This window comes from Oryctolagus cuniculus, chromosome 19, assembly GCF_051225735.1.
Source record: "Oryctolagus cuniculus isolate XC-2025 breed Fujian yellow rabbit chromosome 19, ASM5122573v1, whole genome shotgun sequence".
In the NCBI taxonomy this organism is placed as follows: Eukaryota; Metazoa; Chordata; class Mammalia; order Lagomorpha; family Leporidae; genus Oryctolagus; species Oryctolagus cuniculus.
In genome coordinates, this window is record NC_142885.1 from 24334816 (window position 1) to 24478994 (window position 144179).

The 144179-nt window shown below is 38.7% G+C and overlaps 1 pseudogene; it reads right to left on the reverse strand.

Moving 5' to 3' along the window:
* Window positions 1-44399: 44399 nt before the first annotated feature.
* LOC149120427 (constitutive coactivator of PPAR-gamma-like protein 1 pseudogene) lies at window positions 44400-107454 on the reverse strand (annotated as a pseudogene).
* Between the last annotated feature and the right edge of the window lie 36725 nt (window positions 107455-144179).

A 144179-nucleotide genomic window follows, 5' to 3' on the forward strand; every position in this document is an offset into this window, starting at 1 on the left:
AGATGGTTTTGTGATTCTGGTCATTGCTTACAACATGTTGCTGTGAAAATAATAGAATGGTTGCAATCTCATGGTTTTATTGACCGTGGGTTTGGGAGATTCCAAAATGGAGGAAAGAATAAATTGAAATTCTACTGATTTTGCTCTTCATTGGAGCACTGCACTGCATAAAACCACTGCCCTTCCAAGCTTTCTTCAACCACACACCTCATTCTACCAAAGTCTTTTTTTTTGCATAGTCTGTAATTCCATTTATACAGAAGAGGCAAATATATATGGAGAGATAGCAGTTTATGACTTACATGGGTCTGCTGGGTAAAATTGGTATAATTGGAGAAAGACTTCAAAAATGCTTGTAAGAACTTTTGGAGTGATGGGACTTCCCTAAAGCTGGATTGTGGTGATGGTTTCCCACCGGTATACTGTGGGGAGCAACTCAGACTAGACTGTTACTCGAATTAAGACTTATTCTATGCATCTGCTCTCCCACAATATGGTGCTGGGAGAGGAGGAAATAGCTTCTACACAGCTGCCTCCAGTTCAACCAATAAACAACAGGACCTGCTCCTGATTGGAGGAGAGCAGCGTACTCGGCATGTGGGTAGCAGAGTTGGGATTGGTGGAAGAGGACTATAAAGGAGGAGAGAGACAACATGCACCAGGAACATCTAAGAGGAACACCTGAGCAGCCCCCGAGAGAGCTGGCCGGTGGTTTGCCGCTCCCCCGCGGAAGTGGGGAAAGTGGCAGGGGGAACCGCCCTTCCACAGAGGTGGAAGGGACGGTAGCCAACCCGGGAAGAACCAGCAGCAAACCTGGGGAGGGCCGAGCAGACAAAAGAACAGCGCAGGGTCCTGTGTCGTTCCTCCGTGAAGAGGGGTAGCGACAGTATACATTTACCAAAAGTCATTGAACAGTATTGTTAGAATGTATGATTATTTTATGTATGTGATATACACAAATTTTAATTTCAATCTAAAAATTAAAACAAATGTATGCACAGTATTTTTACCTTTAACAGAAGAAAGAATAATCAGTGTTTTAATTCTATCTAGACAAGTAGTATAAAATATCAAATCATATTATATAATATATATAAATAATATCTGACAATAATCCTAACACTACTACTAGATATGTGCTGTCTATATGTTAATTTTCTTGATCCAACCTGCCTATGAAGTAAAATAATCATCTTCATTTTACATTAGAAGGGCACTTATCATGGTTTTATATTTTTCCTAAGGTAACACAAATTGTAGTTGGTAGAGGTACAATTTGATTTTTTTTTGACAGGCAGTGTTAGGCAGTGAGAGAGAGAGACAGAGAGAAAGGTCTTCCTTCCATTGGTTCACTCCCCTAATGGCCACTATGGCTGGTCCTGTGCTGATCCAAAGCCAGGAGCTGGGTGCTTCCTCCCAGTCTCCCATGCAGGTGCAGGGACCCAAGCACTTGGGCCATCCTCCAATGCCCTCCCAGGCCACAGCAGAGAGCTGGACTGGAAGAGGAGCAACCGGGGCTACTAACTGGCACCACAACTGGGACTAGAACCTGGGGTTCCAGCACCGCAGGCAGAGGATTAGCCAATTGAGCCACAGCATCAGCCAGTAGAGGTAGAATTTGAATCCTAACAACCTCTAGAGTCTGGCTGGCAATATCTGATAGGATGATACCATGGATTTGCCATGCACTCTTCTACCTCAGAGCTTTTGCCCATTCTGTTTCCTTTAGAAGAACACACTTACACCCCTTTCTTCTTGTAATAACTCTTATTCATTTTTTGAAGTGGAGCATAACTGTTTTCTGGAGTCTTTTTTACCCTATTTTTTATTTAGTAAATATAAATTTTCAAAGTACAGTTAATGGATTACAATGGCTTCCCCCCCATAATTTCCCTCGCACTCACACCCCTCCCATCTCCCACTCCCTCTCCCATTCCATTCACATCAAGATTCATTTTCAATTATCTTTATATACAGAAGATCAATTCAGTATATATATTTTTTGTTTTTTTTCTTTTTTATTTTGTAAATATAAATTTTCAAAGTACAGTTAATGGATTACAATGCCTTCCCCCAATAATTTCCCTCCCACTCACACCCCTCCCATCTCCCACTTCTTCTCCCATTCCATTCACATCAAGATTCATTTTCAATTATCTTTATATACAGAAGATCAATTCAGTATATTTTAAGTAAAGATTTCATCAGTTTGCACCCACACAGAAACACAAAGTGTAAAATACTGTTTCAGTACTAGTTATAGCATTAATTCACATTGGACAACACATTAAGGACAGATCCCACATGAGAAGTAAGTACACAGTGACTCCTGTTGTTGACTTAACAATTTGACATTCTTGTTTCTGGTGTCAGTAATCTCCCTAGGCTCTAGTCATGAGTTGCCAAGGCTATGGAAGCCTTTTGAGTTCGCTGACTTCAATCTTATTCTGACAGGGTCATAGTCAAAGTGGAAGTTCTCTGCTCCCTTCAGAGAAAGTTACCTACTTCTTTGATGGCCCTGTTCTTTCCACTGAGATCTCACTTGCAGAGATCTTCCATTTAGGTCTTCTTTTTTTTCCAGGTTGTCTTGACTTTCCATGCCTAAAATACTCTCATGGGCTCTTCAGCCAGATCCACATGCCTTAAGTGCTGATTCTGAGGCCAGAGTGCTATTTAGGACATCTGCCATTCTATGAGTCTACTGTGTATCCTGCTTCCCATGATGGATCGTTCTCTCCCTTTTTGATTCTATCAGCTAGTATTAGCAAACACTAGACTTGTTTGTATGATCCCTTTGACTCTTAGACCTATTAGTGTGATCAATAGTGAACTGAAATTGATCACTTGGACTAGTGAGATAGCATTGGTACATGCCACCTTGATGGGATTATATTGGAATTCCCTGACATGATTCTAACTCCACCCTTTGGGGCAAGTCCGATTGAGCATGTCCCAAATTGTACATCTCCTCCCTCTCTTATTTCCACTCTTACATTTAACAGGGAAAACTTTTCAGTTAAAATTTAAACACCTAAGAATAATTGTGTGTTAATTATGGAGTTCAACCAATAGTACTAAAACAAATCAAAGAGAAAATACTAAAATGGATATAGTATTACATTGTACATCAACAGTCAGTACAAGAGCTGATCAAGTCATTGTTTCTCATAGTGTCCATTTCACTTCAACATGTTTCCCCTTTGGTGCTCACTTAGTTGTCCCCGATCAGAGAGAACATATGATATTTGTCCCTTTGGGACTGGCTTAATTCACTCAGCATATTGTTTTCCAGATTCCTCCATCTTGTTGCAAATGACCGGGTTTCATTGTTTTTGACTGCTGTATAGTATTCTATAGGGTACATGTCCCATAATTTCTTTATCCAGTCTACTGTTGATGGGCATTTGGGTTGGTTCCAGGTCTTAGCTATTGTGAATTGTGCTGCAATAAACATTAGGGTGCAGACCGCTTTTTTGTTTGCCAATTTAAATTCCTTTGGGTAAATTCCAAGGAGTGGGATGGCTGGGTCGAACGGTAGGGTTATATTCAGGTTTCTGAGGAATCTCCAGACTGACTTCCATAGTGGCTTAACCAGTTTGCATTCCCACCAACAGTGGGTTAGTGTCCCTTTTTCCCCACATCCCCTCTAGCATCTATGGTTGGTAGATTTCTGAATGTGAGCCATTCTAACCGGGGTGAGGTGAAACCTCATTGTGGTTTTGATTTGCATTTCCCTGATTGTTAGAGATCTTGAACATTTTTTCATGTGTCGGCCATTTGGATTTCCTCTTTTGAAAAATGTCTATTGAGGTCCTTGGCCCATCTCTTAAGTGGGTTGTTTGTTTTGATGAGGTGGAGTTTCTTGATTTCTTTGTAGATTCTGGTTATCAACCCTTTATCTATTGCATAGTTTGTGAATATTTTTCCCCATTCTGTCGGTTGCCTCTTCAGTTTCTTGACTGTTTCTTTTGAAGTACAGAAACGTCTCAATTTGATGTAATCCCAAATGTTAATTTTGGCATTGACTGCCTGTGCTTCTGGGGTCTTTTCCAAGATGGCTTTGTCAGTACTTATATCTTGCAGAGTTTCTCCAATGCTCTCTAATAATTTGATGGTGTCGGGTCATAGATTTAAGTCTTTAATCCATGTTGAGTGAATTTTTGTGTAAGGTGAAAGGTAGGGGTCTTGCTTCATGGTTCTGCACGTGGAAATCCAATTTTCCCAGCACCATTTATTGAATAGACTGTCCTTACTCCAGGGATTGGTTTTGGATCCTTGATCAAAAATAAGTTGGCTGTAGATGTTTGGATTGATTTCTGGTGTTTCGATTCTGTTCCATTGGTCTATCCATCTGTTTCTGTACCAGTACCATGCTGTTTTGATAACAACTGCCCTGTAGTATGTCCTGAAATCTGGTATTGTGATGCCTCTGGCTTTGTTTTTGTTGTACAAGATTGCTTTATCTATTCTAGGTCTCCTGTGACTCCATATGAATTTCAGCATCATTTTTTCTAGATCTGCGAAGAATGTCTTTGGTATTTTCATTGGTATCATATTGAATCTATAAATTGCTTTTAGGAGAATGGACATTTTGATGATATTGATTCTTCCAATCCATGAGCATGGAAGGTTTTTCCATTTCTTGGTATACTCTTCTATTTCTTTCTTTAAGGTTTTATAATTTTCATCATAGAGATCTTTAACATCCTTGTTAAGTTTATTCCAAGGTATTTGATTGTTTTTGTAGCTATTGTGAATGGGATTGATCTTAGAAGTTCTTCCTCAGCCATGGCATTGTCTGTGTATACAAAGGCTGTTGATTTTTTTTTAACTTTTATTTAATGAATATAAATTTCCAAAATACAGCTTATGGATTACAATGGCTTCCCCCCGATACCGTCCCTCCCACCCACAACCCTCCCCTTTCCCACTCCCTCTCCCCTTCCATTCACATCAAGATTCATTTTCGATTATCTCAATATACAGAAGATCAGCTTAGTATACATTAAGTATGGATTTCAACAGTTTGCTCCCACACAGAAACATAAAGTGAAAAATAATAGATGATTTTTTTCTAATGATGATGAAATCAGAGCAGACCTATTGTCATGTTTAATCCCAGTGAGAGTCAAGTTGGGAATTGATAATTTCTTTTTTTTTTTTTTTTACAGAGGATCAGTTTAGTATGCATTAACTAAGGATTTCAACAGTTTGCACCCCCATAGAAACACAAAGTGAAATATATTGTTTGAGTATTCGTTATAGCATTAAATCTCAATGCACAGCACATTAAGGACAGCCGGTGCCGCGGCTCGCTAGGCTAATCCTCCGCCTTGCGGCGCCGGCACACCGGGTTCTAGTCCCGGTCGGGGCGCCGGATTCTGTCCCGGTTGCCCCTCTTCCAGGCCAGCTCTCTGCTGTGGTCAGGGAGTGCAGTGGAGGATGGCCCAGGTCCTTGGGCCCTGCACCCCATGGGAGACCAGGAGAAGCACCTGGCTCCTGCCTTCGGATCTCTCTGTTTCTCTCTCTCACTGTCCACTCTGCCTGTCAAAAAATAAATAAATAAAGGCTGTTGATTTTTGTGCATTGATTTTATACCCTGCTACTTTGCCAAACTCTTCTATGAGTTCTAATAGTCTCTTAGTAGAGTTCTTTGGATTCCCTAAATAAAGAATCATATCATCTGCAAAGAGGGATAGTTTGAGTTCTTCCTTCCCAATTTGTATTCCTTTAATTTCTTTTTCTTGCCTAATAGCTCTGGCTAAAACTTCTAGAACTATATTGAATAGCAGTGGTGAGAGTGGGCATCCCTGTCTGGTACCAGATCTCAGTGGAAATGCTTCCAACTTTTCCCCATTCAATAGGATGTTGGCTGTGGGTTTTTCATAGATTGCTTTGATTGTATTGAGGAATGTTCCTTCCAAACCCAGTTTGCTTAGAGTTTTCATCATGAAAGGGTGTTGTATTTTATCGAATGCTTTCTCGGCATCTATTGAGATAATCATATGGTTTTTCTTCTGCAGTCTGTTAATGTGAACATTGAACCATCCCTGCATACCAGGGATAAATCCCACTTGGCCTGGTTGGATGATCTTTCTGATGTGTTGTTGCATTCTCTTGGCCAGAATTTTTTTTGAGGATTTTTGCATCTATGTTCATCAGGGATATTGGTCTGTAATTCTCTTTCAATGCTGCATCTTTTTTTGGCTTAGGAATTAAGGTGATGCTGGCTTCATAGAAGGAATTTGAGAGGATTCTCTCTTTTTCAATTGTTCTGAATAGTTTGAGAAGAATTGGAGTTAGTTCTTCTTTAAATGTCTGGTAGAATTCAGCAGGGAATCCATCTGGTCCTGGGCTTTTCTTTGTTGGGAGGGCCTTTATTACTGTTTCAATTTCTGTCTCAGTTATGGGTCTGTTTAGGTTTTCTATGTCTTCCTGGTTCAATTTAGGAAGGTTGCATGAGTCCAGGAATCTATCCATTTCTGATAGATTTCCCTGTTTGCTGGCATACAAGTCCTTGTAGTAATTTCTGATGATTCTTTTTATTCCTGTGGTGTCTGTTTTTACATTTCCTTTTTCATCTCTGATTTTATTGATTTGGGTCTTTTCTTTTTTTAGTTAGTTGGGCCAATGTGGTGTCAATTTTGTTTATTTTTTCAAAAAACCAACTCCTCATTTGGCTTATTTTGTAATATTTTTTGGATTCAATCCTGTTGATTTCTTCTCTGATTTTAATTATTTCTCTTCTCCTACTAGATTTGGGTCTGGTTTGCTGTAGGTTTTCTAGATCCTTGAGGTGAATTGAAAGCTCGTCTATTTGGTGCCTGTCCAATTTCTTGATGTAGGCACCTATTGCTATAAACTTTCCTCTTAACACTGCTTTTGCTGTATCCCGTAAGTTGGTATGTTGTGCTGTTATCCTCATTTACTTCCAAAAAGTTTTTGATTTCTCTTTTGATTTCTTCTATGACCCATGGTTCATTCAGGAGCATGTTGTTAAATCTTCATGTATTTGCATATGCCCTAGGGATTCCTGAGTTGCTAATTTCCAACTTCATTCCACTATGGTCTGAGAAGCTGCATGGTATGATTCTAATTCTTTTGAATTTGCTGAGACTTGCTCTATGGCCTAGTATGTGATCAATCCTAGAGAAGGTTCCATGTACTGCTGAGAAGAATGTAAATTCTTTAAGTGTAGGATGAAAAGCTCTGTAGATATCTGTTAGATCCATTTGGGGTGTAGTGTCGTTTAAGGTTTAGGTCATCACAGTGCTCAGTTTATGTCAATGATAAGTTTATGATGTCAGTTCTTTCGTGTGTTCACAATAAACTGTTTATTATATGACAAAGTTTTGCATATTGCATCTAAATATTAGTTTATGACATCAAAAATTTATGACTTCACATTGATTATGGTATCACAATGGTTTTCTATCATCACAATTGGCTAAAATATCACAATGATGGTTAATACATCAAAATTGATTATGTCAACATTTTTTACTTCAAATTTGATTATGATATTACAATGGTTGGTTTATGACAATGATAATTTGTGGCATCTCAACATTAGTTTGTGGCATCTCAACATTAGTTTATGACAACAATGTACTATGACATCACAATTGAATAAGACATCACAATGGTATTATGGCACCACAACTGACTTTGGTATTGCAATGATGGTTATGGTATCAAAATTGATTATGATGCCAAAATGGTTTTTATGACAATACATTATGACATCATAGAGGTAGTTTTATGTCATCAGAATGGTGGTTTATCACAAAATGATTTTCACATCAAAATTTTTATTATAATCCAATGGTGTTTAATGATATCAATATTGATGATTTCACGATGGTTCCTTGGTTTTTGACATCAGAACATATTGTGATGGCACAATAGGGCATGATATTATTTTTATGGCAGCACAATTGACAAAGATGGCACAATGGTTTATGATATGATAATGTTGTTTTATCACATAACAACTGATTATGGCTACACAGACTATCATGGTTTATGACAACCACATTGATTGTGATGGCAGTTTTTGGTCATTGTAGCTCAGTTCATAATAGCTAAGATATGGAATCAACACAGGTGTCCATCAACTAAAGACTAGATAAATTATTTTTTTATATACACTATGGAATACTACACAGTGATTTAAAATAATGCAACAAAATGGATGAAACTGGAAACCATTATACTTAATGAAATAAGCCAGCCACAAGAGGACAAATACCATATTTTCTCCCTGATCTGTGGAAACTAATAGAGTACCTGAAAGGTAATCTATAGACGTGAAGTTGCCACTTTTAGATGCAATGGTTTTAAACAGCTCTTGTCACAATTGTTAAGGGATAATTTTTTTCATACAATTTGTAGAACTCTTATATATTGTAGGGTTAATCTTATGAGTATAAAGTTGAGGGGCTGGTGCTGTGGTGCAGTATGCTAATCCTCCACCTGCAGCACCAGCATCCCCTATGGGCACCAGTTCTAGTCCCAGCTGCTCCTTTTTCCAATCCAGTGTCTCTGCTATGGCTATGGCCTGGGGCTTCAGATTGGTCCAGCTCTGATCATTGCAGCCATTTGGGGAGTGAACCAGCAGACAGAAGACCTTTCTCTCTGTTTCTCCCACAAACTGTTGGGTATGTTTTTGATACCAGAATGTATGATACTATATTATTATGGCAATATGAAGGGGTTTATTACATCCAAATTGATTATATGGTATAATGTTTATGACATCACAACTAATTATGGCATCAGAAACATTTTTTTTAACTTTTATTTAATGAATATAAATTTCCAAAGTACAGCTTATGGATTAAAATGTTACAATGGCTTCCCCACACATAAGGTGCCTCCCACCTGCAACCCTCCCCTTTCCCACTCCCTCTCCCCTTCCAATCACATCAAGATTCATTTTTGATTCTCTTTATATACAGAAGATCAGTTTAGCATAATGTTTTTGATAATACAATGGCAATTTATGATTTCAAAACTCATTATGATGTCATAAAATTTGAATTATGACATCACAAATGATTAGGACTTCACAATGGAAGGTTTATGATATCAGAATGAATGTTTATCAGAAACCAATCAATTATAACATCAAAATTAACTATGATTTCACAATGTGGATTATCGAATCCCAATCATTTAGGACACCAAAATGGTAAGTTTATAATATCAAAATTTATTATGACATCACAACCATATCAGAATCATATCACAGTAGATTTATGAATTCATTAATTATGACATCACAATATATGAGATATGACAACAGATTTGTTGACAATACAATCACAAATGTAAAATTATGGTATCAGAATGACAGTTTATCACAAACCAATAGATTATATCATGATGTTTTATGACAATAAAGGTGGTACATGACATCAAAATTGGTATGAAGGCAGAAAAGATTATATCACTTTTGATGATATCACAAATGTAGGTTTATGATATCAGAATGGTTGTTTACTCAGACCATTTGATTATACTACAATGTTATTATGAAAATATAATGTTGATATATGACATCGCAATTTCTTATGATGGCATATTGTTTTCATTATAACACAATTGATTATGACATCAATGAAAGGATCATGATAACAGAAATGAGGTTTAACATAACAAACATTGTAATCTTCCAATGTGTTAAATGAAAATACAACAGTGGTTTATGACATCAAAATTGGTAGATGTAGCAAGATGATTGGTTTATAACATCACAATTTTTATGATGGCACAATGGTAGGTTAATGACATAGCAATTGACATCACAATGGTTTTGTCGCTCCCCCTCTTCATGGAGGAACGACACTAGACCCTGCGTTGTTCTTTTGTCTGCTCGGCCCTTCCTGGGTTTGCTGCTGGTTCTTCCCAGGTTGGCTGCGGTCCTTCCACCTCCGTGGAAGGGTGGTGCCCCCTGCCACTTTCCACACTTCCGCGGGGGAGCAACACACCGCCGGCCGGCTCTCTCGGGGGCTGCTCAGATGTTATCCAGATGTTCCCCTTAGATGTTCCTGGTGCATGTTGTCTCTCCTTTATAGTCCTCTTCCACCAATCCCAACTCTGCTACCCACACACCGAGTACACTGCTCTCCTCCAATCAGGAGCAGGATCAGCTCCTGCAGGTTACTGGTCAAACTGGAGGCAGCTGTGTAAAAGTTGTTTACTCCCTTCTCAGCGCCATATTGTGGGAGAGCAGATGCATAGAATAAGTCTTAATTCCAGTAACTTAGTCTAGTCCCAGTTGCTCCCCACAGGTATTTTATATCAGAATCAAGGTTTACCACATAGCAATTGATTATAACATGAAAATTTCTTATGATAACAATTGTGATTAACAGCATCAAAATTAATTCTGATGTCATAATGCTCTGGCTGATTGCATCATGGTACTTTATTACAGCAACAGCAGGCATTTACATCAGAATTGATTATATTGGCAAAAGGGAATTCTTATGTTATCAGAATGGTGGTTCATCATTTGAAAATTTATTATGATATCATAGTGTGTTTTATGACAGTATGATGACGGGTTATGATGGCACAATGGTAGGACTATGATATCACAATTGATTATGACAGCACAATGCTCATCTATAATACAAGAATCATTTATCAAATACCAATTGCCTTTTATTAAGTTTTATTTAATGAATAGGGTCTTTATTTTGTATTTCTGCCCTTTTGGAAATGGTTCATTGAGATAAACATTCATTTCCTTTATTTAAAGACTAATCACATGATTTTGGAACACATTTTTGTAGAACTATTCAAGCATCCACTGCTTTTGCAAATGTGTAATACTGATGGTTGAAAATTTGTACATCTTTTTTATGTTCAGTGTATATTGATATTGAAAATCCATCACTTATCTAACCTGATGAAACATGAAACTCAAGGTATTATTTTATTCAAGCTAATACTTCTAATTAAATAATTCGTTAGGCTTTCATTTTCTTTGCGAGAGCTCCATTTTCATTGGCTTTGCCAACATTGGAATTGGTAATTTTTGTGATCCTGGGCCTATGTAATGTAAGAGAGTGGTGTTTAAAAAGTAGTAAGCAGGAGGGAGCATTTGGCCAAGTGGTTAAGAATCCCCTTGAGACAACCTTGCTACAATGGAATGGGGGCGACTGAGTGTTGATTCCATTTCTGTCTTCAACTTCCTGTTAATGCAGACGCTGGGAGGCAGCACAGGAAGGCTCAAGGAATAGGGTTCCTGCCACACACACACAGAATTACTCTCTGCCTTTCAAATGGATACATGAAAACTAAAATATAGAAATATAAAACGTGGAGAAAATTATGTCTAAAATTATCAGGCTTTAAAAACACACACCTGTATATTCATTAGACAATCGGCTCCTAACACTGCTACACCTGCAGGTCCAATTGGGACTGTCAGATGGACCAACATCAGCGTGACCAGTGCCAGTCCTGCCGGCTCAAGAAGTGCTTCCAGGAGGGTTGTGCAGAAGGAGGGTGAGTGGCCCCCAGCCACGCTGCAGCCTGGGGGGGGGGGCGTGTGGTAGGTGGGTGAATGGCACCCCAGCCCCGCTGCCTGCGGGAGGGTGAGCGGCCCCCATCCTCCCTGCAGTTTGCCGGTGGGGCCCGGGCTTGGCACCTGCTAACCACAAGACCAGGGCCATTGTACCCTGTACTGGTGCAGGAATCCAATTACAGCTTTGGCCAGGGCCTGGTACCCTGCCCAGGCCAGGCCACTGCGTCCTGAAGAAATACACACACACATACACTCAGACACAGACACACACATACATGCACACACGCGCACATACACACATTTATTTGGTTTCCGTTGCCCCCACCCCTGCCTCTGTTTGCTTAAGGCAGGAGCTGGGCAGCCCGAGCCCATGGGGACCCCACTCTTGTTCCCTCCCCAGAAGCCCCAGCCTGGCCCAGGGCAGACAGTCCAAGCAGCACGGCCCTAAATGCTGATGCCCTGATGCCCTGCAGTTTCTCCAGGCTCCACATGGGGGGGGGGGCGGTGGTCTCGGGGTAGTGGTGGAGAGGGCGTTTCAGCCTCAGGATAAATGCTCACCCCATACCTGCTTTCTGTCTGCCGGTTCTTCCCAGGGTCTGACTCCAGTCTCTTGCGCTTTCGAAGTCCTCTCCCCTCACTGCGTCTGTGAGGGAAGCTGATAAAGTCGGCTCAGAGCCCCTTGGAAAAGCCACTACCTTCAGCTTGGGGGATTCACCTGTGCCCCCTCTTCTCACGTGGCTGATCTGAAATCCCGCTGGCCCGGCCCTCAGGTTGGCCTGACTACAGCCACGTGCTGCACCCACCCACCCCATGCATGGCTTCCCACCCTCACGGCTCACAACCACTTACTTTGCTTTGGAACCCAATGACTTCTCCAGGGACTCTCTTTGTCTTGTGCACTGTTGTGCCCCAGGGTCCCTGCATACAGTTGGCCCTCAGTAAATAGCCCATGGCTTCAGTTGCCACCAGGGTAGCCCTTCCTCCATGGCCAATACTGCTCTAAAGCAGATTTGTTAATTTGGGGGTTGGTGTTAAAGAGGGAGTTGTGGGTGGGATTTGAACCCCACGCCCCAGCCTGGGCTGGAGGAGGAAGAGTTGGGGGTGGGGGTTTGAAGAAGGGGGGGTGAGCAGGTGCAAAGGCCCTGGGGGTAGGATGGGGGGAGGAGTGGTGCAGGCGGGGCTTATAACCAGGGCAGCACTTTTGGGCCCCATTTGGCCACTCCTACTGCACAGCTAACCCCCACCCCCCAGAACTCAGCCCCACCTCCAGCCCCAAGTCCCCTCCAGGGCTGGTAATGTGCCCTGCATGAGGCTGGCCCAAGGCTGGAGCTCACGGATTGGATCAGGCCAGGTGGGCGGGCTCATTAAGGCTCCTTAATTTGCCCTGCCTGGCAGCCAGCCCTCCCTGCCTCGGTTTCCCTCCTCCCACCTCACCTGCTTGCTGCAGGCTAGGCCCCAGCTCCCAGTCCCACCTGGGGAAGACCCCAGGCCCCCTCCCGACCCGGGCTCTCCCGGAGCTGGGGTGGGGGGGACTCTGAGAGATCCTCGCCCTGGCCATCTTCTCCCTGCCCTTCTCTCTCTCCCTCCTGCCGCCCCGCAGCGCTGCAGCGCGGCCGCATCCCGCAATCGCTGCCCAGCAGCGCTGGCTGCCTCCTCTGGCAGCCCTCCTGGCTGGGTGCTGGCATGGCGGCGGACAGAGGCTTGTTCCTGGTGCAGCTGCGGGCGCGGCAGGTGCGGAGGCGGAGACTCGTTCCCGGGCAACCGGTGTGGGAGCTGATGGCACAGCTGAGGGTGTGGCAGGTGCGGGGGGCGGCGGCAGTGGCGCTGCGCATGGACCAGGTGAGAGCGCTGGCGGCGAGGCTGCTCTTAGCGCTGCCCCTGCCTGCACAGGGCGCCACCGCTGGCCGAGCGCGCGTGGCCTTCCTGGACCAGGAGCAGGTGGACAAGCTGGGCCGCCTGCGGGGGAACTGGGTGGAGTCCGACTGTCTCAAGGTCATGGCCCTCTCGGTTTCTGGGCGCGGGAAGGCTGCAGGAGCAGGCGCAGGTGGCTCTCATGGAGTATTGCGCGCCCAGTACCTGTCTCAGCCCCAGCGCGCCAGGCCCTGCGCGCGCTCCAGGCGCCCCTCATTGCGCAGCTCCACTTGCTGCGCCTGGTGGGCAAGACGCCCACTGAGACGCTCATCTGGGACTCGCTGCTGGCGGGCAGCCCCTTCAACTGGCCCTAGGGCTCCGGCCGGTGAGCCGCCTTGTCAAGAAGACGCTCTCTGCTCTGATTTCGGTATCAGAGATTGCACGACACCTGGAAATAGTTTCTTTAAATGTGACGATCGGTTACAACGCAGAGAGGTTAAATGAAAAGTGTGTAATCACCACCACACTCTTTTTTAGTAACTTCAGGCAGATTTAGCATCTCTACAATATATTAAATAATGGGCAGATATTTCCCAGGAACACCATGTTTTTCTGATGGATTTCAAAATTTCATGGGAAATAGAAGTAGAAGATAAGTTTATGTTGGTGCATAACATTTGAAATATGTATTTCTCATAATACATGTTTTCCATGAACTTTTAAATAACCCATGTATATATAAATTTCAACATGTTTTGAACCAAAATAAATTTAACTTTTAATTCCATTTCCACAATCTTTTTAAGGTACGCTTATGTGAGTCAAACAGATGGCTTCGCTCACGTAACACAAAGATTGAGGAAATATATCTGTATAAACATGTTTTTGGGGCTGGTGCTGTGGTGCAGCAGGTTAACGCTCTGGTCTGAAATGCTAGCATCCCATATGGCCAGCAGTTCAAGACCTGGCTGCTCCACTTCCGACCCAGCTCTCTGCTATGGCCTGGGAAAGCAGTGGAAGATGGCCCAAGTGCTGCACCCGTGTGGGAGACCCAGATGAAGCTCCTGGCTCCTGGCTTGGGATTGGCGCAGCTCCGGCCATTGCGGCCAATTGGGGGAGTGAACCAGTGGGTGGAAGACCTCTCTCTCTCTCTCTCTCTCCCCCTTTCTCTCTGCCGCTGCTCTCTCTGTGTAACTTTTTCAAATAAATAAATCAATATTTAAAAAATAAATAAGCATGTTTTTAAAAAATAGTGGATATATAAATATATATCATACATCCTGCTCCGCAAGGATTTTTTTTTGCTTAATAATGTAAATATATTTTATTGCTAAACAGTATATTTCTTCATATGGATTTATCATATACTATTTAATGAATACTGTACTGTTAGATATTTACTTTTCTATCCTCAAGTTTCCCTAAGAAAAAGTTTCCATAGACCCTTCTGAAACCTATTTTTTCCAAAGAAAGAATTTTTTAGGAAGTGCTTATTTGGGACAAGAGTATATAAAAACATAATCTGTATTGCTAAGACTTTTGGTACACATCACCGATTTCTTTTGCAAATTCACATTCTTTTTTTTTAGCTTTTTTTTTAACTTTTATTTAATGAATATAAATTTCAAAAGTACGGCTTATGGATTACAATGGCTTCCCGACCATATTGTCTCTCCCACCCACATCCCTCCCCTTTCCCACTCCCTCTCCCCTTCCATTCACATGAGGATTCATTTTCGATTCTCTTTATATACAGAAGATCAGTTTAGCATACATTAAGTAAAGATTTCAACAGTTTGCTTCCACACAAACATAAAGTGAAAAATAATAGATGATTTTTTAAATGATGATGAAATCAGATCAGACCTATTGTCATGTTTAATCCCAGTGAGAGTCAAGTTGGGAATTGATAATTTCTTTTTTTTTTTTTTTTTTTTTACAGAAGATCAGTTTAGTATACATTAAGTAAAGATTTCAACAGTTTGCACCCCCATAGAAACACAAAGCGAAATATACTGTTTGAGTACTCATTATAGCATTAAGTCTCAATGTACAGCACATTAAGAACAGAGATCCTACATGAGGAGTAAGTGCACAGTGACTCCTGTTGTTGACTTTACAAATTGACACTCCTGTTTGTGGCATCAGTAATCTCCCTATGCTCCAGTCATGAGTTTCCAAGGCTATGGAAGCCTTTTGAGTTCACCGACTCTTATCTTGTTTAGAAAAGGTCATATTCAAAGTGGAGGTTCTCTCCTCCCTCCAGAGAAAGGTACCTCCTTCTTTGAAGACCTGTTCTTTCACTGGCATCTCACTCACAGAGATCTTTCATTTAGGGTTTTTTATTTTTATTTATTTTTTGCCAGAGTGTCTTGGCTTTCCATGCCTGAAATACTCTCATGGGCTTTTCAGCCAGATCGGAATGACTTTAGGGCTGATTATGAGGCCAGAGTGCTGTTTAGGACATCCACCATTCTATGAGTCTGCTGAGTATCTCGCTTCCCGTGTTGGATCACTCTCCCCTTTATTTATTCTATCAGTTAGTATTAGCAGGTACTAGACTTGTTTATGTGCTTCCTTTGACTCTTAGTCCTTTCATTATGATCAATTGTGAACTGAAGTTGATCACTTGGACTGGTGAGATGGCATTGGTACATGCCACCTTGATGGGATTAAATTGGAGTCCCCTGGTATGTTTCTAACTCTACCATTTGGGGTAAGTCAGCTTGAGCAAGTCCCAAATTGTACATCTCTTCCCTCTCTTATTCCCACTCTTATGTTTATCAGGGATCACATTTCAGTTAAATTTCAACACTTAAGAATAACTGTGTGATAATTACAGAATTAAACCAGTCATATTAAGTAGAACAGACAAAAAAATACTAAGAGGGATAAAGTATTAAGTTGTTCATTAACAGTCAGGGCTATGCTGATCAAGTCACCGTTTCCCATAGTGTCCATTTCATTTCAGGAGGTTTCCTTTTTGGTGTTCAGTCAGTTGTCACTGATCAGGGAGAACATATGGTATTTGTCCCTTTGGGACTGGCTTATTTCACTCAGCATGATGTGTTCCAGATTCCTCCATTTTGTTGCAAATGACTGGATTTCGTTGTTTCTTACTGTAGTATAGTATTCTAAAGAGTACATATCCCATAATTTCTTTTTTTTTTTTTTTTTTTTTTCCATTTCTTTAAACTTTTATTTAGCAAATATAAATTTCCAAAGTACAGCTTATGGATTACAATGGCTTTTTCCCCCCCATAACTTCCCTCCTACCCACAACCCTCCCAACTCCCACTCCCTCTCCCATTCCATTCACATCAAGATTCATTTTCAATTATCTTTATATACAGAAGATCGATTTAGTATATATTAAGTAAAGATTTCAACAGTTTGCACCCACGCAGAACACAAAGTGTAAAATACTGTTTGAGTACTAGTTATAGCATTACTTCACATTGGACAACACATTAAGGACAGAGATCCTACATGAGGAGTAAGTGTACAGTGACTCCTGTTGTTGACTTAACAATTGACACTCTTGTTTATGGTGTCAGTAATCACCCAAGGCTCTTGTCATGAGTTGCCAAGGCTATGGAAGCATTTTGAGTTTGCCAACTTCAATCTTATTTAGACAAGGTCATAGTCAAAGTGGAGGTTCACTTGTCCTTTCAGAGAAAGGTACCTCCTTCTTTGATGGCCCATTCTTTCTACTGGGATCTCACTTGCAGAGATCTTTCATTTAGGGTTTGTTTTTTTTGTTTTTTTTTTTGTTTGTTTTGTTTTTTTTGTTTTTTTTTTTTTTTCCAGAGTGTCTTGTCTTTCCATGCCTAAAATACTCTCATGGGCTCTTCAGGCAGATCGTGATGCCTTAAGGACTGATTCTGAGGCCAGAGTGCTATTTAGGACATCTGCCATTCTATGAGTTTGCTGTGTATCCCACTTCCCATGTTGGATCATTCTCTCCCTTTTTTATTCTATCGGTTAGTATTAGCAGACACTAGTCTTGTTTATGTGATCATAGTCCTATCAGTATGATCAATTGTGAACTGAAATTGATCACTGGGACTAGTGAGATGGCATTGGTGCATGCCACCTTGATGGGATTGTATTGGAATCCCCTGGCACATTTCTAACTCCACGATTTGGGGCAAGTCCAATTGAGCATGTCCCAAATTGTACATCTCCTAGCCTCTCTTATTCCCACTCATATTTAACAGAGATCACTTTTCAGTTAAATTTAAACACCTAAGAATAATTGTGTGTTACTTACAGAGTTCAACCAATAGTATTAACTAGGACAAAAAATACTAAAAGGGATAAAGTATTAAGTTGTACATCAACAGTCAGGACAAGGGCTGATCAAGTCATTGTTTCTCATGGTGTCCATTTCACTTCAACAGGTTTCCTTTTTGGTGCTCAGTTAGTTGTCACTGATCAGGGAGAACATCTGATATTTGTCCCTTTGGGACTGGCTTATTTCACTCAGCATGATGTGTTCCAGATTCCTCCATTTTGTTGCAAATGACCGTATTTCATTGTTTTTTATTGTTGTATAGTATTCTTTTTTTTTTTTATTTTTTTTTTAACTTTTATTTAATGAATATACGTTTCCAAAGTACGAATAATGGATTACTATGGCTTCCCCCCCATACCGTCCCACCCACATCCCTCCCCTTTCCCACTCCCTCTCCCCTTCCATTCACATCAAGATTCATTTTCGATTATCTTAATATACAGAAGATCAGCTTAGTATACATTAAGTAAGGATTTCAACAGTTTGCTCCCACACAGAAACATAAAGTGAAAAATAATAGATGATTTTTTTTAATGATGATGAAATCAGATCAGACCTATTGTCATGTTTAATCCCAGTGAGAGTCAAGTTGGGAGTTGATAGTTTCTTTTCTTTTCTTTTCTTTTTTTTTTTTTTTTTTTTTTTACAGAGGATCAGTTTAGTATGCATTAAGTAAAGATTTCAACAGTTTGCACCCCCATAGAAACACAAAGTGAAATATATTATTTGAGTACTCATTATAGCATTAAATCTCAATGCACAGCACATTAAGGACAGAGATCCTACATGAGGAGTAAGTGCACAGTGACTCCTGTTGTTGACTTTACCAATTGACACTCCTGTCTATGGCATCAGTAATCTCCCTATGCTCCAGTCATGAGTTTCCAAGGCTATGGAAGCCCCTTGAGTTCTCCGACTCTTATCTTGTTTAGACAAGGTCATAGTCAAAGTGGAGGTTCTCTCCTCCCTTCAGAGAAAGGTACCTCCTTCTTTGAAGACCTGTTCTTTCCACTGAGATCTCACTCACAGAGATCTTTTGCCAGAGTGTCTTGGCTTTCCATGCCTGAAATACTCTCATGGGCTTTTCAGCCAGATCTGAATGCCTTTAGGGCTGATTCTGAGGCCAGAGTGCTATTTAGGGCATCTGCCATTCTATGAGTCTGCTGAGTATCTCACTTCCCATGTTGGATCACTCTCCCCTTTATTTATTCTATCGGTTAGTGTTAGCAGGTACTAGACTTGCTTATGTGCTCCCTTTGACTCTTAGTCCTTTCATTATGATCAATTGCGAACTGAAATTGATCACTTGGACTAGTGAGATGGCATTGGTACATGCCACCTTGATGGGATTAAATTGGAGTCCCCTGGTATGTTTCTAACTCTACCATTTGGGGCAAGTCAGCTTGAGCATGTCCCAAATTATATATCTCTTCCCTCTCTTATTCCTACTCTTATGTTTAACAGGGATCACATTTCAGTTAAATTTCAACACTTAAGAATAACTGTGCATTAATTACAGAATTCAATCAGTCATATTAAGTAGAACAGACAAAAAAACTACTAAGAGGGATAATGTATTAAGTTGTTCATTAACAGTCAGGGCTATGCTGATCAAGTCACCGTTTCCCATAGTGTCCCTTTCACTTCAACAAGTTTCCATTTTGGTGTTCAGTCAGTTGTCACCGATCAGGGAGAACATATGGTATTTGTCCCTTTGGGACTGGCTTATTTCACTCAGCATGATGTGTTCCAGATTCCTCCATTTTGTTGCAAATGACTGGATTTCGTTGTTTCTTACTGCAGTATAGTATTCTAAAGAGTACATATCCCATAATTTCTTTATCCAGTCTACCGTTGATGGGCATTTAGGTTGGTTCCAGGTCTTAGCTATTGTGAATTGTGCTGCAATAAACATTAGGCTGCAGACTGCTTTTTTGTTTGCCAATTTAAATTCCTTTGGGTAAATTCCAAGGAGTGGGATGGCTGGGTCGAACGGTAGGGTTATCTTCAGGTTTCTGAGGAATCTCCAGACTGATTTCCATAGTGGCTTAACCAGTTTGCATTCCCACCAACAGTGGGTTAGTGTCCCTTTTTCCCCACATCCTCGCCAGCATCTGTTGTTGGTAGATTTCTGTATGTGAGCCATTCTAACCGGGGTGAGATGGAACCTCATTGTGGTTTTGATTTGCATTTCTCTGATTGCTAATGACCTTGAACATTTTTTCATGTGCCTGTTGGCCATTTGGATTTCCTCTTTTGAAAAATATCTATTGAGGTCCTTGGCCCATCTCTTAATTGGGTTGTTGGTTTTGTTTTTGTGGAGTTTCTTGATCTCTTTGTAGATTCTGGTTATTAACCCTTTATCTGTTGCATAGTTTGCAAATATTTTTTCCCATTCTGACGGTTGTCTCTTCACTCTCCTGACTGTTTCTTTTGCAGTACAGAAACTTCTCAATTTGATGCAATCCCAATAGTTAATTTTGGCTTTGACTGCCTGTGCCTCCCGGGTCTTTTCCAGAAACTCTTTGCCTGTGCCAATATCTTGAAGGGTTTCTCCAATGTTCTCTAATAACTTGATGGTGTCAGGTCGTAGATTTAGGTCTTTAATCCATGTTGAGTGGATTTTTGTGTAAGGTGTAAGGTAGGGGTCTTGCTTCATGATTCTGCACGTGGAAATCCAATTTTCCCAGCACCATTTATTGAATAGACTGTCCTTGCTCCAGGAATTAGTTTTAGATCCTTGATCAAATATAAGTTGGCTGTAGATGTTTGGGTTGATTTCTGGTATTTCAATTCTGTTCCATTGGTCTATCCTTCTGTTTCTGTACCAGTACCATGCTGTTTTGATTACAACTGCCCTGTAGTATGTCCTGAAATCTGGTATTGTGATGCCTCCGGCTTTGTTTTTGTTGTACAAGATTGCTTTAGCTATTCGAGGTCTCTTGTGCCTCCATATAAATTTCAGCACCAATTTTTCCAAATCTGAGAAGAAGGTCTTCGGTATCTTGATTGGTATTGCATTGAATCTATAAATTGCTTTTGGGAGAATGGACATTTTGATGATATTGATTCTTCCAATCCATGAGCATGGAAGATTTTTCCATTTCTTGGTATCCTCTTCTATTTCTTTCTTTAAGGTTTTGTAATTTTCATCGTAGAGATCTTTAACATCCTTGGTTAAGTTTATTCCAAGGTATTTGATTGTTTTTGTAGCTATTGTGAATGGGATTGATCTTAGAATTTCTTCCTCAGCCATGGCATTGTCTGTGTATACAAAGGCTGTTGATTTTTGTGCATTGATTTTATACCCTGCTACTTTGCCAAACTCTTCTATGAGTTCCAACAGTCTCTTGGTAGAGTTCTTTGGGTCCCCTAAATAAAGAATCATGTCATCTGCAAAGAGGGATAGTTTGAGTTCTTCCTTCCCAATTTGTATCCCTTTAATTTCTTTTTCTTGCCTAATAGCTCTGGCTAGAACCTCCAGAACTATATTGAATAGCAGTGGTGAGAGTGGACATCCCTGTCTGGTCCCAGATCTCAGTGGAAATGCTTCCAACTTTTCCCCATTCAATAGGATGTTGGCTGTGGGTTTTTCATAGATTGCTTTGATTGTATTGAGGAATGTTCCTTCCAAACCCAGTTTGCTTAGAGTTTTCATCATGAACGGGTGTTGTATTTTATCAAATGCTTTCTCGGCATCTATTGAGAGAATCATATGGTTTTTCTTCTGCAGTCTGTTAATGTGGTGTATCACATTGATTGTCTTGCGCACATTAAACCATCCCTGCATACCAGGGATAAATCCCACTTGGTCTGGGTGGATGATCTTTCTGATGTGTTGTTGTATTCTATTGGCGAGAATTTTATTGAGGATTTTTGCATCTATGTTCATCAGGGATATTGGTCTGTAATTCTCTTTCAGTGCTGCATCTTTTCCCGGCTTAGGAATTAAGGTGATGCTGGCTTCATAGAAAGAATTTGGGAGGATTCCCTCTTCTTCAATTGTTCTGAATAGTTTGAGAAGAATTGGAGTTAGTTCTTCTTTAAATGTCTGGTAGAATTCAGCAGTGAATCCATCTGGTCCTGGGCTTTTCTTTGTTGGGAGGGCCTTTATTACTGTTTCAATTTCTGTCTCAGTTATGGGTCTGTTTAGGTTTTCGATGTCTTCCTGGTTCAATTTAGGTAGGTTGCATGTGTCCAGGAATCTATCCATTTCTGGTAGGTTTCCCTGTTTGCTGGCATACAAGTCCTTGTAGTAATTTCTGATGATTCTTTTTATTTCTGTGGTGTCTGTTGTTACATTTCCTTTTTCATCTCTGATTTTATTGATTTGGGTCTTTTCTCTTCTTTTTTTAGTTAGTTGGGCCAATGGGGTGTCAATTTTGTTTATTTTTTCAAAAAACCAGCTCCTCGTTTGGCTGATTTTTTGTAATGTTTTTCTTGATTCAATCCTGTTGATTTCTTCTCTGATTTTAATTATTTCTCTTCTCCTACTAGATTTGGGTCTGGTTTGCTGTAGGTTTTCTAGATCCTTGAGGTGAATAGAAAGCTCATCTATTTGGTGCCTTTCCAATTTCTTGATGTAGGCACCTATTGATATAAACTTTCCTCTTAACACTGCTTTTGCTGCGTCCCATAAGTTTTGGTATGTTGTGCTGTTATCCTCATTTACTTCCAGAAAATTTTTGATTTCTCTTTTAATTTCTTCTATGACCCATTGTTCATTCAGGAGCATGTTGTTCAATCTCCATGTGTTTGCGTATGCTCTAGGGATTCCTGAGTTGTTCATTTCCAACTTCATTCCTTTATGGTCTGAGAAGCTGCATGGTATGATTCTAATTCTTTTGAATTTGCTGAGACTTGCTTTATGGCCTAGTATGTGGTCAATCCTAGAGAAGGTTCCATGTACTGCTGAGAAGAATGTATAATCTTTAGCTGTAGGATTGAAAGTTCTGTATATATCTGTTAGATCCATTTGGGCTATAGTGTCGTTTAAATCTACTGTATCCTTGTTGATCTTCTGTCCTATTGATCTGTCTATTTCTGAGAGTGGAGTATTGAAGTCCCCCAGTACTATTGTATTGGGGTCTAAGTCTCCCTTTAAGTCCGTTAACAAATCTTTTAGATAAACCGGTGCCCTGTAGTTAGGTGCATATACATTGATAATTGTTATATCTTCCTGTTGAATTGATCCCTTAATCATTATGTAGTGTCCCTCTTTGTCTCTCTTAATGGTTTTTGTGGTAAAGTTTATGGTGTCTGATATTAAGATGGCTACGCCTGCTCTTTTTTCATTTCTGTTGGCATGGTATATCTTTTTCCAGCCTTTCACTTTCAGTCTGTATGGATCTTTGTTGGAAAGATGTGTTTCTTGTAAGCAGCAAATAGATGGGTTTTGTTTTTTAACCCAATCAGCCAAACAGTGTCTTTTAACTGGACAGTTCAGGCCATTCACGTTCAATGTGACTAATGATAAGTGGTAACTTTGCCCTGCCATTTGCCAAAGATAAGTTCTAATATATGCTTTGAATTCCCTGTGATCTTTTGCTGTGAGCTTTCCTTCCTTGGTTTCCTTCCTTTACCTTCTTTCATATTGATGACCGTGTTTCTTTGTTTCTGTGTGTAACACATCTTTAAGCATCTTTTGTAGGGCTGGACGAGTGGCAACAAATTCTTTCAATTTCTGTTTGTTATGAAAAGTCTTTATTTCACCTTCATTCACAAATGATAGCTTTGCAGGGTATAATATTCTGGGCTGGCAGTTGTTCTCTCTTAGTACCTGGGCTATATCTTGCCATTCCCTCCTAGCTTGTAGAGTTTCTGATGAGAAGTCAGCTGTGAGTCTGATTGGAGATCCTCTGAGAGTAATCTGACGTTTCTCTCTTGCACATTTTAGGATCTTTTCTTTATGTTTCACTGTGGAGAGTTTAATTACAACGTGCCGTGGTGAGGGTCTCTTTTGGTCGTGTTTATTAGGGGTTCTGTGAGCTTCCTGTACTAGGATTTCTCTGTCCTTCTCCAGACCTGGGAAATTTTCTGCTAATATCTCACTAAAAAGACCTTCTAATCCTTTCTCCCTCTCCATGCCTTCAGGAACTCCTAGAACCCGAATGTTGGGTTTTTTAATAGTATCCTGAAGATTCCCGACAATATGTTTCAGATTTCTAATTTCCTCTTCTTTTCTTTGGTCTGACTGTATCCTTTCCTGTTCTCTGTCTTCTAAGTCCGAAATTCTCTCTTCTGCTTCTCCCATTCTGTTTGTAAGGCTCTCTATTGTGTTTTTCATTTGATCTATTGAATTCTTCACTTCAGTCACTATCCCAGTTTCCTGTTGTACTAGTTGTTTCATTTCATTTTGATTCCTCCTTAATATTTCATTTTCACGAGAGAGATTTTCTATCTTGTCCATTAAGGATTTCTGTAGTTCAAGAATTTGTTTTTGAGAACTTCTTAATGTTCTTATCAATTTTTTGAGATCTGCTTCTTGCATTTCTTCTATGTCATCATCCTCATAATCTTGAATTGGGGTGTCTTTTTCATTTGAGGGCTTCATGGTGACTTCCTTGTTTTTATTACCTTGGTTTTTGCGTTTGTTATTTGTCATATTGGAGATATTTGGTTTCTTCACTGTGGTGCTTTTTCTTGTTATACTATGACTCTAGATTAAGTGGACTATCTGTTTTTGATGGAGCCTTAGGGCTTGAGATGGGTGTGGCCTGAGAGCTCTGTTTGGTGTGCCAAAGGTGACACTCCCAGGTTAGGCGTGGTAAACCTCTCTCTCTCTCTCTCTCTCTCTCTCTCTTTTTGTTTTGATTCAACAGGGAAGTTATTCTGCACAGCTGAACAAAGTTGGAGGTAGTTAGCAGGCAAATGATATACCCACAGGAGCCAGAGATCAGAAGCTCTTTCCCAAGGACCACACAGGGAATCTGTTCGGCCCTTAGAGTGGGCTCAAATTCTCCTTCAGTCTCCCACTGGGTTGCCAAAGTTACGGAATTGTAGCGTCTCTGGAGAGTGCTCACGTGAATTCCGTGAGTTCTCTCCCCCACCGTCTCTTTTTTCACAGTCTCAGTTCAGTAGCACCATAAATTTACTAAGTCCTAATCTCCTGTTAATTCGCCCCACCCAGAGTCAGGTTTTACTGCTAGGCTCAGGGCCGGTGCAGACCTGAGGTCGCTCTGCTTATGACGTATGTCCAAGATGGCGCCTGCTCTTTGTCTTGCTCGCCCTTGAGAGGTGAGCGGAGAGAGAGAAACCCGTGTCCATACCAGTCACCTTTTTTTTTTTCCCTCTCTCTCTCTTCCAGTTAGCTTGGTGAAGTCCCCCCCGCCCCGGGGGTCGTTCCCTCTAGTCTCCTCTCTCCGCTTGCCTGCCGGTGTCTCGGGTTATTGAGGTTCGGCTCACCTCGCGTTCCAGCGCTGGTGTGTTGAGTCTGCCGCTGATGTCCCGAACTGTGGGCTCCCACGCTCTCCACGCAGGTCTGCTCCCCTTCCAGCGCCGATGTGTGGACTCGGAGCCCTGGACTTCCCAAGTCTCCCTGCTGTTGCACTCCCCTTCGAGCACTTGCCATATCCCATAATTTCTTTAACCAGTCTACCGATGATGGGCATTTAGGTTGGTTCCAGGTCTTAGCTATTGTGAATTGAGCTGCAATAAACATTAATGTGCAGACAGCTTTTTTGTTTGCCAATTTAAATTCCTTTGGGTAAATTCCAAGGAGTGGGATGGCTGGGTCGAACGGTAGGGTCATATTCAGGTTTCTGAGGAATCTCCAGACTGACTTCCATAGTGGCTTGACCAGTTTGCATTCCCACCAACAGTGGGTTAGTGTCCCTTTTTCCCCACATCCTCGCCAGCATCTGTTGTTGGTAGATTTCTGTATGTGAGCCCTTCTAACCGGGGTGAGGTGAAACCTCATTGTGGTTTTGATTTGCATTTCCCTGATTGCTAGTGATCTTGAACATTTTTTCATGTGCCTGTTGGCCATTTGTACTTCCTCTTTTGAAAAATGTCTATTGAGGCCCTTGGCCCATCTCTTAAGTGGATTGTTTGTTTTGTTTTTGTGGAGTTTCTTGATCTCGTTGTAGAATCTGGTTATTAACCCTTTATCTGTTGCATAGTTTGCAAATATTTTTTCCCATTCTGTTGGTTGTCTCTTCACTCTCCTGTTTCTTTTGCAGTACAGAAACTTCTCAATTTGATGCAATCCCAATAGTTGATTTGTCTTTGACTGCTGTGCCTCCCGGAAATTCTTTGCCTGTGCCAATATCTTGAAGGGTTTCTCCAATGTTCTCTAGTAACTTGATGTTGTCAGGTCGTAGATTTATGTCTTTAATCCATGTTGAGTGGATTTTTGTGTAAGGTGTAAGGTAGGGGTCTTGCTTCATGATTCTGCACGTGGAAATCCAATTTTCCCAGGACCATGTATTGAATAGACTGTCCTTGCTCCAGGAATTAGTTTTAGATCCTTGTTCAAATATAAGTTGGCTGTAGATGTTTGGGTTGATTTCTGGTGTTTCAATTCTGTTCCATTGGTCTATCCATCTGTTTCTGTACCAGTACCATGCTGTTTTGATTACAACTGCCCTGTAGTATGTCCTGAAGTCTGGTATTGTGATGCCTCCGGCTTTGTTTTTGTTGTACAAGATTGCTTTAGCTATTCGAGGTGTCTTGTGCCTCCATATGAATTTCAGCATCATTTTTTCTAGATCTGAGAAGAAGGTCTTCGGTATCTTGATTGGTATTGCATTGATCTATAAATTGCTTTTGGGAGAATGGACATTTTGATGATATTGATTCTTCCAATCCATGAGCATGGAAGATTTTTCATTTCTTGGTATACTCTTCTATTTCTTTCTTTAAGGTTTTATAATTTTCATCATAGAGATCTTTAACATCCTTGTTAAGTTAATTCCAAGGTATTTGATTGTTTTTGTAGCTATTGTGAATGGGATTGATCTTAGAAGTTCTTCCTCAGCCATGGCATTGTCTGTGTATACAAAGGCTGTTGATTTTTGTGCATTGATTTTATACCCTGCTACTTTGCCAAACTCTTCTATGAGTTCTAATAGTCTCTTAGTAGAGTTCTTTGGATTCCCTAAATAAAGAATCATGTCATCTGCAAAGAGGGATAGTTTGAGTTCTTCCTTCCCAATTTGTATTCCTTTAATTTCTTTTTCTTGCCTAATAGCTCTGGCTAAAACTTCTAGAACTATATTGAATAGCAGTGGTGAGAGTGGGCATCCCTGTCTGGTACCAGATCTCAGTGGAAATGCTTCCAACTTTTCCCCATTCAATAGGATGTTGGCTGTGGGTTTTTCATAGATTGCTTTGATTGTATTGAGGAATGTTCCTTCCAAACCCAGTTTGCTTAGAGTTTTCATCATGAAAGGGTGTTGTATTTTATCGAATGCTTTCTCAGCATCTATTGAGATAATTATATGGTTTTTCTTCTGCAGTCTGTTAATGTGAACATTGAACCATCCCTGCATACCAGGGATAAATCCCACTTGGCCTGGTTGGATGATCTTTCTGATGTGTTGTTGCATTCTCTTGGCCAGAATTTTTTTGAGGATTTTTGCATCTATGTTCATCAGGGATATTGGTCTGTAATTCTCTTTCAATGCTGCATCTTTTTTTGGCTTAGGAATTAAGGTGATGCTGGCTTCATAGAAGGAATTTGAGAGGATTCCCTCTTTTTCAATTGTTCTGAATAGTTTGAGAAGAATTGGAGTTAGTTCTTCTTTAAATGTCTGGTAGAATTCAGCAGTGAATCCATCTGGTCCTGGGCTTTTCTTTGTTGGGAGGGCCTTTATTACTGTTTCAATTTCTGTCTCAGTTATGGGTCTGTTTAGGTTTTCTATGTCTTCCTGGTTCAATTTAGGAAGGTTGCGTGAGTCCAGGAATCTATCCATTTCTGATAGATTTCCCTGTTTGCTGGCATACAAGTCCTTGTAGTAATTTCTGATGATTCTTTTTATTCCTGTGGTGTCTGTTGTTACATTTCCTTTTTCATCTCTGATTTTATTGATTTGGGTCTTTTCTTTTTTTAGTTAGTTGGGCCAATGTGGTGTCAATTTTGTTTATTTTTTCAAAAAACCAACTCCTCATTTGGCTTATTTTGTAATATTTTTTGGATTCAATCCTGTTGATTTCTTCTCAGATTTTAATTATTTCTCTTCTCCTACTAGATTTGGGTCTGGTTTGCTGTAGGTTTTCTAGATCCTTGAGGTGAATTGAAAGCTCATCTATTTGGTGCCTGTCCAATTTCTTGATGTAGGCACCTATTGCTATAAACTTTCCTCTTAACACTGCTTTTGCTGCATCCCATAAGTTTTGGTATGCTGTGCTGTTATCCTCATTTACTTCCAGAAAATTTTTGATTTCTCTTTTAATTTCTTCTATGACCCATGGTTCATTCAGGAGCCTGTTGTTCAATTTCCATGTGTTTGCGTATGCTCTAGGGATTCCTGAGTTTCTAATTTCCAACTTCATTCCTTTATGGTCTGAGAAGCTGCATGGTATGATTCTAATTCTTTTGAATTTGCTGAGACTTGCCTTATGGCCTAGTATGTGGTCAATCCTAGAGAAGGTTCCATGTACTGCTGAGAAGAATGTAAAATCTTTAGCTGTAGGATTGAAAGTTCTGTATATATCTGTTAGATCCATTTGGGCTGTAATGTCGTTTAAATCTACTGTATCCTTGTTGATCTTCTGACCGGATGATCTGTCTATTTCTGAGAGTGGAGTATTGAAGTCCCCCAGTACTATTGTATTGGGGTCTAAGTCTCCCTTTTAGTCCCTTAACAAATCTTTTAGATAAACTTGTGCCCTGTAGTTAGGTGCATATACATTGATAATTGTTATATCTTCTTGTTTTATTGATCCCTTAATCATTATATAGTGTCCGTCTTTGTCACTCTTAATAGTTTTTGTGGTAAAGTTTATGTTGTGCAACATTAAGATGGCTATGCCTGCTCTTTTTTCATTTCTGTTGGCATGGTATATCTTTTTCCAGGCTTTCACTTTCAGTCTGTATGGATCTTTGTTGGAAAGATGTGTTTCTTGTAAGCAGCAAATAGATGGGTTTTGGTCCTTAACCCAATCAGCCAATCGGTGTCTTTTAACTGGACAGTTCAGTCCATTCACGTTCAATGTGACTAATGAAAAGTGGTAACTTTGCCCTGCCATTTGCCAAAGATAAGTTCTAATATATGCTTTGAATTCCCTGTGATCTTTTGCTGTGAGGTTTTCTTCCTTGGTTTCCTTCCTTTACCTTCTTTCATATTGATGACCGTGTTTCTGTGTTTCTGTGTGTAACACATCTTTAAGCATCGTTTGCAGGGCTGGATGAGTGGCAACAAATTCTTTCAATTTCTGTTTGCTATGAAAAGTCTTTATTTCACCTTCATTCACAAATGATAGCTTTGCAGGATATAATATTCTGGGCTGGCATTTTTGCTCTCTTAGTACCTGGGCTATATCTCGCCATTCCCTCCTAGCTTGTAGAGTTTCTGATGAGAAGTCAGCTGTGAGTCTGATTGGAGATCCTCTGAGTAATCTGACGTTTCTCTCTTGCACATTTTATGATCTTTTCTTTATGTTTCACTGTGGAGAGTTTAATTACAACGTGTCGTGGTGAGGATCTCTTTTGGTCGTGTTTATTAGGGGTTCTGTGAGCTTCCTGTACTAGGATTTCTCTGTCCTTCTCCAAACCTGGGAAATTTTCTGCTAATATCTCACTACAAAGGCCTTCTAATCCTTTCTCTCTCTCCATGCCTTCAGGAACTCCTAGAACCCGTATGTTGGGTTCTTTAATAGTATCCTGTAGATTCCTGACAATATGTTTTAGATTTCTAATTTCCTCTTCTTTTCTTTGGTCTGACTGTATCCTTTCCTGTTCTCTGTCTTCTAAGTCCGATATTCTCTCTTCTGCTTCACCCATTCTGTTTGTAAGGCTCTCTATTGTGTTTTTCATTTGATCTATTGAATTCTTCACTTCAGTCACTATCACAGTTTCCTGTTGTACTAGTTGTTTTGTTTCATTTTGATTCCTCCTTAATATTTCATTTTCACGAGAGAGATTTTCTATCTTGTCCATTAAGGATTTCTGTAGTTCAAGAATTTGTTTTTGAGAACTTCTTAATGTTCTTATCAATTTTTTGAGATCTGCTTCTTGCATTTCTTCTATGTCATCATCTTCATAATCTTGAATTGGGGTGTCTTTTTCATTTGAGGGCGCCATGGTGACTTCCTTGTTTTTATTACCTCGGTTTTTGCGTTTGTTATTTGGCATATTGGAGATATTTGGTTTCTTCACTGTGGTGCTTTTTCTTGTTATACTATGACTCTAGATTAAGTGGACTATCTGTTTTTGATGGAGCCTTAGGGCTTGAGATGGGTGTGGCCTGAGAGCTCTGTTTGTTGTGCGAAATGTGACACTCCCAGGTTAGGCGTGGTAAATCTCTCTCTCTCTTTCTTTTTTTTTTTTTTTGATTCAAAAGGGAAGTAATTCCGCACAGCTGAATGAAGTTGGAGGTAGTTAGCAGGCAAATGATATACCCACAGGAGCCAGAGATCGGAAGCTCTTTCCCAAGGACCACACAGGGAATCTGTTCTGCCCTCAGAGTGGGCTCAAATTCTCCTTCAGTCTCCCACTGGGTTGCCAAAGTTACGGAATTGTAGCGTCTCTGGAGAGTGATCACATGAATTCTGTGAGTTCTCTCCCCCACCGTCTCTTTTTTCACAGTCTCAGTTCAGTAGCACCACAAATTTACTAGGTCCTAATCTCCTGTTAATTCGCCCCGCCCAGAGTCAGGTTTTTCTGCTAGGCTCAGGGCCGGTGCAGACCTGAGGTCGCCCTGCTTATGATGTATGTCCAAGATGGCGCCTGCTCTTTGTCTTGCTCGCCCTTGAGAGGTGAGCGGAGAGAGAGAAACCCGTGTCCGTACCAGTCACTTTTTTTTTTCTCTCTCTCTCTTCCAGTTAGCCTGGTGAACTTTTCCCCCCTGGGGGTTGTTCCCTCTAGTCTCCTCTCTCCGCTTGCCTGCTGGTGTCTTGGGCTATTGAGGTTCGGCTCACCTCGCATTCCAGCGCTGGTGTGTTGAGTCTGCCGCTGGTGTCCCGAACTCTGGGCTCCAACGCTCTCCACGCAGGTCCGCTGTGAGTCACGCGTTCCGGAAGAGTTTCTTCTGCTGTTTCCTCCCCTACTCTTCCTTGAACCTGCAATATCTCCACTTTTATTAAACTATCTCTCCCCGGACTATCAGTGTGCTCCCTTCCTATTCCGCCATCTTGCCTCCACCTCGCAAATTCACATTCTATTCAATGTCCATTGTCTTATATATGTCAATATGTCAACAGTTGCAATAATTGTTTTGAATCTGATGAAAAACACATACTTTAAGTTGTATTTATTCAATTTCTAAATGAATTAAACATCTTACTGAGTTTGCTGATAATTATATATATTATACATAGTTATTTATATTATATTATATTTAAGATATATAATATATAGTCCAATGTGATATATTCTAATATATAATTATGTTATTATAAATTATATAATGATGTTTATTAAATATGTTATGTAACTATATAACTATGTTATATATTATATAACTATATAATATATAATATATGCATATATGTGTGTATATCTATACACACACACACACTCATAGATTTGTTTATTTATTTTTTTGACAGGCAGAGTTAGACAGTGAGAGAGAGAGAGACAGAGAGAAAGGTCTTCCTTCCATTGCTTCAACCCCTAAATGGCCACCATGACCGGCACGCTGAGCCGATTTGAAGTCAGGAGCCAGGTGCTTCCTCCTGATCTCCCATGCGCATGCAGGGCCCAAGCACTTGGGCCATTCTCCACTGCCTTCCTGGGCCACAGCAGAGAGCTGGACTGGAAGAGGAGCAACCGGGACAGATGTTGGTGCCCCAACAGGGACTAGAACCCAGGGTGCCTGCGCTGCAGGCAGAGTATTAGCCTAGTGAGCCATGGCACTGGCCACAGAGATTTATTGTATTTGAAAGGCAGAGTTACAGAGAGAAGAGATCTTCCATTCACTGGTTCACTTCCTAAATGGTGGCAACAGCCAGGGCCATGACCAAGCCAGGAGCCAGGGTATTCTTCTGAGTCTCCACATGGATGCAGGGGCCCAAGCACTTGGCCATCCTCTGCTGCTTTCCCAGGTGCATTAGCAGGGAGCTGGATGGGAAATGCAGCAGCAGGGTCTCCAACAGTGTCTCAAGTGGAGGCTTAATCAGCTACTCCACAAAGCTGCCCCCAGTGCTAAGCATTTTACAGTCACAAACTACAGTTCCATGAAGGTCCATTCTTCAGGCAGCAGCTCAACCCACTAAGCCACAGTGCTGACCTCTGATAATTTATTTTAAAATTAAAAAAAATTTTTTTCTTTATTTATTTTGACAGGCAGAGTGGACAGTGAGAGAGAGAGACAGAGAGAAAGGTCTTCCTTTTTTTTTTCTGTTGGTTCACTCCCCATTGGCCGCTATGGCCCGTGTGCTGCACCGATCCAAAGCCAGGAGCCAGGTGCTTCTCCTGGTCTCCCATGTGGGTGCAGGGCCCAAGCACTTGGGCCATCCTCCACTGCCTTCCTGGGCCACAGCAGAGAGCTGGACTGGAAGAGGAGCAACCAGAATAGAATCCAGTGCCCCAACTGGGACTAGAACCCGGTGTGCCAGCACCGGAGGTGGAGGATTAGCCTATTGAGCCGCAGAGCAGGCCGATAATTGTATTTTAAACATCATTGATCATATCCTTAATTTTTTTTCAGTAGTGATGTTCAGATTTCTTAGATAAGAAATTTTAAAATATCACATATATTTACTATTTACTTGTTATATATTACACATTTGTAAAATTATAATGTTAAAAATGATCAACTTTCTACTTTGACAAAAAAAACTAGGAAAGTACTTAGTTGCATTTTTGTTTAGACAGATAACAGGTCATTGAAAAGTCCACAAAAAATGCTGATTTTTTTTACTTTTATTTAGTAAATATAAATTTCCAAAGTACAGTTTATGGATTACAATGGCTTCCCCCCCCAATAACTTCCCTCCCACCCGCACCCCTCCCCTTATCCACACCCTCTCCCATTCCATTCACATCAAGATTCATTTTCAATTATCTTTATATACAGAAGATCAATTCAGTATATATTAAGTAAAGATTTCATCTGTTTGCACCCACACAGAACATAAAGTGTAAAATACTCTTTCAATACTAGTTATAGCATTAATTCACATTGGACAACACATTAAGGACAGAGATCCTACACAAGGAGTAAGTACACAGTACTCCTGTTGTTATCTTAACAATTTGACACTCTTGTTTATGGCGTCAGTAATCTCCCTAGGCTCTAGTCATGAGTTGCCAAGGCTATGGAAGCCTTTTGATTTCGCCGACTTTGATCTTATTTAGACAAGGTCATAGTCAAAGTGGAAGTTCTCTCCTGCCTTCAGAGAAAGGTACCTCCTTCTTTGATGGCTCTACTGGGATCTTATTCACAGAGGTCTTTCATTTAGGTCCTCTTTTTTTTGTCAAAGGGATCACATAAATAAGACTAGTTAATACTAACTGATAGGATAAAAAAGGGAGAGAACGGTCCAACATGGGAAGCAGGATACACAGCAGACTCATAGAAGGGCAGATGTCCTAAACAGCACTCTGGCCTCAGAATCAGTCCTTAAGGCATTCGTATCTGGCTAAAGAGGCCATGCGAGGATTTTAGGCATGGAAAGCCAAGACACTCTGGCAAAAAAAAAAAAAAAAGACCTAAATGATTATCTTTTTTATAAAAACATGATTTATTTGAAAAGTAACCATGCTACAGTTATTTACAGTAGTATATAAACACATGTTTATTATCCTATTATGTGAAATATTACTAGATAGATAATACATTGTCTCTTATAAATAATTTTAAGCAATTTGAGTTGTCTGTATTAATCTTTCTAACCAATAATACAATTAATAATTTAATAATGACTTAAGTACTCTCAATTTTTTTTTTATTTGAGAGAAGACAGAGAGAGGGAGGGAGAAATTAACCACCTGCTGGTCTACTCTCCAAATTCCTCAACACTCAGAGTTGGGCCAGGCTGAAGGCGGGAGTCAGAACTCAGTCTGGGTCTGAGTTGACAAGGCCCCAAGAGATGGGCTATTACCTGCTGACATCCAGGGTGCAAATTGGCAGGGAGCTGGAATCTGGATCCACAGCTAGAAATTGAATATGAATTGAAATGAATTAAGACACACCTTAACTGGGGTATTAAGTGCTAGGCTAAATGCTCACCCTTGTCCAAGATAATTTTTAATGAAGATGTTCAAAATTAAAGGAAGGTCTTCTGGAGCTGCCATCATAATCAGTGTGTTAAGCTGCCACTTGCATGCTAGCAACCCATGGAAGACTGCCTGCTGGAGTCCTGGCTGCTCTGCTTTGGATCCATCTTCCTGCCAATGTGCCTGGGAAGGCAGCAGGGCATGGATCTAAGTACAATGGACCTTACCAACCAAGTGGGAGACCAAGATGAGTTCCTGGCTCCTGGCCTTGGACTGGCCATGCCCTCGATTTTGTGGCCATTTGGGGAGTAAACTAGCATATAGAAGATCTCTTTGTTTCTCCCCGTTGACCCCATCCCATTCTATCTAAAGCTCAACCTTTCAAATAAACATGGAAACCTTTAAATAAAAGAGAAAGCTTGTCTTCAGTTTAAAAAACAAAGTACAAATAAATCTGTATGGACCAGAACTGGAGTTTCTATGGGGATACTTGGGCAGAAGGACACAGGAACCCTGTAGACCTGGATTAACCTTTAGGGAAAACCAGAGAAGCCAGCTGTTCCTCCTGCTATCCAGGCCTCTCTTGCAGTGTGTAGTCAGTCCTTCACAATGCAGCCAGAGTGGATCTCTAGATGCAAACCACATTATTAAGTAGCTTGTGGTGACTTTAGCAAATTTAAAATTTACACATTTGTGCCTGTGCCATGGCCCAATAAGCTAATCCTCCACCTGCGGCATGGGCACACCTGGTTCTAGTCCTGGTTGGGGCATTAGATTCTATCCCGGTTGCTCCTCTTCCTGTCCAGCTCTCTGCTGTGGCCTGGGAGTACAGTGGATGATGGCCCAAGTACTTGGGCCCTGCACCCGCATGGGAGACCAGGAGAAGCACCTGGTTCCTGGCTTCAGATCAGCACAGTGCGCTGGTTGCAGCACACTGGCCTCAGTGGCCATTGGGGAGTGAACCAATGGCAAAGGAAGACCTTTCTCTCTGTCTCTCTCTCTCACTATCCACTCTGCCTGTCATTTGTTCACCTGTTGGCCAAGACAGAGCATTTCATGGCCCTCCTTTGCAGAGAAATCCCAATAGTGTAGAATAATCTCCAGATGTTGACCTGGGCTTCAAGATGCTATCAAATGGTTACACCCTGGTCACACATCTTTTCTACACAAAAGTTTTGAAAGCCATATGTAGAAGGATCTCCAAGAAGTTCATGGAGAATGTATGCAATGAACAAACTGCATGGATTTCAACTTTTTTTTCTCCAAAGCAGTCACTTCTTAATTGCTTTTTCTATGAACTTTTTGAAGTGCCCTAGTGCAACCATTGACTGTACCTGAGAGTTTGCAGTGATCAGTAAACATTTTTGAATAAATACATGAATGAAAAGATGTGAGATCATCTAAGGAAATTATTTTAAATCCCTGTTAATATAGTTGAAAAATGGAGTGCTACAACATTTTAAATGGGCAGTGTTATAGGCATCACTAAATTTAAACAAAAATGTGGTTATGAGCACAAATTGCAGTAATAATGCACTAAGAAGAGAAGAAATAAAAAAGTGAAGAACAGGTTTTAACATACGTTCATATACAATTTGGAAGAGAAGGAACATTTTCCTTCCACTCCGATGTCTGTCTTGATTTTCTCACAATTTTTGCGGATGATTTGGTTGGTTTCCAACTCCATCATTGCTTGTCTGGTATGAAGAATGCCATCTGTGCCATGTGGATGTGCCTTTGTAAAAATGCACTACTAATTATGCTCTGGGAAGCCACTGTTTAAGTGAAATCAGGTGTCAAGCTTACAATTGCCTAAAATGCCTATGCTGTGCTAAGAAAGACACACCATATTGTAAAATGGAATTTAAGCATGGTGTGCAAACATTCCATTTTTGGTGAGCTGCAAAGGTCAGATTGAAGAGGAAAGTTGTAAAGATTGCAAATGACTTTTCACCATCAACAGTGTAAGCAAGCTTTACTTTCAACCAAGGATAGACACAAGATCAATGTTGTAATTCCCTCATTAAAAAATCTTTCCAAGAATGGGCCATCAAAGAAAGAGGTACCATTCTCTGAAGGGAGAACTTCCATTTTTGACTATTCCCTTGTCTAAATAAGATCGGAGTTGGCAAACTCAAGAGGTTTCCATAGCCTTGGCAGCTCATGACAAGAGCCTTGGGTGAATACTCATGCCATAAATAAGAGGGTCAATTGGTAAATCAACAATAGGAGTCACTGTGCACCTGCTCCCCATGTAGGATCTCTGTCCTTAATGTGTTGTACTGTGTGAATTAATGGTAAAACTACTACTCAAACAGTACTTTATACTTTGTGTGTCTGTGTGGGTGCAGTCTGTTGAAATCTTTACTTAGTATATACTAAGTTTGATCTTCTGTATATAAAGATAATTGAAAATGAATCTTGATGTGAATGGAATGGGAGAGGGAGTGGGAGATGGGATGGTTGTGGGTGGGAGGCAGATGATGGGGGAAAGCCACTATAATCCAAAAGTTGTACCTTGGAAATTTATATTTATTAAATAAAAGTTGAAAAAATCTTTTCAATTATATGTATATTTTTTCTGAAAATGTGAAGGAGAAATAGTGAGCTGAAAAGCATGGCAGAGAATTCCAAAATTCATGAATCAATTTTGAAAAAAGTCAAAATCAGTCCCATAGTTACTAATTCGAATTCATTATATAATTTTAGTATATAGGCTTCAATGGACCAAGAATATTTAGTTCCTTTCAGGACAATATGAACAATTTACTTTGTTTAAGTACATTTATTAGCAGTATTGCAGATTTTGCCATGATGATTCATTTGACACTGTTCTTATTCATATAAAGGTACATAAAGTTTAATTATAAATATTGCCACAATGATAAATCACTCATTATCATTATATGTATTTAACTTTGCTACTGCAAAGTTATGTTTGATCTATTGCTATTTGTATTTTGAGTAATGCATTAATCACTTGATCCTTACAGAAGCTGTGCTAGTTAGATCTGCTAGCTAGGTCTTCAGGTCATCCCAGGCTTGTAAGTTAAAGGATGTTCCATGCTAGTAATCAACAGAGTTGGGACATAAGTCTGCACTGGTGAATCTTGAATCCTGTGTTTAACTATTCCAAAGTTGACCTCTTCTCATAACAAGTATATTAGGTGGAGGCTTTCTCCTCATTAGTCATATAACATTAAGAGTGTATAAAATAATGAAACCTGGAGCACAGAGAAGATAGAACATTCTACATGTAAGTCATGAAGTTGGATATAGGAGAGCATTTCAGGCAAAGTGAAAACATTGCCAGGACTTATGAGAGAGAGAAGGATAGGGGTGGACATTTGGCCTGGCAGTTATGAAACCTTGAACCATATTCGAGTACCTGGGTTGGATAACTGCCTTCTGACTCCAGGTTCTCACTAATTTAGATCTGGGGAGGCAGTGTTGATGGTTCAAATAATTGAGTTCTTGATACCTATTGTATGCAAACTGAATTGAATTCCCAGATCCCTGCTGGCTGGCTCTGGGGCAGTAAACCACAGAATGAGACATCACCTATATCTTTCAAGTAAATTGCTGATTTTATCTTAAAATATTCAATTAGGTTGGAATTAGTCTTAACTGTTAAGACAACCACATCCCATACTGGGTGTACCTGTTTGTGCTCTGAATTACAGATTCCTGCTAATGCAGATAACTGGGTACAGTAGTGATGAACCAGGTAGTTCAGTTCCTGTTTCCCAAATGGGGTATGTGGATTGAGTTCTTGATTCCTAGTTTCAGCATCAGTTGAGGACCGAAATGCAGGCATTTTTGAAATGAACTAGCAGATAGGAGTTTTCTTTTTCTCACTCTCAAACTCAATCTCTCTTCTTCTATCCCTATCAAGTAAGTATATATTAAAACTCAATTAAAAGGCTGGCACCATGGCTCAATAGGCTAATCCTCCACCTTCAGCACCAGCACCCCAGATTCTAGTCCCAGTGGGGCATCAGATTCTGTCCTGGTCACTCCTCTTCCTGTCCAGCTCTCTGCTGTGGCCCTGGAGTACAGTGGAGGATGGCCCAAGTGCTTGGGCCCTGCACCCCATGGGAGACCAGGAGAAGCACCTGGCTCCTGGCTTTGGATCAGTGCAGTGCACCAGCCACAGCATGCTGGCTACAGCAGCCATTGGGGGTGAACCAACAGAAAAGGAAGACCTTTCTCTTTGTCTCTATCTCTCACTGTCCACTCTGCCTGTTAAAAATAAAAAAAAAAACTCAATTAAAAGATGAAGCATTTCCAAGATAAATAAATATTTATTTATTTTAAGTGAATTTTCTGTTATTTTATAAAATACTGATATTCATGTTTGCATATAATAGGTTGATATAATTATTTATAGTCATTTTCTAATCACAAATATATTATGCTTATTTTACCACTGTTAATATAGTATTACTACACAATTCTTCAGCAGAGGATATAGTATATTTTTACACTTAAAATAGTGTATTTGTTATCCTTTTACATATTTGAGTTTGCTAAAAAATTCAGTAGTTAATTTTTTGTATAGGTAACTAAAGGATTAATTTTCCAAGAAATTTGCCTTTATTCTTGTTTAAAATTGAGGTTGCTCAAGAATTCAAAAATTTATCTGTGATAGTATCTAAATAAATTTTCAATAATTTTTACTTTATTTTTTAAAAAGAAGCTGAACACTTATAGGTATATATTTGTTTAGTAAAAAAAAAACAAAAAAAAAGCAAAAAGTAATAACTATACATAAGAAATATTGACCAACACACAAACCAGTAAATATAACTGTTGATGGGAATAAAGCATGTTTCCTTTCTTCCTAGTGCAGATTGAGATTAAATTAAATCAATGCAATTTAATGACTATCATTTTAAAGTTTCATTGTGGTTTTTGAAATATTTATTTATTTATTTGAAAGGCAGAGTTACACAGAGGCAGAGGCAGAGGCAGAGAGAGAGAGAGAGAGAGGTCTTCCATCCACTGGTTCACTCCCCATTGGCCACAATGACCAGAGCTGCATGGATCCGAAGCCAGGAGCCAAGTGCTTCTTCCCTGTCTCCTATGTGGGTGCAGGGGCCCAAGGACTTGGGCCATCTTCTACTACTTTCCCAGGCCATAGCTTAGAGTTGGGTCAAAAGTTGGGCAGATGGGAATTGAATTGGCACCCATTTGGGATGCTGGCACTGCAGGAAGCAGCTTTACTCGCTATGCCACAGCACTGACCCCAATTACTATCATATTTTGTCTTAGAATTTTTGTCTGATTATAGAAGAAATAGGTATAGGTGTATTTTTGTAACAATTTTCATGTAATGTAATTATAGCACACATTTTGTTAACATATTTTCAACAAGTGAATCATAGCAGATAAAATGTACATTTAAACAATCATCAGAACTCAAAATATCCATTTCACTCCAAGACATTAGATTTTAGGTTCTCTATTAGATTGTTTACAACCATTGTCTCTACTGGTGAGGAACAATTTTTTCTTTCTTCATTCTATTTGTTGAATTCAGTGTAGGGTTAATCTTATGAATAAAAAGTAAACTGAAAATAGATTTTTGCAAAAATTGAGAGTGGGAATATGAGAGGGAGGAGTAAGTGTTGGAGCATGGTCAGGAGGGAGGCTAGTGTGTGAATTATCAATATATTCCTAAATCTATATATATGAAGCACATGAAATCTGTATACCTTAAAAATGTAAATTTAATTTTTTATAATGTGACTTTTATTACATGTCATCTAGAATTCATGTATCTATATTTGGTTTTCATTATATCTGAAGATCCCTTGTTTGTTTTTTAAGGATTTACTTACTTAAAGGTATAATAACAAGAAAGTAGAGACAGAAGCAGATATATATTTTATATGCTGTTTCACCCCCTGAAATGCCTGTGACAACTATGGCTGTGTGAGGCTGAAGCCAGGAGCCAGAAACTCCATTCAAATCTGAGTAGGTAGGGAGGAACCCAAAAATATGAGCTACTCTCTGTTGCCTTTCATGTCCATTTGCAGGAAACCATCAGAGAAATGGCATCTCTAGGACTGAAATCAGGCACAAGGATATATGATACAGGTGTCCCAAGCGCTAGCTTAAAACGTTGCACCATCATGCCCACCCCATGAGGATCACTTAATCTAAAAGCATAACTTAATATATTCAGGATTATAAGCTTATTTCTTTGTATACCTTGTTTTATTTGAGTTACTTTTGTTCCCTATTTTTTGATGAATTACAGTTCTCTCCTATTTTCTTCCTGTATTTTTGGTTTGTTTACATTATTTCAAGCTATGATCCTCTATTGAATTATTATATTCATTGATTTTGTTATTAAAAAGAAAATACAGTAATGACATATTTTACACATTTATTAAATTATAAGCTCAAGAATGATACACTTTAATACTAATGCTGCTCTGTTAGTTTACACTGGTATTTATTTATTACAACTCATGTATACTTTTTAGCATTTACATTTTTCTTCATCTTTCTCTTCATGAATTTTGTCTTATATTTTTTCCTTTCCTCTACCATAAAAATTATTGACATTAATAATGGATAATTAGGCCGGCGCCACGGCTCACTAGGCTAATCCTCTGCCTAGCGGCGCTGGCACACCGGGTTCTAGTCCCGGTCGGGGCGCTGGATTCTGTCCCGGTTGCCCCTCTTCCAGGCCAGCCCTCTGCTGTGGCCAGGGAGTGCAGTGGAGGATGGCCCAGGTGCTTGGGCCCTGCACCCCATGGGAGACCAGGAAAAGCACCTGGCTCCTGGCTCCTGCCATCGGATCAGCGCGGTGCGCCGGCCGCAGCGGCCATTGGAGAGTGAACCAACGGTAAAGGAAGACCTTTCTCTCTGTCTCTCTCTCTCACTGTCCACTCTGCCTGTCAAAAAAAAAAAATGGAAAATTAGTCTCTCAAATTCATTCCTTACATTTATTGAGTTTCCAATATGTTCTTTTAGATGTTGACATATATATATATATATATATATATATGGCTTCCTTTAAGTTAAATATTTTCAGAAGCTCTATAAGAAGTACAACCCTAGTTTTTCATAATTCTTATATTAAACTTTCTTTTGATATGGATGATTGTTCCTATGAACCTCCTTCCTGGACCTGAGTTTACCATTCTGTATTTCCAATCTTACGTCTTAAGATGATTTTGAATATCTTTTTATATGGTTGGCCTGGTCATTGGGGACACTGGTGGTATTGGTTCACCTTGGGTGACTAGCCTATACAGCATCATTCCTGACCTCTATTTGCCTACAAAACATCTTGGAGATGGGTCTTCCATGGGACTCTGCAGTTGCTATGGGCATTTGGAGGTCTTCTGTCCAAAAGTATTCAGCTCTGAAAAGTCTGGAATATTTCATCAGGGAAACAGCCATAAGTATGATAGGAGCCTTCTGAAGACAAAGGGAATAACAGACTGGAGAGTGGAATAAGGGAATTATGAATATGAGTCATTTCTCCAGTTGCAGAAATGCAATTGAAATTATAAAAGTATTTCCACACTTTGGATATTAAATTTATATGTATGCTTATATACATGTGTTTATATGTTGATATATAAATATATGAATGTTTACAAGAGTATACACACACATGTATATTTGTTTTCTTATGTACTATTCTCTTATGTAACACAAATTACATCAAATTTAAATGTCTTTAAATGTTACTAACTTAGGGAGTCGGCGCCAGGGCTCACTTGGTTAATCCTCCGCCTGCGGTGCTGGCATCCCATATGGGCACCAGGTTCCAGTCCTGGTTGCTCCTCTTCCAGTCCAGCTCTCTGCAGTGGCCCCGGAGGGCAGTGGACGATGGTCCAATTCCTTGGGCTCCTGCACCTGCGTGGGAGACCAAGCAGAAGCACCTGGCTCCTGGTTTCGGATCAGTGCAGCACCAGCCATAGCAGCCATTTGAGGAGTAAACCAACAGAAGGAAGACCTTTCTCTCGCTCTTGCACTCTCTCTCTCTCTCTCTCTCTCTCTCTCTCTCTCTCTCTAACTCTACCTGTCAAATAATAATAAAAAAGTTACTAACTTAAAACAACTATACATATTTATATTGCACCATGTTTTTTCCTAAAGTATCAATCTCTTCAAATATTTGTGATTTCTTATGAGCAAAACATGTAGACTCTATTTTTTAAGAAAAAATAGATGGTCCATTATCATCACCATAGTCACCCTACTCTATCATTCAAAGGAACACCAGAACTTCATCCTCTTACATATAGCTGTTTCTTAAGATGTATTTATTTATTTGAAAGGCAAAGTTACAGATATAGAGGGAGAGAAAGAGAGAGAGAGGTCTTCCATTTCCTGGTTCACTCCCCAAATGGTAGCAACAGCAGGGGGTTGGAGCTTCCTTTAGGTATCCCAAGTGGGAAGAGGGGCTCAAACACTTGGGTCATCTTCTGCTGCTTTCCCAGGCACATTAGCATGTGGAGCATGCAGGACATGAACCTGCACTCATATGGGATGCTGGTGCTGCAACTGGTGGCTTTACCTGCTACCCTACAGTGCTGGCCCACCTAGTACCTGTTAAACAACTTTTCCCAAGCAATTTCTCATTCCTACTCTTCCCTGTTTCTGTTAGCCACCATCATACTCTGAGCATCTATGAGAAGCACTTTGTTAGAGTCCACATATGACTGAGACTATGTCACTCATGTCTTTTTGGGTTTGGCATATTTTTCATATGATAAGGGGTCTCACATCCATCCATATTGTTGTAAATGAACGTGTCCTCCATTTCCATCAAATAGCTTTCCTTTGTGTGCATGCACATTTTCTTTTTCCATTCATCATTTTGTAGACACTTAGTTTTTTTTCCATTTCTTGAATATAAAGATGGTATGCCAAATTAATTTTCTTTAGATATATATACCCAGGAGTGGGACTGCTAGATTGTATAATCTTTCTATTGCAGGGGTAGTAAGGGGTATAAAGGAGCAAAAAGAAATTATAAATTATAAAAATCAATTTCTAAGTCATAAAATATGACTATATTGGATGATTATATACAGAGGTAATCAATAAAAACAAATACAACTGGTAAAAGACATTACTAGAAATACCAATCATATACATATATATATATATATTCATAGTCTTAATCACTAATACAAGCAAGAAACAAAGAAAATATTAAAGCACAGTAGTCAGACTAGAAAAAAATTTGCAAGATAAATGGGAAAAAAAGGATTAAATTATGTGATATCTTTATACATTCTTTAAATTCATAATAAAAAAGAACACAGAGGACTCAACATAAAAATGTGTTCCACATATGAATAAGAATGGCTCTGAGCCAATAAACAGCCATTAAATTGTAACTGACCTGAAGGAGGTTCCTGCAACACCCAATAGGGTCTTTTCCAGAAAGAGGTGGGAGGGAGTCCAGCAGTTTGCAGGACCAGGGAGGAGAAACTCCCTCCCACTACAGGGAGGCTGGAGCCAAAGAGGACGCAGTTTTGGAAATGAACCTGACTCCTCTTATTTTTTCCATCTGGCACGACCTGAACTCGTGTGTCAGCACTGTGAAGGATTCTGATTGGCTGCGTCTTTTAGACGTTGTGCACACACACGGCAATGCAAGCTGTTCAGTCAGATGCGGTGGCGTAAATGCTACGTAATCCCGCAGGATCTTGATGCCACAGTAGTCTTCCAGTTCTGAGGTGGAGGGAGGTTCTAGGAGTGGGCTCCGTTTTTGGGAATCTGTAAAGGCAGTCAGCGTTTGCTGCTCTCTGTCCGCTGTTTTCTGACCATCTTCCATTGAAGAACGCCACCCACCTCGGACACTGGAAATGGTGAGTGTGTGGGGCGGGGCTTGAGGAGAGGGGAAGGCAGACTTTGTGGAAGTTGTCAGAAAAGGCTGACAGGTTGCCGGCTTCACAGAGGTCATCTCTAGTCCGTAGGCCCCATCTCGCTGCTGGAATGACACTTCCCTTGGCCCTCTCTGGTCTGCAGTGTGGGGACTTCAGGTGTCCTGTCCGTTTCTTGCTCACAGCCTAGGGGCCATCTCTGGGCAGCTGCTGGCAGCAGCCCCCTGCCTTCCCCATTTATGCAGTGGGGACGGGGTGGTCATTATGGGGAATGTGGGCTGTGTGGAGGGTTCATGCAGTGAGGAGCTGTTGTTTAAGGGGTCCTCAGTTGCTCTTTTTACTCCAGGGGTGACACAAATCCATAAGTTTTCTGAATATGTCGGAAGCAGGTCTTAATTCACGGACCCTGATCTGTCAGCATAGCCCATTCTGGAGGTCTGACCTCATTTTCTGTTGAAAATAACAGTGTCATAGACAGTAAGTTAAAAACAAAGTAGTTTTATTTCACTCAGTGTTGTGGTTCAGGTTTTAGGGGGACAGGAGCACACTGTAATTTGGTACTCGGGTGTCATCTTTGCCCTTACACGTTCCCTTGATAGGCTGTTGGCTGTCTTTGACCTTTCAAAATAGAAAGTTTAGCTCATTACATTTATGGGTGTTTTAAAAACTATTTCTGTTCCATGACAACCTTCCCAACCCCAAAAATATAAGCCTAGATTTCTAAGTTTTAATTTTTACTTTGATATAGGGTGATTTTTCAAGGTTATTAGGATAAAATTGACAAAATTTGTGTATATTCAAGGCCTGCAATCTGATGTTATTTGAGGTGTTTTTAAGTCCATGGGAAATTCACTTTATCATTTAATCTAGTTTTTCACTAAATTTTTGGAATCCCCTTTTACATATGTATTATGAGATGATTAAGACAAACTAACATATCCATATCACCTTGCATAGTCTTTAAAATAATACTTAAGATCTTAATAAGTTGTGAGTATTGAATAGTGTATTGATATTATTTCTGTCCTGTATATTAGGTCTCAAGGAGTTAATTTATCTCCTAACATCTTCACACTTCCTCCACTCTCAGCCCCTAGAAACCACTATTCTGTTCTGTGATTAAGTTTGATTTTCTTCAATTCCACAAATTCAGGAGATTATGTGGTATTTATCTTTCTGTGTCATACTTCATGCAGCCTGATGTCCACATTAATTTATTTGGATCCATGTTGTGATAAAATGCTAGAATTTCTCTTTTATTGTTGGATGTGATTCGATTGTGTGCATGTGTATCATGTTTTTCTCTATTCATCTATTGACCATGTTATTTCCATTTCTTGTTCTTGTGAATAATGCTCATATGAACATGGATGTGCCAGTGTACCTTTGAGATAGTGATTTTATTTCCTTTGGATACACATCCAGTAGTGGGATTACTTTGTCATGTGTTCCGTTTTTAATTTTATTTGGGATACTTCCGTGGTGTTTTTCTTTTTTTTCTTTCTTTTTCTTTTTTCTTTTTTTTTTTTTTTTTGACAGACAGAGTGGACAGTGAGAGAGAGAGACAGAGAGAAAGGTCTTCCTTTGCCGTTGGTTCACCTTCCAATGGCCACCACAGTCAGCATGCTGCGGCCAGCGCACCATGCTGATCTGAAGGCAGGAGCCAGGTGCTTCTCCTGGTCTCCCATGGGGTGCAGGGCCCAAGCACTTGGGCCATCCTCTACTGCACTCCCAGGCCACAGCAGAGAGCTGGCCTGGAAGAGGGGCAATGGGGACAGAATCCGGAGCCCCGACCGGGACTAGAACCCCATGTGCCGGCGCCGCTAGGCAGAGGATTAGCCTGTTGAGCTGCGGCACCGGCCCCATAGTGTTTTTCATAGTGAATTTACCAATTTACATTCCCTCAGACAATTTATGTGTTATTTTTTCTAAAGATCTGATTCAGTACTTGTTATATTTTTAGTTTTTGATAATAGCCATTCTTCATATGTGAGGTGATAATATTGTGGTATTGGTTAGCAGTGCGGCCCCTTTTAAAATACCTGTTGGGTGCTTTCATATCTTGATTGGAAAAACTATCTGATTCTTTGTCCAATTTTATTTATCGTTATGAGTGTATTTCTTCGTATTACTCCCTTAATGATACTATGTTTGCCAACTTTTTCTCCCATTCTTTGTTTTCTCTGTTTAGATTTCCTTTTAGTACACAGATTTGTTTTTTGTCTTTTAGTATTTTGCAGTCTTACTTCCTTTTGTCACCTGTGCATTTGATGTCATATCTGAATCATTGTTGAGGTACGATATATCCAAAGCTGTTTTAGGCATTTGTGATGGGAATATTCTCAGTGGAAGGGAATATTCTCTTTCCCTGTCTGTGTGTATATGTGTTTGTCTTTTTTTCTTTCAAACTAATTAATTAAGAAGCTTGTAAAAACTTCTTGGAGTGCTTGGTACCAAATCAGAGTTAGATTATAGGATTAAGGTCTTAGTATTACATAGAATAGTGGGGTGACCATAGTTTACAGTAATACATTCATTATTTTATGAGCAAATAGAAGGAAGATATTCCAAGGCTCTGATTATGAGGTGTAATGTCATAGAAGGGAAAATGTATCTTGATTTGATCATTACACATTGTATATGTGATTAAAATTTCACACTGTTACCTGTAGATATGTATAATTATTGTCAACAAAATATGAACCCAGAACAGCATCTTACTGGGTGTATAATATTAAGGGATGTCAAAATATTTAAATTAGTGTCATAACTACTATTAGTATCTTTGGAAATATTTTATTAAGACAAAGATAATCTGAAAATAACTGAATTGGTATTTTCCCAGGAAAAGTGGAGTAATTAGGAGGCAGTATTTTAGCATAAATTTGTAATTAATAATCTTTTGAATTGTTTCGCATAAACAAAATGAAGTGGTTCTCTAAGTGTGTATGGTATTAATTTGAATTAGGACAATATCAAACAAGAAATAATGAACTAAATAGCAGATTAATTTTGGTGAAAAATTCCTTGAAACATGCATATTATTTCATTCTAAACATTGTCTATGAATTGTAAGGCTCCTCATATTTATGGTTTTAAGTAGTTTTGAACCAAAGTGAGTATATTAATTTCATGTTCCACAAAATAGGTGAAACTCTCCCATATTTGTTGGTATTCAGTTTCTTCTGTGAAGCCCAAACTTAAGAGTTTATCTGCTCAGTCCTAACTGTCCCTTGATTTAGGTGAATGTTCTTTGCTTTTGTACTGTACTGGCAGTATACATAATCATAACCATATTATAATATTAACATGTTTTCATTAATCCCGCAATTCTTCATATTACTTACAGTAAAGTTTCATTTACCATCAGCCCCAGACAGGCACTAATCTAAAATCTATCTCCAGAGATTGGCCTTTTATGGACATATCCTATAATTGAAATTGTACAATGTTGCAGTATGTGGGGTTTTGCTTCTAATTTCTTCTCTTGAGTTTTTACTTTTGTAGTCGGTAATTTGTTAATTAATTTTTATTGCCAAATAGTGTACCATTATAAAAGATATATTACACATTGTTATTCTTACATTCAGTATTTGAGTTGATTTCACATTTGGCTTTCATAAATATTGCTGCAGTGAGCAGACGTGAGCAAGTGGATTTTTTATCTTTTGGCATACAGGAGAGAAACTGCTGAGTTAAGAAATAATCCTATGTAGAACTTGCTAAGAAACTGCAAATTATTTTTCACAATGGTTGCACTATTTTACTGAAAGTGTATGAGGGTTCCATGTTGTCCATCTATCTCAGTCAGCATTTATCTATGGCTGAATCAGAATCATCCTACTGAATATTAAGTGATATCTTTAGGTTTTGTTTGCATTTACCCAATGACTAATAGTAATCATATCTTTTTGCATTATTAAATGTCTTATTGAAGTAACTGATTTTAAAAATGATATGTTCCTATATTTTTTATTTTTCCATTACAAAATTCAGTGTTTTTATTCTTAAATTTCTTAGTGGTATTTTCACTTTGATGCTATCTTGAATGTTAATTATATTTTCATAATGTTCATTGCTACTATACAGAAGTGTAATTGATATTTGTATCTTTATCCTATATTCTGCTACATTGTGAATTTTTGGTTTTTTTTTGTGAATTCCTCAGGATATGTTTCAATTACAATATTAGCTTTATTTCAAATAAAAACACTTTGTTCTTCAAAATTTAAAAAAATTAAAGACTTTTTAAAATTTATTTGAAAGGCAGAGTTACAGAGAGAGCGAGAGAGCGAGCGAGTGAGAGAGAAACTTTGCATGCATTGGTTCAATGCTCAAATGGCCTCAATGGCTGGGGCTATGCCAGGCTAAAGCCAGGAATCAGGAGCTTGGAGCTGCTTAGGTTTTTCAAGTGTATCTGTTTTTATGCTAATACTACAGTTTTTGATTACTTTTGCTTTTCAGTTAAGGGAATGTGAAACATCCCACTTTGATCTTATTTTTAATAATAATTTGGATATTTGGTTCTTTGACATGCCATAGAGTTTTCTGTATATTATATTTTATTTTCTACAAAAATAACTATTGGAGTGTTATAAAGAATCATTTCAATCTCTAAATCACTTAGGATCATATTGATTTATTGTATATACTTTATAATCCATGAACACAGAATTTATTTCCATTTATTTGTATGAGCATTGATTCCTTTCAGTAATCCTTTATTGTTCTCAGATTTGAGATATTTTATTCCCTTGGTTACATTTTTTTCTAAGTGCTTTATTCTTTTTGTTTCTATTTAAAATCCAATTATTCTATAAAATTTTTCATAAGGTGAACCAATTTCATGTGTTTCATATATACAGACTTAGGGGCATGATACTTCTCACCCTACCACTCACCTATCCATAGTCCCAACATTTTACCCTCTATCCTTTTTTATGTTCCTTTTAACTTTTACAATAACATACTTTCAGTTTATGTTATAATCACAAGTTTAATCACAAGTTTCCACCAAGTAAAAATTCAACAATTGATAAATAGAAAAAAATACCATAAAAATACTATTCCTCAAGGATATAGACAAGGGCTGTAACAATAATCAAATCTCAAAATATCAGTTTTATTCATATACATTTTATTTTTGTACTCTGTATATTAGTTACCAGAAATCAGGGAAAACATAGGTATGTGTCTTTTTTGGGAGTAGCTTATTTCATTGAGTATAATGATTTGTAGTTCCATGCATTTTATTGCCAAAGATAGGATTTCATTTTTTTAAGGTCCAGTACTGTTCAACAGTGTATATATAACTTATTTTCTTTATCACATGATCAGTTGATTGACATCTAGTTTGATTCCACATATTAGCTTTTGTAAAGAGAGCTGCAATAAACATGTGGATACAGATAACACTTTCATGTGCTGATTTCGTTTCCCTTGCTTAAATTTCCAGGAGTGGATATCTGTGTCATAAGGTAGATATATTGTCAGATTGCTGAGGAATCTACATATTGTCTCCAATAATGGTTGTGCTACTTTACATTCCCATAAATAGTGTATTATTGTATATTTTCCTCTACATACTCGTCAGCACTTACCTTTTCTTGATTTTTGGATGATATAGTCTCAAACTATGATGAGGCAAATCCTCATTGTTCTTTTTTTTAAATATTTATTTATTTGAAAGGCAGAATTACAGAGAGGCAGAGGCAGAGGCAGAGGCAGAGAGAGAGAGAGAGAGAGAGAGAGAGTCAGTCTTCCATTCACTAGTTCACTTTCCAGAGAGAGAGAGAAAGAAAGAAGTCTTCATCTACTAGTTCACTTTCCAGATGGCCACAATGGCCAGAGCTGCACCAATATGAAACCATGATCCAGGAGCTTCTTCCAGGTCTCCCACATGGGTGAAGGGGCTCAAGGACTTGGGCTATCTTCTGATGCTTCCCCAGGCCATAACAGACAGCTGGATCAGAAGTGGAGCTCCTGAGACTCGAACTGGTGCCCATATAGGATGCTAGCACTGCAAGTGGCAGCTCTACCTACTATGCCACAGCACTGGCTCCCTATTGTAGTTATTTTTAAAGATTTATTTTAAAGTCAGAATTACATTGAAGGAAGAGCGGAAGCAGAGGGAGAGTCTTCCATCTATTTGTTCACTCCCCAAATAGTTCCAATGGTCAGGACTGGGACAGGTCAAAGGCAGGAGCCAGGGGCTTCATGTGGACCTTCCACATAATATAGAGGTTCAAGGACATAAGAGAGCTTCCATTGCTTTCCCAGGTACATTAGCAGGGAGCTGGATCAGAAATGCACCAATGGGGACTCAAAGTGGTGACCATAGGGATGCTCACTTTGCAGGCAGTGGTTTTACACACTATGTTACAGTGCTACCCTTTCATTGTGGTTTTTATTTGCATTTCCCTGATGGCTAGTGATCCTGAGCATTTTTTCATCATTGGCCATTTTGTCCTTGGAAAAGTAACTGTTTATGTCCTTTGGCCATTTCTTATCTGGATTTTTTGTTTTGTTGTTGAGTTTCTTGCGTTCTTAATAAATTCTGGATATTGGTCTTTTATTGCATAATTTCAAAAAAATTTTTCCCATTCTGTCAGTTGTCTTTCATGTTTTTGAGTGTTTCCTTTGCAGTGCAGAAACTTCCTAGCTTAACATAATCTCATTTTTCCATATTTTTGCTTTTACTGACTGTGCTTCTGAGGCTTTTTTCATGAAGTTTTTGCTTATGTCAATGCATTGAAGAGTTTCACCAATATTTTCCTCTAGTAATGTGGTGGTATCAGGTCCTAGATTTAGGTCTTTGGTCCATTTTGAGTTAATTTTTGTATAAGGTGTAAGGTAGGGTCTTGTTTCACACTTCTATATGTGTAGATCTAATGTTTTCAGCACCATTTGGTGAAGAGACTGTCTTTTCTCCAGGGGCTAATTTTAGCTCATTTGTGAAAGATTAGTTGGTTGTAGATGTGTGGGTTAGTTTCTTGTATTTTTATTCTTTTTCATTTGTCAACATTTCTATTTTTGTTCTAGTACCAGGCTGTTTTGGTTATAACTACCCTGTATATTCTGTATTGAAATCTGGTATTTTGATGCCACCAGTCTTGTTTTAGTTGTTTAAGCTATCCAGGTCTCTGTTGTTTAAATATGAATTTTAGCATCATTCTTCTACATATGAGAAGAATGACATTGTACTGAGCTTGTAAGTTGCAATGGATATAGTGGACATTTGATATTAATTATTCCAATCCATGAGCATGGAAGAGTGTTCCATTTTTGTGGCATCTTCTATTTCTTTCTTTATTGATTTGTAATTTTGATTGTAGAGATCTTTCCTATATTTGATTAAATTTATTCCAAAGTATTTAAGTTTGTTGGAACTACTGTGAATAGTAATGATCTTACAAGTTTTCCTCAGCCATGGCATTGTGTATACAAGGGATATTGATTTTGTGCATTGGTTTTATATTCTGCAACACTGTCAAACTCTGTGATGAGTTCCAGTAGTCTCCTGGTGGAGTCATTTGGTTTAATATATATATATATATATATATATATATATAATTCTATATATATATATAATTATGCCATCTTGCAAACAGTGACAGTTTTACTTCCTCCTTTCCCTTTGATTTATTTTTTTTTGCCTTATGCCTCTGGCTAAAACATTCAGAACTATATTAAATAGCAATGGTGAGAGTGAACATCCTTGTCAGATTCTGGATCTTGGTGGAAATGCTTCCAGCTTTTCCCCATTCAGTATGAGGCTTGCTGTGTGTTTGTCATATATTGCCTTGATGGCGGTAAGAAATAAGGGTTTTTATCATGAGATGATGTTGTCTTTCATCAAATGACTTTCTACATCTATTGACATAATCATATGGTTTTATTCTACTTGTTTGTTAATGTGATGTGTCATTTATATTGATATCCATATGTTGAACCTTTTTTGTGTACTGGTGATAAATCCCACTTGTTCCAGGTGAACAATATTTCTGAAGTTTTGTTTGATTCAATTATGTGATATTTTGTTGAATATTTTTGCTCTGTTCATCATGGATAAATGTCAGTGATTATCATTCTTTGTTGTATCTTTTTCTGGCTTTTGGAATTAAGGTGATGCTGTCCTCATATAAGCAATTTGGGAGGATTTTCTCCCTGTTAATTGTTTTGAATACTTTGAGAAGAATTGAGATTAGGGAATTAGTTCCTCTTTAAAAGTTTGTTAGGATTCAGCAGTGAAGCCATCTGGTCTTGGGCTTTTCTTTGTTGGGAAGGTCTTTGTTCTGTTTTGATCGGCATCTTGGTTATTGATCTGCTTTGTTTTCTGTGGCTTGAGGAATAAATTTTAATAGATTGCATGGGTTCTTTGTTATTTATTCAAACTACATCTTGTTTATTATTCTGTTTAGGTTTTCTATGCCTTCAGGAATGAAGTATGCAAACTAGAACTGCTGTTAAAGTAGCTATTCTCAGAAAAAAATAAATGTTTGTGAGGATGTGAAGAAAAAGGAGCCCTTGTACATTGTTAGTGAGAATGAAAGTTAGTACAGCCATTTTTCAAATCAGAGTGCATGTTCCCCACAAAATTAGTAATAGATATTATCTATGACCCATTTATCCCACACCTAGTCATATGTTTCATTGAAGTGAAATAAGCAGCTGAAAGATATACCTGAGCTCCAATTTCCAACATAACTCACAATAGGTAAGGAATTAACCTAGGTGTCTATTGATGCATGAATGGTTGAAGAAAATGCAATAAATAAAATCCATTGATATCCTTTGCCCATTTCTCAATTCTTTTATTTCATTGTTGGTTTCTTGAGCTCCTTATATACTATGGATATTAATCTTTTATCAAATGCATAGTTTGCAAAGATTGTCTTCCATTCTGTCATTTCTGTCTTCACTCTGTGCTTTGTAGTGCAGAAACATCTTAAATTTGATAGAATCCCATTTCTCTTTTTAGCTTTCTTAACTGTGCTTCTGAGGCATTATACAAAGTGTCATTGCCTAAGCCAGTGTCCTGCAATATTTCTATTATGTTTTCCTTTAGTAGTTTGATAGTTTCAGATCTTAAAGTTAGATCCTTGATTCATTTCTAGTCAATATTTTGTATAGAATATAAGTATGAATCTAGTTTCAAATTTCTGCATGCAGAAATCCAATTTTCCCAGTAACTTTTCGAGGAATTTTTAGCAATTTGTCCAATATTAAATGGTTATAGATGTGCAGAGTTATTTCTGGTGTTTCTATTCTGTTCTATTGGGTTACATGTCTATTTTTATGCCAGTGCCATGCTGTTTTGATTACAATATCCCTGTAATGTGTCTTGGAATCTGATATTGTAATGCTTTTGTCATTGTTATTATTGGTTACATTGTTATTATTGGTTAATACTACTTTTGCCATTCAGTGTCTCTTGTATTTCCATCTAAATTTTAGGATTGTTTATGTCTGTGAAGAATAGACCTAAAGTGTTGATGGGGATTGCAATGAATCTGTGAATTTTGGTGATGGTATATACATTTGGGGGTATTAATTCCTCCAGTAGTTGAAACATGGATTTTTTTTGTTTCTTTTTTTATATCTTTTGTTTCTTTCACTAATGTTTTAGAATCTTCATTGTAGAGATCTTTCACATTCCTTATTAAATTTATCACTATTTTGATAGTTTTTGTGAGTGAGGTTTTTTTTTTTTTTTTTTGACAGGCAGAGTGGATAGTGAGAGAGAGAGACAGAGAGAAAGGTCTTCCTTTTTGCCATTGGTTCACCCTCCAATGGCCACCGTGGCTGGCCCATCATGCTGATCTGAAGCCTGGAGCCAGGTGCTTCTCCTGGTCTCCCATGCGGGTGCAGGGCCCAAGCACTTGGGCCATCCTCCATTGCCTTCCCGGGCCACAGCAGAGAGCTGGCCTGGAAGAGGGGCAACCGGGACAGAATCCGGTGCCCCGACTGGGACTAGAACCCGGTGTGCCGGTGCCACAAGGTGGAGGATTAGCCTAGTGAGCCATGGCACTGGCCAGTGAGGTGGTTTTTGTAAGTTCTTTTTCAGGTAGTTGTTGGCATGTATGAATGATATTATTTTGTGTTGATTTTGTATCCTGAAGCTGCTGAATTCTCTTATAATTCTGATAGTCTCTTATGGGGGATCTTTTTGTTTCCTAATATAATATTCACATGCCATGATACTTGTATTTCTGACTTTCCATTTGCATGACTTTAATTTCTTTTTCTTGCCTTAGCACTCTAAATAAAACTTTCAGAACTATTGAACAAAAGTGGTAACAGTGGAAAACCTTGTCTGGTGCCAGATGTCAGTCAAAATACTTTCAGCTTTTTTATTCCATGATGCTGGCTGTGGGCTTGTCATATACTCCCTCTATTGTTTTGAGGTATGTGCCTTCTGTACCCAATTTTTATGCTTTTTTCTATCAGAAAATTACATTTTATCAAATGTTTTCTCTGTATCTATTGAGAAAATCATATGGATGTAATCTTTATTTTACTGATGTTATGCATCACATTTATTTATCTATGTATGCCAGAACAGCCATGAAATTCCATTTGGTCTGAGTGAATGATATTTTAATGTGTTGTTGAATTCAGTTTGCTTGTATTGTGTCAAGTATTTTTGCATTGACATTCATCAGGAATAATCATTTGTAGTTCTTTTTACTGTTGTATCCTTATTTGGTTTTGTCTTAATGTAAATCCAGTCTCATAGACTAAATTTGGAATGGTTTGCTCTCTATAAATGTATGTGAGTATTTTAAGAAGAATTGATGCTAGCTCATCCTTAAAAGATTGATAGAGTGGCTGGCACTGTGGCATAGCGGGTAAAGCTGCTGCTTGCAGTGCCAGCATCCCATATGGGCACTGGTTTAAGTCCCAGCTACTCCACTTTGGATCCAGCTCTCTGCTATAGCCTGGGAAAGCAATAGAAGATGGTTCAAATTGTTGGATCCCTGCACCCATGTGGGAGAGCTAGAGGAAGCTCTTGCCTCCTGGCTGCCAATTGGTGCAGCTCTGGGCATTGTGGCCATCTGGGGAGTGAACCAGCACATGGATGACCTCTCTCTGTCTCTCTGCCTCTACCTTTCAAATAAATAAATAAACCTTTGAAAAAAAATTGATATAACTCATTAGTGAAGCCATCAATCACTGAGATTATTTTTGTGGGAAGATTTTACTGGTGACTCCATCTCAGCCTTGTTTATTGGTCTACTTAGATTTTCAATGTGTTCATGTGTCAGTTTTGGTGTATATTTTATAAGGAACTGAAGGAGAGGAGCTACTACTGTAAGTAAAGTTGTGGGGAGGTAGAGAGGCTGATTGCTTGCTTTGATCAATTCACATTGTGTTTATGCATAGAAATATTGCACTGTATCCCATAAAGATTTGTGATTGAATAAAAAAATGCTTTGCTAAAAAAGTTTTTTTATTGAGGTTTTAATGAGAAGCAATGAAAACACCAGGATAAATACACTATGGAGGTTTAGGAATGGCTCTTTATATTAAGTCTCATGTAAGTCTAGAATATAGAGGCTAGGTGTTCCAGATTTTCTGTCACCTGGCTTTGGAGGACTTTAGCAGAGGAATGGGGGACTGAAATTTGAAAGCCCTATATAGAAGGAAGTGGGTGCTTTGGACTCTGAATTGTTGAGTTTGCCAACAAAGCTGCACTCACAGACCAGTCCATTGCCAACTCAATGAATCAGCTAACCATGAGAACAGCTCCTTCCTGGGAAACATGGTCTCAGATATTAATTTATGTCTTAAGTTTGTCTATTTCATGTAAGTTGTCACTTTTGCAGAAAAGTGTTCATCATATTACCTTATATTATCCCTCTCCCTATCTTTAGGGGTGATATTTGTTTTACTTCCTGACACATTTGAATTATGTCAACCATGTCCTTTCTTCATGTACCGTGTCACTGTTCAGTGATCCAATCTGTTGATGTTCTTACGGGCAGATTTCCATATCTTTAGATTTCTATATCATTTTCTGTTTTCTATTTCATTACTTTCAAAAGTGATTCATATAATTTCCTTTCTCCTATTTACATTGTGTTTAATTTGTTTTCTTTTTTTATATTTTAAGGTTGATGGACACATTTTCAATTTTAAAACATTGATTTTTTTAACAGAAGATCAGTTTAGTATACATTAAGTAAAGATTTCAACAGTTTGCACCCCCATAGAAGAAATTAGCAATTCCCAACTTGACTCTCACTGGGATTAAACATGACAATAGGTCTGATCTGATTTCATCATCATTTAAAAAATCATCTATTATTTTTCACTTTATGTTTCTGTGTGGGAGCAAACTGTTGAAATCTTTACTTAATGTATGCTAAACTGATCTTCTGTATATAAAGAGAATTGAAAATGAACCCTCATGTGAATGGAAGGGGAGAGGGAATGGGAAAGGGGAGGGTTGCGGGTGGGAGGGACGTTATGGGGGGGAAGCCATTGTAATCCATAAGCCATACTTTGGAAATTTATATTCATTAAATAAAAGTTAAAAAACATTGATTTTTCAAATGATTGAATTGAAAATTTTATCTTTAGTCAAAGATCCCTTCAACAAAGTGACTATTTTATTGTTTTACCCAGAAACCTTTTATTTAAGGAATAAAAACTTCATTTCATAAATCCAACTTTAGGAACATAGTGATTCTTATTACCCTGCCGGCCCTCCCACCCTTTTTTTTAACCTTTCTTTTTCCTCCTTCCTCTCCTATCCCATTCTTATTGTTTTAATAACATTCATTTTCAATTAACTTAATGCACATAAGATTAACTCTATACTAACTAAGGAGTTCAATAAATAGTATGAAGAAAAAAATCTTCCTCAACAGTTGAGACAAGGGCTCTTCAAAGTGATCACATCTTAAAGTGTAAATTTCACTTCTAAAGATTAACTTTTAGGTGCTCTACTTGTTACCACAAATCAAGCTTATTTCATTAAGTATAATGTTTTCCAATTTCATCCATTGTTGCAAATGACAGGATTTCATTTTTTTTACTGCTCTGTAATACTCTGTGGTGTACATATTGAATGGGTAAAAGTTCAAAGCATTCCCACTAAGATCTGGAACCAGACAAGGATGCTCACTCTCACCATTGCTATTCAGGATGAGGGTCAAGGTTAGTGTTAAGAGTTCATTCTGGAATTAATGTAAAGATTAGGATTAGTGCAAGGATGAAAGCTAGGAAGAGGGTAAGGATTTGTTTTAGAATAAGAGTTATAGGGGCTGGCATTGTGGCTCATTTGGCTAATCCTCTGCCTATGGTGCTGGCAGCCCATATGAGTGCCGGGTTCTAGTCCTTGTTGCTCCTCTTCCAGTCCAGCTCTCTGCTGTGGCCCAGGAAGATAGTGGAGGATGGCCCAAGTGCTTGGGTGCCTGCACCCACGTGGGAGACCAGGAGGAAGCACCTGGCTCCTGGCTTTGGATCAGCATAGCTCCTGCTGTAGCGACCATTTGGGGCTGAACCACTGGAAGGAAGACCTTTCTCTCTATCTTTCTCTCACTGTCTAACTTTGCCTGTCAAATAAAAAAAAAGACTAAGAGTTATGAATATGGTTATGGTTAGGGATAGGGACAGAGCAGGATCAGGGTTAAAATTAGGTTTTGGTCTGTGGTTAAGATAGATGTTAGTCCAGCACCACAGCTCACTAGGCTAATCCTCCACGTTGCGGCACTGGCACACTGGGTTCTAGTCCCGGTTGGGACACCGGATTCTGTCCCAGTTGCCCCTCTTCCAGGCCAGCTCTCTGCTGTAGCCAGGGAGTGCAGTGGAGGATGGCCCAAGTTCTTGGGCCCTGCACCCCATGGGAGACCAAGAGAAGTACCTGGCTCCTGCCATCGGATCAGCACGGTGTGCTGGCTGCAGCACACCGGCCACGGAGGCAATTGGAGGGTGAACCAACGGTAAAAGGAAGACCTTTCTCTCTGTCTGTCTCTCTCTCTCACTGTCCACTCTGCCTGTCAAAAAAAAGAGATAGATGTTAAAGTTATTAACATTTGGATTACGTTTAGGATGAGTATTAGTGCTAGGTTTTTCGTTTAGTTTTAGCATTATGGGTTAGATTTATTACTGTGGTAGCCTGGGCCAGGTTTGAATGAGATTTTGGTTTCTAGATAGATCTAGGGTAGGTGCTATGGTTTGGGTTAGAGTTAAACCTAACACTAATGCTAGGATTTGCTTATATTTAGGGTTAGGGTTATAAGTAGGACTAGATTTATGCATAGTACTGGGGTTAGGGTTAGAGTTTGGTTTAGGTTGAATATGAGGGTTATGGCTAGAGCTAGGTTTTGTCGGAGGCTAGGGATATGACTGTCTTTAGTGTTAGGGTTAGTGTTAGTATCACATTAGGTATAAATTTAGATTTGGAATTAATGCTATGGCTATGGCTAGACCTAGTACTAGGTTTAGAGTCATTGTGAAAGCTAGGTCTAAGGTTAGGTCTAGGCTTTAGGATGAGGATTATTACTGGAAATAGGGTAGACTTTAGAGTTGTGTATAGGGCTAGGACTGGGGTAAAGCTTAGGGATCAAGACAGGGTTAGCATTACTCCTAGGATTAAACTTACAACTATGGTTAGGACTGGTGATAGTTGTAGGCATCAAGCTAGGGTCAGAGGGCTAGGGTTAGTTTTATTAGCATTATGGGTAGAGGGAAGATAAATACTACTATTGGGTTTAGGATTTGGTTTAGTGTTGGCATTATGGCTAAGGTTAGGATTATGCCTACTATAACCCTATGAGTAGGTTTAGGAGTTGGGTTAAAGCCACTGATAAGGTTAGGTTTATGCTTTGCAACAGGTGTAGCATTGAAATTGAATCCATGATTATAATTAGGGCTAAGGCTACAGTTAGGGTTAGGGTTACTGTTCAAGCTATTGTAAATTCAAAACTAGTGATTAGAGTTAGGGTTGGGGCTAGAAATTAGCACTATGCTATGACTTTGGTGAGGTTCCGGGCTAGAGACAATGTTATGATTATGGTTAGAATTACAGTTAGGGTCATTATTTGAAATGCAATTCAGATTATGTTTTGGGTCAGTGCTAAGGCTGTGGATAGGGGGCTGGCACTGTGGTGTAGCAGGTAAAGCCATCACCTGCAGTGCTGGCATCCCATATGGGCACTGGTTCTAGTCCTGGCTGCTCCATTTATGATCCAGCTCTCTGCTCTGGCCTGGGAAAGCAGTAGAAGATGGCCCAAGTACTTAGGCCCCTGCACCCATGTAGGAGAGAGACCTGAAAGAAGCTCCTGGCTCCTGGCTTCAGATTGCCAAATCTCTGGCCATTGCAGCCAATTTGGGAGTGAACCAGTGGATGGAAAACCTCTCTCTTTCTCTCTGCATCTCCTTCTCTCTCTGTGTATCTCTGACCTTCAAATAAGTAAATAAGAATCTTTTCTTTTAAAAAAGGCTGTGGTTAGGGTTTGGGTAAAGGTTAAGTATACATTTAGGGTTAGAGCTAGAGACCTGATTACAGCTAGATTGGGGTTGCAATGGAAATACAATTTGAAATACATTTAGTTTTAGAGTTAGGAATAGGTTAACACTGTGGTAAGTAATAGGATTACAATTGCAGTTAGATTAAGGTAGGGCTAGTGTTAGATTAATGACTAGTGCTAGGGTTAGGTTAGGGAGTAGGATTAGTTTTATGGATAGTGGGTTGGATAGAGTTCTGTTATATATTATAACCTGTTATTGCTAGGATTTGGCCTACAACTAAGATTATATCTATTTCTATGGTGGTGTTAGAGTTAGTATTAGGTTTGGAGATAGGATTGGAGTTAAGGTTAGAGTTAGGTGGCAACACTGTTGTGTAGCAGGTAAAAGTTGTTGCCTTTAGTGCTGACATCTCATATAGGCACTGTTTTGCGTCCCAGCTGCTCCACTTTCTGATCCAGCTCTCTGTTGTGGTCTAGGAAAGCAGTAGAAAATGGTCCAGGTCCTTTGGCCCCTGCACTCATGTCGAAGACCCGGAATTGAAGAAGCTCATACCTCCTGGCTGCAGATCGGCCCAGCTCTGACCGTTGCAGCCATTCAGGGAGTGAGCCAGCATATGGAACATTTCTCTCTCTCTCTCCCTGCCCCTGCTTCCCTGTAACTCTGTCTTTCAAATAAATAGATAAAGAAAAATTAGAGTGGGGCTGGCACTATGGCTCACTTGGCTAATCCTCCGCCTGCAGCACTGGCATCCCATATGGGCACCAGGTTCTAGTCCCGGTTGCTCCTCTTCCAGTCTAGCTCTCTGCAGTGGCCTGGGAAGGCAGTGGAGGATGGCCCAAGTTCTTGGGCACCTGTACCCACATGGGAGGCCAGGGAGAAGCACCTGGCTCCTGGCTTCGAATCAGCATAGCTCTGGGCGTAGCAGCCATTTGGGGCATGAACCAATGGAAGGAAGACCTTTTTCTCTCTGTCTGTCTGTCAAATAAATTAAAAAAATATTAGAGTAAATATTTGGGTTAAGACTAGGTTTGGGGCTAGGGATAGGCTTTGGCTTAGTGTTGTTGCTAGTGTTAAAGTTAGGGACATGATTTATGTCAAGGCTAGGCTAATGTCTAGGATAGAACTATTCTTAACAATACCAGTGAAACTTGTGTTACAATTATTTATTGTTAGGGTTTCCACTGCTTCAAACACCATAACTGTTGTGCCTTAAGTACTTTCAAAAAGTAGAGTTAGTTTCTCATTTAGATCAGCAATGCCACAATGAATTTTCTGTTGATTGATTGCTTTAGGTACTGAGGCCTTCACAGGCAACACTGTGCTTAGTATGTAGATGTTTAATGTTTCAAATGTCATGTACATGAGCCACATTACAAAACCTATTGTGCCTGATGTCACTTCAAAGAATATTATTACTCAATAAGAACACTGTTGCTATACTGAGATTTCTGTATATGTTCATGGTTGCTTTAGGTATATAGGCTGCATTTAACAATACATATATCAACAATAAGTATATGAATGTTTCTAAAAATGCTGATTTTGTTGAAGATCTCTCTAGGTCTGGAGTTTATATCTAGTTTATTACAGGATTACAATATTAGTTTTCATTTTGTCTTATCACTAGATGCACTGAGTAAGCAATGTGATTCCAGTGCTTCAAATAGCATAAACATAAATTGTAACAGATATAGCTATTGTGCCTGAATTTATTTCAAAGAATAGAATTAACTACTCACATAGATTTTGATTGCTCCATTGATTTCTGTCTGTATTTGCTTTAGTTACACAGACCCTCAAATGCAATAAGTTTATACACTTAACCATAGAGGAGAATTGAATGCTAATGGAAAGGAGTGTTTTCCCTCAATTTTTTGTCAAGGAGTGGAATTTATGCCAGTGTAGTAGAAGGGTTCATTAATTTACCTTGCCAACTCATGAGAAAGCTCAACATTAAATGTCCTTAGTAAGCACTGTGCTGTCCAGTAAAGAAATGTAATGTGCATGTGTTATACCAGAAAGATATGCTAAGTTTAAAGGTACTACAAAGAATGCAGTTAAATATAATACATTATGCCAGGCTTACAATTTTTGTTTTCCTAAAAATATTAAGTGAATTCCCTACTTTAAGTACATAGGCATCAATAATAAAACATTTCCAATGTTTCAAATGCAGAGTAGTTGAATCATACTTGAAAGAGTAGTGGTACCTGAAGTTACCAGAATTTATGTCTCAATTGGAACCCACTAGCAACACTGAGATTTCTTTGTGGGTTCTTTGATATCTCTCTCTCTCTCTCTCTTTCCTTTCTCTCTCTCTATATTCATAAGTAATAATTGTACAAATGTCAGAATGCAGTTCATGTTGAGTGTCGATTCAAAGGAGTGATTTGCCTGAACTACTCTCAAGAAGTGGAGTGTATACCCTGTTTACACCTTGTTTAATATAAGCTTACAAAGTTTGGTTTCAATGCCAATTTAAGGGAATGCTTGCCTTAACCATATGAACACTTCAAATATGAAAACACAGACACATGTGGAATACTTGAAAGATGTGGTGTGGATGAAATTGGCATAATGAATTTGCAGTGCACATCAGGACACACTTACAAAATCATTTTTCTTGAAAAAGATTAACTGAATTCTCTTCTTTCACTACACAGTGGTTAATAAATAATACGTTTTCCATTATTCAAACATTGGTTAAATAAATCATACTTGAAAGTTCTATTGTGCCTTAAGTTATAATAGCAACAGGATTAGTTTCTCAATTTGAATACAGTAGGTATATTCATTATTTTTGAATATTCATTAATTGGCTTATGAATGAATATAAACTTTAATATGTGACAAGAACACAATCAAAGAATTAAGAGGAAATGAGTATTACTGGAAAACAGTGTTTTGCTTGAAGTTATCTAAAGGAATTAAGATTCTCCCCAGTGTAATACAAGCTGACACCATTATAATACACCATTAGTATTTCACGCTGAAGTAAGGGAATGCTTAACACTGCATGCACTTAGCATTGGGCTTTCCATATGAAAATACACTGTATGTAATACATTAAAGACACATTATATGAACTTGGCACTGGAAGGCAGTTGCAACACACACCCAAGAAAGTTGCCTTTCCTGGATAAGATAACTTTAATCTCTGTTATCTGCACAGGCCTTCATATTCAAAATATTTTAATATGTTTTTAATGATTGACACATAAAGTAGATGAATTGTACATAAAAGAGCTATTGTGCCTGCAGTTATAAAAGAAATAGAGTTGATTTCTCAAATAGAGCATCGTTGCTGCATTGTGTTTTCTCTGTTCCTTGTGTGCTTTACTTACAGATACCTTCATAAGCAAATACACCCACTAATATGAGAATGTAAGCAAAATGAATGTTACTGGAAAAGGCTATAATTCCTTGAATTTACCTGAAGAAAAGGGATTTGTACAGATTTTATTATATGCTTGCTTTATACTTCCAGGAAATCATAATTGAATTCCTGACTCAGCTCGAGTTTGCTTAATAACCACTCTATTTTCAAGAATGAGAATATCATATACTTGAGCACTACCTGAAGGAACTCTTACATTTGAATCTGGGTCAAGGAACGGATTTGAGATACACATTAGTACAGAATTACAATGCTAATCTTTCTAGGAATGTTAACTACATTCCTTTAATACTATATGTTGTAATCAGCAATCCATTTTTAATTCTTCAAACATGGAAGAATTATACTTCAAAGAACAGCGGTGCTAGAAGGTATCAACAGGACAAGACTTCATGTCTAAACCAGAATATTTGAATATTCTGGTTCTCTCTCTATCTATCTATCTATCTATCTATCTAGTGTGTGTGTATATATATGTGTGTGTATATATGTATATATACATACATCTATATATTCAGGATATACAAATTTCATGTTTTTCATATATACAGACTTAGAAACATACTACTTGTCACCCTATGACTCTTCTTGCCATGCTTTCACCCTTGTTCTTCATCCTTCTCCTATTACCACTCTTAATATTTACAAAGATCTATTTTCAATTTACTTTATTCTCGTAAAATTAACCCTACACTAAGTAAAGAATTCAACAAAGTATGATGAAAAAAGCGCTGTTCCTCAACAGTAGAGACAAAGGATACAAATATTCCTTAAATCTCAAAATGTGCATTTCTCTGTAATAAATTACATTTCAGATAGTCAGTTACTACAGATCAGGCAAAACATATGATACCTGTCTTTTCGAGACTGGCTTATTTCACTAAGTATGATGGTTTCCAGTTGCATCCATTTTTTTTTTTGGTAGCAGGATTTCATTGTTTTTATGGCTGATTAGTATTCCATAGTCTCTCATATTAATATATATATGATATATATGTATATATATGATTTATATATACATATATTTATATGTTATATATGATATATATCATATAAATTTCATAATATTTCATAATTTCTTTATCCATTCATCAACTGATCAATATCTGAGTTGATTCCATATCTTAGCTATTGTGAATTGCACTACAATGAACATGCAGGTACAGATAATTCTTTCATATCCTGATTTCATTTTGTTTGGATAATTCCCAAGTGTGGAATTGCCAGGTCATATGATAGATCTATTTTCAGATTTCTGAGGTATCTCCATACTGTGTTTTACAATGGCTGCAGTAGTTTACATTCCCACCAATAAGGGATTATTGTACCTTCTCCCCACATTCTCTCCAGCATTTATTGTTAATAGATATATGAGAGTCATTCTTACTGTGGTGAGGTGGAACCTCTTGGTGGCTTTGATTTGCATTTCCTTGTTGGATAGTAATCCTGGGCATTTTTTTTAAAATATATCTGTCGGCCATTTGAATTTCATCTCTTGAAAAATGCCTGTTCAAGTCTTTTGCCCATTCTGTTTTTTTTTTAATATTTAATTATTTTTGTTTGTAAGTCATAGTTACACAGAGAGAAAAGGAGAGGCTGAGAGAGAGAGAGAGGTCCTCCATCCACTGGTTCATTCCCCAATCAGCCACAACAACTGGAGTTGCACCAATCTAAAGCCAGGAGCTTCCTCCAGGTACCTCATGTGGATTCAGGGGCCCAAGGACTTGGACCATTCTCCACTGCCATCCCAGGCCACAGCAGAGAGCTGGACCAAAAGTGGAGTGGCCAGGACCCAAACTGCACCAACATGGGGTGCTGGCACTGCAGGCAGTGGCCCCACCTGTCATGCCACAGTGCTTGCCCCTGCCCATTTCTTTACTATATAGTTTGTTTTGTTGCTGTTGAGTTTCTTGACTTCTTTATAGATTCTGGATAATAATCTTTTATTAGTTTCATAGTTTGCAATTATTTTCTTCCATTCTGTCAGCTGCATAGTCACATTACTAAGTATTTCTTCTGCAGTTCAGAAGCCTCACAACTTACTGTAATCTCATTTGTCAATATTGGTTTTGATTGTCTGTGCTTCTTGGGTCTTTTCCAAGGAGCCTTTGCTTATGCAAATATCTTGCAGCAGTTCCCCAATGTTCTCCCATAATTTGATGGTTTTGGTTCATAGATTTAGGTCTTTGATCCATGTTGGGTTCATTCTGATCTAAGGTATAATGTAGTAGTGTTGTTTCATACTTCTGCATGTGGAGATACAGTTTTCCAGGCACCACTTATTGAAGATACTGTCCTTTCTCCAGGGACTGATTTTAATTCCTTTGTCAAAGGTTAGTTGGCTGTAGATCTTTTAATTGAGTTTCTATTCTGTCCTGTTGTTCTACATGTCTATTTCTTGCAAGTACCAGGCTGTCTAGATTATAAGTGTCTTGTAGTATGTCTTGAAATGTGGTATTGTGATACCTCCAGTTTTGTTTTTGTTATTTTGTGTCTAGTGTTTCCATATAAATTTCAGCTTTTTTTGTCTTAGAATAGTGTCATTGGTATTTTAATTAGGATAACATTGAATCTGCAATTTGATTTTGGTAGTATGAACATTTTGAAGATATGATATTAATTCTGCCAATTCATGAACATGGATGATTTTTTTTTCTATTTGTTTTGACTGCTGTATCTTTCTTTAGTGCTTTATAATTTTAATCATATAGATCTTTGAATTCCTTGGTTTAATTTATTTTGAGGTATTTAATGTTTTGCAGTTTTTGTGTGTGGAATGGATCTTAGTTCATTTTCAGCCAAAACATTGTCCATGTAAACATAGGCTATTGCTTTTTGTGTGTCAATGTTATATCCTGTCAGTTTACCAAACTCCTTTATGAAGTCCAATAGTCTCATAGTGGAGTCTTTTGGTTTCCCTTAGGTAGCATCATGTCATCTGCAAATAGGGATAGTTTGATTTCCTCCATTCCAATTTGTAACATTTGATTTCTTTTTCTTGCCTAGTGACTCTGGCTAAACTTCTTGACTATAATGAATAGCAGTGGTGAGAGTGGCCATCCTTTTCTGGCTCTGGATCTTTGTTGGAATGCCTCCAACTTTCTGCATTCAATAAGATGCTATCTGTGGGTTTGAAATAAATTGCCGAGATTGATGAGAAATGTTGATTCTATAGCCAGTTTGCTTAAGGTTTTCATCATGAAAGGATGTTTTGTTTTATCAAATGCTTTCTTGCATATATTTAAATAATCATATGATTTTTATTCAGTTTGTTAATCTGATTTATCACATTTTTGATTTTCAAATTTTGAACCATTACTGCATACAGATACTTTCTCAAGGTGAATGCTATTTCTGATGTGTTGTTCTTAGCTGGTATTTTTGCTTCTATGTTCATCAGGGATACCAGACTATAGTTCTCTTTCTCTGTTGTATCTTTTCCTGGTTTAGGAATTAGGGTGATGTTGGCTTCATAGAAATAGTTTGAGATGATTCTCTCCCTTTCAATTGTTTTGAATAATTTGAGAAACTATTGTAATTAGTTCATTAAATGTCTGGTAGAATTCAGTATGGAAGCCATTCTTGGACTTTTCTTTGTTGCGAGAGCCTTTATGACTAATTCAATCTCTGTCTGGATATTGGCTTGTTTAGGTTTCCTAATTCTTCATGACTCAGTTTATTAGATTGTGTGTGTCCAGAAATCTGTTTATCCTAGATTTTCCAATCTGTTGGCATATAGTTCTTTATAAGTGATTCCTGATTATCATTTTTATTTCTGTGATATCTCTTGTTACATTTCCTTTTTCATCTCTTAGTCCAATAGTCTCATAGTGGAGTCTTTTGGTTTCCCTTAGGTAGCATCATGTCATCTGCAAATAGGGATAGTTTGATTTGGGTCTATCCCTCCCCCCCGTTTTGGTTAGTTTGCCCAATGATGCATCAACTTTATTTTTTTCAAGTAAATAACTCTTCATTTCATTGTTTTTATACTGCTTTTTGGTTTGAATTTTGATTACTTCTTCTCTAATTTTTATTTTTTCCTCCTATTAATTTTGGTTTTGGTTTGTTGTTTTTTTTACATCCTTAGATGCATTGATAGCTTATTTAATTAGTGCCTTCCCAATTCTGAGGTAGGCACCAATTGCTGTAATGTTTCCTCTTAACACTGCTTTTACTTTTACATATTGTTGATATGCTGTATTGCTATCCTCATTTGTTTATAGCATTTTTGTTTCTCTTTTATTTTTTATTTTATATATTTTTAAAAGATTTATTTATTCACTTTTTTGAAAGGAAGAGTTACAGAGCAGCAGAGGCAGAGAGAGAGAGAGAGAGAGAGAGAGAGAGAGAGAAGGCTTTCATTCAATGGTTCACTCCCCCAAATGGCCACGATGGCCAGAGTTGGACTGGTGTGAAGCCAGGATCCATCCAGGAGCTTCTTCCGGGTCTTCCACATGGATGCAGGGTCCCAAGCACTTCAACCATCCTCATTGATCTCCTTGGCTATTGTAGAGAGCTGGATCAGAAGTGGAAAAGCCAGGACTTGAACCAGCACCCACATAGGATGCTGACACTGCACACTATGCCATGGTGATGACCTGCTGTTTCTTTTTTGATTTCTTCTATGATCCACTGTTCTTTCCAGAGCATCTTGTTCAGTCTTCATGTGTTTATGTATGTTCTTGATATTCTTGAGATTTTAATTTCCAGTTTCATTCAGTTGTGGTCAGAAAAGTTTCATGATTTGTTTGATCATTTTGAATTTGCTGAGATTTACTTTATGGCCTAGCATATGATCTATCCTGGAGAAAGTTGCATGCCCTGATGAATAGAAAGTATATTCTGTACTATCTAATGAAATTTTCTATAGATACCAGTTAGGTCTTTTGGTCTACAGTGTAGATTAGCTCTGTTGTTTTTGGTGATTTTCTGTCTAGTTGATCTGTACATTGAAGGAGGTGGGGTGTTGAATTTCCTCATTATTATTGTATTGGAGTCCATGTCTCCCTTTAGATCAATTAACATTTGTGGTAAATAGCCAGGTACCCTGTAATTGGGTAGATTTACATTTATTATACTCACATCTTCCTGTTGAATTGATTTCTTAATCATTACATATTGCCTTTGTCTCTTTTACCCATTTTTGTTAAGTCTATTTTAATTGATATTAAGATACCTACAGCTGTTTGTCTCTACTTTCCATTAACATGTGATATCTCTTTCCTTCCTTTCACTTTCAGTTTGTGTGTATCTTTGTTTGTGGGGCATGTTTCTTGTAGGCACAAAGCACATGGTTGTGTTAACACAATATGTACATAGTAAGCATTGTGCTTTCAGATACAAAAACACCCTGTACATGTAGAATACCTGAAAGGTATGTTATTGATGTAATTGGCAGAAAAAGAAGATATGCAGTACACAGTAGGACAGACTTAAAACCTTACTTTCCTGGGAAATATTACTTGAACTCTCTGATTTAGCTACAGAGGCCTAATTGAAAATATATTCCTGATGCTTCAAGCATCAATTGTGTATATATATATATATATATATACACACACACACACACACACACACACACACATTACTTTAAAGAGATACTGGGCTTGACATCATAATAAAAAAAAGTTCTAGTGTGTCATTGAGACATGTTGCTATATACAGTTTTCCATGTATTTTCATGTGTTGGTTCATATACATAGGCCTTAGTATGCAAAAAGTATACAAACATGGTGTTGCTGCAGAAATGAACTACTGTAAAGGAGTATTTTGCATAAATTCTATATAGGAATGGAATTTCTATATAGTTTAGTATGAATTTATAAAATTAGGTTTCCTTCCAAGGAATGTTTGTATTAAAACTCTGCACTTAGTAAGCATTGTGCTTTCCAATAAAGAAACACACTCTACATATATAATGAAAAATATATTATGTTTCAAGCTGGTACAGATTAGATTAGGCTGATAGTTTTTTCCTAAGAAATATTAATTGAATTTTATACTTTAAAAACCAAGGCCATAATAAACAATGCATTCTCAATGTTTCAAATATCATGTTGGTGCCTGAAGTTATTTGAAGGAATTGAACTGGCTTCTCAATTAGAACACATTGGCTGCATTGAGTTTTCTCTGTGTGTACAACTGATTGCTTGATATACATAGGACTTAATACATTATAAGTATACAATATGAGAACGTAGTGGAAGAGTACTGTTTAAAAGGGATATTTTGTTTCAATTTCCCTCAAGGAAGTGAATTTATATCCAACTCAGTATGAGCTTAAGCATTAGGTTTCCTGGAAACTTAAGATGATGTTTCTTTTACACTGTATGCACTTAGTAAGCATTACACTATACATGTGTAATATCTGAAAGATACGATACACCTGAAGTTGGTGCACAGAACACAATTGTAGTACACACTAGGACCGGCTTAAAATGTTGCTTTTCCTGAGAGGATAATAATTTAATAAATGAATTCCTGGCTTTTCCTAATTTGCATAGCAAGCATTTTTATTTCAAGCATGAGAACACACTGTGCATTAGCAACACTCAAAAGAGCTGCTAAATCTGAAGTTCAGAGAAGGAAGGGGATTCAGACTCAAATAAGTCCAGGCAGACAACATGGATTTTCCTCAGACAGTTAAGCATATTGTCTGCAATAACTACAATGCCCTTAAAAAGCAATGCAGCTTCAATGCTTCCAACATAGAAATTATTTGTACTTGAAACAGTAGGTGTGCCTGAAGTACTAGAAGAACTAGAGATAGAGTATCAAATAGAAGCCTCTTGCAGCATTTCATTTTCTAACCCTAACCATTACTCTAAACCTAACTCTAATCCTAAAGGCTATCCTCATTCCAAATTCTAACATTAACCCTAGCCTTATCCCTAACTCAAGTCTCAAAGACAGTGTTATCCATAGTCCAAGTACAAAACCTAGTGCTATCCCTAGCATAAAACTTGTCCATAGCCCTATTAATAGCTTGGAAAATAACCCTAGCCCCTCGCCATCAACCTAAACTCAGCCCTAACCACAGTTGTAGCCCTAAGTCTAACCCAGTCACAAACCTAGCTCTAACCTAACTCCAACCATAACCTAGGCAAAGCCTTACTCATAAACCTAACACTAATCCCTTCCCTAACACTAATCTAATCTCTAACTCTAACCCTAACATTAATTGTAACCCTAAGCCTATCTTATCCCTAAATATAACCTAACCTGAAACTTAGGCTGGGCCCCAAACCTACTCAACATTATAACCCTAAATCTACACTCAATTTTAACCCTAGGTTTACCCAAGCCCAGGACCTAACCAAAAAATAACAAAAAACAAACACTGGCAAGAATTTTCTAATGTTTACTCTAGCCCTACCACTAATGCTACCCATTCTCATAAATATAACCATAGCCATAGCTCTACTCTAAACTTAACAATAGACTTGGTGATTTCAATAGTTCTAACCATAATTAGAAACAACCCTAATCCAAGCTCTAACTCTAGCCTTGGTCATGGCTCTAATGCTAAATATAGATCTAACACTAAACCTAGTCCTATCCTCATACTAACCGTACTATAAACAAAGCCCTAGACCAAAACCTATCCATAGTTTACACCCTATCCCTAAATGTAATGCTTGCTCTACCACTGATCCTAGTCTATGTCCTCTATGTAATTTAAGCCCTAAATTTAAGCCAACCATAGCCCTAAATGTAGCTATTGACCTAGCACTCAAACTAATCCAAGCCACAATAGAATACTAACCAAATTTAACTCTAACTCTAACCCTAGCCCAGGTCTTAATGTTAACACTAAGACAAATCCTGATTCTAATCTTTAACATAACCCTAACCCTAGTCATAACACTAACCATAGGCCTAAATGTAAACCTAGTACTACCCCAACCCTAACACTAAACCTAACTATAGCCCTAGCCCTAATCCTAACTGTAGCTCTAGACATGAGTCTAGCCCCAAATATCATCAATCTAACCCCAACACAATTTTGACCATAAAACTATAACCCTAATATTAAACCTAACAGAGCTTTGAACCTATCCCTCTGCCTAATCCTAACCATACCCAAATGCCATGCCTAGTTCAAAAACTAGACCTAACCATAACCCAACCCTAACCCTTACTCTAATCTTAGCACTTAAACCTAACCCTGGCTCTATCCCTATTCTAGCAATAAACCTAAACATAGCTTTAGCCAGAACCTTAGCAATGACAGGAAGAAAACTCTTTTTTTAATTTTTTTTATTTTGAAAGGCAGAGTGGACAGCGAGAGAGAGAGACAGAGAGAAAGGTCTTCCTTTACCATTGGTTCACCCTGCAGCCAGTGCACTGCGCTGATCCGAAGCCAGGAGCCAGGTGCTTCTCCTGGTCTCCCATGCGGGTGCAGGACCCAAGGACTTGGGCCATCCTCCACTGCACTCCTGGGCCATAGCAGGGAGCTGGCCTGGAAGAGGAGAACCGGAACAGAATCCAGCACCCCAACCGGGACTAGAACCTGGGGTGCTGGCACCGCAGGGAGAGGATTAGCCTATTGAGCCATGGCGCCAGGCAGGAAGACTACTCTTACACCTTCCCTGGCCCTAACATTAAGCTTAACCCTACATAAAATTTTGACCCTAGTACTCTTCCTAATTTTAGTACTAACCCTAACCCTAATTTAAACATTAATTCTAGCAATAACTCTATCCCTAGCATCTAAACCTAAATATAAACATAGCTCTAAACCTCACTGTAATAAACACTATAACCCAAGATCTAGTCTGAGCTTTAACACTAAGCAGAGTCCAGCTATTACTCATAGATTTAGTCATAGTCCTATCACTAACCCAAAATGTAAATGTAACCATATTTTTATGCATGATGATATCCCTAATTAAGTCCATAATAATAAACTTTTCTGTAGCTTTAAACCACATAAAAGCCCTATACTTATGGTTTTTTCTAGCAATAGCCCTAACTGGAACCTAACCTTAGACCAGAACCTTGACCTAGCTCTAAAGTTAACCTTAGCCCTAGCCATCATACAATCTCTAAGCCTAACCCTTGCTGTGTTAGAGCCCAGTCCTTAATGATAGTATCAACACTAAACCTAGAGCTAAGTTTAACTATAAACCTAACCCTATTATAGTCCTAAGCATAATCTTTCAGTAATCCATAACTTAAGCCTAAGCTTAGAGCTTGTTCTAATCCTAACATTAGCCTGAATCCCAAATCCTTTAGCCAAACCATAGTCCTAGATGTAACACTAAACATAGATAAATACCTAAAATGAGCCCTGATGCAACCATAACATTATTCCTAACAATAGCTCTAACCCTACCTCTAACTCTGTCTTTATTCATAACTCTAACCCTCACTCTAGAACTAATCCTCATCCTAACCCTAAACCTGATAGTAGCTCTATCCATTCCTTTAAGCATATATATATATATATATATATATATATATAAACCTGAATGCTATCCCTATACCTAAATGTAAACCTAGACCTAACTCTAGGCCTAATCCTAACCATAGGTCAAAATTGAAACCAAAATATAGCCTTAATCAAAATATAGTCCTGGCTCTACAGCTAACATTAGACCCTATCACAGCCCTGGCCCCAACTTTTAAACCAATAATCACCCTAACCTTACACATAATGGTGAAGTTAACCCTAGATGCAGCCCTAATCCTAGTCTTAAACCTAGATTCAACAATAATCATAGCCTTCACACTAACCCTAAAAATAAATCTAGTTACCCATGTCCTAACACTAATTCTAACTCTAACCATAAACATATCCCTAGCCTTAAACCTCACCAAAATTCAATCCATATTGCTAACCCTAGGCCTACCTCCAAGCATAACAATAATACAACACCAGGCCATAGACATAAACCTAAACCTAACACTAGCTCTGAGCCTCGCAAAATATCTAACTTAATAAACATTTACTCTAAACTTTACATAAGTCTTGTCCCAAATGTTAACACTAATTCTAACCCTATTCCTAAGTTTGCTTCTAACTGAAACCTAACCCCAAACCTAAGAGTAATTGTAACTCTAATCAGAAACCTAACTGTAAACCTAGCACTAGTTTTGACTCTAATTGTTGCCTAAATCCTGTGATAACACTAACTGTAGCTCTTGCACTACACCTAAACAGATCAAGCCCTAGCACTTGCCCTGATGCAAAGCATAAGTCTGAACTTAACAGTAATTCAAACCCTAGCTATCTGTAGCCATAACCCTAAAACTAGCCCTAATCTTAACTCTAAACCTGGTCCTCTACTAATTCCAACACTAAACCAAACAGCAGCATTAAACCTACCCCTACATCTACACTTAGCCATTAAGATAATCTCAGCCATAACTCTAACCTAACCTGAGTATAACCCTAGCTCTAACCCAGAACTCAAATGTAGTTATAATTGTAACTCCAGCTCTACCCTTAAACCTAGTCCTAACCTGAGCCCTCTCCTACCTTTAAACACTTCTTGACCTTCAACCTATCTATAACTGTAAACATAACTCTAGGTACAATTCTACTCCCAACCATAGCCCTAGACCAAACCCTAGCACTAACCCTACACCTTGCTATCACCCTAGCCATAAACCTAATCCTAAGCCTAGCCCCAGCCATTTCACTACACCTAAGTCTAAATATAGACCTACCCAAGATCCTAACTCTAACCCTATAATGCTATTCTAACTCTAACCCTAAACACAGGCTAAGAACAGGCCAGACCAACCTAGCCCAAAACCTCATTCCAGGCCTAGCTCTCACCCTCAATAACTCCAATTGAATCCTAACCCTAGCTCTAGGCATATCCCTATCCCTTCCCAATAAATATGTAACCATAAACCTAACTAGACTAGCTTCTGGCCCTAATCTTAACACTGCTACTTCCTCAGATCTAAAAGTAATTCTCACTCTAAAGCTACTTTAGGATCTACCATTAAATGTAACCCTAATCCTAATACTAAACTCTAACACTAGAAATAACCACAACCCTAGTCTTAACTCTATTACAAACTTAAATATAACACTATACCATGCCATATTACTAATCATGGTTATAGCAGTTATTTAAAAATTAACACTAAACCAATTCCTAATGCTAATGCAAAGCATAACTCTAACACTAAGTACAACAATGCCCTACTGCAATCCCCTCCCCCCAATAATCCTAGCCTGAGTCATAGTACCAGTGCTAACATTAAACATAATCCTAACCCTAATCATAATAATAACAGTAACCAAAATCCTACCCATACCAAAAAAAAAAATCTATCCCTAAACCCAATCCTATCCATAACATTTACCCTAATCCTACCTCTAGGCCTAACTACTCTAATTGCATGATAGCAGTAAACCTAATCATAAACTTAGTTCAAACATTAGCAATAACAGAAGGACTAACTTTACCCTTTCTTTAGAACTAATTCTAACCCTAACCCTAGCCCTAAATATAAAGCTCTAGCACTAACCATAACTGAAAATCCCACTCTAGGGGCCAACATTGTTGTGTAGCCTCCACCTGTGTTGCTAGTATCCCATTTGGGTACCAGTTCTAGTCCTGGCTGCTACTCTTCTGATCCAGCTCTCTGGTATGGTCTGGGAAAGTAGTAAAGATGGCCCAAGTCCTTGGGCTGCTATACTCACATGGGAGACCCACAGGAAGCTCCTAGCTTCTGGCTTTGGATCACCTCACCTCAAGGGTTGTGGCCATTTGGGGAATGAACCAGCAGATGGAAGACATTTGTCCCTCCATCTCTGTGTCTGTGACTCTACCTTTCAAATAAATAAATTAATTAATTAAACTTATAAAAAAATTCAACTCTATCCCCAGCAATAAACATAGTACTAAATTTAGGCCTTATCTTAAATCAAAATGTAGTAATAACACAGACCCTAATCATACTCCTAACCCTAAATTACTGACCCATGGTTTAGTCTAAAACCTAAAATAACCCTATGCCTACATCTAACACTAACCTAACCATGGTCCTAACACTAATCCTAATCATAGTTCTAAAATTTCCCCTAATTCTAGCCATAATTTTTTAAAAAAGAACCTAGCTTTAGCTTTATACCTCATCAAGGCCTAGGGCTAATTCTATAGACCTAGGGCTAATTCTACCCAAACCCTGACTCTAACAGCAATGCTAGGCAACTGCCTTGAAATTAGCCTAATACTAACTGTAGTCCTAATCTGCACACAGTCCTTAAATCTATCATTTACTCTACACTTAACACAAGCCAGGGCCCTAATTCTAGCATTAATCCTAATCTCAGTCCTGTCCAACTGTGGCAGAAAATGTAGGCAAAACACAAACCACAGGGGCTGGCACTGTGGTGCAGCAGGTTAACATCCTGGCCTGAAATGCTGGTATCCATATGGGCACTGGTTTGGGACCCGGCTACTCCTCTTCCAATCCAGCTCTCTGCTATGGCTTGAGAAGGCAGTAGAAGATGGTTCAAGTCCTTTGGCCCCTGTACCTACATGGGACACCTGGAAGAACCTCCTGGATCCTGGCTTCAGATCAGTGCAGCTTTGGCCATTGCGGCCAATTGGGCAGTGAACCATCAGATGGAAGACCTTCTCTCTCTCTCTCTCTCTCTCTCTCTCTCTCTGATTCTCCTCTTTCTGTGTAACTATGACTTCCAAATAACTAAATAAATATAAAAAACCCACAAACCACAGTAGTAACCCTAACCAGAAAACTAATCCTAACCTTAGCACGAGTCATCACCCTAACACTTAACCAAACCATAGCCCAAGCCCTAACCCTAAGTATAGCCCTAACCATAACATGGATGCAAACCGCATCCTAACATTAATAGTAGCTCTAACTCTACACCTTACCCTAAACTTAACCCTAACCCTAGCCTACACGTTAACCTAAGCTTAACCCTAAAACTAACAGTAGTTCTAATCTTTCCTCTATATCTCATCTCAACAACAAATCTAACTCTACCTCTAATTGTAATACTAATGGTAACCCAAGCTCTAGCCTGAAACTTAAAATTAGTCATAGCCCTATCACTAGCTCTAAACTTAATAGGCCTAGGGATAGAAGTAACGCTAAGCTTTACCCAATACTAGCCCAAAACATAGTGTGAATGATAACCTTAGAAGAGCCTTAATCCTATTCATAATTCTAGCTCTAGCTCTTACCCTAATCCTAGACATAGCTTTCAACCTTCTTCTGTGGGAAAAGATACCCACAGAATCAAAGTGAAAGAATGGAAAAGATATTCCATGCTAAGAGAAATCAAAAACAGAAGATGTAACCACCTTATTATCAGAAAGAGATAGAATTTAATGAAAAAACTGCTAAAAGAAAAAAAGTATGTATTGATTAAATGATCAATTGTACAGGAAGATGTGGCTATGGAAAATGTATATGCACACAATTCCAGCATGCATTCCTATTTAAAACAAATGTTAATAGTTCTAAAGAGACACATAGGCTCCAATACAATAATAACGAGGGTCTTCAACATCTTATTTTCATCAATGTGCCGATCAACTAGAGATAAAATCAACAAATAGTCAACATAATTCATCTATACTATGGGTCAAATGGATATAAATGTATATACAGAATGTTTCACCACATCTGCAGAACATGTATTCTTTTTGTCAGTGCATGAGAATTTCTTTAGGACAGAACATATACTAGGCCATAAGGCAAGTCTAAGCAAATTCAAAATAATTGAAATCATACTATTTATCTTTTTTTAACACAATGTATTGGAGCTGGAAATCAACAATATAGAATATATGCAATCATATGGAGACTGAACAACAAGCTTATAATATACAGTGGGGCATAGAAGAAATAAGAGAAAAATATCTTGGAAATGAATGAAGATGACAACACAACATATCAAAACTTATGGGATACAGCAAAAGCCATGTTAAGAAGGATGTTTATAGCAATTATTGACAACATCAAGAAATTTTAAAGGCATCAAATAAATGATCTAACAATACATGTCAAGGCCCTAGAGATATAATAACAAAACAAATCATAATTAGCAGGAAGAAAAGTAATTAAAATTGGAAATGAAATAAAGTAAAATAAAAAGAAATAAAATTGAAATTGCTCTATGCCAACAAATTGGAAAATCTCAAATAAATGGAAGGTATATATTTTTGGATATGCACAATCTACCAAAATTGATTAATGAAGAGATAGAAAACCTAAACAGACAAGTATCCAAGACAGATTGAATCAGTAATAAAGATACTTCTAAAGGCCGGTGCCGTGGCTCACTAGGCTAATCCTCCGCCTTGTGGCGCCGGCACACCGGGTTCTAGTCCCACTCAGGGCGCCAGATTCTGTCCCGGTTGCCCCTCTTCCAGGCCAGCTCTCTGCTGTGGCCCGGAGTGCAGTGGATGATGGCCCAAGTGCTTGGGCCCTGCACCCCATGGGAGGCCAGGATAAGTACCTGGCTCCTGCCATCGGATCAGCATGGTGCGCTGACTGCAGCGTGCCGGCAACGGCAGCCATTGGAGGGTGAACCAATGGCAAAGGAAGACCTTTCTCTCTCTCTCTCTCTCACTGTCCACTCTGCCTGTCAAAAAAAAAAGGAGATACTTCTAAGAAAGAAATGCCCAGGGGGCCAGTGCTGTGGTGCAGTGGGTTAATGCCCTGGCCTGAGGTGCCAGCATCCAATAAGGGTGCCAGTTCAAGACCCAGCTACTCCACTTCCAATCTAGCTCTCTGCTGTGGCCTGGGAAGGCAGTGGAAGATGGCCCAGGTCCTTGGGTTCATGCACCCATGTGGGAGGTCTGGAAGAGGCTCCTGGCTCCTGGCTTTGGATCAGTGCAGCACTGGCCATTGTAGCCATCTTGAGAGTAAAGCATTGGATGTAGGATCCCCCCCCCCACCTTTCCTCTCTCTAACTCTCAATTTCAAATAAGTAGATAAATCTTTAAAAAATAAAAAAAAATAAGATTACGTCTTTGCAAAAGCTGATGTAAGAAGACAGGGGAAGGAGGGAGGAGTTTGATGGAAAACAGAAGGGAGGGCAGTGTGGTATTCTACTTTAACTTTACTTGAACATGGTAAATGTATGACATCTGTTTTATTAATATCCAGAGAAAACACCATTGAATTGTCACAAGGCTTCAATTTTGATGTCATAAACCAATCATTATCTGTTCATAATCACTTGGGATATCCCCAGACACCATTGATGGCATAATACTTTGTGGTGTCAATCAATTATCATGTCATAAAAAATATTATGATGTCATAAACCAAAATTTATATATCATGAGCCTACCCTTTTGTTGTATTTTGAGAACATTTGTGTTTTCCTAAACAATTTTTAAATCAACAATCTATTGGAATGTCCTTCATTCATGTTGTAATGATCAATAGCAACATTATAAACCACCACTTTGGTGCCATCAATCATGTGTTATTAAACTGTTGTGATTTTGTAACCAATTTTGATGTCATAAATATATATTTAGATGTCATAAACATTGTGATGTCATGAACTATCTCTGTGGTGTCATAATCAATTATGATGCCATAAACCTTTGTTGTGGCATCATGTTCAACTGTGATGTCATAGACCACATTGCAATGACAGTAAATCATGATGATAACAAAAAACATTGTGTTGTCATTAACCACCATTGTGATCTCATAAGACAACCATTAAGATGTCATAACCAAAACATTTTATTATTAGAAGCAGCTATTAAGTCATAAATCCACATCCTGTTACTATAAATCAAATAGTGCTGACATTATCAATTGTGATGATATTTTTTTTTTTTGACAGGCAGAGTGGACAGTGAGAGAGAGAGACAGAGAGAAAGGTCTTCCTTTGCCGTTGGTTCACCCTCCAATGGCCGCCACTGCAGCCGGCGCACCGCGCTGATCCAATGGCAGGAGCCAGGATCCAGGTGCTTTTCCTGGTCTCCCATGGGGTGCAGGGCCCAAGCACCTGGGCCATCCTCCACTGCACTCCCTGGCCATAGCAGAGAGTTGGCCTGGAAGAGGGGCAACCGGGACAGAATCCGGCGCCCTGACCGGGACTAGAACCCGGTGTGCCGGCGCCGCAAGGTGGAGGATTAGCCTATTGAGCCACGGCGCCGGCCATATCAATTGTGATGATATTAACTACCATTATTATACTAACATTTTATCACTGTGATGTCAGAAACTGACTGCTGTGTTGTCATAGTCAATTATGATGTCCTAAACCACCATTGTATCATTATCATGTCAATTGTGACATCCTAAACTTAATGTGATATTATTGACCACCATTATGATGTTGTAAAGCTACTGTCATGTTATCTCAATCAACTGTGATGTCCAAAACATCCATTGTGATATCATAATGAATTATGATTCCTTAAAAGCAATTGTGATATCATTTTCAATTTGAGTGATAAAATCCATTGTGATGTCAAAGTTTATCATTGTTATATTCTAAATCTGGCATGGTTTTGACTTAATCAATTGTGATGACATAAGACATCATTGTGATAATATAACTGTCATGAATCTTCCATCATTATGACATGAAAACAATTATGATGTCACAATTGTGATATCCGGATAACCACTGTGATGTCTTAATTCTACCGTTTAATGGGCAAAATCAATTGTTAAGTAAAATGAAACCCATTGTAATATTTATAAAGCCGGCATTCTGATATTATGATCTAGTGTTTAAACTGGCATCATGATGTCATAATAAGTGATTGTGATGCTGTAAACCAATATTGTGATGCCATAAACCTACGTTGTGATTTCATACACCAACCATTGTGTTCTCACAATAAATTGTGAATATAAACAATGATTGAGATGCCATAAACCACCATAGTGAGTTACAATTAGTGTGATGTCATATACAAACCTGTTGTTTCTCATAATAAATGTTGATGTACTAAGCCATGGTTTTGATGTCATCAACCTACATTGTACATGACAATAAATTATTATGTAGAAAACCACCTTTGTGATGTCATAATCTGAAATAGTGATGTCATAGTCACTTGTGATATCAATAAGACCATTTTAGTATTACAAACAGAAATTTTAAGATCACAAATCTAGAAATGTGATGTCAACATCAATTGTGAAGTCATAAACTGAATTGTGATGACATGAAGTAACCATTGTTGGGATAGAATCAGTTGTACAGACATATAATTCACTGTGATCTCATAAATCTACCATAGTTATATCACAATCATTTGGAATGTCATAAACAACTATTGTGGTTTCATAATTAATTATGATGCCATAAAACTTTTTGATGTTATACATAGACCATTGCAATGTGATAAAACAATCTTTGTTTTCATAATTAATTGTGGTGTCATAAACTACAATTGTGATATTTAAGCAATTGTGAAACCTTAAAAATATCATGTCAAACCTTTTGTCATGTCAGTGAGCAATGATATGTTATAATCACCTGTGATGTCACAAAAGATTACAATGCAAAAATCTATTGTGATGCCATAAACTAACACTGTGGTGTCATAATCAATTGTGATTTCAAAAATATCCATTGTGGTGTCATAAGCAACATGAAGTCATGAAATGTTATGTCATGGGGCTGGCGCTGTGGCTCACTTGGTTAATCCTCTGCCTCCAGTGCCAGCATCCCATATGGACACCGGATTCTAGTTCCAGTTGCTCCTCTTCCAGTCCAGCTCTCTGCTGTGGCCCAGGAAGGCAGTGGAGGATGGCCCAAGTGCTTGGGCGTCTGAACCCATGTGGGAGCCCAGGAAGAAGCACCTGGTTCCTGGCTTCAGATCGGTGTAGCTCCGGCCATAGCGGCCGTTTGGGGAGTGAACCAATGGAAGGAAGCCCTTTCTCTCTGTCTCTCTAAATGCCTAACTCTGTCAAATAAATAAATTTAAAAAAATAAGCAATGCAAAGTCATAAAATGTTATGTCATAAACCTAAAATTGTTGTATATCCACCCGTATTTTGTCATATTCAATTTTGATGCCATTAACAAAATTGTGATATTATAAACTACCATTGTGATAACAGAACTTAATTTTTAGCTCCAAAATCCATTTTGATGTCATAAACAATTGGTTTAAAACATGTCACCATCATGAAAACAAAAACCTATCTCTATCATGTTATAACCAATTCTGAGGTTATTGGTCTGCATTTGTGACTTCATGATCAATCACATAAAACAGCATCATGATGTCATAATCATGTGTCATGTCATGAAACATTTCTATGACATAAATCTACCATTTGATGTCATAAATCAATCATTTTGTCATCAATTGGCTTTTCATAACTAATATTATGGTGTCAGAAGCCACTACTGTGTTATAATAAATCATGATGTCCTAAAATCACTGTGATATTTTCATGCATTGTCATGTAAAATAAAACATACTGTTATTATGAACATCAATTATGTGGTCACAAAAACAATTTTGATGCCAGTATCAATTGTAACATCATGATAAACCAGTGTGATATAAAGCTAATATTGTGGTGTCAAAATCTATTTTAATTTCATAAAAATGTTTAATGTCATTATCAATTTGGATGTGATAAACAACCATTGTGATATTATAAATGTACCAAGTGATATACTCACTACTGATGTCATAAAGCATTATTGTGATGTCATAATCAATTGTGATAACATTCTGATAATCATCCAATTGCAATGTAATGAAATTGTGTTATAAACCAATTTTATGCCATAAACCTTCCATCATGATGTGAAGATCAATTGTGATGAATACAAAATTCACTCTGATGTCAAAATCAATTGTGATGTCATGAAAGCACTGTGATATGATAATCAATTGAGAATGCAAAAATCTGTGTGACATAATATACTATCATTGTGATGACATAATCAATAGGGTATCAGTAAAAACTATTATGATGTCATAAACAACAACATGGAGAAGACATAAGCCTAAGAGTCCAATATAATAAACACCATGGTGTTTTCATAATCAATTTTGATGTTATGAAAACATTGTTATGTCATATACTAATAAGTGATCACATAAACCTATCACTGCGATATAATAAGCAAACCATGGTCATGATATATTTTTCTGTTGTAAATGTTTAGATGTCATCAAACCATTCTGATGTCATAAAACATCACTGTAATGTCCCATCCAAGTGTATATCATAAACCACTATTGTGATATCATCATACATTTTGAGGTCATAAGTCACTATTATGATGTAATAATCAACTTTGATGCCATATACTATCATTGTTATGCCATAAAACCACACCACAATTATGATGTTGTAAATCAACCATTATGTCAACATAAAGAATTTTGATATCATAAACCACCTTTGTGTGGTCATAAAACAATATGATCATTTCACCATTCTGATATCAAATAGCTACCATCCTGATATACTCCTCTGTGATGTAATAAACTAATCATTATATCATCATTAGGAATGGTAATGTCATACACCAACCATTGTATTGTCACAAAAACATAGTGATGTCATAAACCTTTCTCATACTGTAAATATAACTTTATTATGTCAGTATCCCTCTGAGGTCATGAATGAAGCAATTTGCCATCAAAATCAATTTTGATGTCATATCATTATTTTGTTTTTATAATATCATTGTATTGTAGTATTGATTTTTGATAGTATTTGTGGTAGTATTTATTTGTGATAAACCATCATCACCATACATTTGTGATAAATATATCATACTAAGAGGGGGCCATCAAAGAAGGAGGTACCTTTCTCTGGAGTGAGGAGAGAACTTCCACTTTGATTATGGCCCTGTCTAAATAATGTCAGTTTGTGGAATCTAAAGGCTTCCATAGCCTTAGCAGATCATGACAAAAGCCTCTGGTGATCACTGATGTCATAAATAAGTGTGTCAATTGTTAAATCAACAACAGGAATCACTGTGCACTTGTTCCCCATATAAGACCTCTGTCCTTAGTGAGTTGTACTATGAAAATTAATGGTAAAACTAGTTTTCAAACAGTACTTTATACTTTGTGTGTCTGTGTGGGTGCAAACTGTTGAAATGTTTACTAAGAGCTGATCTTCTATATATAAAGGTAATTAAAGGGGCCAGCACGGTGGCATAGTGGGTAAAGCTGCCACCTGCAATGCCAGCATCCCACATGGACACCAGTTCAAGTCCCGGCTACTCTACTTCCAATCCAGCTCTCTGGTGTAGCCTGGGAAGGCAGTTAAAGACACCCCAAGTCCTTGGGCCCCTGCACTCATGTGGGAGACCTGGAAGAGGCTCCTGGATCCTGGATCTAGATTGGTGCAGTTCTGGCCATCATGGTCAATTAGGGAGTGAACCAGTGGGTGGAAAACCTCTATCTCTCCTCCCTTCCCCCATCTTCCTCTCCTCTCTGTGTAACTCTAACTTCCAAGTAAATAAATAAATCTTTAAAAAACAAAGATAATTAAAAATGAATCATAATGGAGAATGGGAGGTGGGAGGGAGTGTGTGGGGGGAAGAACTGCTATAATCCAAAAGCTGTACCTATGAAATTTATATTAAATAAAAGCTTTATTAAAACAAAAATATATCATACTCCCATGGTAAGCTCCTAATGATACCATTGTGCAATCATTAAAATTGTGATGTCATAATACAACCATTGTAATTTCATAATAAATTTTGATGTCATAAATCAAAATTGTAATGCCATTTAATGCATTGTGATGTTGTAACTAATAGGTTTACTTTAAATCACAATTCTGATGTCACATACTATAAATATTGTGCTGCTATAATCAATGTTGATGTCATAAATAACTTTTTTTTTAAAAAGATTTGTTTTTTTTTTTAAGTCAGAGTTACACAGAAAGGGAAGGAGAGGCAGAGTGAGAGAGAGAGAGAGAGGTCTTCCACCCGCTGATTCATTCCCTCAACTGGCTGCAACAGCCAGAGATGTGCGGATCCGAAGCCACATTGTACAACACATTAAGTACAGAGATCCTACATGAGGAGTAAGTGCACAGTGACTCCTGATGTTGATTTAGCAAATTGACACTCTTGTTTATGGCGTCAGTAATCACCAGAGGCTCTTGTCATGAGTTGCCAAGGCTATGGAAGCATTTTAAATTTGCCAACTCTGATCTTATTTAGGCAAGGTCATAGTCAAAGTGAAAGTTCTCTCTTCCCTTCAGAGAAAGGTACTTCCTTCTTTGATGCCCGTTCTTTCCACTGGGATCTCACTCACAGAGATTTTTTTTTTTTGTGCCAGAGTGTCTTGGCTTTCCATGCCTAAAATACTCTCATAGGCTCTTCAGCCAGATCTGAATGCCTTAAGGGCTAATTCTGAGGCAAGAGTCTGTTTAGGGCATCTGCCATTCTATGAGTCTGCTGTGTATCCCGCTTCCCATGTTGGATCTAAACTCCCTTTCTGATTTAAGCTTACCATTGTGCTATCATAATTAATTGTGATATCATACATCAAAATGTGCTAAAATAATCGAAATTATATTGTCATAATACAACATTGTACTGCCATAATTACATAGTGATGACATTTTGGTATCACAAACCTACTATTGTGATGTCACAGTCAAGTGTGTTGTCAAAAACCATCTATTATGCCATCCTAACCAATTGTCCTGTCATAGACCACCATAAAATATTTCAGAAGTGTGATGTCCTAATCAATATATGATATGCCACTATTGTGATATAATAAACTTACTGGTGTGCCATCACAAATAGTTACGATGACATAAAACTACTGTGTGCCATCATAATCAATTTTGATGTCATAAACTGACATTTAATATCATAACATTGAGATATCATAATCTATTTTCTGATAAACCACATTTTTATATCATAAACATACCATTGTGATGTCATTATCAATTGTGATGTCATACATAAACTATGTCATCATAACCAATTTTGATAAACAAACACAACCATTGTATTGTGATAAAAAACATAATACAATCTATGTTCTGTGATAAACTGCCATTCTGATACTATAATGCTATAACTGTGATGTCAAAACTAATTCTGATGTAATATACCAATTGTTAAGATGTCATCATAGGGACTGGCAATGTGGCGTAGCAGGTAAAGCTACTGCTTGCAGTGCCAGCATCCCATAAGGGCACTGGTTCAAGTCCTAGCTGCTCCACTTCCCATCCAGCTCTCTGCGATGGCCTGGGAAAGCAGTGGAAGTTGCCCCAAGTCCTCAGGCTCCTGCACCCATGGGGGAGACCTGGAAAAATCTCCTAGCTCCTGGCTTCAGATCAGTGCTACTCTGGCCATTGTGGCCAATTGGGAAGTGAACCAAAAGATGGAAGACCTCCCTCTTTCTCTCTCCCTCTCTGCCTCTCCTTCTTTCTCTGTGTAAGTATGACTTTCAAATAAATCTATAAATAAATAAATAAACAACCAAACAAATCTTTAAAAAGAGATGTCATCATAAATGTTGGTGTTATAAGTCATCCAATGTGATATCATAATCAATTGTGATGTCAAAAATTAACTATTTTGTCATAAAATTGTGATATCATAATCAATTGGTATCTGACAGCCATTCTGTAATTATAAATTTACCAATGTGATACCCTATAGTTTGTGATGTCATAAACTAAACAATGTCCCATCATAATCAATTTTAATAAAATAAAACATCATATTGACCTAGAAATCTGTTGTGAAAAGCATTTTGTGGAGCTGGCACTGTGTTGTAGTGGATAAATTTGCCTCTTGAAGTGTTGGCATTCTGTATGGGTGCCAGTTTGAGTCCTGGTTGCTCCACTTCTGATCCAGCTCTCTGTTATGGCCTGGGAAAGCAGTAAAAGGTGACCCAAGTCCTTGGGCCCTTGCACCTGCATCAGAGACCTGGAAGAAGCTCTTTGTTCCTGGCTTTGAATTGGCCCAGCTCTGGCAGTTGCAGCCATTTGGGGAGTGAACCAGTGGATGGAAGATCCCCTCTGGTAACTCTGCCTTTCAAATAATAAATAAATGAATCTTTTTTTAAAAAAATCAATTGATCAGCCCTTGTCCTGACTGTCAAGGAACAACTTAATACTTTATTCTTTTTAGTATTTTTTTTTGTTTTACTTAATACCATTGGTTGAACTCTTTAATTAACACAAAATTATTCTTAGGTATTTAAATTTAACTGAAAAGTGATTCCTGTTAAATATAAGAGTGGGAACAAGAGGAGGAGATGTACAGTTCAGCACATGCTAAATCAGACTTGCCCCTAATCCTAATGGTAGAGTTAGAAACGTGCAAGGGATTCCAATTCAATCCTATCAAGGTGGCATGTACCAATGCCATGTTACTAGTCAAAAGGATCAGTTTCAGTTCATAATTGATCATAATAATAGGATTAAAAGTCAAAGGGACCACATAAACAAGACTAGTGTCTGCTAATACTGATAGAATTAAAAAGGAGAGAACAATCCAACATGGGATGCGGGATACACAGCAGACTCATAGAATGGCAGATGTCCTAAACAGCACTCTGGCCTCAGAATCAGCCCTTAAGGCATTGAGAGCTAGCTAAAAAGCCGATGAGAGTATTTCAGACATGGAAAGCCAAGGCACTATGGCAAAAGAAATGACCTAAATGAAAGATCTCTGTGAGTGAGATCCCAGAGGAAAGAACGGGCCATCAAAGAAGGAGGTACTTTTCTCTGGAGGGAGGAGAGAACTTCCACTTTGTGCCCTTGTCTAAATAAATCAGAGTTGCTGAACTCAAGAGGCTTCCCTAGCCTTGGCAGCTCATGACAAGAGCCTCGGGTGATTACTGACATCATAAATAAGTGTGTCAATTGTTAAATCAACAACAGGAGTCACTGTGCACTTACTCCTCATGTAGGATCTCTGTCCTTAATGTGTTGTACTATGTGAATTAGTGGTATAACTAGTACTCAAACAGTACTTTATACTTTGTGTTTCTGTGTGGGTGAAAATTGTTGAAATCTTTACTTATTATATACTAAGTTGATCTTCTGTATATAAAGATAATTAAAAATGAATCTTGAGGAAGAATGGGATGGGAGAGGGAGTCAGAGATGGGATGGTTTGTGGGTGGGAGGATGGTTATGGGGGGGAAGCAGCTATAATCCAAAAGTTCACTTTGAAAATTTATATTCATTAAATAAAAGTTAATAAAAAGCAATTGGTATGTGATAAATTATTCTGGTATTATAGATGAGCATTGTGCTGTCATAATCAATTGTGATATCATAGTCCTACCATTGTGCCATCATAACCCATCATCACACTGTCATAAAACACACTATGATATCATAATAAATTTTCAAATGATGAACCACCATTCTGATAACATAAGAATTCCCTTTTGCCAATATAATCCATTCTGATGTAAAAGCCTACTGTTGCTGTAATAAAGTACCATGATGCAATCAGCCAGAGCATTATGACATCAGAATTAATTTTGATGCTGTTAATCACAATTGTTATCATAAGAAATTTTGATGTTATAATCAATTGCTATGTGGTAAACCATGATTCTGATATAAAATACCATTGTGATGTCAACTGCTATGTCATTAACCTACCATTGTGCCATCATAAAAATTGTGATGTTATAAACCAATCATCTTGCTACATCTACCAATTTTGATGTCATAAACCACTGTTGTATTTTCATTTAACACATTGGAAGATTATGTTTGTTATGTTAAACCTCATTTCTGTTATCATGATCCTGTCATTGATATCATAATCAATTGTGTTATCATAATGAAAACAATATGCCATCATAAGAAATTGTGATGTCATAGATCAACATTATATTGTCATAATAACATTGTCGTATAATCAAATGGTCTGAGTAAAAAACCATTCTGATATCATAAACCTACATTTGTGATATCATCATCAAAAGTGATATAATCTTTTCTGCCTTCATACCAATATTGATGTCATGTACCACCTTTATTGTCATAAAACATCATGATATAATCTATTGGTTTGTGATAAGCTGTCATTCTGATACCATAATTTTGCATTTGTGATTGTGATGTCAACAAATCTGTTGTCATATCTCATATATTGTGATGTCATAATTAATGAATTCATAAATTTACTACTGTGATATGATACCAATTTTGATATGGTTGTGATGTCATAATAAATTTTGATATTATAAACTTACCATTTTGGTGTCCTAAATGATTGTGATTCAATAATCCACATTGTGAAATCATAGTTAATTTTGATGTTATAATTGATTGACTTCTGATAAACATTCATTCTGATATCATAAACCTACCATTGTGAAGTCCTAATAATTTGTGATGTCATAATCCAAATTTTATGACATCATAATGAATTTTGAAATCATAAACTGCCATTGTATTATCAAAAAACATTATGTTGTCATAACCAGTTGATACATGATCAATTATAGTTCTGATAGTATAAACATACCAATGTGCTATTGTAACAAATTGTGATATCATAAACCTACCATTGTTCCTTCATAAACTTTGGTGTCATCATGATATTGTCATAAGACACATTGTGAAACTGTTATCAATTTTTGTTATTATCTACCATTCTGATATCAACCTAACATTCTATCATAATCAATTCTGATATTAAAAATGTTTCTGATGCCATAATTAGTTGTGATGTCATAAACATTATACCATATAATCAATTTGAATGTAATAAACCCCTTTATATTGCCATAATAATATAGTATCATACATTCTGGTATCAGAAACATACCCTTAATATGTCATTGTCATAACATTGTTTTGTCATAATCAATTTTGATGTAATAAAGCTACCATTTTTCTTTCATAAAATTTTTTGTTAAATCATCACACATTGTGTCATAATAAAATTTGATGTCACAAATACCCTTGCTTTGTCAAAAAAAGTAATGTTGAAATAAAATGTTAAGTGATAAAACACCACTCTGGGGACTGGCGCTATGACACAGTATGTTAATCATCTTCCTGTGGTGCCGGCATCCCATATGGGTGCCCATTAGAATCCTGGCCGCTCCTCTTCCAATCCAGCTCTCTGCTATGGCCTGGGAAGGCAGTGGAAGATGGCTCAAGTCCTTAGGCCCCTAAACCCACATGGGAGACTGGAAGAAGCTCCTGGCTTCTGGCTTCAGATCAGCTGGAATTGCAGTCATTTGGGGAGTGACCCAGTGGATGGAAGACCTTTCTCTCTGTCTCTCCCTCTCACTGTCTATAACTCTACCTCTCAAATAATTAAAATCTTTAAAAAAGCCCACCATTCTTCTATCATAAAACTGTCTTTGTGAATCAGTTGTGATTTTATCAAGTGTTTCATAATAACTAATTTTGATGGCATATACTTTTTTTGCATTATCATAGAAAAAATTGTGGAGGCAGGCATTGTAGCATAATGGATTAAATTGCCATGTGGCAAGACAACATCTCATATGGGCACTGGTTCAAATCCTGGTTGCCCCAGTTCCAATCTGTCTCCCTGCTAATGAGCTTGGGAAGGCAGCAGAGGACAGTCCAAGTCCTCGGTCCCTGTTCCCATGTGAGAGACCTGGATAAATCTCCTGCCTCCTGTATTTGAACTGGTACAGCTTTGGCCATTTTAGCCACTTGAGGGAATGAATATCCTTCTCTACTTCTGCCTTTCAAAAAATTAAATAAATATTTTTAACTTTTATTTAATGAATATAAATTTCCAAAGTACAGCTTATAGATTACAATGGCTTCACCCCCCCATAAATTCCCTCCTACCAGCAACCCTCCCCTTTCCCACTCCCTCTCCCCTTCCATTCACATCAAGATTCATTTTCGATTCTCTTTATATACAGAAGATCAGTTTAGCATATATTAAGTAAAGATTTCAACAGTTTACACCCACATAGAAACACAAAGTGAAAACTACTGTTTGAGTACTAGTTATAGCATTAAATCACAATGTAATACCGCACGGCATGGCTGTGCAGAATTCAACATGGGAAGTGAGATATTCAGCAGACTCATAGAATGGCAGATGTCCTAAATAGCACTCTGGCCTCAGAATCAGCCCTAAAGGCATTCGGATCTGGCTGAAAAGCCCATGAGAGTATTTCAGGCATGGAAAGCCAAGACACTCTGGCAAAAAGATCTCTGTGAGTGAGATCCCAGTGGAAAGAACAGGTCTTCGAAGAAGGAGGTACCTTTCTCTGAAGGGAGGAGAGAACCTCCACTTTGACTATGACCTTGTATAAACAAGATAAGAGTCGGAGAACTCAGAGGGCTTCCATAGCCTTGGAAACTCATGACTGGAGCATAGGGAGATATCTGATGCCATAGACAGGAGTGTCAATTGGTAAAGTCAACAACAGGAGTCACTGTGCACTTACTCCTCATGTAGGATCTCTGTCCTTAATGTGCTGTGCATTGAGATTTAATGCTATAACGAGTACTCAAACAATATATTTCACTTTGTGTTTCTATGTGGGTGCAAACTGTTGAAATCTTTACTTAATGCATACTAAACTGATCTTCTGTAAAAAAAAAAATTATCAATTCCCAACTTGACTCTCACTGGGATTAAACATGACAATAAGTCTGATCTGATTTCATCATCATTTAAAAAAATCATCTATTATTTTTCACTTTATGTTTCTGTGTGGGAGCAAACTGTTGAATTCCTTACTTAATGTATACTAAGCTGATCTTCTGTATATTAAGATATTTGAAAATGAATCTTGATGTGAATGGAAGGGGAGAGGGAGTGGGAAAGGGGAGGGTTGTGGGTGGGAGGGACGTTATTGGGGGGAAGCCATTGTAATCCATAAGTCGTACTTTGGAAATTAATATTCATTAAATAAAAGTTAAAAAATCACAATGTACAGCACATTAAGGACTGAGATCCTACATGAAGATTAAGTGCACAGTGACTCCTGTTGTTGACTTAACAAATTGACACTCTTGTTTATAGCATCAGTAATCATCGTAGACAAGAGTGTCAAAATAAATATTTTTTAAAATTGTTATATCAGTCTATTAATTTGGATAAGCCACCCTTCTAATATCCTAAAGCTACCTTTTTGTTGCCATAATCAAATTGTGATGACATAAAGCTACCTCATGCCATCATAATCAATTTTGATGTCATAAATGACCATTTTATTGTCATAAAACACTGTAATGTGATTCTTCCAACCTTACCCTCCACCCCTTCCTCACACCCACATTCCCACACTTCTTCCTCCTCTCTCTCCTATTCTTATTCTTATTTTTTGCAAAGATCTATTTGTTTTTTAAAAATTTTATTTATTTGAGAGATAGAGTTACAAACAGTTTGTGGGAGAAACAGAGAGAAAGATCTTCCGTCCACTGGTTCACTCCCCAAATGGCTGCAGTGATCAGAGCTGGACCAATCTGAAGCCCCAGGCCATAGCCATAGCAGAGACACTGGATTGGAAAAAGGAGCAGCTGGGACTAGAACTGGTGCCCATAGGGGATGCTGGTGCTGCAGGTGGAGGATTAGCATACTGCACCACAGCACCAGCCCCTCAACTTTATACTCATAAGATTAACCCTACAATATATGAGTTCTACAAATAGTATGAAAAAATTATCCCTTAACAATTGTGACAAGAGCTGTTTAAAACCATTGCATCTAAAAGTGGCAACTTCACTTCTATAGATTACCTTTTAGGTACTCTATTAGTTTCCACAGATCAGGGAGAAAATATGGTATTTGTCCTCTTGTGGCTGGCTTATTTCATTAAGTATAATGGTTTCCAGTTTCATCCATTTTGTTGCATTATTTTAAATCACTGTGTAGTATTCCATAGTGTATATAAAAATAATTTATTTATATAGTCTTTAGTTGATGGACACCTGTGTTGATTCCATATCTTAGCTATTATGAACTGAGCTACAATGACCAAAAACTGCCATCACAATCAATGTGGTTGTCATAAACCATGATAGTCTGTGTAGCCATAATCAGTTGTTATGTGATAAAACAACATTATCATATCATAAACCATTGTGCCATCTTTGTCAACTGTGCTGCCATAAAAATAATATCATGCCCTATTGTGCCATCACAATATGTTGCGATGTCATAAACCAAGGAACCATTGTGAAATCATCAATATTGATGTCATTAAACACCATTGTATGATAATAAAAATTTTGATGTGAAAATCATTTTGTGATAAACCACCATTCTGATGACATAAAACTACCTCTGTGATGTAATAATGTATTGTGTTGTTATAAAAACCATTTTGGCATCATAATCAATTTTGATACCATAACCATCATTGCAATATCAAAGTCAATTGTGGTGCCATAATACCATTGTGATGCCCTATTCAATTGTGATGTCATAGTACATTGTTGTCATAAACTAATGTTGAGATGCCACAAATTATCATTGTCATAAACCAACCATTGTAATATCATAATCAAATTTGAAGTAAAAAATGTTGACATAATCAATTTTGATGTATTAACCATCATTGTGATATTTTAGCCAATTGTGATGATAGAAAACCATTGTGATACCATAATGTGAAGTCATAAAAACATTTTTGATGCCATAAACTAATAGTTAGATGCAATATGCAAAACTTTGTCATATAATAAACCATTTATTATGAACACACAAAAGAACTGACATCATAAACTTATCATTGACACAAACTGAGCACTGTGATGACCTAAACCTTAAATGACACTACAGCCCAAATGGATCTAACAGATATCTATGGAACTTTTCATTCTACACTTAAAGAATTTACATTCTTCTCAGCAGTACATGGAACCTTCTCTAGGATTGACCACATACTAGGCCATAAAGCAAGTCTCAGCAAATTCAAAAGAATTAGAATCATACCATGAAGCTTCTCAGACCATAGGGGAATGAAGTTGGAAATTAGCAACTCAGGAATCCCTAGGGCATATGCAAACACATGAAGATTTAACAACATGCTCCTGAATGAACACTGGGTCATAGAATAAATCAAAAGAGAAATCAAAAATTTTCTGGAAGTAAATGAGTATAACAGCACAACATACCAAAACTTATGGGATACAGCAAAAACAGTTAAGAGGAAAGTTTATAGCAATAGGTGCCTACATCAAGAAATTGGAAAGGCACCAAATAGATGAGCTTTCAGTTCATCTCAAGGATCTAGAAAATCTGCAGCAAACTAGACCCAAATCTAGTAGGAGAAGAGAAATAATTAAAATCAGAGAAGAAATCAACAGGATTGAATCCAAAAAACATTACAAAAAATCAGCCAAACAAGGAGCTGGTGTCTTGAAAAAATAAACAAAATTGACACCCCATTGGCCCAACTAACTAAAAAAAGAAGAGAAAAAACCGAAATCAATAAAATCAGAGATGAAAAAGGAAATGTAACAACAGACACCACAGGAATAAAAAGAATCATCAGAAATTACTACAAGGAATTGTATGCCAGCAAACAGGGAAGTCTATCAGAAATGGATAGATTCCTGGACACATGCAACCTACCTAAATTGAACCAGGAAGACATAGAAAACCTAAACAGACCCATAACTGATACAGAAATTGAAACAGTAATAAAGGCCCTCCCAACAAAGAAACGCCCAGGACCAGATGGATTCACTGCTGAATTCTACCAGACATTTAAAGAAGAACTAACTCGAATTCTTCTCAAACTATTCAAAACAATCGAAAAAAGAGGGAATCCTCCCAAATTCTTTCTATGAAGTCAGCATCAACTTAATCCCTAAGCCTGAAAAAGATGCAGCATTGAAAGAGAATTACAGACCAATATCCCTGATGAACATAGACACAAAAATCCTCAATAAAATTCTGGACAATAGAATGCAGCAACACATCAGTAAGATCATCCTCCCAGAGCAATTGTGATTTATCCCTGGTATGCAGGGATGGATCAATGTTCACATTAACAGACTGAAGAAGAAAAACCATATGATTATCTCAATAGACACCGAGAAAGCATTCGATAAAATATAACACCCTTTCATGATGAAAACTCTAAGCAAACTGGGTTTGGAAGGAACATTCCTCAATACAATCAAAGCAATCTATGAAAAACCCACAGCCAACATCCTATTGAATGGGGAAAAGCTGGAAGCATTTCCACTGAGATCTGGTACCAGACAGGGATGCCCACTCTCACTACTGCTATTCCATATAGTTCTGGAAGTTCTAGCCAGAGCTGTTAGGCAAGAAAAATAAATTAAAGGGATACAAATTGGGAAGGAAGAACTCATACTATCCCTCTTTTCAGATGCTATGATTCTTTATTTAGGGGACCCAAAGAACTCTACTAAGAGATTATTGGAACTCATAGAAGATTTTGGCAAAGTAGCAGGGTATAAAATCAATGCACAAAAATCAACAGCCTTTGTATACACAGGCAATGCCATGGCTGAGGAAGAACTTCTAAGATCAATCCCATTTACAATAGCTACAAAAATGATCAAATACCTTGGAATAAACTTAACCAAGGATGTTCAAGATCTCTATGATGAAAATTATAAAACCTTAAAGAAAGAAATAGAAGAGGATACCAAGAAATGAAAAATCTTCCATGCTCATGGATTGGAAGATCAATATCATCAAAATGTCCATTCTCCCAAAAGCAATTTATAGATTCAATATGATACCAATCAAAATAACACAGACATTCTTCTCAGATCTAGAAAAAATGATGCTGAAATTCATATGGAGTCACAGGAACCTAGAATAGTTAAAGCATTCTTGTACAACAAAAACAAAGCCTGAGGCATCACAATACCAGATTTGAGGATATACTACAGGGCAGTTGTTATCAAAACAGCATGGTACTGGTACAGAAACAGATGGATAGACCAATGGAACAGAATAGAAACACCAGAAATCAACCCAAACATCTACAGCCAACTCATATTTGATCAAGGATCCAAAACCAATCCCTGGAGTAAGGACAGTCTATTCAATAAATAGTGCTGGGAAAACTGGATTTCCACGTGCAGAAGCATGAAGCGAGACCCCTTCCTTTCACCTTACACAAAAATCCACTCAACATGGATTAAAGACCTAAATCTACGTCCTGACACCATTAAGTTATTAGAGAACATTGGAGAAACCCTTCAAGATATTGGCACAGGCAAAAAATTTCTGGAAAAGACCTGGGAGGCACAGGCAGTCAAAGCCAAAATCAACTATTGGGATTGCATCAAATTGAGAAGTTTCTGTACTGCAAAAGAAACAGTCAGGAAAGTGAAGAGGCAACTGACAGAATGGGAAAAAGTGTTTGTAAACTATGTAACAGATAAAGGGTTAATAACCAGAATCTACAAAGAGATCAAGAAACTCCACAAAAACAAAACCAACAACTCATTTAAGAGATGGGACAAGGACCTCAATAGACATTTTTCAAAAGAGGAAATACAAATGGCCAACAGGCACATGAAAAAATGTTCAAGATCGTTAGCAATCAGGGAAATGCAAGTCAAAACCACAATGAGGTTTCACCTCACCCCAGTTAGAATGGCTCACATGCAGAAATCTACCAACAACAGATGCTGGTGAGAATGTGGGGAAAAAGGGACACTAACCCACTGTTGGTGGGAATGCAAACTGTTTAAGCCACTATGGAAGTCATTCTGGACATTCCTCAGAAATCTGAAGATAACCCTACCATACAACCCAGTTATCCCACTCCTTGGAATTTACCCAAAGGAAATGAAATTGGCAAACTAAAAAGCAGTCTGCACCTTAATGTTTATTGCAGCTCAATTCACAATAGCTAAGACCTGGAATCAACCCAAATTCCCATCAACAGTAGACTGGATAAAGGAATTATGGGACATGTACTCTATAGAATACTATACAGCAGTAAAAAAAAATCCAGTCATTTGCAACAAAATGGAGGAATCTGGAAAACATTATGCTGAGTGAATAAGCCAGTCGCAAAGGGAAAAATATCATATGTTCTCCTTGATCAGTGACAACTAATCAATCACCAAAAAGGAAACCTGTTGAAGTGAAAGGGACACTATGAGAAACCGTGACTTGATCAGCCATTGTCATCACTGTTGATGTACAATTTAATACTTTATCCCTTTTAGTATTTTTTGTTCTAGATAATACTATTGGTTAAACTCTGTAATTAACACATAATTATTCTTAGGTGTTTAAATTTAACTGAAAAGTGATCCCTGTTAAATATAAGAGTGGGAATAAGAGAGGAAGGAGATGTACAATTTGGGACATGTTCAATCAGACTTGCCCCAAATGGTGGAGTTAGAAATGTGCCAGGGTATTCCAATTCAGTCCCATCAAGGTGGCATGTACCAATGCCATCTCACTAGTCCAAGTGATCAGTTTCAGTTCATAATTGATCATAATAATAGGATTAAAAGTCAAAGGGATCACACAAACTTGACTAGTGTCTGCTAATACTAGCTGATAGAATCAAAAAGGGAGAGAACGATCCAACATGGGAAGTGGGATACACAGCAGACTCATAGAATGGCAGATGTCCTAAACAGCACTCTGGCCTCAGAATCAACACTTAAGGCATTCAGATCTGGCTGAAGAGCCCATGAGAGTATTTTAGGCATGGAAAGCCAAGATGCTCTGGCAAAAAAAAAAAAAGTTTCCCAAATGAAAGATCTCTGTGAGTGAGATCCCAGTGGAAAGAATGGGTCCATCAAAGAAGGAGGTACCTTTCTCTGAAAGAAGGAGAGAATTTCCACTTTGACTACGACCTTGTCTAAGTAAGATCAAAGTCAGCGAACTCAAAAGTCTTCCATAGCCTTGGCAACTCATGACAAGAGCCTAGGGAGATTTTGATGCCATAAACAAGAGTGTCAAATTATTAATTCAACAACAGGAGTCACTGTGTACTTACTCCTCAAGTAGGATCTCTGTCCTTAATGTGTTGTTCATTGTGATTTAATGCTATAACTAGTACTGAAACAGTATTTTACACTTTTTGTTTCTGTGTGGGTGCAAACTGATGAAATCTGTACGTAATATATACTAAATCAATCTGCTGTATGTAAAGATAATTGAAAATGAATCTTGCTGTGAATGGAATGGGATAGGGAGTGGGAGATGGGAGGGGTGCGGGTGGGAGGGAAGTTGTGGGGGAGAAAAAGTCATTGTAATCCGTAAGCTGGATTGGAAATGTATATTCACTAAATAAAATTTATATTTACTAAATAAAAGTTTAAAAAAAGAAAAAAATGCATTTTAAGTCCATAAGACCATTGTGATTTAACATACCATTGTGTTATCATAATCAATTGGGTGTTATTCATTGTGACATCATAAAAATCCACATTGCAGTGTTACAGTAAATCATGATGTCATATAAAGGAGTATTGTGATGCCATAATACCATGTGTTGTCATAAAGCCATTTTAATCCATAAACCTGCATTATGATATTGTGATTAACTGTGTTGTCACAAATCAGTTTTGAAGTCATAAAACACAACTGTGATTTTTTACAGTTAATTGCGGTGTCAACACCATTGTAAAATGAACTAAAATTGTGATGTCATAAAGTATAATGTCAAAGTATATACCTTTATGACATCATGTTCAACTTAGTATCTAAACCGTAATTTTCATGTCATAAACCTACTATTGTGATTTAATTATCAATTGTGATGTCATAGCAACATTTGAAATATAAATTCACCATTGTGGATGTCATAGTCTGCTGTCAAGCCATAAGTTATAATTGTGATATCACCAACTGTGATGTCAGAGACCCATATTGAAATGCATTAAATCAACCAACATTATGTCATAATTCAATGTGATGTCATAATTAAATGTGGGTTCCTAATACCATTATGAAATCATGAATCTATTGTCAAGTCTTAATAAATTATATCATAAGCTAACATTAAAATGTTATATTAAAAGATGATGTCAAAAAACTATTGTGAGCCCAAAATCTATTGTGGTGACAAAACCATTATGATTCTTTAAAGCTATGATTGCCATGGTATAAAAAGGTGTGATGTAAATATAATTATGGTATTAAAATAAACTATGATGTCATAATCATCATTGAGATGTCATACGCCAATAATGTGATGCCTTAAATATATCACCATGATGTTATAAACCAACCTCTGTTGTTGTAGTTATGTGTGAAGCCATCAAAGCATTGCAGTATCAACTATTGAGATACAATAATCAACTAATGGCATAAATCACAATTCTGATTATGTAAAACACAATTGCAGTGTCACAAATTATCCTTTTTGATGTCAGAATAAATTATAACATAATTCACATTATGATGTCATAATCAATAATGATATTGTAAAAATCACTGATGCCTAAACCAATATTGTGAATCCATAAAATAACCACTGTAATGTCAGCAGCTGTTTCTTCTGATGTCATAATCAACGATGTAGCCAAAAACCACTGATTTCATAAAAATATAACTGTTACATCATAATTGTGATGTTTTAAACCACTATTGTTATGGCATAAGCAATTGTGATATCATGAAAGCCTTGTGATGTCATAATCAATGGAGATGTGATAAAACAAGATTGTTTTACCATAATCCTACCACTGTTACATTATCAATCTAATAACATGAGCCACTATATGTTGTCATAAAACCATTGTGATATAATAAGCAAAGGAAAAATTACAAGAACCAATGTACTATAATGAAAATACCACTGTATTCTCATAATCATTTGTGATGCCATAATGAAAATCTTGATATCATAGTCAACTGTGAAACAGAAAAGCCATTGATGTCATGATCCAACATTTTAATTGCACAAAAAAAGTGTTGTCATTATTGATCAACTGTAAAGTCATAATGCCATTGCAATATCACAGACCTACTATTATTATGTCATATCAATTATAATGCAATAAACACTATTAGAGTATCATCAATTGTGATTTCATATACAGCATTGTGATTTCACAAGCCCACCACCATGATGTCATAATCAATGGTGAAGTCATAAAGCATTCTGAATTCATAAATTTATCATTGTGCAATAATCAATTCTGAAGTCATAAACCACCTTTATATTGTATAATCAATAATGTTATAATAAATTTTGATGACAGAAAAAACAATCTGTTATGATGACATAAGTTCAATTGTGATGTCATAAAGCTATGTTGTCATGTCATAATCAATTGTGATGTCATAAAGATGATTTCAGAAACAAATGTGATGCCATAAACCAAGCATGGTGATGTCATATCCAACAACTGTCATATTTTAATGAACTCTGAAATAATAAAATCATTATGACATTAAGAGGAAATACAATCATTATGAAGTTTCAATTGATGTCATGGTATCATTGTAAATTCAAATCTATTTTGATGACATAAAAACCATTATAATCTCATAAACCTATGATTTCTATTCCATAATCAATTGTATTGTAAAAATCATTGAGATATCATAATCAATTGTGAAGTCATGTTAATCATTGTGATGTCCTAATGAATTCAGATTAATAAAATACAATGTGATATAAATATTGTGGTGTTATAACATGAAAACATAAAAATTGTGACTTCATAAATCTATTATTGTAACATCAAAATGTTATTGTGAAAGCAAAATAACGTGATAACCTTAGACACGATTGTTATGTCATAAGCTACCATTGTCATAATCATTGATGTTGTCATTAAATCCCTTCTGAAATTGTAATCAATTTTGATGTAGTAAACCATAATTTTGACATTGCAGTGTTAAAACTGTGATGTCATAATTGTGAAGTTATAGAAAAATTGGAACCTTGTAATCTTTCCACTTTGATGTAATTGTACATAAAAGTACCATTGGGCTATCATAATCAAATACAATGTCCTAAAACAACTGTGAATTCAAAATCATTGTGATTAAAATCAACTGTCATTGTCACAATCAATTGTGGAGTCACAGAGGCTCACAACATCAAAATCAGTCTGGTTATATAAACCATATTGTGATATCATAAGCCTACCACTCTGTCATAATGAACTATGAACTCACAAAAACTATTGCAATTCAAAATCAATTGTGATTTAATACAACCACAATTGTTCTGTAATGATAAAATGTGAAGTCCTAACTGTACATGTTAAATACATGTTAAAAATCAACTTCAAAGGGATGGTGCTGTGGCATGGCAGGTAAAGCCACCACCTGCAGTGCCAGCATCCCATATGGGCCCTGGTTTGAATCTCAGCTGCTCTACTTTCAATCCAGCTCTTTGCTATAGCCTGGGAAAGCAGTGGAAAGTGGAATGTCCTTGGGCTCCTGCATCTGAGTGGATGACCTCAAGGAAGATCCTGGCTCCTGGCTTTGAATCAGCATAGCTCGGGCCATTGCAGCCAGATGGGGAGTGAACCAGTGAATGAAAGACCTCTCTTCTTCTTCTTCTTCTTCTTCCTCCTTCTCCTCCTCCTCCTCCTCCTCCTCCTCCTCTTCTTCTTCTTCTCTCTCTGCCTCTCCTTCTCTGTGCAACTATGACTTTCAAATGAATACATAAATAAATCTTTAAAAATCGGGGCTTTAGTGGGTAAAGCCACTGCCTGCAGTTCTGGCATCCCATATGGGCACTGGTTCAAGTCCCAGCTTCTCCACTTCTGATCTGGCTTTCTGCTATGGCCTGGGAAAGCAGTAGAAGATGGCCCAAGTCCTTGGGCCCCTGCACCCTCATGAGAGACCCAGGAAAAGCTCCTGGCTCCTGGCTTCAGATCAGTGCAGCTCTGGACATTTCAGCCAATTGGGGAGTGAACCACTGGATGGAAGACCCCTCACTCTTTCTGCCTCTCCTTCTATTTCTGTGAACTCTTCCAAATGAATAAATAAATCTTTAAAAAAACTGATGTGATGTCATATACCAATATTATGGTAAGATAAACCAATATTATGATATCACAAACCAACTACTGTGATGTAAAATTTTGATATATCATAAACTTTCATCATGATGTCTCATGGTAATCAATTGCAATGTCATTAAAAATCATGATGTTCATGGTGATGTTAAAATATATTTTGATGTAATAAATAAACCTAACATTCTTTCTATGAATTCAGCATCACCTTAATTCCTAAGCCAACAAAAGATGCAGCATTGAAAGAGAATTACAGACCAACATCCCTGATGAACATAGACGCAAAAATCCTCAATAAAATTCTGGACAATAGAATGCAACAACACATCAGAAAGATCATCCACCCAGACCAAGTGGAATTTATCCCTGGTATGCAGGGATGGTTTAATGTGCACAAAACAATCAATGTGATACACCACACTAACAGACTGCAGAAGAAAAACCATATGATTATCTCAATAGACACCAAGAAAGCATTTGATAAAATACAACACCCTTTCATGATGAAAACTCTAAGCAAACTGGGTTTGGAAGGAACATTCCTCAATACAATCAAAGCAATCTATGAAAAACCCACAGCCAACATCCTATTGAATGGGGAAAAGCTGGAAGCATTTCCACTGAGATCTGGTACCAGACAGGGATGCCCACTCTCACTACTGCTATTCCATATAGTTCTGGAAGTTCTAGCCAGAGCTGTTAGGCAAGAAAAATAAATTAAAGGGATACAAATTGGGAAGGAAGAACTCATACTATCCCTCTTTTCAGATGCTATGATTCTTTATTTAGGGGACCCAAAGAACTCTACTAAGAGATTATTGGAACTCATAGAAGATTTTGGCAAAGTAGCAGGGTATAAAATCAATGCACAAAAATCAACAGCCTTTGTATACACAGGCAATGCCATGGCTGAGGAAGAACTTCTAAGATCAATCCCATTTACAATAGCTACAAAAACGATCAAATACCTTGGAATAAACTTAACCAAGGACGTTAAAGATCTCTATGATGAAAATTATAAAACCTTAAAGAAAGAAATAGAAGAGGATACCAAGAAATGAAAAATCTTCCATGCTCATGGATTGGAAGATCAATATCATCAAAATGTCCATTCTCCCAAAAGCAATTTATAGATTCAATGCAATACCAATCAAGATACCGAAGACCTTCTTCTCAGATCTGGAAAAAATGATGCTGAAATTCACATGGAGACACAGGAGACCTCGAATAGCTAAAGCAATCTTGTACAACAAAAACAAAGCCGGAGGCATCACAATACCAGATTTGAGGACATACTACAGGGCAGTTGTAATCAAAACAGCATGGTACTGGTTCAGAAACAGATGGATAGACCAATGGAACAGAATAGAAACACCAGAAATCAACCCAAACATCTACAGCCAACTCATATTTGATCAAGGATCCAAAACCAATCCCTGGAGTAAGGACAGTCTATTCAATAAATGGTGCTGGGAAAATTGGATTTCCACGTGCAGAATCATGAAACAAGATCTCTACCTTTCACCTTACACAAAAATTCAATCAACCTGGATTAAAGACTTAAATCTATGACCTGACACCATCAAATTATTAGAGAGCATTGGAAAAACCCTGTAAGATATAGGTACCGGCAATGACTTCTTGGAAAACACCCCAGAAGCACAGGCAGTCAAAGCCAAAATCAACTATTGGGATTGCATCAAATTGAGAAGTTTCTGTACTGCAAAAGAAACAGTCAGGAGAGTGAAGAGACAACTGACAGAATGGGAAAAAATATTTGCAAACTATGCAACAGATAAAGGGTTAATAACCAGAATCTACAAAGAGATCAAGAAACTCCACAACATGAAAACAAACAACCCAATTAAGAGATGGGCCAAGGACCTCAATAGACATTTTTCAAAAGAGGAAATACAAATGGCCAACAGGCACATGAAAAAATGTTCAAGATCGTTAGCAATCAGGGAAATGCAAATCAAAACCACAATGAGGTTTCACCTCACCCTGGTTAGAATGGCTCACATGCAGAAATCTAACAACAGATGCTGGTGAGGATGTGGGGAAAAAGGGACACTAACCCACTGTTGGTGGGAATGCAAACTGTTTAAGCCACTATGGAAGTCAGCCTGGAGATTCCTCAGAAATCTGAAGATAACCCTACCATTCAACCCAGTCATCCCACTCCTTGGAATTTACCCAAAGGAAATGAAATTGGCAAACAAACAAGCTGTCTGCACATTAATGTTTATTGCAGCTCAATTCACAATAGCTAAGACCTGGAACCAACCCAAATTCCCATCAACAGTAGACTGGATAAAGGAATTATGGGACATGTACTCCATAGAATACTATACAGCAGTCAAAAACAATGAAACCCTGTCATTTTCAACAAGATGGAGGAATTTGGAAAACATCATGTTGAGTGAATTGAGCCAGTCCCAAAGGGACAAATATCATATGTTCTCCCTGATCGGCAACTACTAACTGAGCACCAAGGGGGAAACTTGTTGAAATGAAATGGACACTATGAGAAACAGTGACTTGATCAGCTCTTGTCCTGACTGTTGATGTACAATGTAATACTTTATCCATTTTAGTATTTTTTTGTTCTAGTACCATTGGTTGAACTCTGTAATTAACACACAATTATTTTAGGTGTTTAAATTTTAACTGAAAAGTGGTCCCTGTTAGGAATTTGGAAAACATTATGCTGAGTGTAATAAGCCAATCCCAAAGGGACAAATACCACTTGTTCTGCTTGATAGGTGACAACTAGCTGAGCACCAAAAAGGAAACCTGTTAAAGTGAAATGAACACTATGAAACGGTGACTTGATCAGCCCTCACCCTGACTGTTGATGAGCAACTTGATATGTTATCCCTCTTAGTATTTTATTTTGTTTGTTCTACTTAATACTTTTGGTTGAATACTGTAATCAATACACAATTCTTCTTAAGTGCTGAAACTTAACTGAAAAGTGATCACTGTTAAATATAAGAGTGGGAATAAGAGAGGGAAGAGATGTGCAATTCGGGACATGCTCAAGCTGACTTACCTCAAACGGTAGAGTTAGAAATATACCAGGGGATTCCAATTCAATCCCATCGAGGTGGCACGTACCAATGCCATCTCACTAGTCCCAGTGATCAAGTTCTGTTCACAGTTGATCATAATGATAGGACTAAGAACCAAGGGATCACATAAACAAGAATAGTGTCTACAAATACTAGCTGATAGAATAAAAAAGGGAGAGAATGGTCCAACATGGGAAGTGAGATACACAGCAGACCCATAGAATGGCAAATGTCCTAAACAACACTCTGGCCTCAGAATCAGCCCTTAAGGCATGCGGATCCGGCTGAAATGCCCATGAGAGTATTTCAGGCATGGAAAGCCAAGACACTCTGGGGAAAAAAAAAAAGAAGACCTAAATGAAAGATCTCTGTGAGTGAGATCCCAGTGGAAAGAATGGGTCATCAAAGAAGGAGGTACCTTTCTCTGAAGGGAGGAGAGAACTTCCACTTTGACCATGGCCTTGTCTAAAAATGATGAGAGTCAGTGAACCCAGGGGGCTTCCATAGCCTTGGCAGCTCATGACAAGAGCCTAGGGTGATTACTGATGCCATAAACAAGAGTGTCAATTTGTTAAGTCAACAACAGGAGTCACTGTGCACTTACTCCTCATGTAGGATCTTTGTCCTTAGTGTGCTGTACATTGAGATTTAATGCTCTAACTAGTACTCAAACAGTATTTTTCACTTTATGTTTCTGTGTGGGAGCAAACTGTTGAAATCTTTACTTAATGTATGCTAAACTGATCTTCTGTATATAAAGAGAAATGAAAATGAATCTTGACATGAATGGAAGGGGAGAGGGAGTGGGAAAGGGGAGGGTTGCAGGTAGGAGGGACGTTATGGGGGGGAAGCCATTGTAATCCATAAGCTGTACTTTGGAAATTTATATTCATTAAATAAAAGTTTGAAAGTAAAATATATATATATATATATTTTGATGTAATAAATAATCCTAACATTGTGATGTCATATTCAGTTGTGATGTAATAAAATAATTGTAGTGTCATAAGCTTTCCATTGTTTATTCATAATTATGGTGTCCTAAACCATGATAGTGATGTATAAAACCACTATTGTGATATCATATCAATTCTGATATCATGAACCATCATTGAATTATGATCAAAAAATCTCTGTGGTCATAATATATTGTGATAAACTTTCATTGTAGTGTCATAATACAAACCATGGTAATGTTAAAATCAATTGTGATATTATAAATCTACAGGAAAAATGATGCTTGAATTCATGTAAACATGAGACCCCAAATATATGAAACAATTTTAAACAACAAGGATAATACCATATTTCAAGACATACCACAGGGTGGTTATATATTATATATAAAAAGCCTGGTACTGGCACAATAAACATATCCTGGCTGGCTTTGAGGAGCTTGGACTGGAAGAGCTTCCCATCAAAATTCATCCATGGACAATAGTGCTCCCAGGGGATGGGGTGTCCACACGCGTCATTTATGAATAGTGCCATGTCCACCCCACTCATGAAGAGAGCTGACAGTTGAATCCCTTGGGGGTCAAGGTTCTCAATCTTGAGCTCCTGTAGCTGATCTGGCTCATAGAGCTTGGGGAACAGCGACTGGGTCAGGAAGGCATTTAGTTCCTGATGCTGCAGTATTCAAGCTCCTGGCCACTGCACCATATACTGTAAGACACAGCAGAGCACCATGAGGTGGGTGGGCACTTTGGCAGGGTTCAGCATGGCAGGAGTGTTTGACCGCATGCAGGCAGGAAGGCCCTCATCCTGCGGTTCTTGTCCTCCACTGCCTTGCCCAGCCAAAGCCTCTTCAAGTAGGGCAGGTACATTCCCTGAAGGCCAGGGCTTCCATCAGTTCTGGAGTTTGAGGAGACTTCCCTTTCTAAGCTGCCCATCCCTTAATGATCACCGGCGAGAATTCTGATGGAAGTCTGTTCTTTCTAAAAGCAAGTCTCTCAGTTTTTTTTCTGCTTTCTGCCAAGCTTAACAGGACTCTGTAAACATACTGATGAACTGGCCTATAGAGAAGGGTGGCCAGAGTCAGGTCTTTGTTGGCTTCATTTTCAATAGAAACAGCAATTTTGATTTCACCCTTGGTCATGACATGGAAGATGCAGGGGTACATCAGCCCCTTCTTGTGCCTGTGCTCAGCCACTCTTAGCACCTCAGGTGCAATAGGGGCAGGGGAGGGGTAGTGATGTCCATGTGGTTCCTGGTGGGCATCAACAGGAGCCACAGGTTCAGCTGGACTGTGCCCATCTGACTCCCTTTGCATTACACTGTCTGGCTTCCTGAAGAGGCAGTGGGTGAACTTTCTGCCTTTGGTCTCCTGCATCCCCCCATGCCTGAGGTTCTGCATGGCTTCCTGTCTTCTCCCAGCCAATCTTATTCCCGCTGATGTGGTTTGTTGCCCCTGCACTGCCCTCATCACTGTCTGAAGATGATGAAGTGGAAGAACTAGGGAAGTAGGTAGAATCCACATGGTTGGGGCTGCCACCCTGGGCTGGATTAATGGGTGAGGAGCGCTCATACAGCAGCATATGCTTCCCCTCATGCAGAATGTTGCTGTAGCTGTTCTGTTCCACCAGGGCCTTCCCGCTCCTGTCCAGACCATAGGGGTATGATCCCTGGCCCGGGGTGCCCCCTGGGACAGGCACCTGTGGGGCCATGGGCTTCACTTGCATAGAGGTCTGTGGAATGTTGAGCTTCTGAGGGGAACATAGGGCAGCAGCATCACAAGAAATTTTGGATTTGGTCCGTCTAAGTAATGTGGTGGGTGAAATGACACAGGCTTAGTAGTTGCTGAGTAATATCTAATTGCTCTCTTAAATCAAGTAACTTTGTCACCTGCTCTAGACTATTAGTGCTGGAAAACATCTTTAGCTATGGCATCCAGGTCAGAGCTGTCCTGAATGTTGTGGATGTAGTCGGAGACAGCTGTGCTCACTACGTCACAGGGTGGCAAGACCAGCTGCTGGGCCTGGACCTTTAGTGAGGCTAGTGGATGTTCAGGACCTAGCAGATTCCAATGAAATGATGCCAGATCCTCATCAGGTAGAATGTGATTTCCTAGCAGAGAAGCAAAAACACGAAACGGTTTGGATTCAGGTCTAGCTGCTTGGCAATCTCGTACATCAGGTACTGGCTCATGGTAAGGCTCTTTCCCTTGCAGCTCAGTTTGAGAGCATGGGCACTGAAGTAACAAGGGATGTTGCACAGGGCATAGTGAGAGTCCTATGCCACCAGGCCGTGGAAGCCATTCTCTCTGCAGAAGCCAATCACCTCCTGATGGTTATCCTCAATGCTCTGTGCGACCTTGACATGGAAGCGGATGAGCACCAGGCAGATGCAGTGGGCCATGCAGAGGGGCAGCAGGAACCAGACCTTGGGTGGCAGCTTATGATCTGCTGCACCATCTGGCACTCATTGCCCTGCCACTTGACCCACTCCTGCAGCTGCATCTTCTCCAGCATGCCATTGAAGAACACCAGCAGCTCGATGTTGCCCCTAGAGTAGGCCTTGGCCAGCACCTCTAGGTAGCTGAGCATGTGGCTCCACTGGCTGCCGCTAACCCAGTCAGTGTAGAAGCGCTGTATAGGCAATGCAGGCAGTCATTCGCATTCACAGGCAAGCAAAGCAGGGTCTGTGGGGGCTGCTGCCACCCACCGCCCACCAAGCTGCCCTGGGCCAGCTTCTGCAGCTCCACTGGCACCACAGCGCTCTGGCAGTGCTTGTCGATGTAGTCCTGGAAGCCCTGCATGCCCATGGCAGCAGGGCCCTGGCACAGTGGTGGCAGCCTCTAGGCCAGGCTGGGGTAGGTTGGGGTGTGCTCATGGCTGCCATGGCAGCCATGTGTTACCGCCTCCCTGGGCCAAGTCTGGGAGGGACCTGCTGCTACCGCTGCTGCCACACTGATAGGCCAGGCAGGCAGGCAGGAGGGGACTATTATAGACTTGATCTTCTGTGCATAAAGGTAATTGAAAGTAGATCTTTGGATAAAATAAAATGGGAGTGAGGGAGAGGGGAAAGGTAGAATGGTAAATATCACTATAGTCTTAAAGCTGAATATATGAAGTACATGAAATCTGTGCCTTTTATTTTTTTAAAAAGTAAAAAAGTAGAATAAATCAATCAATCTCAACAATCAGTCTCCAGTTCAAATCATTGGACGAGTGAATTTAATTATAACTCATAGACTCTCAATAAAGCTTTGTTTATTCTTTCTAATTGAGACTGACAGGGGGCAAATTGCTGGAATAATCAAATTAGGATACAAGAGATGTTTGTGTCTCTAGAACGACAATGCAATATAAAAGTCATGTTAACATTTCTTTTTTTTTAAAGAAATTTTTTTATTTTTTATTTTTTTTATTTTTATTTATTTATTTATTTTTTTGACAGGCAGAGTGGACAGTGAGAGAGAGAGACAGAGAGAAAGGTCTTCCTTTGCCGTTGGTTCACCTTCCAATGGCCGCCGCGGCCAGTGTGCTGCGGCCGGCGCACCGCGCTGATCCGATGGCAGGAGCCAGGTACTTCTGGTCTCCCATGGGGTGCAGGGCCCAAGCACTTGGGCCATCCCCCACTGCACTCCCTGGCCACAGCAGAGAGCTGGCCTGGAAGAGGAGCAACCGGGACAGAATCTGGCGCCCCGACCGGGACTAGAACCCAGTGTGCCGGCGCCGCAAGGCGGAGGATTAGCCTAGTGAGCCGCGGCGCCGGCCTAAAAGTCATGTTAACATTTCACCATGGATGGACTTACAGTCAAATCACATGCTTTTCTTGCATGAAACAAGAAGGGTTTTGCTGATCATTTATTATTCATTGTGGATACAAATTTAAGGCTGATAATGTGGGACCAACATTGTAGTGCAGTAGATAAAGCCACCACCTGCAATGCCAGCATAAAATATGAGCACCAGTTTGAGTACTGGATGCTTCACTTCTGATCCAGCTCCCTGCAAATGTACCCAGGAAATCAGTGGAAGATAGGCTCCTGCACCCAAGTGAGAGAATCAGAAGAATCCCCTGGCTCTTGGCCTTGGTCTGCCCCAGCCCTGGCTGTTACAGCCATTTGGGGAGTGAACCAGTAGATGGAAGATATTCTCTCTCTCTCTCTCTCTCTCTCTCTCTCACACACACACACACACACACACGCACTGCCTTTAAAATAAATAAAAATAGCTTAAAACACTTATGATGCAGAACATTAACTGGGGGGAAATAAGCAAAAATGCACCTAAGTGGTTCCCAGTTTGTACCTGTAAAATAGACTCATAAAAATCATATGAAAGTACCCTCAAAAATTTGTTGAAAATGGAATTCAAAGATAAGTTCATTTTGGTAAAAATATTTTTAAATATATACATAGTTTTTTTTAATAATATGCACTTCCATAAACTTTTTACAGACCCTTCATACATAAGAAAAAGAAAAGGAAACAAATATTTATGTAGAATAGTGGGCCTAAAAAACTTGAGTGTAGAGCTGAGGTTTCAACTTCTTTACAGAGGTTTTCAACACTGACAGGAGAAGCCCAAATGGACAATTTTCCTTATTATCTCCTTTCAGTGTCAGGTGAAATTTCCTCATACACACTTTCACTGAGGATGTAGCCATTTGATGGTGTTGGCTTTAGCAGCTGTCTCATTTCCCATTAAAGCCCAGAAGCTACAGGGATGTATTTTACCTCCATATGGCTGGTAAAATCCAGTCCTCTGAGTAATGGAAGACAACAAAGAAAAAGAAGACTGTCTCTCCCTGCAGCTTCCTGTTCTTATTTTTATTTAAAATTTTTATTTATTTATTTTCATTGTATTTGAAAAGCAGATTGACTGAGAGATGAGGGGAGGAGATCGTCCATATGCTGGTTCACTTCCCAGGTGCCTGCAACAGCTGGGACTAGACCAGGCTAAAGCCAGGAGCCCCGAACTCAACCCAAGTCACCAAATGGGTGACAGGGACCCAGGTAGTTGAGGCATCAGCTGTTGCTTCCCTGGGTGTGCATTAGCAAGAAGCTAGAATCAGAACCAGAGCTAGTACTCAAAGTCAGGCACTCAGATATAGGATGCAGGTGCCCCAAGTAGCAGCTTACCTGCTTTTCCAAATGCCCTCATTCCTCTTCTCTGACTCCAGAGAAACCCTTTAAACTCAGCAATGCTTTTAAAAGGATATTTAATATACTTAACCCCAATGCATTAAATGAATTGTAATTGAAACTTTTTCAGATTATCTAAATTATTAAATTGCTAGAAAGGTAAGTACTCCCCCAAAATATTAAATATAAGATTACTTAATAAATATACATGTTAGCTCTTCATTTAAAATAACAGAAATGAATCTGTATAGTCTCATTTGTTCATGTGATGAATATAAATATATCTAAATATCTGTGTGTCAGGGGCTGATGCTATGGTGTAGTAGGCTGGGCCTCAGCCTGCAATACCTGCATCCCATTTGTGCACTGGTTTTTGTCCTGGCCACTCTTCCAATTTAGCTCTTTGCTATGGCCTGGAAAGGCAGCTGAAGATGGTCCAGGTGCTTGGCCCTCTGCACCTGTGTGGGGGACCCGAAAGAAGCCCCTTGGCTCCTGGCTTTAGATCGATCCAGTTCTGACTGTTGCAGCCATTCAGGAAGTGAGCCAGTGGATGCAGTATATCTCTGTCTCTCCATCTCTTTCAAATATATAAATCTTAAAAAAACTTAGAAGTGTGAATACTCAAGCCAAAGCCCAGGATTCTCACTGTAATGTGTGTATGTTTGGTTCTGTATGTGTGCATGAGTCTTTGTAAATGTTTGTGTATGTGTCTGTGCATGTTTATGCATGTGTGTTTGTGTGTATGTTTATTACATATCCACATATAGTTATTGCAATAAAATTTACTGCATAATTCAAAAAATAAATAAATAAAATAGTTGGAAATGGAGGCATTTCCAATGGTAGCTTTTCGTTCTTCTAAGTATGCAAGATAATATCCTTTTCTAATAATTCATGAATGTATAGACCTGTTCCAAATTAAGAAAGTTAATACAGTTATACCTCACATATTAACTAAAAGTGCTATACATTATTTTTCTATTTGAATTGATTTTGAAAATGACATTTAAGAGTTTGGTAGAAATAAGAGATCCACAGATGGCATTTAACAACCAGCATTAAACTTACTTATTCACTAACTCCTGCTTTACACAAGTGCAGATCAGATATTGCCAGATAAACAGTAAGTATTTGATACTAGGCATGGTGCTGGTCATGAATGAGGAGTAAGACTGCTGTTGTTATGCCTTCCAGATGGGCAGTCAATATCAATAAGCACATGAGGGTGTGAGCACAAGTGATAGCTGGTTTGAAAGGTAGAGTTCATATGCAAGGGCACTGAATAATGCAAGAAGCTGTCCTGTATCAAGAGGGTAAAGAAAGACTACAGAAAAGAGTTATGCTCCACTTCAAAATGAATAAGAGTTATTACAGGAAGAAAGGGGTGTAAGTGTGTTCTTCTAAAGGAAACAGAATGGGCAAAAGCTCTGAGGTAGAAGAAATCCATGGTATCATCCTATCAGATATTGTCAGCCAGACTCTAGAGGTTGTTAGGATTTAAATTTTAACTGAAGTGGTCCCTGTTAGGAATTTGGAAAACATTATGCTGAGTGAAATAAGCCAATCCCAAAGGGACAAATACCACTTGTTCTCCTTGATAGGTGACAACTAACTGAGCACCAAAAAGGAAACCTGTTAAAGTAAAATGAACACTATGAGAAACGGTGACTTGATCAGCCCTCACCCTGACTGTTGAAGAGCAGCTTTATATGTTATCCCTCTTAGTATTTTTTTTTGTTTGTTCTACTTAATACTTTTGGTTGAATACTGTAATCAATACACAATCCTTCTTAAGTGCTGAAACTTAACTGAAAAGTGATCACTGTTAAATATAAGAGTGGAAATAAGAGAGGGAAGAGATGTACAATTCGGGACATGCTCAAGCTGACTTACCTCAAACGGTAGAGTTAGAAACATACCAGGGGATTCCAATTCAATCCCATCGAGGTGGCACGTACCAATGCCATCTCACTAGTCCCAGTGATCAAGTTCTGTTCACAATTGATCATAATGATAGGACTAAGAACCAAGGGATCACATAAACAAGAATAGTGTCTGCAAATACTAGCTGATAGAATAAAAAAGGGAGAGAATGGTCCAACATGGGAAGTGAGATACACAGCAGACCCATAGAATGGCAAATGTCCTAAACAACACTCTGGCCTCAGAATCAGCCCTTAAGGCATGCGGATCCGGCTGAAATGCCCATGAGAGTATTTCAGGCATGGAAAGCCAAGACACTCTGGGGAAAAAAAACCTAAATGAAAGATCTCCATGAGTAAGATCCTAGTGGAAAGAATGGGTCATCAAAGAAGGAGGTACCTTTCTCTGAAGGGAGGAGAGAACTTCCACTTTGACCATGGCCTTGTCTAAAAATGATGAGAGTCAGTGAACCCAGGGGGCTTCCATAGCCTTGGCAGCTCATGACAAGAGCCTAGGGTGATTACTGATGCCATAAACAAGAGTGTCAATTTGTTAAGTCAACAACAGGAGTCACTGTGCACTTACTCCTCATGTAGGATCTTTGTCCTTAGTGTGCTGTACATTGAGATTTAATGCTCTAACTAGTACTCAAACAGTATTTTTCACTTTATGTTTCTGTGTGGGAGCAAACTGTTGAAATCTTTACTTAATGTATGCTAAACTGATCTTCTCTATATAAAGAGAATCGAAAATGAATCTTGACATGAATGGAAGGGGAGAGGGAGTGGATAAAGGGAAGGTTGCGGGTTGGAGGGATGTTATGGGGGGGAAGTCATTGTAATCAATATTCTGTACTTTGGAAATTTATATTCATTAAATAAAAGTTAAAAAAAAACAATAAATTGGTGTTTCATGCTTAGAAATCTACAGGCAAAAAAAAAAAAAAAAGGATTCAAATTCTACCTCTACCGGCTGACACTGTGGCTCAATTGGCTAATCCTCTGCCTGCAGTGCTGGCATCCCAGGTTCTAGTCCGGTTGGGGTGCCAGCTACTAGCCCCAGTTGCTCCTCTTCCAGTCCAGCTCTCTGCTGTGGCCTGGGAGGGCACTGGAGGATGGCCCAAGTGCTTGGGTCCCTGCACCTGCATGGGAGACCAGGAAGAAGCACCCAGCTCCTGGCTTTGGATCGGCACAGCACCGGCAATAGTGGCCATTTGGGGAGTGAACCAATGGAAGGAAGACCTTTCTCTCTGTCTCTCTCTCTCACTGTCTAACACTGCCTGTCAAAAAAATGAAATTGTACCTCTACCAACTACAATTTGTGTTACCTTAGGCAAAATATAAAACCATGATAACTGTCCTTCTTCTGTAAAATGAAGACGATTATTGTACTTCATAGGCAGGTTGGATCAAGCAAATTAACATAGAGACAGCACAATTCTAGTAGTAGTGTTAGCATTATTGTCAGATATTATTTATATATAATATGATTTGATATTGTATATTACTTGTCTAGATAGAATTAAAACATTGATTATTCTTTCTTCTGTTAAAGGTAAAAAGACTGTGCATACATTTGTTTTAATTTTTAGATTGAAATTAAAGTTTGTGTATATCATATACATAAAATAATCATACATTCTAACAATACTGTTCAATGACTTTTGGTAAATGTATACAGGTGGGTAACCATTGCCACAATCCAGCTTTAGGAAAGTCCCATCACTCCAAAAGTTCTTACAAGCATTTTTGAAGTCTTTCTCTAATTTTACCAATTTTACCCAGCAGACCCATGTAAGTCATAAACTGCTATCTCTCCATATATATTTGCCTTTTCTATACAAATGGAATTATAGAATATGTAAAAAAAAGACTTTGGTAGAATGAGGTGTGTGGTTGAAGAAGGCTTGGAGGGGCAATGGTTTTATGCAGTGCAGTGCTCCAATGAAGAGAAAAATCAGTAGAATTTCAACTTATTCTTTCCTCCATTTTGGAATCTCCCAAATCCACATTCAATAAAACCATGAGATTGCAACCATTCTATTATTTTCACAGCAACATGTTGTAAGCAATGACCAGAATCACAAAACCATCTTTGAGAATTGTGGTGTTTACTTTGAAACATGAAAGGATCCTAAAATGTGCAAGAGAGACACGTCAGATTACTCTCAGAGGATCTCCAATCAGACTCACAGCTGACTTCTCATCAGAAACCCTACAAGCTAGGAGGGAATGGCGAGACATAGCACAGGTGCTAAGAGAGAAAAATTGCCAGCCCAGAATATTATATCCTGCCAAGCTCTCATTTGTGAATGAAGGTGAAATAAAGACCTTTCATAGCAAACAGAAATTGAAAGACTTTGTGGCCACTCGTCCGGCCCTGCAAAAGATACTTAAAGATGTGCTACACTCAGAAACACAGAAACACGGCCATCAATATGAAAGAAGGGAAAGGAAGAACACCTACCAGTAAAAGAGCATGGGAAGCTCAAAGCATATACTAGAAAATATTTCCGGGAAAATGGCAGGGCAAAGTCACTACGTATCAATAGTCACATTGAACATTAATGGTCTGAATTCTTCAGTTAAAAGACACCGTTTGGCTGACTGGCTCACAGAACACAACCCAACTATTTGTTGCCTACAAGAAACACATCTCTCTAACAAAGAGGCATGCAGACTGAAAGTGAAAGGTTGGAAAAAGATATTCCATGCCAACAGAAACCAAAAAAAAGCAGGTGTAGCCATATTAATATCAGACAAAATAAACTTTAATAGAAAAACTGTTAAGAGAGACAAAGAGGGACACTATATAATGATTAAGGGTTCAATTCAACAGGAAGATGTAACTATTATAAATGTATATGCACCTAATTACAGGGCACCGGTCTATTTAAAAGATATGTTAAGGGACTTAAAGGGAGATTTAGATTCCAATACAATAGTACTGGGGGACTTCAATACTCCACTCTCAGAAAGAGACAGATCATCCGGACAGAAGATCAACAAGGAAACAGCAGATTTAATTGACACTATTGCCCAAATGGATCTAACAGATATCTACAGAACTTTCAACCCTACATCTACAGACTTCACATTCTTCTCAGCAGCGCATGGAACCTTCTCTAGGATTGATCACATACTAGGCCATAAAGCAAGTCTCAGCAAATTTAAAAGAATTAGAATCATACCATGCAGCTTCTCAGACCACAGTGGGATGAAGCTGGAAATTAGCAACTCAGGAAACCCCAGAAAGTATGCAAACACATGGAGACTGAACAACATGCTCCTGAATGAACACTGGGTCATTCAAGAAATCAAAAGAGAAATCAAAAACTTTCTGGAAGTAAATGAAGACAACAACACAACATATCAAAACTTATGGGATACAGCAAAAGCAGTATTGAGAGGCAAATTTATAGCAATAGGTGCCTATATCAAGAAATTGGAAAGGTACCAAATAAATGAGCTTTCAGCGCACCTCAAGGACCTAGAAAAACTGCAGCAAACCAAACCCAAATCTAGTAGGAGAAGAGAAATAATTAAAACCAGAGAAGAAATTAACAGGATTGAATCCAAAAAAACATTAGAAAAAATCAGCCAAGCGAGAAGCTGGTTTTTTGAAAAAATAAACAAAATTGACACCCCATTGGCCCAACTAACTAAAAAAAGAAGAGAAAAGACCCAAATCAATAAAATCAAAGATGAAAAAGGAAACGTAACAACAGACACCACAGAAATAAAAAGAATCATCAGAAATTACTACAAGGACCTGTATGCCAGCAAACAGGGAAGTCTATCAGAAATGGATAGATTCCTGGACACATGCAATCTACCAAAATTGAACCATGAAGACATCGAAAACCTAAATAGACCCATAACTGAAACAGAAATTGAAACAGTAATAAAGGCCCTCCCAACAAAGAAAAGCCCAGGACCAGATGGATTCACTGCTGAATTCTACCAGACATTTAAAGAAGAACTAACTCCAATTCTTCTCAAACTATTCAGAACAATCGAAGAAGAGGGAATCCTCCCAAATTCTTTCTATGAAGCCAGCATCACCTTAATCCCTAAGCCAGAGAAAGATGCAGCACTGAAAGAAAATTACAGACCAATATCCCTGATGAACATAGATGCAAAAATCCTCAATAAAATTCTGGCCAATAGAATACAACAACACATCAGGAAAATCATCCACCCAGACCAAGTGGGATTCATCCCTGGTATGCAGGGATGGTTCAACATTCGCAAATCAATCAATGTGATTCACCACATTAACAGAGTGCAGAAGAAAAACCATATGATTATCTCAATTGATGCAGAGAAAGCATTTGATAAAATTCAACACCCTTTCATGATGAAAACTCTAAGCAAATTGGGTATAGAAGGAACATTCCTCAATATAATCAAAGCAATTTATAAAAAACCCACAGCCAGCATCCTATTGAATGGGGAAAAGTTGGAAGCATTTCCACTGAAATCTGGCACCAGGCAGGGATGCCCACTCTCACCACTGCTATTTAACATAGTTCTGGAAGTTTTAGCCAGAGCCATCAGACAAGAAAAAGAAATCAAAGGAATACAAATCAAGAAGGAAGAAGTCAAACTATCCCTCTTTGCAGACGATATGATTCTGTACTTAGAGGATCCAAAGAACTCTACTAAGAGACTATTGGAACTCATAGAGGAGTTTGGCAAAGTGGCAGGATATAAAATCAATGCACAAAAATCAACAGCCTTTGTATACACAAGTAATGCCATGACTGAGAAAGAACTGCTAAGATCAATCCCATTCACAATAGCTACAAAAACAATCAAATACCTTGGAATAAACTTAACCAAGGACGTTAAAGATCTCTACGATGAAAATTACAAAACCTTAAAGAAAGAAATAGAAGAGGATACCAAAAAATGGAAAAATCTTCCATGCTCATGGATTGGAAGAATCAACATCATCAAAATGTCCATTCTCCCAAAAGCAATTTATAGATTCAATGCAATCCCAATCAAGATACCAAAGACATTCTTCGCAGATCTAGAAAAAATGATGCTGAAATTCATATGGAGGCACAAGAGACCTCGAATAGCTAAAGCAATCTTGTACAACAAAAACAAAGCCGGAGGCATCAAAATACCAGATTTCAGGACATACTACAGGGCAGTTGTAATCAAAACAGCATGGTACTGGTACAGAAACAGATGGATAGACCAATGGAACAGAATTGAAACACCAGAAATCAATCCAAACATCTACAGCCAACTTATATTTGATCAAGGATCTAAAACTAATTCCTGGAGCAAGGACAGTCTATTCAATAAATGGTGCTGGGAAAACTGGATTTCCACGTGCAGAAGCATGAAGCAAGACCCCTACCTTACACCTTACACAAAAATCCACTCAACATGGATTAAAGACCTAAATCTACATCCTGACACCATTAAGTTATTAGAGAACATTGGAGAAACCCTTCAAGATATTGGCACAGGCAAAGAATTTCTGGAAAAGACCCGGGAGGCACAGACAGTCAAAGCCAAAATCAACTATTGGGATTGCATCAAATTGAGAAGTTTGTGTACTGCAAAAGAAACAGTCAGGAGAGTGAAGAGACAACCGACAGAATGGGAAAAAATATTTGCAAACTATGCAACAGATAAAGGGTTAATAACCAGAATCTACAAAGAGATCAAGAAATTCCACAAAAACAAAACCAACAACCCACTTAAGAGATGGGCCAAGGACTTCAATAGACATTTTTCAAAAGAGGAAATCCAAATGGCCAACAGGCACATGAAAAAATGTTCAAGGTCACTAGCAATCAGGGAAATGCAAATGAAAAGCACAATGAGGTTTCACCTCACTCCGGTTAGAATGGCTCACATACAGAAATCTACCAACAACAGATGCTGGCGAGGATGTGGGGAAAAAGGGACACTAACCCACTGTTGGTGGGAATGCAAACTGGTCAAGCCACTATGGAAGTCAGTCTGGAGATTCCTCAGAAACCTGAATATAACCCTACCGTTCGACCCAGCCATCCCACTCCTTGGAATTTACCCAAAGGAGTTTAAATTGATAAAGAAAAAAGCGGTCTGCACCCTAATGTTTATTGCAGCACAATTCACAATAGCCAAGACCTGGAACCAACCTAAATGCCCATCAATGGTAGACTGGATAAAGAAATTATGGGATATGTATTCTTTAGAATACTATACCGCAGTAAGAAACAACGAAATCCAGTCATTTGCAACAAAATGGAGGAATCTGGAACACATCATGCTGAGTGAAGTAAGCCAGTCCCAAAGGGACAAATACCATATGTTCTCCCTGATTGGTGACAACTGACTGAACACCTAAAAGGAAACCTCCTGAAGCGAAATGGACACTATGAGAAATGGTGACTTGATCAGCATAGCCCTGACTGCTAATGGACAACTTAATACATTATCCCTCATAGTATTTTTTTTTTGTCTGTTCTACTTAATATGACTGGTTTAATTCTGTAATTATCACACAGTTATTCTTAAGTGTTGAAAATTAACTGAAATGTGATCCCTGTTAAACATAAAAGTGGGAATAAGAGAGGGAAGAGATGTATAATTTGGGGCATGCTCGGGCTGACTTGCCCCAATTGGTAGAGTTGGAAACATACCAGGGGATTCCAATTCAATCCCATCAAGGTGGCATGTGCCAATGCCATCTCACTATTCCAAGTGATCAATTTCAGTTCACAATTGATCATAATGAAAGGACTAAGAGTCAAAGGGAGCACATAAACAAGTCTAGTATCTGCTAACACTAACCGATAGAATAAATAAAGGGGAGAGTGATCCAACATGGGAAGTGAGATACTCAGCAGACTCATAGAATGGCAGATGTCCTAAATAGCACTCTGGCCTCAGAATCAGCCCTAAAGGCACTCGGATCTGGCTGAAAAGCCCATGAGAGTATTTCAGGCATGGAAAGCCAAGACACTCTGGCAAAAAGATCTCTGTGAGTGAGATCCCAGTGGAAAGAACAGGTCTTCAAAGAGGGAGGTGCCTTTCTCTGAAGGGAGGAGAGAACCTCCACTTTGACTATGACATTGTCTAAACAAGATAAGAGTCGGAGAACTCAAGGGGCTTCCATAGCCTTGGAAACTCATGACTGGTGCATAGGGAGATTACTGATGCCATAAACAGGAGTGTCAATTTGTAAAGTCAACAACAGGAGTCACTGTGCACTTACTCCTCATGTAGGATCTCTGTCCTTAATGTGCTGTACACTGAGGCTTAATGCTATAACGAGTACTCAAACAGTATATTTCACTTTGTGTTTCTATGGGGGTGCAAACGATTGAAATCTTTACTTAATGTACACTAAACTGATCTTCTGTTAAAAAAAAAAAGAAACTATCAATTCCCAAGTTGACTCTCACTGGGATTAAACATGACAATAAGTCTGATCTGATTTCATCATCATTTAAAAAAAAATCATCTATTATTTTTCACTTTATGTTTCTGTGTGGGAACAAACTGTTGAAATCCTTACTTAAGGTATACTAAGCTGATCTTCTGTATACTAAGATAATCGAAAATGAATCTTGATGTGAATGGAAGGGGAGAGGGAGTGGGAAAGGGGAGGGTGGTGGGTGGGAGGGACGGTATGGGGGGGAAAGCCATTGTAACCCATGGGACGTACTTTGGAAATTTATATTCATTAAATAAAAGATTAAAAAAATATGTAAATGAGCTATTTAGCCAGCAAACTTTCCAATAATTCATTTTGCAAAAGTTTCTCCACTCCTTCTGGTTCCCCTCTGCCTCTGGGTTTCTGTTGCCCCATATTCAGTCCATCCCTATCTTGCTTTACATGTGAAAATAGAATGAGGATCTTTCTAATGTAATTGGACCTAGATATTTACATATTAAAATATATTATTCATTAAACACTTATTGTTTACCTATTTTAAATCATCATTTGAGATATGTGGGATAGATGAATAAAACTGATACAAATCAGTGGATTTGTAAACCTTACATTGTATGAGAACCACAGTTTGTCAGACACTGAATTGTATGAGAACCACAGTTTGTCAGACACTGAACCATTTTGTTTTTATTTATTTAAAAGGCAAAGTAAAAGATAAAGAAGGCGGTAAAGAGAGATGAGGAAGAGTGTGATGAGGGAGAATAGAGGGAGAAAGCATCCAACCACTGGATCAATCATCAGGTGCCCATCTTTAAGACTGAATCAGTCCAAAGTCAAGAGCCAGGAACTCCATCCAAGCCTCCCAGAGGTGTGGCAGGACACAAGCCCTTGGACCATCCTCTACCGCTTTCCCAAGTACATCAATAGCTAGCTGAATGGTGGTTGCTAGCATTCAATGCAGCACTCCAATATGAGATGTGAGCATTCCAAGCTGTGGCTTAACCTGCTGAGATGCAATGCCTACCACACACTGAATTATTTTACACAAGTTACACATCCCTCACAACAAGGAGGCAGGTGCCTTTATCATCCACACTTTATATGAAGTGATAATAAATGTTTAAATGCATGGCTACATGTCCAGTTTTACACACACAGGAATGATTCCAATCCATGCATCTAACTCCAGAGCATACAGACTTAATCATGACAAAACCCCACACTTTATGAAATGCTGGTAGCACACAAATATGTAGAAAGAGAGGCATACTATACAATTATTCCCTAGCATGCTAATTTGTAATTGTCCCAATTATGTTTACTTCCCACAAGAAAGGATGCTTTATGAGCCAAGCAGGCCTTAGAATACAGGAGTTAAGGGAACACCTTACTGTTTGTTGTCCAGCTACTTGGCCTCTTTTGGCCTCAGTTTCCTTATGGATAAAAAAACCCACAACGTCCAACTCACAGAGTAACAGAGAGAATGAAAAACAAATGTGTGCAGAATGCTTGGCTCACAAGAAGCACAATAAATTGCTGCTGCTATCAGTATTCCTAGACACAGCACTTGCTCCCACAGCATGAAGCCAAAGCTGGGTATTCAGTAAATCACTGAAAAAATATAGGTTTTTGGGTATTTCTCATATCTTCCAGGTTCCTTGGATATTTCTACTCACTCAACAAACATTTGAGCAGTTTCTATTCCATGTTAGGCTGTTCAAAGGGTTAAACCAAACAGAAAAGTTGTCTACTACTCATTACATAATGCTATGGTTGTCACCCCCTAACTTGCCTTCCTTCCTAATACAAAATTAGAAGGCAGGCACTCTCTCTAGGCAAATTTACCAACATATTAAACATCTAACCCTAATGTCACTAGAATTATTTTACCATATTCTTGCAAATCAATGCAGTCTGAAAATGATTTATTTGTTTAACCTGTAAAAATAGGCTGGTTGGAATTATGATTGTGAGGCAGAATGTTAAGCTTGCACCTGCAATAAGTTACAAATACAAATTTCAAAACACATATTTCCATTATGTGGTGATTAACTGAGGCAAATTCTACTATGGCCTTGCTTGAGTGTTGATGCTGCAGAGGTAATTGAGGAAATGCACAGGCCCTTTGTCAGCATACCCCATCTGTACAAAGCATTAGGCTTGGTGGAGAAGATATTCCAGACTGTCCATGCCAACCAAGGATGAGAAACCGTAAATGAGAATTGGGGAGAAACAATACCAGGGTTCATGGTAAAAGGAAGAGTCCCGCCTTAATATGTTGACCATGCAGGTATACTAAGGACTTGTCCTCCTTTTCGCCAATGACCCAGCATGCTGGTTCACCACACTGATGAAGTAATACCTGATTCAGTGTCCAAGAGGTCACAATTATCTAGGCTATGAGCCCAGTAAACAGATGACTGTCACCCACAAAGGTGCCTGTGGGGTGCATGAACTACTGTGCCAAGGGACCTGCTATGGAGACTATCTGGGGGGATGAGCCATATCAGTGCCAAGGAGTGTCTGAAGCAACACATGAAGTTTATCTGAAATGAGACAACTTGGGATCCCCCTTCAACACAGCATCTAATAGTGACCACTTTGATGTGGATGGCCAGATGTGGTATCAGCTTGTGGAAAGTGGATGAAGAGGTGTCAGGCAGAACAGCACCTGATGGCACACCTTTAGCTTCATAGTTCTGAGTGACAAGCACAGCAGGAATGTGCTGCTGTGAACACTCCATTGCGTGGATGTACTTGGTTTTTTCTAGAGTGTTGAGGGTCTGTACAGCTTAACTTCAGGGACTATGACCATCAGGGCCAGGAGAGTTGGTTTGGACTGTTGTAGGAGTCCTCAAAATAACAGAGGGGTGAGCATTGGGGAACAGCATGTAAGATGGCTCTTTCGAGACCCACATCCTATATTAGAGTGTGTGGGTTTGAGTCCCACTCCACTTCCAATCCAGCTTCCTACTAAAGTGCATCCTAGGAGGCAGCATATAATAGCTCAGGTACTTGGGTCTTGCCACCCACACTGAGTTCTGGGATTTTCACTTCATAAAACCTGATGTTTTCACATCACAACCTGGCTGAATTCCAGCTATTGTGAATATCTGGAGAGAACAGTGGATGAGAGATCGCTGTGCCTTTAATGTGAATAAAATTAATTTTCAAAATTTAAATAAACCTCCTGCATCCATGTGGCCAGACTGGGACTATTCCAGTTGGGCCCCTTCCCTGTGGGGATGGCAGCTTCATAGACTAATTGAAAAAAATGCCTGAATACCTCAGTGGGCTCCTTTTCTCAGTTGTGCATCATTGTTTGACATACAAAGTTCATGATGGAGTGTTATTTTCCAGATCACCAACACACATTGCAGCAAAGGAACACCTTATGTTCATCCACTCTGCATGGAGGACCCCATCAGCTCTGCTTCCCAGATTATATGAGTCTCTCATGTGGGTTACAGGGACCCACATACTTCAGCCATCACTCCCTCCAAAAGTGCATATTAGCATAAAGCTGGAATTGAGAGTTGTGACTGTAACCTAGGCATGCCAATATAGGATGTGGACATACTAAGCAGGGTTGTAACACATGCCAAATGTCAATCCCTCAGGGAATTTTTGAAGTGCCTCTGTATATCCAAGGCTTTCAGAGAAAGGAGACAGAGCCTTCTGGGCCCTGCCCCTTTACTACATAGTTTCTGCTTCTCCCCAACATTGCACACTGCTTCATGTGTCTCTCTCTGTGCATGCTCACTTCTGAGGTCTCTTCAGGCAGACAGGGAAGAGCAGCAGAGCACAGCAGAGTGGGTCTGGGAGACAAGGCAGATTAGGGAAAAACTGGACTGTGACAGTTTCTGCCTGGATCCTGCCACTTAGTGTTTAGTGACCACATCTGAAGCAGAGGAAAATTGGACATCTACATGCCAAAAACTGAAATATAATATCTTTATATTACCCAGGCATGAAAGTCAAATCAAAATGAATTGAAGGCTTACATAAAAGGTCTGAGAATATAAAACCCCTTACAAATGGAAGCAAATTCATTGATATTAGTCTCAACAATGATTGTTTGATATGACACTAAGTGCATAGGTGACAAAAGCAAAGACTGAAAAAAATCTAAGAAATATTCTGCATATGATAGGAAAAACAGAACAGATAAAGCAAGGAATGAAGAAAACATTGGACAACCTGAGTTTGAACACAAACAACTCAAAAGCAAATATTGTAATAAAAATTGCACAAAGGATTGATCAGTTTTCCATTGAATATATACAAGTAGCCAACAGGTAACTTAACTTAAAAGGGGCTCAGAAACAGCTAATGAAGACTACAATGCTAGTTAAGACCACAGTGATTATCATCTCATATATGTTAAAATAATTATCCAAAAGTAAAAAGATAACATTGTCCCAGGGTGGAAAAAAGGAATATAAAAATTGTTGCTGAGAAAGTAAATTGTTACATCCAATACAGAAAACATTATGTAGGTCTTCAATCAAAATTAAACAAAGAACATGACAAAGCAATCTCACAACTGTGTGTATATCCAAAGGAAATCAAATCAGTATCTCAAATAGATACCTTTATCTCCACACTACTGGCAGCATTACCTACAAGAACAAGATATGGAAACAACCCTACTGTCAACATATGAATAAAGAAAATGTGATAAACACACATACACAGCAATCACAGACAACCTTAATAAGGAAATTCTTCCATTTTGTCAGGATGTGGATCCAAAAATATGAATGTGGACATTAGGCTATTTGAAATAAGGCACAGAAAGATAAATGCCACACAATATCACTCATATGTGTAAGCTAAGAAAGTCGCACTTAATCACAGAATAGAATGGTGGTTGTCACGGGCTGAGAGTGAAGGACATGGGAAAATGTTAGCTGAACACACATTTGCAGCTATGAGATAAATTAACAAAATTAACACCTCAAGACCTTAATATTCAACACAGTAAACAGTTGGTTATGATATCACATACTCACAACTTGCTAATATCTTCCATATTCTTTAATAACATAGGGATGTAATGTGATGGATATGTTAGATTATCTTAATCATTTCATAATGTATATGTACAAGAGAATTCCAGAAAGTTTATGAAAAAATGTAATCAAAAGATAATGTGAATTGTCCATACTTTTTAACGTCCCTCACATAGCAAAATATCAGTTTTCATACCTTGATGATACACAAATTGTGTCAGTCATACTCTGACAATCTTGAAAAAATTAAAACAAGCAAAACTAAACAGGCTCCTATATTAAAATATAAATCCAAAATAACTTGGTAAACTAGACATATCTACAGGATTTGGAAGACTTTCATGCAAGAAAAATCATTTTTAAAACACATAAATTTGAGTGGTCAAAATTTCTATTTTGAAAGTGCACATAGAGATGGCACCCTGTACAGAGAAAGTGTAAGTGCTAAGACGATGCCCAAATACCAAATTACAGGGTCTTTCTGCTTCTCTAAAACCTGGGTGAAAACCCCAAGCCAAATAAAACTTCTGTCTCTACCTTACTCAGTCTATGTTACTGTGATATTGGAAACATATGAAGGAGTGAGACATCCTAGAAACAGCTGTGTAAAGAGGTCAATGCCCTGGAAAATACCCTGCAGGCCACATATTGAGAAAACTCGGGGGAACCAGGTGCCTGTGGGGAGGGAAGGAGGAACCGACAGCGCCTGTCCTGCATGAACCGCATACACACAGCCCACATTCTCCCTAGAGACCACCCAGTCCCCACTGCACAATCGGGGGAGACGTGGAGCTACTGCCACACAGCTGGCCTGCTATGACTCTGGGCTGAGAAGTCTCACCCAAGCAGGGAAGGGGCAGGACCTCGGGGTTCCTGGGTGCCGGTAAAGCCCCCAACCCACGGGTCTGAGGGGACCGAGGGGAAGCCCTGTGCCAGCGCCAATATGGAGCCCACAGATGCCGGAGGCCTGTGTCCTCCTGGCCTTCGGCTCCGTTTTCCCCTCTCGGTACAACCAGGTCCACACACTCACCATGTCGCTGTTGTCAGCTTCCTAGGTGCCCAGCGTCCCCGGTGAGTGAAGGTGGAGAGCTGCAGAGGTCGACCTCGCTTGGGAGCCTCCTGGCGGCGGAGCTGTCTCCCAGGAGTTCACTCTGCAGGCAAAACTCTGAGAAGATTGTGACGTCCAGGCCCTGCGTGCTGATGCACTGTGGACGTCACCTTGCCTGATTGGACAGTTTGCCAGCCTTGAGTGCACGGAACGTCACAAAGCGCGGAGCCAATCAGCGTCCCCCATAGCAAGGACCCCTAACTTCAAGTTGTCCTGGATGGGAACAGCGAGAGACAGACCTGGGTTCAGGTCTGAAATGGCCGCCCCTGGGCTCTGCCTCCCCGCGGCTGGAGGGCTCTCACCTCCGAGCTCCTGCTACCCGCTGGCCTCGCCCTGGGTCCCCGTCCTTCTCCCTGCGGATGCTGCCTGGAGCTGGCGGTAACCTGTTGCAGTGAGTTACAGTTCTGTTTATCCACTTTCGGCGCTTTCGTTTTCCTTGTATTTCTGCTCATTCTGTTGGGTCGTTTCTATTTGAATAACACTTAGATATAACATAATTTAATTTTTTTTATTTTCTTCTGTTTTCCACTCTGCCTATTGATCTTTTATATTTTCTAGTTATTTCTTGCTGGCACTTGGTAAGCTAATGGATTTTTAAAACATTGATCTTTCCCACAACATTAAATTCATTTATCAGTTTATTTGTTTTTAGATTTTATGGATTCTCCCTAAACAAATATCTCCAATATATTGGCAATTTATTTTTAAGAAATTGATCTTTACATCTTATTTTATTTCTTTTTGCTCTCCCCCTCCCCCCCAACTACTCCTCCAATAAGAAGTTGGCACTAGTGGAGACTTCCTGGTCTAGGTTTACTTCCAGGGTAAAAGCTCTCAATGATTCTGTATTAATCATGGTTTTCATTGTAGGATCCTTTTAAAAAATTTTGATCTGAATAAGAAAGCCATTGCTCTTTTTTACTATATTGCAAGCAGTTTTTAAAAATTACATGCTGATTTCTAAATGTTTTTGAACATTAAATTGTCATGTGATTTTCTCCTTGAATTTTTCACCTACCTGGAAAATTTACATGCCTTGTTAAGAAATGTTAACCACCTCTTGTATTTTTTATTATATGTGACTTGTTATTCATTATATTTTCATATGTGCTTTCATTTATTATAAAAATACTAAGGATTTATACATCTGTATATGAAAGAGAGGTTTATACTTAATTTATATTGAAAGTTCTAGTCAACCTGGCATCATTATAAATGTAATGCTGGCTTTCTAAAAGAAATCTGAAAATATGCTTTGCTTATTTATACTTTGGTACATCTGAGAAATATAGGTGTTTTATTTCTTAAATGTTTGAAATATTTTGTGTTTCTATAACTGAAGTTTTGCTTCTCTGTTTTATTGGTTGGTGGCCTTCAAATTGAGATTCAACTTGCTTGTTTTAATTTGGAGTTTTCCTATTTTATACTTCTTATATTGGGTTTTAGGAATTTATATTTGTGTTTGGGAATTTGATTTTCAAAGTATAGTGGATTTTTATCTCTAGTCAAGTTTTTACCCTAAGAGTTTTTTTTTTTTTTTTTTTTTGACATGCAGTGTTACGTGGTGAGAGAGACAGAGAGAAAGGTCTTCCTTCCATTGGTTCAACCCCCAAATGGCCGCTATGGCCAGGGATACACAGTTCCAAAGCCAGGAGCCAGGTGCTTCCTCCTGGTCTTCCTTACGGGTGCAGGACCCCAGGACTTGGGCCATCCTCCCCTGCCTTCCCGGGCTACAGCAGAAAGATGGACTGGAAGAGGAGCAACCGGGACAGAATCCGGTGCCCCAACCAGGATTAGAACTCTGGGTACCGGCACCACAGGTGGAGGATTAGCCTAGTGAGCTGCGGCACCGGCCTTACCCCTAAGAGTTTTACAATATTTTTTTCTGATCTTGACAAGGCTCTTCTCTCTGTAAACAATTGTTTTAATACATGAAAATGAACACTATTGTTACTTTCCCCTGTGTTTCCTCAATTACTTTTATTCATAGTTTATTAATTTTGTTAAAATTAAAAGGTATATCCTGGGGCTGATGCTATGGCATAGTGGGTAAAGCCACCAATTGCAGTGCTGGCATCCCATATGGGCCCCAGTTCAAGTCCCAGGTGCTCCCCTTCATATCTAGCTCTTTGCTATGGCCTGGGAAAGCAGTAGAAGACGGCCCAAGTCCTTGGGCCCCTGCACCCATGTGAGAGACCTAGAAGAAGCTCCTGAATTCAGATAAGGGCAGCTCTTGCTGTTGCAGCCCTCTGAAGAGTGAACCAGTAGATGGAAGACCTTTTTCTCTCTCTGCCTCTGCCTCCCTGTAACTCTGCCTTTCAAATATATAAATAAATCTTAAAAAATATTTCCAGAAATGAATGATAAGATCCTCTAGGCACACCAGGGTTAGAACAAAGCATGTGTGAAGCATCCCAGATTGCAGAGATGCATACAAATTGAACTTGGTGAGTCATAACATCGATTGTGTTCACCTTTGAATAAAGGCATCTGTGAATGAAGGTTCACTACAACAATCATACCCAAGACCAAACATTCTCAGCTTTGGTGACTATTAGAATCATCTAGGCAGCTTTTAAAACACATTGATCTCCAGGGTAAACCTGGGACCAATCTAATCATAGTCCCTGGAGGTGGGAAACTAGGCATAGTATTTTTAAAATCTGTCCTGTGTGATTCCAATATGTAGTCAGGGTTGAGAGCAGCTGCTGAGGACAGTCACACTGCCTCCTTTCCAGATGCATTTTAGATTTCCTATTATGGACATTCCAGATTTCCAAGATGATATACATTCTCAGATTTAAATCCCTGTGAAGGTCTCACATGTATCAGTGGAATATCGCTGCTTAAGAGAAATGACAATTCCTTATTCATATTGGTCAGAGTTGGGAGAGAGATGAGGGAGAACAGAAGAGATTGAACAATGAGAAGCAGAACTGAAATGCATTTTTGGCAGCGCATGGTTTGCCACCCTGAGGTTGAGCAGCTTTCCTGCCAGCCTCACTGATGCCCATGAGAATGTGGTGCCAAGGAACTGAATCTCTGTATTTCCAGAGCTGCACATTTCTCTCACCTGCAGATGTCTTGATTGTCCTCTATATTTGAGGGAAAGAGTGAATTACAGAAAATTCAATTGAAACAAGGACTTTTAATTCTTGCAAATCAGAATTCAGGTTGTAAGAACTTGGCCACACAGTTACAGAGCTCAGTAAATAGGCCCATTCAGAGCCAATGTTGGGTGGTAAAATGGAACATGTACTCAACCAGCTGGTATTTCATTCTGTCTCTGTCAGTTTCTTATTCCTTAGCCAGATTATTTAATGAATCCCAGTTTTATTCTGTGAAAAATGGGAGTAACAAAAGCTGTGATTCTTCGGATTTATGTGAGAAATAAAGAAGTTAATCTTTCTAAAGTGCTTGAAAAGAGGCTAGCATGCACTTAGTTCTCAATAAGCTTTAAGAACACATTTAATTCACCTTATGTGGAACATATTATTGAACGTATATATTGAACTACCACCATTGGTGTTGGAATGGAGTGAGGGATGCTGCAAGATAAGAAAGGGTGCAAGTGGCTTCTTCTCTTACATAACTGGAAGTTATCTGGGGGAAGTCAATGCTTAAAAAATAACCAACACTGCTAGTAGATAAGTGGCATTTTAAGGAATGACAGTTTCAACAATTTTTTAAAAAACCCGCTGTACATTGTTTTTTTAAAATAATTTTTAAATTTATTAAATGTGAATAAATTTCATGTATTTCATATATATGTAGATTTAGTTGTATTCTCATCATACCCACACTACCTTTCCTCATCATTCCTTACTTATTCTTTTAATTTTTACAATGATATATACTTCAGTTTATTTTATAATCATAAACTTAACCCTCTACTAAGAAAACAATTCAACAAGTAATAATAAGGAGAAAAAAAAACAAAAACACTGTTCTTCAACAGCAGAGACTTGTGTTGTAAACAATAATCAAATCACAAAATGTCAATTTCACTCATACATTAAATTTCGGTACTCTATTAGTTATTACAAATCAGGAAAAATATTTTTCTTACTGGAACTTGTTTATTTCACTAGGTATAATGTTTTCCAATTTTATCCATTTTGCTGCAAACAGCAGACTTTCAATGTTTTTATAGCTGAATAGTATTCCATAGTGTGCATATGCCACATTTTTTTAACTATTGGTCGATGGACATTTGCCTGGATTTCATTTCTTAGCTACAGTGAATTGAACTGGAGTAAACATAGAGGTACCAATAAGTCTTCCATATGCTGATTTCACTTTGTTTGAGTATATTCTAAGAAGTAGGATGGCTGGGTCATATGGTAGACATATTTCCAGATTCCTGAGCTATCTTTCACAGTTGCTGGACCAGTTTACATTTCAAGCAACAATGGATTGGGGAACCTTTTCCCTCACAACCTCACCAACATTTATTGTTTTTTGATATCTTATGAAAGCTGTTCTAATTGGGGTGAGGTGAAATCTCATTGTGCTTGTTGTTTGCGTTTACTTGATGGATAGTTATCTTGAGAATTTTTTCATGTGTCTATTGGTTATTTAGATTTCATCATTTGAAAAATGCCTCATCAAGTCCTTTACTCATTTCTTAACTGGGTTGTTTGTTTTCTTGTTGTTGAGTTCCTTGAGCTCTTTATAGATTCTGGATATTAATCCCTTTTAAGTTGCATAGTTTGCAAATAATTTCTTCCATTCTCTCAGTTGCTTCTTCACATTGCTGAGCATTCCCTTTGCGGTGCAGAAGATTCTTAGCGTGAGGTAATCCCATGTTTCTATTTTTTGCTTTTATTGCCTGTGATTCTGGGGTCTTTTCAAAGAAGTCTTTGCCTATGCCAGTGTGTTGCAGTTTCCCCATTTTCCCCTAGTAATCTGATTATATCAGTTTGTATATTTAGATCCATGATCTATTTTGAGCTGATTTTTGTATAAGTTGTTATATAGCCATTTTGTTTCATACTTTTGCATTTGGAGATACAATAATCTTACAACCCTTTGTTGAAGAGACTGTCCTTTCTCCAAGGATTAATGTTAGCTCCTTTGTCAAATATTACTTGGTTTTAGAAGTGTGGATTTATTTATTGGGTTTCTATTCTGTTCCCTTCATCTTCATGTGTAGTTTTGTGCCCATACCAGGTGGTTTGATTGTAACTGCCCTGTAGGATGTTTTCAAATCTGGTATTGTGCTGGAACTAGCTTTGATTTTCTTGTGTAAAATTGCTGTAACTATTCAGGGTCTCTTGTCTTCTCTAATAATTTTAGCATTGTTTCTTATTATTTGCATCATTTTGAATATGTAAATTGATATGCATAGTATGAGTACTTTGATTAAATTAATTATTCCTATCCATGAAAATAGAAGATTTTTTTGTGTATTCTTTGATTTCTTGCTTTAATATGTTGTAATTTTCATTGCAAAGATTTTTGACATCCTTGGTTAAATTTATTCCAAGGTACTTAAATATTTTGTTGCTATTGTGAATGGTACTGACCTTACAAGTCCTTACTTAGCCATGGCATTTTCTGTGAATACAAAGGTATTGATTTTTTGCATGATGATTTTATATCTCAGTATAGAAATAAAGAGCTAAGTTCAAGAGTGCAAAGCCAAAGTGAGTTTATTGTGTAGAAAGCTGTACAGAGTCCTACGAGACAGGAGAGGCCCAGAGTTTGGAGACCATTATCAGTGAGGTGAACCTGTTGTTTGTGTCTTCAGTTTTAGTCTTTAATATTCTCCCATGGGACATGTTTTGTTGGGACATGCAGAGATTCCTGTTTTAGAATGATTCTTGGAAAATCTCTATGCCTTCCTCTTAATTTTAATAGGAACTTAAGATATCTCTAAAAATAAAAAGATCCATACAAAATTTTGATGGCATAATCCAAAAATGTAGTGAAGCAATAAATGAGTTCAGTGAAGTTAGAAAATACAAAATCTCAAAAGTACATGCATGGGGGAGCCAGAGCAGAGGGGGGTAGTCTTTGCCTCTGCCTATGGCGCTGCCATCCCATATGGGCACCAGCTTCTGTCTTGCTCCTCTTCCTATGCAAATCTCTGTTATGGCCTGGGAAAGCAGTAGAAGAAGGCCCAAGTGCTTATGCCCCTGCACTCATGTGGGAGACCCAAAATAAGATCCTGACCTCTGGTTTTGGATTACCCCAGATGAGGCTGTTGCTGCCATTTGGGGAGTGAACCAACTGATGGAAACTCTTTCTCCCTGTATCTCCCTTTGTGACTCTGCCTTTCAAAAAATAAAATATTAACAAAAAGTGCATGCAGGTACCCCTAAGTGATGCACAACAACCCATTAGGTTGTGGAGAGAATTAAATAGAATTTGTGATTTTTTTTTACCTTTAAAGGTACAAGTACAACCTGCTATATATGCTTTTAAGTTAAATGTGTCTGTCTTTTATGTAAGTATGAAAATACTATACACATCTATAGAGCTTTGCATGCATGGCAGAGCAAGGCCTTATTGACAAGGGTGTTTAATCTCCACCTGGTATTGGGACAACATCCTCAACCCTGATAATATCCTGGCCTATTTAGCCCTAACATGGTTTGCCTTTATTAATTTTTAAAAATATTTTATTAATTTGTTAGAGCAGGAGAGAGGAAGGAAGAAAGGAAGCCAGCAAGGGAATTGGGAGACAAACGAAAGAGAAAAGAGAGTGCTCCCACCTATTGGTTCACTTTCAAAATGCCTGCAACAGCCGGGAATGGACCAGGACAAAGCTAGGAGCCTGGAATTCCTTCTGGTTCTCTCAAAAATCTCAATTTGATGGGAGAAGTCTTCATTCATGTCATTCATGGATTTCTTTAATTTTTGAACTTTTTTTCTTATTGCTTCTGAATAATCCTTTAATTAATTTTTTGAGTTCCATTTCAGGCACTTCATAAATCTCTTCATCTTCAAAGTCTAATATTGGAATGTTTCTGTATTCCTTTGGGGAACTCGTGTTGTCTTCCTTATTCTTGTTTCTTGAATTTCTGAGTTTATTTTTAGGCATTTGTGGAGACACTTGTTGGATCTTTCCTCTGATGGCTTTTATTTTTCTGCTATGCCTGTGTGGCTTCTGCTATATTAGTGAATACCCAGATGCTTGAGCTGGCTGTGGCCTGAGGGCTCTAGTCTGTGCTCCAGAATGGGGTGAGTATCCAGGGTGACACCCATGTTGGATGTGGTATGTTTTCCTTATTGTCAGCAATGGGGAGTGGATGATCACCTATGCTGGCATCATCACACACCTCCCCCTCTTCTAAGGTGATCAGTGCCTGAGTATTAGGCCTCAGTGGATGCATCCTTCCACCATGCTGATTCATGAGCTGCACAAAGGATCTGTGCAGTCCTCAGGATGAGCACAGATCCTCTGGGATATCCCACCCCAATCAGGGAGCTCAGAATGTGTGGATCTGTAAACAATGATTGCCCAGAAACCCAGAAACACCTTGCACCCACTCAGTCACAGAGTTCACACAGTGTCAGCCCATGGGGCAGGCACAGTCATGTTGTGCAGAGGATCCACTCTGCCCCACTAGCCTGGTCCTATTCATGGAGAGGTAGAGATGTTCCCAGAGCCAACTGCATGTGAATATTCTGCCTAGGCAATTTGAGCTTCAGAGCCAGTGATGTGCTGAGAGGCTAGGGGCACCTTGCACTTGTACATGGGAGCCTAGCCCCCTGTCAATCATCCCAACAGACTCAAAGTCTATTGAGAACATGTATTTTTCCCTCCAGTAAAATACTGGATCCCAAACATGCACAATGCATGCTGGACACAGCCTTACTTGTTTCAAAATGATGACTTCTGCCCACCAGTTGCTGGGCACATGCAAGAGATTCTGCATCCAGTACTGATGTCAGAATGTCACTGTATCTGCACCCATTGCTGGGAGCTGGCAAAATGACATCTGTCCTTGCCAGTTGCTGGGCAAGTACAGACGAGCTGCTGTAGCTGATATGTACTTATGTACAAAATGACACCCACCCTCTTTCACCTGGTTGCCAGGCACTGTTGTGGGGAGGAAGTAGAGATGAATAGAAAGAATAATGCCCCCTTTTTTTCCTGGGTGGGTGTGCATCCTGTTCCCCTCAGGGCTCCAGGCCAGACACAAAGTGTAGGCCTCTAGGCTCTCACTCTGGCTTTATCACCAGTAGCATGGGGTGCTGCAGTCTGATCTAACCTCACTCTCCAAAGCTGATTCTTTCTCCAGCTCTCGGCTTCTGGGGTTGTGTGTTATGTCTGTGATCACTGCTGCACATCTGCACCTTCCACACACAGATCCACAATATCTCCTCCTTCTGCAGAATCTCCACTGCAGTTTTCCCTCCAAATCACCCCTAACAAGGCACATTCTCCCCTTTTTTATTATTTTCTTCTTGCTTAGAGTAGTCTGCCCTTTCTCTATTCTGCCACCTTGGAATCCTTGTCAAAGTAAATTTTGATTTGAGGTGTAAAACTGTTTTAGCTGTTTGTCATGACTATTTTTTGAAATAAAATTTAAAACTTAAAAAATTAAATTCTTGCAAATAGATGTTGGTAAATATTCTTCCAGGATAAGAAAAAGTGAAATCATGAAATGTAGTTGTTGGAGAGCAGGATAAAAACATATAATAAAGCTCTTTTTGTAAGAAAAAAGGTATTGATCAAGATATGCAGCATGATGCTAAGAATGGAAAGGTGAATCATGACATGGATATGGTATTATATGCTTTTACAAAATCAAATTTGAAAATCAATTCTCCAAGTTATTAACATTATTTCAGTGTGTATTCCATATTTCAGACTAAAATGCTAATGTGTGTTTGATCACTACAGGTATTCAAAACACTTTCCTTCAATGCACTATATGTATCCAATTAGAACAAACATTCAGCAGCTTTTATTTGATAATGGTGGCAACCCTAATTGCTTGAAATGGCAGCACTTTGGTGCCATGAAATTTAAAAAAAACATATTTTAGATGTGAATTTTGATACTGGAGATCTGGTGGACAGTGCTGCTGATCTATGCCAGCCTTGCCTAATCTTGCCTGATCTTCTGCAACATCTCAGTCTACTATTATAGGATGGCCTCATGTTTGTATGTCTAGTTGCTCGCCATTGAGTAGGTATTTGGAATGCATGTTAAGTCACCGCTTGGTGTTGCTTCACCTCATACATGAATGCCTGGGTTTACATCCTGATTCTGCTTCTGATTTCTGCTGTTGTACACTCTGGGATGCAGCAATATTGAATTATCATTCAAGCGATTGGATGCCTGCTCCTTTTGTGAGATGCACTGATTGAGTTCCTCTGTGACTTTGATCTGACTTAGCATTTGTTGTGAATATTTGGAGAAATGAACCAGAGGATGGAATATTTCTCTGTATCTGTCTGTTCCTTTCAATCAAATGCAAGTTTCAAACAAATGAATTCAAGTTTGTTTGATATTTGTGTATTTGAGGCAATTTGATCATGCTACCCACTGTGAGGCTTGAGAACAAATGGGAAAAATTACTTCAGATTGGAAATTAGCACACGTTTATTAGCATTTTATTGAATTCATAACAGGTTCTATGTTTATTGGAACCATTAGTTCAAGTGATAAAAACTTATATACCTAAAGTCGTGTCAACACATGTAGTCATTAAACTAGAAAGAATCATAGGTTATTGTGCATCTTATATCTGCTAAAATATAGCTTTTCTTATTTTTTATGATCTTTGAACCATCACTTGTCAAGAACATGCACCATAATTGCTAGGATTTAGCTCCTGTTGATGGTTACCTCCGCTCTATCTTAGTTTCCAGCAATCTTTCTGATTCTTTTCTTTCCACATTTACAATATTGAATGGGGACACAGAATCTTAAGACATTGCAAACTTAATGCTCACAGTTTCCCCCATGAGTATACAGTTGTCCTTCAAACTGTCCTAGATGGTTTTAAGGGTTACCACAGTTTGTCCCAAGTAGGAAGTTGCACTGCTCTCCCAGTCAGCTAAACAACTGTAGCTGACCTTCTAACTTCCCACAAAACACCTCAGAGCAGGCCTTACAATTACCAATAGCGTACTGAAGGTTTCAGGATAAGTAGGAACAAGAAACATAACACAGGCAAACACCCATGTACATCCATAAGGAAAACAACCTAAAGCTGCCCCATAAGCCTACATCAAATTAGAAGACACCTCCATCTTATATTGTAATGATTCCATCATACTACACCAGGAAAACACCAGGCTTTGGAAACCTGTATAATTTGACTGTAGTCTCAGATAGGAAGAAGAGTTACATGTTTCTTTCTTTTTTTTTTTTTGGTATCTCCATGTTTGTTTATTTTTTTTAACTTTTATTTAATGAATATAAATTTCCAAAGTACGATTTATGGATTACAATGGTTTCCCCCACATACCGTCCATCCCACCCACTACCCTCCCCTTTCCCACTCCCTCTCCCCTCCATTCACATCAAGATTCATTTTCGATTATCTTAATATACAGAAGATCAGCTTAGTATACCTTAAGTAAGGATTTCAACAGTTTGCTCTCACACAGAAACATAAAGTGAAAAATAATAGATGATTTTTTTTAAATGATGATGAAATCAGATCAGACCTATTGTCATGTTTAATGCCAGTGAGAGTCAAGTTGGGAGTTGATAATTTCTTTTCTTTTCTTTTCTTTTCTTTTCTTTTTTTTTTTTTTACAGAGGATCAGTTTAGTATACATTAAGTAAAGATTTCAACAGTTTGCACCCCAGTGTTAGCAGGTACTAGGCTTGTTTATGTGCTCCCTTTGACTCTTAGTCCTTTCATTATGATCAATTGTGAACTGAAATTGATCACTTGGAATAGTGAGATGGCATTGGTACATGCCACCTTGATGGGATTGAATTGGAATCCCCTGGTATGTTTTTAACTCTACCATTTGGGGCAAGTCAGCTTGAGCATGTCCCAAATTATACATCTCTTCCTTCTCTTATTCCCACTCTTATGTTTAACAGGGATCACATTTCAGTTAATTTTTAACACTTAAGAATAACTGTGTATTAATTAAAGAATTAAACCAGTCGTATTAAGTAGAACAGACAAAAAAAACTACTAAGAGGGATAATGTATTAAGTTGTTCATTAACAGTCAGGGCTATGCTGATCAAGTCACCGTTTCCCATAGTGTCCATTTCATTTCAGGAGGTTTCCTTTTTGGTGTTCAGTCAGATGTCACCGATCAGGGAGAACATATGGTATTTGTCCCTTTGGGACTGGCTTACTTCACTCAGCATGATGTGCTCCAGATTCCTTCATTTTGTTGCAAATGACTGGATTTTGTTGTTTCTTACTGCGGTATAGTATTCTAAAGAGTACATATCCCATAATTTCTTTATCCAGTCTACCGTTGATGGGCATTTAGGTCGGTTCCAGGTCTTAGCTATTGTGAATTGAGCTGCAATAAACATTAGGGTGCAGACCGCTTTTTTGTTTGCCAATTTAAATTCCTTTGGGTAAATTCCAAGGAGTGGGATGGCTGGGTCGAACGGTAGGGTTATCTTCAGGTTTCTGAGGAATCTCCAGACTGACTTCCATAGTGGCTTAAACAGTTTGCATTCCCACCAACAGTGGGTTAGTGTCCCTTTTTCCCCACATCCTCGCCAGCATCTGTTGTTGGTAGATTTCTGAATGTGAGCCATTCTAACCGGGGTGAGGTGAAACCTCATTGTGGTTTTGATTTGCATTTCCCTGATTACTAATGACCTTGAACATTTTTTCATGTGCCTGTTGGCCATTTGGATTTCCTCTTTTGAAAAATGTCTATTGAGGTCCTTGGTCCATCTCATAATTGGGTTGTTGGTTTTGTTTTTGTGGAGTTTCTTGATCTCTTTGTAGATTCTGGTTATTAACCCTTTATCTGTTACATAGTTTGCAAATATTTTTTCCCATTCTGTCGGTTGTCTCTTCACTCTCCTGACTGTTTCTTTTGCAGTACAGAAACTTCTCAATTTGATGCAATCCCAATAGTTGATTTTGGCTTTGACTGCCTGTGCCTCCCGGGTCTTTTCCAGAAACTCTTTGCCTGTGCCAATATCTTGAAGGGTTTCTCCAATGTTCTCTAGTAACTTGATGGTGTCAGGTCATAGATTTAGGTCTTTAATCCATGTTGAGTGGATTTTTGTGTAAGGTGTAAGGTAGGGCTCTTGCTTCATGCTTCTGCACGTGGAAATCCAGTTTTCCCAGCACCATTTATTGAATAGACTGTCCTTGCTCCAGGAATTAGTTTTAGATCCTTGATCAAATATAAGTTGGCTGTAGATGTTTGGGTTGATTTCTGGTGTTTCAATTCTGTTCCATTGGTCTATCCATCTGTTTCTGTACCAGTACCATGCTGTTTTGATTACAGCTGCCCTGTAGTATGTCCTGAAATCTGGTATTGTGATGCCTCCGGCTTTGTTTTTGTTGTACAAGATTGCCTTAGCTATTCGAGGTCTCTTGTGCCTCCATATAAATTTCAGAACCATTTTTTCCAGATCTGAGAAGAAGGTCTTCGGTATCTTGATTGGTATTGCATTGAATCTATAAATTGCTTTTGGGAGAATGGACATTTTGATGATATTGATCTTCCAATCCATGAGCATGGAAGATTTTTCCATTTCTTGGTATCCTCTTCTATTTCTTTCTTTAAGGTTTTGTAATTTTCATCCTAGAGATCTTTAACGTCCTTGGTTAAGTTTATTCCAAGGTATTTGATTGTTTTTGTAGCTATTGTGAATGGGATTGATCTTAGAAGTTCTTCCTCAGCCATGGCATTGTCTGTGTATACAAAGGCTGTTGATTTTTGTGCATTGATTTTATACCCTGCTACTTTGCCAAAATCTTCTATGAGTTCCAATAGTCTCTTAGTAGAGTTCTTTGGGTCCCCTAAATAAAGAATCATGTCATCTGCAAAGAGGGATAGTTTGACTTCTTCCTTCCCAATTTGTATCCATTTAATTTCTTTTTCTTGCCTAATAGCTCTGGCTAGAACCTCCAGAACTATCTTGAATAGCAGTGGTGAGAGTGGGCATCCCTGTCTGGTACCAGATCTCAGTGGAAATGCTTCCAACTTTTCCCCATTCAATAGGATGTTGGCTGTGGGTTTTTCATAGATTGCTTTGATTGTATTGAGGAATGTTCCTTCCAAACCCAGTTTGCTTAGATTTTTCATCCTGAACGGGTGTTGTATTTTATCAAATGCTTTCTCGGCGTCTATTGAGATAATCATATGGTTTTTCTTCTGCAGTCTGTTAATGTGGTGTATCACATTGATTGTCTTGTGCACATTAAACCATCCCTGCATACCAGGGATAAATCCCACTTGGTCTGGGTGGATGATCTTTCTGATGTGTTGTTGCATTCTCTTGGCCAGAATTTTATTGAGGATTTTTGCATCTATGTTCATCAGGGATATTGGTCTGTAATTCTCTTTCAGTGCTGCATCTTTTTCCGGCTTAGGAATTAAGGTGATGCTGGCTTCATAGAAAGAATTTGGGAGGATTCCCTCTTCTTCGATTGTTCTGAATAGTTTGAGAAGAATTGGAGTTAGTTCTTCTTTAAATGTCTGGTAGAATTCAGCAGTGAATCCATCTGGTCCTGGGCTTTTCTTTGTTGGGAGGGCCTTTATTACTGTTTCAATTTCTGTCTCAGTTATGGGTCTGTTTAGGTTTTCGATGTCTTCCTGGTTCAATTTAGGTAGGTTGCATGTGTCCAGGAATCTGTCCATTTCTGATAGGTTTCCCTGTTTGCTGCCATACAAGTCCTTGTAGTAATTTCTGATGATTCTTTTTATTTCTGTGGTGTCTGTTGTTACGTTTCCTTTTTCATCTCTGATTTTATTGATTTGGGTCTTTTCTCTTCTTTTTTTAGTTAGTTGGGCCAATGGGGTGTCAATTTTGTTTATTTTTTCAAAAAACCAGCTCCTCGTTTGGCTGATTTTTTGTAATGTTTTTTTTGGATTCAATCCTGTTGATTTCTTCTCTGATTTTAATTATTTCTCTTCTCCTACTAGATTTGGGTCTGGTTTGCTGTAGGTTTTCTAGATCCTTGAGGTGAATTGAAAGCTCATCTATTTGGTGCCTTTCCAATTTCTTGATGTAGGCACCTATTGATATAAACTTTCCTCTTAACACTGCTTTTGCTGCATCCCATAAGTTTTGTTATGTTGTGCTGTTATACTCATTTACTTCCAGAAAGTTTTTGATTTCTCTTTTGATTTCTTCTATGACCCATTGTTCATTCAGGAGCATGTTGTTCAATCTCCATGTGTTTGCGTATGCTCTAGGGATTCCTGAGTTGCTAATTTCCAACTTCATTCCTTTATGGTCTGAGAAGCTGCATGGTATGATTCTAATTCTTTTGAATTTGCTGAGACTTGCTTTATGGCCTAGTATGTGGTCAATCCTAGAGAAGGTTCCATGTACTGCTGAGAAGAATGTAAAATCTTTAGCTGTAGGATTGAAAGTTCTGTATAGATCTGTTAGATCCATTTGGGCTATAGTGTCGTTTAAATCTACTGTATCCTTGTTGATCTTCTGTCCTATTGATCCGTCTATTTCTGAGAGTGGAGTATTGAAGTCCCCCAGTACTATTGTATTGGGGTCTAAGTCTCCCTTTAAGTCCGTTAACAAATCTTTTAGATAAACCGGTGCCCTGTAGTTAGGTGCATATACATTGATAATTGTTATATCTTCATGTTGAATTGATCCCTTAATCATTATGTAGTGTCCCTCTTTGTCTCTCTTAACGGTTTTTGTGGTAAAATTTATTTTGTCTGAAATTAAGATGGCTACGCCTGCTCTTTTTTCATTTCTGTTGGCATGGTATATCTTTTTCCAGCCTTTCACTTTCAGTCTGTATGGATCTTTGTTGGAAAGATGTGTTTCTTGTAAGCAGCAAATAGATGGGTTTTGTTCCTTAACCCAATCAGCCAATCTGTTTCTTTTAACTGGACAATTCAGGCCATTCACGTTCAATGTGACTAATGATAAGTGGTAAATTCGCCCTGCCATTTGCCAAAGATAAGTTCTAATATATGCTTTGAATTTCCTGTGATCTTTTGCTGTGAGCTTTCCTTCCTTGGTTTCCTTCCTTTACCTTCTTTCATATTGATGACCGTGTTTCTTTGTTTCTGTGTGTAACACATCTTTAAGCATCTTTTGCAGGGCTGGACAAGTGGCAACAAATTCTTTCAATTTCTGTTTGCTATGAAAAGTCTTTATTTCACCTTCATTCACAAATGAGAGCTTTGCAGGATATAATATTCTGGGCTGGCAGTTTTTCTCTCTTAGTACCTGGGCTATATCTCACCATTCCCTCCTAGCTTGTAGAGTTTCTGATGAGAAGTCAGCTGTGAGTCTGATTGGAGATCCTCTGAGAGTAATCTGATGTTTCTCTCTTGCACATTTTAGGATCTTTTCTTTATGTTTCACTGTGGAGAGTTTAATTACAACGTGTCGTGGTGAGGATCTCTTTTGGTCGTGTTTATTAGGGGTTCTGTGGGCTTCCTGTACTAGGATTTCTCTGTCCTTCTCCAAACCTGGGAGATTTTCTGCTAATATCTCACTAAAAAGGCCTTCTAATCCTTTCTCCCTCTCCATGCCTTCAGGAACTCCTAGAACCCGAATGTTGGGTTTTTTAATAGTATCCTGAAGATTCCTGACAATATGTTTTAGATTCCTAATTTCCTCTTCTTTTCTTTGGTCTGACTGTATCCTTTCCTGTTCTCTGTCTTCTAAGTCCGATATTCTCTCTTCTGCTTCACCCATTCTGTTTGTAAGGCTCTCTATTGTGTTTTTCATTTGATCTATTGAATTCTTCACTTCAGTCACTATCCCAGTTTCCTGTTGTACTAGTTGTTTCGTTTCATTTTGATTCCTCCTTAATATTTCATTTTCACGAGAGAGATTTTGTATCTTGTCCACTAAGGATTTCTGTAGTTCAAGAATTTGTTTTTGAGAACTTCTTAATGTTCTTATCAATTTTTTGAGATCTGCTTCTTGCATTTCTTCTATATCATCATCCTCATAATCTTGAATTGGGGTGTCTTTTTCATTTGAGGGCTTCATGGTGACTTCCTTGTTTTTATTACCTTGGTTTTTGCGTTTGTTATTTGGCATATTGGAGATATTTGGTTTCTTCACTTTGGTGCTTTTTCTTGTTATACTATGACTCTAGATTAAGTGGACTATCTGTTTTTGATGGAGCCTTAGGGCTTGAGATGGGTGTGGCCTGAGAGCTCTGTTTGGTGTGCCAAAGGTGACACTCCCAGTTTAGGCGTGGTAAACCTCTCTCTCTCTCTCTTTCTTTTTTTTTTTGATTCAAAAGGGAAGTTATTCTGCACAGCTGAATGAAGTTGGAGGTAGTTAGCAGGCAAATGATATACCCACAGGAGCCAGAGATCAGAAGCTCTTGCCCAAGGACCACACAGGGAATCTGTTCGGCCCTCAGAGTGGGCTCAAATTCTCCTTCAGTCTCCCACTGGGTTGCCAAAGTTACAGAATTGTAGCGTCTCTGGAGAGTGCTCACGTGAATTCCGTGAGTTCTCTCCCCCACCATCTCTTTTTTCACAGTCTCAGTTCAGTAGCACCACAAATTTACTAGGTCCTAATCTCCTGTTAATTTGCCCCGCCCAGAGTCAGTTTTTTCTGCTAGGCTCAGGGCCGGTGCAGACCTGAGGTCGCTCTGCTTATGACGTATGTCCAAGATGGCGCCTGCTCTTTGTCTTGCTCTCCCTTGAGAGGTGAGCGGAGAGAGAGAAACCCGTGTCCGTACCAGTCACCTTTTTTTTTTCCTCTCTCCCCCACCCCCGGGGGTCGTTCCCTCTAGTCTCCTCTCTCTGCTTGCCTGCCGGTGTCTCAGGCTATTGAGGTTCGGCTCACCTCGCGTTCCAGTGCTGGTGTGTTGAGTCTGCCGCTGGTGTCCCGAACTGTGGGCTCCCACGCTCTCCACGCAGGTCCGCTCCCCTTCCAGCGCCGATGTGTGGACTCGGAGCCCTGGAGGTCCCAAGTCTCCCCACTGTTGTCTGTGTGGCACACACTCCCCTTTGAGCACTGGCACGCAGAGCCTGCAGCTTGCGCAGCTCGGTCCCGTGGCTCGGCTTCCGCGTGGTGGGCGACCTTGTTCTCCCAGTAGGTCCTCTGATTCATGACCACTCAATCCAGAAGGGTTTCCTCTGCAATATTTTCCTGGTTCTTTTTTCTGAGGTTACCGTAACTCCCCTTTTATTAAACTAAATTTTCCCAGACTATCGGTGCACGCCCTCACTATTCCGCCATCCATGTTTGTTTCTTAAGCACAGTTTCAAGGCCTGCTCTGAAATTCTTGTTCTCTGGATCATATTTTTCCCAAGATGGTGACTCCCTTTGGGCCCTTCCTTAAGAGACTTAGCCTGACCCCTGAGACTCAGGAACCCACTGGACCCCTTCTGACCACTGGCCATGATTAAGAAATAGATGCCATTAACCCTGTGACACACCCTCTATAATGGTGCTGAAAAGAGCAGGCTATTTCAGACACAGGTGAGACCCTCAGAATGACCACCCCCACTTGCAGAAGAGGCCTCAGCACTGCATAAACCACAAATACCTCACATCTGGCTCCACCCCTGCAAGTCATCATGGGTCACTCACTGGGTCAGTCAGATCTAATCTGATGTACACCAGGATGAGCACTGTGATGGCAGCCAGAAGGAGGGTTCCAACCTTGTGGAGACCTGTCTTATCTCAAGGCAGGTGTTTCTACACATAGTCTCACAACTTTGATTAGATGCAACTTGGATGGGACTTGCTCACTGCAGGACCCCTAACCTGTCTATGACTAGGCAGCTGCTCATATCCTTCTCCTCCCTAGGCTCCACCTGCTTCCCTCTTTTGCAGTGCTGCAACCAATAGGGGGAATCAGGTGAATGACCAGAGGCACTTGGAGTCTTGGGGAAGCAGGGTGGCCTGTCTGTCCTGAGGGTTCCCAGAGCCCTGTGATCATGGGCACAGTACAATGTTCAGTTCTCCCTCCTTCAGGCAGTATAGAGTTCTGTAATTGCTCATTCTTGGCTATGATGTCTGCTCACCCCTTTGCCTACCATACCTTCAGGGCCCACATCTGCTAAAAGCTGCAAGACAGAAATATGTGCATAAAACAGTACTGGATAACTGCAGGTAACTATTCCTCACAGAGCTCTTGTACATTTCATCAAAGGAAGATTCAGATCCACAGACAGGTGTATGGCACCTGGAATCTAGTTCCCAGAAAAGTGACTTCTGCAAAGGACAGAGACAGAGGGAGTATCAGAGTCCTTGTCCAACTTCCTTGACACATGAGAAGACCACTCCTCACACAGATTGGGATTCTGAGTATCCTCCAGTGGCTACAATTTTCCACTGTGAAGGGTCATCCCCATTCCATTATAGTTCATGAAGCCTGTGAGTCTGGTGCACCCACAGCACTGAGATCAGTGCTGACTGTAATGCCTCCCTAGGGACTCATGTACCTCCACGGGCCCATATAAAAGGGAAATTTGCACCCACCCCATAGAGTCAGAAACCGCTGTATTCATACTCAGCATACAAGGTGCACCACTGAGGGTACAGCAAATAATACCTTCCACAGCAACCAAGAAAAATCAGGGCCACCCACCTTGGATTGACTGTCCCCAACTCTGCAGGAAATGAAGAAAGAGGGTCCTAATCAAAGAGGTCCTGAAATTATCCTCCTGTGCTGAATGAACTTCCTATAACAAAATTAAGCCCCAAATCGGTAATTCATCAACAAACCAGTCTCCTCTAACTGCAGGAGAACATAGAGGGGGCACTGGACAACTGTGACATCATGGAACCAGTCCTGTCACCATGGTACACTCCTCAGATACTAGGGCCTATGTCAGTCTCCTCAACCCACA